The sequence below is a fragment of the Oryctolagus cuniculus genome, chromosome 12 (genome assembly GCF_051225735.1).
Source record: "Oryctolagus cuniculus isolate XC-2025 breed Fujian yellow rabbit chromosome 12, ASM5122573v1, whole genome shotgun sequence".
Taxonomy (NCBI): Eukaryota; Metazoa; Chordata; class Mammalia; order Lagomorpha; family Leporidae; genus Oryctolagus; species Oryctolagus cuniculus.
In genome coordinates this window covers 114,753,276-114,896,833 of record NC_142878.1, presented here as the reverse complement: position 1 = coordinate 114,896,833, position 143,558 = coordinate 114,753,276, and the positions used below count along the sequence as shown (strand labels likewise).

Sequence of the window (143,558 nt, the reverse complement as noted above, 5' to 3'; positions counted from 1 at the left end):
GTTGAAGTCCTGGCTGCTCCTGTTCCAATGCAGCTCTCTGCTATGGACTGGGAGGGAAGTAGAGGATGGCCCAAGTGCTTGAGCACCTGTGTTCGCATAGGAGACTTAGAAGAACCTCCAGGCTCCTGACTTTGGATTGGCCCAGATCAGGCCATTGTGAACAATTGGGTAGTGAACCAGTGGATGGAAGACCTCTCTCCCTCCCTCTCACTGTCTGCAACTCTACCTCTTAAATAAGCCTCCAGCTTTGTTTTTGTTGTATAAGATTGCTTTAGCTATTCAGGGACTCCTGTGTTTCCATATGAATTTCAGCATTCTTTTCTATATCTGAGAAGATTGTCCTTGGTATATTGAATCTTTAAATTGTTTTCAGTAGTTTGGAGTTTGATATTGATTCCAACAATCCATGAACATGAACAATTTTTCATTTTTTGTCTCATTTCTGTCTTTAATATTTTGTATGTCTCTTCACAGAGATCTTTGACATTGCTTAAATTTATTCCAAGGTAGTTGATTGTTTTTGTAGCTATTGTGAATGGGATTGATGTTAGAAGTTCTATGTCAGCTGTGGTATTATCTATATACAGAGGCTATTGATGTCTGAGTGTTATCTTATAGCCTGACCTAATCCAATCTGATATATAAAAGATTATTTATTTATTTATTTATTTGAGAGGTAGAGTTATAGACAGTGACAGGGAAAGACAGAGAAAGGTCTTCCTTCCATTGGTTCACTCCCCAAATGGCCACAATAGCTGAAGCTTTGCCGATCCGAAGCCAGGAACCAGGAGCTTTTTCCCAGCCTCCCACATGGGTGCAGGGGCCCAAGCATTTGGGCCACCTTCTACTGCTTTCCCAGGCCATAACAGAGAGCTAGATTGGAAGAGGAGCACCTGGGACTCAAACCAGCATCCATATGGGATGCCAGCACCGCAGGCATGGAGGATTAACCTACTGTGCCACAGCGCTGGCCCTTCCAGTCTGATTTTGAAAGAGAGTCCCTAGAGATGGGAGGACAAACAGACTAGATCCCAAAGGTTATGTTGGAAATTTGATGATCTTGAAACAAGAGAATGTCCTCAGAAGAAATCAAAACTTCAGGCAGCATAGTGTCAAATTATGAGAAACTAAATTTCTGTTATTTTAGGCACCTGGTGTTTAGTACAATGCTATGGAATTTTCTCACTCAAAATTATAAATCATATACCTCATGTAGTTGTCAAGTTTTTATACATTTCATGTGATCTTTGGATTCCATCTTAGCTTGTTTCTGTATTTTTTAAGATTTATTTATTTATGTGTATTGATCCAAACTTTTTTTTTAATTTCTTTTTTTAAAAGGTTTATTTTACTTATTTGAAAGACAGAGTTACAGAGAGAAGAGAGGCAGAGAGAGAAGTCTTCCATCCGATGGTTCACTCCCCAGATGGCTGCAATGGCCAGAGCTGCACCATTCCAAAGCTGGGAGCCAGGAGCTTCTTCTGGGTCTCCCACGTGGCTGCAGGGGCCCAGGGACTTGGGCCATCCTCTACTGCTTTCCCAGGCTATAGCAGAGATCTGGATCAGAAGAGGAGAAGCTGGAACTAGAACCTGCACCCATATGGGATGCCAGCGCTTCAGGCCAAGGCATTAACCTGCTGTGCCACACACTGGCCCCTTTTCTCTGTATTTGTGTTAAGCACTATTTATTAAAAATTCCATAGCTATAACCCATGGACTTGCAGTGCCATCTATCTGTGAGCGCCATCTACTGCAGCTAATGGTCTTTTAATGGCTTTCTCAGGTAACCAATGACCCAGCTTCTTCAAGGCTTCCACATTTAAGCTGTGCATCAGCTGTCATTTTGACCTCAGGCTGATAGAATGGTGTCTACTGATGGTCACTGTGGCTGGATGAGAAAGAACAGTGATTTTCTGTGATTTTATCAAATGTGACAAAATTTTCTTCCACTGTATCTGGAAAGAGTCATGTGGCCTTGTCTGCATTTTTCAGTATGGGAATAGGGGTGTAAGATCCTCTCACAGGAAACAACACTGAGGATGAGTGGTCCCTGGTCATCACATGCTGGAATGTCGCTTCTCCCACAGGTAACTTTTTTTTTTTTTAATTTATTTGACAGAGTTATAGACAATGAGAGGGAGAGACAGGGAGAAAGGTCTTCCTTCTGTTGGTTCACTCCGCAAATGGCCACCAGAGCAGGCGCTATGCCAAACTGAAGCCAGGAGCCAGGTGCTTCTTCCTGGTCTCCCATGCGGGTGCAGGGGCCCAAGCACTTGTGCCATCCTCCACTGCCTTCCCGGGCCACAGCAGAGAGCTGGACTGGAAGAGGAGCAACCAGGACTAGAACCCGGTGCCCATATGGGATGCTGGCACTGCAGGCAGAGGATTAACCAAGTGAGCCACGGCACTGGCCATCCCACAGGTATCTTGACTTTTTCTCATAACCAGAGACCACAATGTCCCATGTTTCCATCATTTTACACTCAAATCCAGAATCTAGAATAATGCCAGACAACCAAGTTGTCTCCAGATGTAGCTACCCTTGATCCATAGACCTGTTAACAGAGGAAACAAGTTATGTGCTTTCTGTGTACCCCATGTAGAGGTTGAGAGCATGAGCAAGATAACAAGAATAACTTTTCAGTTTTTCAGATTTTCAGATTGCTTTATGATCTGAAAAAAGTAGGAGTCTGAAAGGGCAGGGGATCATCATAGCAATTTGTCTATCATGGAGGCAGAAATAGGGAGTGACCTAAGTTCACATGGCACACACTCTACTGAGGCCTTGATTATGCACCTCATTGCACATGTCTCTGCTCTCTGCAGTATCCTTCCTCTGCAATCCACATTGCAGCCTTTGGCAAAGACTCTCGGGGCTAGATTGCTTAGGTGTTGCATTTCCTATCTATCACCCTTGGCCTCTATGGCTTAAACACTCAGTACTTTTTGTCAGTTGGATTGCTTCTGACAATGAAAAGTGGACTTAGATAGTTGTTTGAGATGATGTTTTAATCTTTCATTTTATGATTTTTTAACCATGTTTTATGTATGCTTCATTGTCCTTTCTGTTGGCCAATTTTGAGTATTTGAAAGCATCTGGGGTCTATTTAACTGTTCACAAATTTAACAGTGTTTGCCTGGCCATAACCTTCAGGTATCAGTTACTTTGGAGATGACAGATTGCTATCATTTCCCAAAGGATTGCTTGTACTTTTTAGAAGAACTGGAGGAGGCAACGTTAAACAATAATATATAAAATAAGAATACTTTCTGATTCCCACTATTGTCCAGCAGTGGTCATGTTTCATCTTTTTTTTTCAAAATGATTTATTTATTAATGTGAAAGGAAGAGTTACAGAAAGAGGAGAGAGCGAGAGAGGTTCTGTCTGCTGATTCATTACACAAATGGCTGCATTGACTGCTGCTATGACAGTCTGAAGCCAGGATCCTGGAGCTTCTTCCATATCTCCTATGTGGGTGGAAGAGACCACACCCTTGGGTTATCTTCTGCTTTGTGATACCTTAAGCAGGGAGCTGGGTGGGAAGTGGTACAGAGAAGTTTTGTACTGGCACCTATATGGGATTCCAGTGTTGCCAGCAGTGGATTAACCTGCTACATCACAATGTTGGCTCCAGTATTCTTTTTATATTGAACCAACCAAATAGGTGTTTTCAGGAGATTCTTTGAGTCTTGCAGGTATAAATTGTGTGTAAACAATCTTTTTTTTCAAGACTTAAAAGTTAAGCTATGGCCTGTAGTGCCAGCATCCCGTATGGGTACCAGTCTCCCTTCTTTGCATCATATTCTTGTTGATTTTTTCCCAATTTCACTTCCTGTGCCAGTGTCCACGCAGTCTTTCATGCACACATCATGGAACTGAACTCCACTTTCAACCCTCTGCATAATCAATTAGTACTGAATTGTGTTCACGCTTTCTGTCTTTTTCTTCACTATTCTGACTACTCTATGTCTAATGGTTAGTGATCATGTCATCTCCAATTCTTCCTCTCTATTTCTTCATTCTCCTTCCAGACGTTGACTCTCAAATTCAAATTTTCTGGGGGCTGGTGATGTTGCACCAGCATCCAATATGGGTACCTGTTTGTGTCCCGACTGCTCATTTTCTGATCCAGCTCTCTGCTTGTGGCCTGGGAACATAGTGTAAGATGGCCCAAGTGCTTGGGCTCTGGCACCCACATGGGAGACTTTGAAGGAGCTCCTGGCTCCTGGCTTCTGAGTGACTCAACTCTGGTCATTGAGGCCATTTGGGGAGTGAACCAGCAGATGGATGAAATATTTTCTATCCCTCCCTCTCTGTGTCTGTAATTGTACCTCTCAAATAAATCAATAAAATCTTTTTTTAAATCTTGTCCCTTTGATCTGTTATTTTTAAATATTTATTTTTATTTATTTGAAAGATAGAGTTACAGATAGAGGTAGAGCCAGAGAGAGAGAGGTCTTCCTTCCACTGGTTCACTCCCCAAATGTCTGCAACAGCCAGGGTTGAGCTGATCCAAAGCCAGGAGCCAAGAGTTTCTTTTGGGTCTCCCACATGGGTATAGGGGCCCGTGTACTTGGGCCATCTTCCACTGTTTTCCTAGGCCATAGAAGAGAGCTGGGTTGGAAGTAGAGCAGCTGGGACTCAAACCGGTGCCCATATGGGATGCTGGCACTGCAGACTGGGGCTTTAACCCACTGTACCACAGTGCCAGCCCCAATAAAATCTTTTAAAAAATGCTAATCTTCTAAGATTATTTTCCATGTTTCTGTGCCCTGTTTGAGGACATAGGCAATATCTTTTATGTAAGCAATAGCAATTACATTGATTTTTGGAAGGAAATATGAAAAAGATTATATATATACTTTTGTTTATAAATAATTTTCAAAAACAGTGATTCATTCAGTTAACACTTCTTTGAACATGTTTACTGTTTTTTTCTCCTCACAGTCCAGGACCATTCACCTAGATATGATGCATTTGTGGTTCCCATCCCTTAGCCTAGTTTTTTCTTTGTCTTTTGCCAGTGTGTTTTGCAATTTTGTATTCATGAGAATACATTGATGAAGAGATAACCATCTATATCTTTTTTTGTGAAGTGTACCCTGATGACACAAAAAATTTTTATTTACTACTTATTTATTTATTTATTTGAAAGAGAGTTACAGAGAGAGAATGAGATAGATCTCCCATATGCTGGTTGCCACAAATTGCCACAATGGCTGAGAGAGAAAGAAGCATGGAGATCACCCATCAACTGGTTTTCTTCACAACTGCTCTACAGCCTAGTGCCTAGAACTCAAGCCAGGTTTGTCCCATGGATGGCAGGATTCCAGATACTTGGCCCATTCCTGGATCTCTCCTAAGAGCACATTTCTGGGAAACTGGAATGTAGTGCTGAGGCAGGATTCAGAATCAGGCACTCAAATATAGGATGTGGGCATTCACAGAGGCATCATAAGCACTAGACCAACTGCATCCCTGATTTTCCTGTGAGATACATTGTGGGCAGAAAATATCATATCATAGTTCAATTCTACAACAACTATTGAGGCTATTTGATGACCCAGTATATCATTTCTCTGGAAAATATTGCATACATACTTGCAGAGACTATGTATTCTCTTGCTGAATGAAGCGAGGTGGGATGTGTATATGTGTAATCAATTAAATCAAAATGTTCCATGGTTTTTCAGTGTGTTTTAGTTGTCCTGTCTCTTATTCCAAGTAGTATATTGTCATGTTCAGGTACTGCTCTTGACCAGTCTACTCTTTATTTTTACTCATTTTTCATGAACTGTTCAACATGTTTCCTTAGAAACATGTGTTCGTATAATTGTCATTTTGACCAGATTCACTGATGCTCTTGCTAGAGAAAATATGTCTTATTTGTCTCCATTAATATCTTTTGTTTTCAAGTCCATTCTGTCCAGTATTGGATTGTCCATATAGTATAGCCAGTTCTCTTATCATCATTCTGTTTTTTGAAAGAATAATTCATTTGAAAGGCAGAGTTGCAGAGAAGCAGAGAGAGAGAGAGTGCAATGGCATTAGAAAGCACAGCCTGTAATAGATTAGTAAGATGCCCACCAGTGCCAACACTAAACTTATGGTTTCTTCTGAAAGAGTTCAATGTTCAGGACAACCTCAGGTAGGCAAGACAACTTTTTTTTTTAAAGATTTATCTGTTTATTTATTTATTTGAGTGGCTTAGCTGAGAGACAGAGAGAGAGAGAGGGAGTGAGAGAGAAAGGTCTTCCATCCACTGGTTCAATCCCCAGATGCCTGCAGTGGCTGGAGCTGCATTGAGCCAAAGCCAGGAGCCAGGTGCCATCTTCCACTGCTTTTCCAGGCCATAGCAGAGAGCTGGATCAGAAGTGGATCAGCCAGGACTCAAAGCAGAGCTCATATGGGATGATTTATTTATTTGAAAGGCAGAGTCACAGAGAAAGAAAAGGTAGGGGAAAAGGTCTTCCATCCAGTAGTTTACTCCCCAAATGGCTGCAAAGGCTGGAGCTGAGTCAGTCTGAAGCCAGGAGTCAGGAGCTTCTTCCAGGTCAGCCACACATATGCAGGCTTCCACACACTTGGGCCAACTTCCATTGCTTTCCCAGGCCATGTCAGAGGGCTGGATCAGAAGTGGGCAGCTGGGACTCAACCCAGCACTCAGCACTCATATGGGATGCCAACACTGCAGGCAGTGGCTTTACCCACTATGCTGCCATGCTGGCCTGTCAAGTTTTATCCTGCTATGGATTGCATGGAACATTTCTCTTTGTATTAATACAAAAAAGTTTTTAATCCTATACACATTATAGTGTTTGGTTTTTTAGTGTAACCTGATAATCTTTGCCTTTTTAAAATATTCTACTGAGAAATAGTTGTACATATTTGTAGGGTACGATGTGATCATTTGATGAATGTTAATTCTGGGATTTTCAAATGAGAATTATTCACATTCTTCACCTCATATTTTATGGTGGGAACATTTAAAAGCCTCTACAAGAGGGGAGGGAGTATTGAGTAGTTGCCCCCCGAAGCCACACTATTTTTTTAGATTTATTTTGTTGGAAAGAGGTACAGAAAGAGGTAGGGAGATCAATAGCTAGAAAGATAGATGTGTCTTCTATGCACTGGCTCACTCACGAAATGACAATTGCCAGAGTTGAGCTAATCCAACACCAGGGTCTTCTCCTGGGTATCCTAAATCAGTGCAGGGACCCAAGGACTTGGCCATCACCTGCTACTTTCCAAGGTGCCTTGCCAGGGAGCTGGATTGGAAGGGAGCAGCCAGGCTCCCATATGGGATGCAGATGCTGCAGGCTGGTACACCACAGCACAAGCCAAATCACTAATTTACAACTTCAAAATATTTCTACATGTCTTCAAAAGCAGAGGTGTTGAAATTAATATAATCATGAATGGTGCTAAGTTGTCATCCTAAACAATAAACAGAGTTACAAGGTAATAGCAGAATATTATGCTATAATTGACATTATATAAGAAACTAGAAATGTTGATTAATCATACATTAATAAGCCCCATAACACATTTTTTGAAAAAAGATTTATTTATTTATTTGAAAAGCAGAGTTACATAGAGGCAAAAGCAGAGAGAAAGTCTTCCATCCACTGTTCACTCCCCAAATAATTGTAACAGCCAGAGATGGGCCAATACAAAGGCAGAAGCCTTGGAGCTTCTTCCAGTTCTCCCCTGTGGGTGCAGGGTCCCAAGGACTTGGGCCATCTTCTACTGCTTTCCCAGGCCACAGCAGAGAGCTGGATTGGAAGTGGAGCAGCTGGGACTAGAACCAGCACCCATATGGGGTGCCGGCACTTCAGGCCATGGCATTAACCCACTGTGCCACAGCGCCAGCCCCTTAGTGCTGTTTTTTTAAAAAAGTTTTTTTCTTTCCCTCAGAGTTCTGGAAATTTTTATCAAAATTAGTCAAAAACCTGTAATTAAGAACATTTGGGTCTGGCACTGTGGCTTAGCAGGTAAAGCTACTGCCTGCCATGCCAGCATCCCATATTGGGTGCTGGTTCGAGTCCCAGCTGCTCTGCTTCAGACCCAGCTCTCTGCTGTGGCCTGGGAAAGCAGTAGAAGATGGCCCAAATCCTTGGGCCCATGCACTTGTGTGGCAGACTCAAAAGAAGCTCCTGGTTTCAGGTTGGTATAGCTCTGGCCATTCATCTGGAGTGAACCAGCAGATGGAAGACCTCACTCACTGCCTCTGCCTCTCTGTAACTTAGGTCATATATAAGGACTTTTGAAAGTCTTAATCTTGGCCCAGCACTGTAGCATAGCAGGTAAAGCCATTGCAAGCAGCTTGGCATCCCTATGGGCTTTGGTTTGAGTCTCAGCTGCTTCACTTGTGGTCCAGCTCCCTACTGATATGCCTGGGAAGGCTGTGAAGAATGGTCTAAGTGCTTGAGACCCTGCAACCAAGTGGGAGACCCAGAAGAAACTCCTGGCTTTGTATCAGCCCAGCTCCGGCCGTTGCAGCCATTTGAAGAGTAAACCAGTGGATTGAATCTCTCTCTCTCTTTCTAACTCTGCCTTTCAAATAAGATAATTTTTTTTTAATCTCTCTTCTTTTCTCGTATTCCCAGGTAAGAAGTCAGATTGCTTCACTTGCTCACCTGTCTGCCTTGCAAATCCCATGCCCCACTCTCCCTCTGTCAGAGCCTCATTCACATTGTAGGTCAGAGGAGCATAAAGGGAAAGACATGGGGTCAGGAGACCAGCTCACCTTCCCAGGGCTGTCCCTGTCACATCAACCCCTGAAAGTGTTGTTGCTATGGCAACTCTCCAACCTGGAAGCTAGTGCTTCAGACTTCCTCTGACTGTAGGTCCCCATGTATCCCCTGGCCTCAGCAGGCACTCCAGATGCAGATTTGGTCCATGAGTACTGAAGTGCTGGCCAGGCAGAGGCAGGGCTAGCTCAAACTCCTGCCTATCACCCATTCTTTGTGTGTCAACAGCTGGAGCCAGCACCATGAGGCCACAAATATCTTCCCGCCTTCTGTGCCCTGCCTACCCTGTTGGCAAATGTGCAATGAGGCCAGCCTGTGAGGCTTCTGCTGTATCCTTGGATGAATGGGTTCTAGTGGGGTGGGGCTTTTTCTCTTCACATGGTTTTGAAAGTGTCAACATAGTGCTTGCCCACCTCTAGTCTTAGGGGATTTTTCATTTTCTGGGAGCTTATACTCAGGAGGTTGGCAGCTGGGCACTTCTGAGCTGCGAAAGGGATTATTTATTTATCTTTTTTGCCTTTTAAAAATTTTTATTTATTTGAAAGAATTATTTATTTATTTGAAAGAGAGAAGTAGAGACAGAGAGGTCTTCCATCCAATGGTTCATTCCCCAGATGGCTGCAACTGCTAGAGCTGCACTGATCCAAAGCCAAGAGCCAGGAGCTTCTTCCAGGTCTCCCACAAGAAAGAGAGGGTCTTAATAATTACTTCATAATGCATGACAGTTTAGATAAGATGGTCTTGATGTTTGATCTTACCTAGAGGGACATACCTTTCCTTATGAGCATAATCTTACCTTTCTTTTTTATTTTTATTTATTCTAAAGGTTTATTTTTATTTTATTTATCTGAAAGAATTACAAAGAGAAAGAGAAGTCCCCCATATGCTGGTTCACTCTGCAAATGGCCACATGAGCAGAACTATTCCAAAGCCAGGAGCAGAGCTTCTTCCTAGTTCTCCCACATGGATCCAGGGGCCCAAAGAATTGTGCCATCCTCTGCTGCTTTCCCAGGTGCATTAGCAGGGAGCTGGATCAAAAGTGAAGCATCTGGGACTTGAACTGGCATCCATATGGTGAGCCAGCACTGCATGCTGGGGCTTTAACCTGCTGTGCCACAGTACCAGCCCTGGAAAACACTGTGATAACATGGCTGTAACCACAGATTTCTAGCTCTGGCCACCAAGGATTAGGGATGGGATTGAGCACCCCCTTGGTTGACCTTCCCAAAGGCTGCCTCTGTAGTCCACTTTAACAGGGACTAGGAGGAAGAAGAATTATTTAGGCAGCAGGACCAATGTAAGGATAGATGGCAGGCCAATTAATGGCTGCCTTACATAGGAGTCTTCCACCAAGGAGACCCAACAAAGCTGGTCTACCTCAAATGGCACTGATTGGCAATATGAGCAATCTGGGCATTGGGCAAGCAGCGGTCATGCTAGAAGATGGCTCGTGAAGGGGCCTGACAACTCTACCAAGAGCGACACTAGTGGAAATGGAACTGCCCTGGAGGTTGATGGACTCCAGGTCAGAGCTGCAGACCCTGTTGGCCCTCCCTAAACTGAAAAAGCCCTTCACTCTTCCCAACTTCCAAAGTAACCAGCATGGTTGAAGGGATGACCTAGGATCAGTAACATTGCAGGTAGAGCTCTAAATTTCTTTTAGAGATGTCACCTATTAAAACCAATCTATTCAGGCCAGCTCTCCTCCCAGGCCAGCTAGGTAATGGAAGTCAACAGGGTGTCTTCCCCAAGGAGGTTCCCACCTCATTTATGACGTCACTTCCAGTACACCATGTGAAGAGTTAGATAGGTCTGGGCCTCACTTATACCTGGCCAGGCCTTAACATCAACCTGATAATTATCAAGCCTTTCTTGTCAGTTTCCTTTTATCTCTCAATGGGAAAACTCCCTCTTGGTTTGGACAGCACCTTTCTTAGATACTCTAATACTGACTGTCTTGGTCTCTGTGTATCTAATTTGCTTGTTAGATTCATTTTCTCCAGACTTAGGCAGAGAAATTCTAGATGGTCATGCACATGAAACCTTGAATGGAGACAGTTTCTGTGAGCTGGCACTGCAACCCCCTTGAGAGGCCAGCTTCTGCTGGAACGCTGTCTTGATCACGGTCCCTACTTCACCCTTATTCAGCTGGAAGAAAGCAGAACAGTCTTCGCCTTAACCCCTGACAGCAGCCAGGGTTCCATACACAGAGGGAGGAAATGAGGGGCCCCAGGACTAGAAGCAGGCCAGACTAACTACCCCACAGCTCCTTGACTGCACATACACACTAAACAAAACAGTAGCACTTAGGCGTACATCTATCTTCACATTAAATGGGCAGGACTCTTTGTTCTCCTCATTTTGGCCATCTTTCCCACCATGGGCAATGTTTCTATTTTCTCCTTTTATCCTCATAACCATAATGCTTCCATTATTACCATGTATAATTAACATATTTCAAAAGTCTTTACAGGAGCACATGACTACTATATCCCCAGCAATTATGCAGGAAAAACTCAAGACTGCTCTTCAATCAATCCAATCCAGAGTATAGATACCCACCCCATGTCAATGGTTCATATCAGCAAGAAGTAGCCAGAAACTGGCACCCCATGTCCTTATCTATACTCAGAGACAGGACTGATGGAACAAGGACATAAGCCTCAGTCATTCAGGGTCTTGTTACCCCTTCAGTTTCCTTCTTTTCTTCCTTCCTTCCTTCCATCCTTCCTTCCTTCCTCCCTTCCTTCTTCCTTCCTTGTTTCCTTCCTTCCTTTCATTCATTTCAGATTCTTCTTTTTTTTAAACTTTTATTTAATGAATATAAATTTCCAAAGTACGGCTTAAGGATTACAATGGCTTCCCCCCCATAACGTCCCTCCCACCCACAACCCTCCTCTCTCCCACTCCCTCTCCCCTTCCATTCACATCAAGATTCATTTTTGATTCTCTTTATATGCAGAAGATCAGTTTAGCATACATTAAGTAAAGATTTCAACAGTTTGCTCCCACACAGAAACATAAAGTGAAAAATAATAGATGATTTTTTAAATGATGATGAAATCAGATCAGACCTATTGTCATGTTTAATCCCAGTGAGAGTCAAGTTGGGAATTGATAATTTCTTTTTTTTTTAACAGAAGATCAGTTTAGTATACATTAAGTGAAGCTTTCAACAGTTTGCACCCCCATAGAAACACAAAGTGAAATATACTGTTTGAGTACTCGTTATAGCATTAAGTCTCAATGTACAGCACATTAAGGACAGAGATCCTACATGAGGAGTAAGTGCACCGTGACTCCTGTTGTTGACTTTACAAATTGACACTCTTGTTTGTGGCCTCAGTAATCTCCCCATGCTCCAGTCATGAGTTTCCAAGGTTATGGAAGCCCCTTGAGTTCTCCGACTCTTATCTTGTTTAGACAAGGTCATAGTCAAAGTGGAGGTTCTCTCCTCCCTTCAGAGAAAGGTACCTCCTTCTTTGAAGACCTGTTCTTTCCACTGGGATCTCACTCACAGAGATCTTTCATTTAGGTTTTGTCTTTTTTTTTTTTTTTTTCCAGAGTGTCTTGGCTTTCCATGCCTGAAATATTCTCATGGGCTTTTCAGCCAGATCGGACTGCCTTTAGGGCTGATTCTGAGGCCAGAGTGCTGTTTAGGACATCCACCATTTTATGAGTCTGCTGAGCATCTCGCTTCTCACGCTGGATCACTCTCCCCTTTATTTATTCTATCTGTTAGTATCAGCAGGTACTAGACTTGTTTATGTGCTCACTTTGACTCTCAGTTCTTTCATTATGATCAATTGTGAACTGAAATTGATCACTTGGACTAGTGAGATGGCATTGGTACATGTCACCTTGATGGGATTGAATTGGAGTCCCCTGGTATGTTTCTAACTCTACCATTTGGGGCAAGTCAGCCTGAGCATGTCCCACATTGTACATCTCTTCCCTCTCTTATTCCCACTCTTCTGTTTAACAGGGATCACATTTCAGTTAAATCTCAATAATTAATAATAACTGTGTATTAATTACAGAATTAAACCAGTCATATTAAGTAGAGCAGACAAAAAAAAAACTACTAAGAGGGATAACATATTAAGTTGTTCATTAACAGTCAGGGCTATGCTGATCAAATCACTGTTTCTCATAGTGTCCATTTCACTTCAGGAGGGTCCCTTTTGCTGTTCAGTCAGTTGTCACCGATCAGGGAGAACATATGGTATTTGTCCCTTTGGGACTGGCGTATTTCACTCAGCATGATGTGTTCCAGATTCCTCCATTTTGTTGCAAATGACTGCATTTCATTGTTTCTTACTGCGGTATAGTATTCTAAAGAGTACATATCCCATAATTTCTTTTTCCAGTCTACCGTTGATGGGCATTTAGGTTGGGTCCAGGTCTTGGCTATTGTGAATTGTGCTGCAATAAACATTAGGGTGCAGACCGCTTTTTTGTTTGCCAATTTAAATTCCTTTGGGTAAATCCCAAGGAGTGGGATGGCTGGGTCGAACAGTAGGGTTATCTTCAGGTTTCTGAGGAATCTCCAGACTGACTTCCATAGTGGCTTGACCAGTTTACATTCCCACCAACAGTGGGTTAGTGTCCGTTTTTCCCCACATCCTCGCCAGCATCTGTTGTTGGTAGATTTCTGAATGTGAGCCATTCTAACCGGGGTGAGGTGGAACCTCATTGTGGTTTTGATGTGGATTTCCCTGATTGCTAGTGACCTTGAACATTTTTTCATGTGCCTGTTGGCCATTTGGATTTCCTCTTTTGAAAAATGTCTATTGAGGTCCTTGGCCCATCTCTTAAGTGGGTTGTTGGTTTTGTTGTTGTGGAGTTTCTTGATCTTTTTGTAGATTCTGGTTATTAACCCTTTATCTGTTGCATAGTTTGCTAATATTTTTTCCCATTCTGTCGGTTGTCTGTTCACTCTCCTGTTTCTTTTGCAGTACAGAAACTTCTCAATTTGATGCAATCCCAATAGTTGATTTTGGCTTTGACTGCCTGTGCCTCCCGGGTCTTTTCCAGAAACTCTTTGCCTGTGCCAATATCTTCACGGGTTTCTCCAATGTTCTCTAATAACTTGATGGTATCAGGTCATAGATTTAGTTCTTTAATGCACGTTGAGTGGATTTTTGTGTAAGGTGTAAGGTAGGGGTCTTGCTTCATGCTTCTGCACGTGGAAATCCAGTTTTCCCAGCACCATTTATTGAATAGACTGTCCTTGCTCCAGGAATTGGTTTTAGATCCTTGATAAAATATAAGTTGACTGTAGATGTTTGGGTTAATTTCTGGTGTTTCAATTCTGTTCCATTGGTCTATCCATCTGTTTCTGTACCAGTACCATGCTGTTTTGATTACAACTGCCCTGTAGTATGTCCTGAAATCTGGTATTGTGATGCCTATGGCTTTGTTTTTGTTGTACAAGATTGCTTTAGCTATTTGAGGTCTCTTGTGCCTCCATATGAATTTCAGCATCATTTTTTCTAGATCTGAGAAGAATGTCTTTGGTATCCTGACTGGAATTGCATTGAATCTATAAATTGCTTTTGGGAGAATGGACATTTTGATGATGTTGATTCTTCCAATCCATGAGCATGGAGTTTTTTCCATTCTTTGGTATCCTCTTCTATTTCTTTCTTTAAGATGTTGTAATTCTCATCGTAGAGATCTTTAACATCCTTGGTTAAGTTTATTCCAAGGTATTTGATTGTTTTTGTAGCTATTGTGAATGGGATTGATCTTAGCAGTTCTTTCTCAGCCATGGCATTGCTTGTGTATATAAAGGCTGTTGATTTTTGTGCATTGATTTTATATCCTGCTACTTTGCCAAACTCCTCTATGAGTTCCAATAGTCTCTTAGTAGAGTTCTTTGGATCCCCTAAGTAAAGAATCATATCGTCTGCAAAGAGGGATAGTTTGACTTCTTCCTTCTCAATTTGTATTCCTTTAATTTCTTTTTCTTGTCTGATGGCTCTGGCTAAAACTTCCCGGACTATGTTAAATAGCAGTGCTGAGAGTGGGCATCCCTGTCTGGTGCCAGATCTCAGTGGAAATGCTTCCAACTTTTCCCCATTCAATAGGATGCTGGCTGTGGGCTTTTCATAAATTGCTTTGATTATATTGAGGAATGTTCCTTCTATACCCAATTTGCTTAGAGTTTTCATCATGAAAGGGTGTTGAATCTTATCGAATGCTTTCTCTGCATCTATTGAGATAATCATATGGTTTTTCTTCAGTTTGTTAATGTGGTGAATCACATTAATTGATTTGCGAATGTTGAACCATCCCTGCATACCAGGGATAAATCCCACGTGGTCTGGGTGGATGATTTTCCTGATGTGTTGTTGTATTCTATTAGCAAGAATTTTATTGAGGATTTTTGCGTCTATGTTCTTCAGTGGTATTGGTCTATAATTTTCTTTCAGTGCTGCATCTTTCTCTGGCTTAGGGATTAAGGTGATGCTGGCTTCATAGAAAGAATTTGGGAGGATTCCCTCTTTTTCGATTGTTCTGAATAGTTTGAGAAGAAATGGAATCAGTTCTTCTTTAAATGTCTGGTAGAATTCAGCAGTGAATCCATCTGGTCCTGGGCTTTTCTTTGTTGGGAGGGCCTTTATTACGGTTTGAATTTCTGTTTCAGTTTTGGGTCTATTTAGGTTTTCGATGTCTTCATGGTTCAATTTAGTTAGATTGCATGTGTCCAGGAATCTATCCATTTCTGATATGTTTCCCTGTTTGCTGGCATACAAGTCCTTGTAGTAATTTCTGATGATTCTTTTTATTTCTGTGGTGTCTGTTATTACGTTTCCTTTTTCATCTCTGATTTTATTGATTTGGGTCTTTTCTCTTCTTTTTTTAGTTAGTTGGGCCAATGGGGTGTCGATTTTGTTTATTTTTTCAAAAAACCAGCTCTTCGCTTGGCTGATTTTTTGTAAGGTTTTTTTGGATTCAATCCTGTTGATTTCTTCTCTGATTTTAATTATTTCTCTTCTCCTACTAGATTTGGGTCTGGTTTGCTGCAACTATTCTAGGTCCTTGAGATGCGCTGAAAGCTCATTTATTTGGTGCCTTTCTAATTTCTTGATGTAGGCTCCTATTGCTATAAACTTGCCTCTCAATACTGCTTTTGCCGTATCCCATAAGTTTTGATATGTTGTGTTGTTATCCTCATTTACTTCCAGAAAGTTTCTGATTTCTCTTTTGATTTCTTGAATGACCCAGTGTTCATTCAGGAGCATGTTGTTCAGTCTCCATGTGTTTGCATACCTTCTGGGGTTTCCTGAGTTGCTAATTTCCAGCTTCATCCCGCTGTGGTCTGAGAAGCTGCATGGTATGATTCTAATTCTTTGGAATTTGCTGAGACTTGCTTTATGGCCTAGTATGTGGTCAATCCTAGAGAAGGTTCCATGCACTGCTGAGAAGAATGTAAAATCTTTAGATGTAGGATTGAAAGTTCTGTAGATATCTGTTAGATCCATTTGGGCAATAGTGTCGTTTAAATCTGCTGTTTCCTTGTTGATCTTCTGTCCGGATGATCTGTCTATTTCTGAGAGTGGAGTATTGAAGTCCCCCAGTACAATTGTATTGGAATCTAAGTCTCCCTTTAAGTCCCTTAACATATTTTTTAAATAGACCGGTGCCCTGTAATTAGGTGCATATACATTTATAATAGTTACATCTTCCTGTTGAATTGAACCCTTAATCATTATATAGTGTCCCTCTTTGTCTCTCTTAACAGTTTTTGTATTAAAGTTTATTTTGTCTGTTATTAATATGGCTACACCTGCTTTTTTTTGTTTCTGTTGGCATGGAATATCTTTTTCCAACCTTTCACTTTCAGTCTGCATGCCTCTTTGTTAGAGAGATGTGTTTCTTGTAGGCAACAAATAGTTGGGTGTTGTTCCTTAAGCCAGTCATCCAGTCTGTGTCTTTAACTGGACCATTCAGGCCATTCACGTTTAATGTGACTATTGATACGTAGTGACTTTGCCCTGCCATTTTCCCGGAGATATTTTCTAGTATATGCTTTGAGCTTCCCATGCTCTTTTACTGGTAGGTGTTCTTCCTTTCCCTTCTTTCACATTGATGGCCGTGTTTCTGTGTTTCTGAGTGTAGCACATCTTTAAGTATCTTTTGCAGGGCCGGACGAGTGGCCACAAAGTCTTTCAATTTCTGTTTGCTATGAAAGGTCTTTATTTCACCTTCATTCACAAATGAGAGCTTGGCAGGATATAATATTCTGGGCTGGCAATTTTTCTCTCTTAGTACCTGGGCTATGTCTCGCCATTCCCTCCTAGCCTGTAGTGTTTCTGATGAGAAGTCTGCTGTGAGTCTGATTGGAGATCCTCTGAGAGTAATCTGATGTTTCTCTCTTGCACATTTTAGGATCTTTTCTTTATGTTTCACTGTGGTGAGTTTAATTACCACGTGTCGTGGTGAGGATCTCTTTTGGTCATGTTTACTGGGGGTTCTGTGAGCTTCCTGTACTAGGATGTCTCTGTCCTTCTCCAAACCCGGAAAGTTCTCTGCTAGTATCTCACTGAAAAGGCCTTCTAATCCTTTCTCTCTCTCCATGCCTTCAGGAACTCCTAGAACCCGAATGTTGATTTTTTTAATAGTATCCTGTAGATTCCCAACAATATTTTTTAGATTTCTAATTTCCTCTTCTTTTCTTTGGTTTGACTGTATCCTTTCCTGTTCTCTGTCTTCTAAGTCCGATATTCTCTCTTCTGCTTCACCCATTCTGTTTTTAAGGCTCTCTAATGTGTTTGTCATTTGATCTATTGAGCTCTTCATTTCATTTTGCTTTCTCTTTACTATCACACTTTCCTGTTCTACTAGTTTCTGAGTTTCATTTTGATTCTTCCTTAAAATTTCATTTTCACGAGAGAGATTTTCAATCCTGTCCAATAAGGATTTCTGTAGTTCAAGGATTTGCTTTTGAAAACTTCTAAATGTTCTTATCATAAATTTTTTGAAATCTGCTTCTTGCATTTCTTCTATCTCATCATCTTCATAATCTTGGCTTGGGGTGTTTTGTTTATTTGGAGGTGTCATAGTGTCATCGTTGATCTTGATCTTGTTCCCTCGGTTTCTGTGTTTATTGCATGGTTAATTCTGTTTCTCTCACTGTGAGTTTTTTTTTTTTTTTTTACTATGTCCGTGTTAAGTGGACTACCTGCTGTTGGAGGAGCCTTGGAGGCTTGAGAAGGGTGTGGCCTGAGAGCTCTGCTTGGTTCTTCAGGGTTACAGGTGTGCAAAGGTGACACCCTCAGGTTATGCGTGGTAAATCTCTCTTTATTTATTTATTCATTCTTTTATTTTATTTTATTTTATTTTATTTTATTTTTTATTCAGGATGTAAGTAATACTGCAAGGCTGAGCAGAATGGATGGTATTTAGCTTCCGATCTCTGGCTTCTACCCAAAGAGTCTGTGCAGGCTGGGTTTCTCCTGTGGACTCCCACTGGGTTGCCTAGGCTACTGAATTGTAGCCCTAACTCTCCCCTTTTATTATGTATATCCCAGCTCTTTGTCTCTTGCTTGCCTTTGCAAGGTTGGCGGAGAGTGGAACTTGTCTGTAGCAGTATGCCCCCACCTTTTTATTTATTTATTTATTTATTTTTTCTTCTCTCCTGTAGTCAGTCTGTTGAACTTTCCCACTTCAAAGCCTGCTTCCCTCTAAAATTCTGTCCGCCGTTTCCCTGCCAATGTCTCCAGTTACTGAGTTCACCTCCGCTATCAGCGCCGATGTGTGGACTCGGAGCCCTGGGCATCCCTCCTCTCCCTGCTGGTGTCTGTGTCACATCGACTCCCCTTCCCACACTGGCGCTCAGACTCTGCGGCTCCCGCGGTTCAACTTCCGCGTGGTGGGCAACCCTGCTCTCCCAGTAGGTCCTCTGAGTCACAGCGAATAGCTCCGGAAGAGTTTCCTCTGCAATTTTTTCCTGATCCTTTTTCTGAGGCTACCGTAACTCCGCTTTTATTAAATTAAATTTTCCCAGACTATTGGTGTGCGCCCTCACTATTCCGCCATCTTGGTTCCACCCCCAGATTCTTCTGTTTCCTTCCTTCCTTCCTTCCTTCCTTCCTTCCTTCCTTCCTTCCAAGATTATTTTTAATTTGACAGAAAAATCTACCCAACCTCGACCTCCATATCTGTTCAAGCTGATGTACTAAGACTTTTAAATTGGTATAATGATTGAAAATTTTAGAAGTTCCCAAAACAGATATGCCTATTTTTAATCTATTTGATTGTAAGTAAAATATGCAACTTGGTTTTTTTAATTATTTTTAAAATAAAATTAGGCCCAGCACTGTGAAAATAGTGGGTAAAGCCAGCAACTATGGTGCTGGCATCCCATGTGGCCACCAGTTCAAATCCCAGATGGTCCAAGTATTTGGGGTCCTGCACCTCTGTGGGCAACCCAGAAGGAGCACCTGGCTTCTGGATATGGATTAGCCCAGCCCTGGCCATTGTGGCCATTTGGAATGTGAACCAACAAATGGAACCAATCTCTCTCTCTCTCTTTCTCTATATTTCTCTATACTCTATAGCTATCTCTATAATTCTTTCAAATACATTTAAAAAATCTCCATCAAAATGGGTTTAAATATTTTCAGCTATTTCCTACAATACAGAAGAATAAAGGACCTTTGAAGAAACAGGAAAGAATTCATTTTTTTTTTGACAGGCAGAGTGGATAGTGAAAGAGAGAGAGACAGAGAGAAAGGTGTTCCTTTGCCGTTGGTTCACCCTCCAATGGCCACCATGGCTGGTGCACTGTGGCCGGTGCACTGTGCTGATCCGAAGCCAGGAGCCAGGTGCTTCTCCTGGTCTCCCATGTGGGTGCAGGGCCCAAGCACTTGGGCCATCCTCCACTGCCTTCCCTGGCCACAGCAGAGAGCTGGCCTGGAAGAGGGGCAACTGGGACAGAATCTGGTGCCCCAACCGGGGCTAGAACCTGGTGTGCCGGTGCCACAGGTGGAGGATTAGCCTATTGAGCAATAGCGCTGGCCTAAAGAATTCATTTTAACTTTGGATAAAATCACCTATTTTTTCTCATTTTAAGGATATATTGCACTCATTTGAAAGGCAGATTTGTAAGGATGGAGAAACAGAGTCAGAGACTTTCCATCTGCTGCTTCAGTCCCCAGGTGGCTGCAATGGCCAGAGCTGGGTAAAACCAAAGCCAGGAGAAAGAAGCTTCATCCTGGTCTTCCATGTGAATGGCAGGGACCCAATCATGTGGGTCATTTCAGCTGCTTTCCCAGGCCATTGGCTGGGAGCTGGATAGGAAGTGAAGCATCAGGACCTGAACAGGTACCCATATGAGATGCCAGCATTGCAGATAGGACATAACCTCTTCAGCCACATTGATGAGCTCCTAAAATCACCTATTTCTAAAGAGTTTATTTTTATTTATATTCTTTTTATAAAAGACTTATTTTTTTATTTGAAAGTCAAAGTTACAGAGAAGAGGGAAAGACAGAGAGATCTTCCATCATCTGGTTCATTTCCCAAATGGCTACAAAGGCAGGGGTTGGGTTAGGTCAAACCAGGAGCTTCTTCCAGGCCTCCCATGCGGATGAAGGAGCCCAAGCACTTGGCCAATTCTCTGATGTTTCCCCAGGCCATCATCAAGGAGCTGGATCAGAAGTGTAGCAGCCAGAACTTGAACTGGCACCCATATAGGACTTCATTCTCACAAATGGTGGCTTAAATGCTAGCCCCTCCTTATATTCTTTATAAAATTATTTTAAAAGTCTCCTTCTAAATAAACAAAAGATATCTCTATTATTTACCAAGGTTAGTGTTCAATTTATTAACTGTCTCTATTTACAAGTCAAGCTAACACCAGCATTTGTTCGAAGACCCAAATGGGGGCAGTGCCATGATGCAACAGGCTAAAGCCCTAGCCTGCAGCACTGGCATCCGTTATGGGCACCAGTTCGAGTCTTGGCTGCTCCTCTTCTGATACAGCTTTCTGCTATGGCCTGGGAAAGCAGTGGAAGATGTCCCAGGTCCTTGGGCCCCTAACCCACATGGGACACCTAGAAGAAGCTCCTGGCTCCTGGCTCCTGGATTGGATCAGTTCAGCTCTGGCTGTTGCGGTCATTGGGGAGAGAACAAGTGGAATGGAAGACATCTTCTTGCTCTCGCTCTGGCTCTGGCTCTACCTCTCTCTGTAACTCTGTCTTTCAAGCAAATAAAATACATCTTTAAAAAAGAAACTTAAATGAGTCCTACCCCTTGGGCATAAACTCAGCTAAACCTACAGTGTCTGTAACCTGTCCATAGTAAAACTCAAGTCTGGTACATATCTCTCTTCAGCTAGACATTACTGTGTCCTTCCTTTAAGAATCAAGAACAGGGGCCAGCATTTGGTACAGATTAAGCAGCTGCTCACAATGCTGGCATCCCATATGAACTCAGGTTCAAGTGCCAGTTCTGATCCAGTTCACTACTAATGTGCCTAGGAAAGCAGCAGAACATTGCTGAAGTACTTGGGCACCTCCCACCTATATGGAAGAACCAGTTGGAGTTCCATGCTCCTGGTTTTTGCCTGGCCCAGCCCCAGCAATGGTAGTTATTTGGGGAGTGAACCAGCAGGTGGACGATCTCTCTCTCCCTCTATCTCTCTTTCTCTCTCTCTCTCTTTCCCTATCTCACCCTCTCCCTCCTCTATAAGTCTGACTTTCAGATAACTAAATAAATAAATGCTTTAAAAAAAAGAAACCAAGAAAGTAAAATAGATTCAAGAAAAAACTAAATATTTTAATAGAGTCCAGAACAGACTATAAATGTGCTACTATTGCACATTTGTCACTATGATGTGCTGAATAAAAAATAATTAATGTATATTATCCTGTACTTATTTGGATGATTGATTACTGGTAATTAGTATTTAGTTTTAAAGAAAAAATTTCAAGTGACAATACTCATCAATAGGAAAAAGTTGAAACAAAGCACTCTCTTAATCTCACAAAGTCATGTGGATAGGAGAAGACATATCTGATTTTTTCTAATCAGCCTTCCTAAAATTTACAAATTTTTTCTGGCAACAGTTAATTTGATCATCATAGAAAGTTCTTTGAAGGCTCTTGTTAAACTTGTTCCTCTTTGAAAAAGTAAATTTTACTGCACGATACTGCAAGAGGTAAATTTTTGATTTATAGGAAATTTGAAAACCAATTATGATTAGTCTCTATTTTATGATTTACTTTATAGAACAGAAATTACACAAATAAATGTCACTTTGTCTAATTTTTTAAAATAGTTATTTATTTCATAAGCAGTCACAGATAGACAAGGAGAAAGACTGAGAGAGAGGTATTCCATTTGCTAGTTCACTCCCCAAATGGACACAATGGCCAGAGCTGGACCAACTCAAAGCCAGGAGCTTCTTCACACATGGGTGCAGGGGTCCCAGCACTTGCACCATCTTCCACTGCTTTCCCAGGTCATTAGCACAGAGCTGGATTGGAAGTGGAGCAGCCAAGGTATGAACCGGCACCTGTATGAGATACCAGTGCCACAGGCAGAGGCTTAATGACTATGGCACAGCACCAGCCCCCAGTTTATCTAAATTTATGGTAAACCCATGAGTTGCACCACAATGCTATTTTCTTTTCCTTCCTTCCTTCCTTCCTTCCTTCCTTCCTTCCTTCTTTCTCTCTTTCTCTCTTTCTCTCTTTCTTTTTCTTCTTTCTTTCTGTTAATTTTTCTGTGTCATGAAGCTTGCACATTGCATCCAATGACATGGACCAGGGCGAGAGGCTTATGATTACTGTGTGCAAGAACTCTCCTCTTGAGGGTCAAAGCATCTGACAAGGAAGCTCTCCTAGATTAAGTCCTCAAGTGCCTCTCTCAATAACAAGCAAGAGAAGGTGTGCTAACTGGAGAGCCTCTTTGGTTGAATTAACTCTGGGAGGTCTGAGTGTTGCTGGGGTCCTCATTGGGCTATAATAATGGGTCATGAATCAGTTGAATGTGACTATTCACCACTAGAGGGCTCTGTAGGGTTGATTAAATTTTTACAATCATTGACACCTGATTCCCCACTGTTGTCCCCAGCTGCTCTTCTGGGGAAGAAAATCTGCTCCACTTACAGGATACTTAAGTCCAGCAGTGGAGGAAGCATAATTGAAAGAGCCCACAGCTGAGATAAAGGCAAAAAGACACTTGCTTCCATGTGAGAATGACTGAGAAAACTGTCTTGGTTGGGTAAAACTCATCATGAAGAGGATAAGGGACCTCTGCATCTCCAAGTGTATTTCTACCTCCCAGCTGTGAACCCAGACTAGGGCATCCATTGAATAAACAGTGATTCCATACTTCTATGTGGTGATTCCCTGCTTAACATTGCCTGCTGAAATCTCCATGTTCCTATGTATTTTTACCCAGCATGGTTTGTCTTAATTTTCTCACTTCTGCCTGATAATACTCAACAATTTACACATTGTTCTCTACATTTACACACTTTCTCTTGATGTGCATTATAAACCTGGTAAATTGCCCTAATGATTTTTATTATTCTATCATTGTAAAAATGCCAGTATCATGTTCTTTAATAAGTTTGGCATAATACTGAAAGGAGGGAGCCTTTGCCATTGAAGACACTGTATTTGTGCTCACTAGTATTACCTAGATTAGGAGTACTGTTATCCTCTGGTTATACCTTCAATTTGAACTAAATTCTAAAACATGAATGAAATTACTGATAATGAAGATGAAGCTGAAGAGAAGGAAGCCAAGATTGGGCATTCTGGTGGTGTGAGTGAGCTGTTTATGGGTGAACTGTTCTTAATACAAAACCTGCTGCTGCGGGTTTGCCAAGTTATGTACCTCTCAATAACCTTCTTCATGTATCTTTAAGAATTCTGTCACAAATATCGTCCTTTAATTTCACTTTCACAGTTACAGAAAATGAAGTTTTGAACAAAGCTGCTGATTATGGATTTCCATTATTTGCAGAAAATCTGTCTTGCTAATGTGTGAGTCACTGATGCTAAAATATTCCTCTTATCTCTCGCAGCAAGAAACTTTCATTGCCCACACTTTCGCTGGTGCTATAGAAACTTAGAGTGCTGAAGGTGTAGTCCAAAATGGGGACTGTCATGATGAAATTCTCTGAGTGCATTATTTTAATATCATGCATTTTAAATAATCATTTATTGCATTTTTGTGTTGCTATTGACTAACTCACAGTATCATGTTATCCTTTGCCTGTTCAGCTGAGCTATACTGCAATCTTCTTTAGGGACATGATCATCACTTTTTACCCAGAGATCAGTGTTCATTACACATCTCCTCTGAGTTAGGCAAGTATCAAGGAATGAGGTTGTGTTGGTAAATAATTTACTTATACTGTGTGTTCTGTGGAATTTAAAGTTTAAAAGAGATAATTTATCATAACCACCTCAAAGGTCCTTTGGTACATCTTTCTGAATCACTTATGGATGAGAACTCCTTTGAAAGAAGAAATGAAGTAGGTGACACATGGAGCCACTGCCTGTAATGCCAGCATCTCATGTGAGCACTGGTTTGAGTCCCAGCTGCTCCATTATGATCCATCTCCCTGTTACGGCATCTATTTGGGGAATGAACCAGCAGATGGAAGATCTCTATCTCCACTGCAACCTTCTCTCTCTGTATCTCTGCCTTTCAAACAAATACTGTAAATCTTATTTTAAAAGAACTTAGGGTCCAGCACTGTGGCATAGGGGGCTTAGCCTCTGCCTGTGGTGCCAGTTTGAGTTCCATCTGTTCTTCTTCCTATCCAGCTCTCTGCTTTGGCCCAGAAAAGCAGTAGAAGATGGCCCAAATGCTTGGGCTCCTGAACCCATATGGGAGAGAAGAGTGAAGCTCCAGGCTTCTGGCCCCTGGCTTCAGATCAACCCAACTCAGTCTGTTGTGTCTACTGGGAAGTAAACCAGTGGATAGAAGATTTTTCTCTCTGTCTCTCCCTTTGTCTGTAACTCTACCTCTCAAATAAAATAATAATTATTTTTATAAAAAACAGTTTAGTCTCACATTTGGAACTTTTAGTAATTTTGATGGGTTGTGAGGAAATTTGTAAAGTTTGTGATACAACTGGGAGCCTTCTGCATCCTAGCATGTAAGAAAAGAATAGCGAGCAGACAGCTGGTAGACAAGACCTAATAGCATTGTCTTTCTGAAGACCACAGTAAGTCCTATGGTCCCTGTTCAAAGGTCATGGGAAACCATCCACACGGTTGAAAGAGGAGTGTGACTTGATGAGAATTTTGTTTGTAAAATGGCCTTAGTACTAAAGAACATCTCCAGAGAAAACATAGAGGAGTACAGCTGAATGGTAAATCTTCATTAATAGTAACAAGATTTGATGAAAGAAATGGTGCCTTTAAGGGAAATGTAATTCAGGGAAGGGAGATAAGAACTAGTGAATCTTTTCTCCTAGGATGTACTTATACCAACTGTAGATATTGGGGCCCTAATTTGGTGTGTTGAAGAGGATTCCGCTAGGATCTGGAATAACTTGAGCATCAGAACACATAATTTCAGACTGTAATACATTTAACAAGATAAGAATCTATGAACTCCTAGTGATATAGTACATAATGACACACTAACTAGGACAGAAGAGTGAGCCCTTAGCTTTGATGCTAGATCAAAATATAAATGAAGAGGCCAGCGCCGCAGCTCACTAGGCTAATCCTCCGCCTAGCGGCACCGGCACACCGGGTTCTAGTCCCGGTCGGGGCGCCGGATTCTGTCCCGGTTGCCCCTCTTCCAGGCCAGCTCTCTGCTGTGGCCAGGGAGTGCAGTGGAGGATGGCCCAGGTGCTTGGGCCCTGCACCCCATGGGAGACCAGGAAAAGCACCTGGCTCCTGGCTCCTGCCATCGGATCAGCGCGGTGTGCCAGCCGCAGCGCGCCGGCCGCGGCGGCCATTGAAGGGTGAACCAACGGCAAAGGAAGACCTTTCTCTCTGTCTCTCTCTCTCACTGTCCACTCTGCCTGTCAAATAAATAAATAAATAAATGAAGAAACAATATTGGGAATTAAAACACCAGCATTTCATATAGTATTGATAATTAAAAATAATGAATATCAAAGGTACTGGATGAAAATTTGATAGGAAATACGATACTGGCATAATATTAGAATAATTTTTAATAAAAATCCACACATTCCAAAAAGGAATAAAAATGTGTATATAGCACAGCATATATGAATGCTGTGGTGCAGCAAGTTTTGCCACTGCCTGCCACACCAGCATTCCACATCAGAGTGCTGTGGTGCTGCTTCATATCCCAGCTTCTCTGCTTTTGATCAAGCATATTGTGAATGCACCTGGGAAGACTTCAGAACATGGCCCAAGTCCTTGGGCCCTGCCACCATGTGGAAGACTGGGAAACAGTCGTTCATCCTAGCTTCAGCTTGATGAAGAACTTACTCTTGCAACTCTTTTGGAAATGAACCAGCAGAGACAGAGACAGAGACAGAGACAGAGACAGAGACAGAGAGAGAGAGAGAGATCCAGCTCTCTGCTATGGCTTGGGAAAGCAGTAGAAGATGGCCCAAGTGCTTGGACCTCTGCACCCGAATGGGAGACCCAGAAGAAGCTCTTGGCTTCTGACTTTGGATTGATGCAGCTCTGGCTATTGTGGCCAATTGAGGAGTTAACCAGCAGATGGAAGACCTTCCCTCTCTCTCTCTCTGCCTCTTTCTCTCTTCGTGTAACTCTGACTTTCAAATAAATACATAAAGCCTTTTAAAAAATATAGATGTAGACATAGATATAGATCACTCATTGTCATTCTGCATTCAAAACAGGTAAATAAATCCTTAGGAGGTTGTATTGAACCAATCTGGCAGAAATTCACTAAATACCAAGTTGATAGCATCCATCATAGCACAGATGGGAGACTGAGCAGAGCCAGCATTGGACCAGGGAGCTTCTAATGAGAATACAGGGCCCACATTTTCTCAGAAAGGAACACCGGAGGGACCCAGCTTGAGTCATCTCTGCTCTTGATACCTATTGAGGGTTTTCATATTAGAAAAGTGTCAAGGAGAAGGGCCGGCGCCGTGGCTCACTAGGCTAATCCTCCGCCTAGCGGCGCTGGCACACCGGGTTCTAGTCCCGGTTGGGGCACCTTATTCTGTCCCGGTTGCCCCTCTTCCAGGCCAGCTCTCTGCTGTGGCCAGGGAGTGCAGTGGAGGATGGCCCAGGTGCTTGGGCCCTGCACCCCATGGGAGACCAGGAAAAGCACCTGGCTCCTCGCTCCTGCCATCGGATCAGCGTGGTGCGCTGGCCGCAGCGCGCCGGCCGCGGCGGCCATTGGAGGGTGAACCAACGGCAAAGGAAGACCTTTCTCTTTGTCTCTCTCTCTCACTGTCCACTCTGCCTGTCAAAAAAAAATAAAAATAAATAAAAAAAATTAAAAAAAGAGAAAAGTGTCAAGGAGAATTCCAGAAAAAGAAAGAACATTGACTCACAGTGGGAGAAAAGATATTTTAACGCGGTTGGAAAAAGATGTGATAGTTCTGTGGATTGGGTTGTGGTGTTGGATTAATGTTGGTTTCCTAAATTGGGGTTCATCTCCTATTTATCAGGGGACCACCCTATAGCTAGCAGAAACATCTTGGATTGGGGCAACAGTGCTAAAAGGATACTAATTGGGCGTTCTCAACAAATGGGGCTCACTCATGGTATTTCTGTAAGTTTGAAATAATTTCAAAATTAACTACTCTTAAAATGACCAAATTGTAAGATGACAATATCCACATCATGTTAATAAAACAGGGACAGCATCTTCTTTCTTCTACTCCCGGTGGTTTACACGCACCAGGCCATGGTCCTTGAAAGGATGGAGAGTGGTGCAAGGGCTCCCCTTTTTATCCCCATTTTCTGGCAGTCCTCCAGCTTGCCATCCTCTGACTTGTCCAATCAATGCTGTTTCCTCCTTGCTTATGTTTGAACAGTTCAGTCTGCGTGGGTAGGAGGGTATTGCCTATAGCGCACTGTTATCTGACTGACCAGAGATGTCTGCTTGGTATGATTAGGAGCGTCTCCCTAACAGCCATTAGGTATTGCATCAGCTCCTGACTTATTATGAATAACTGCACTTTACTTTTATTTTGAGGCTAGTGGTAACTTACTTTTTACTGTGGAGTTTCCACAGTTCACTTCCTTTCCAGGTAAGTGGTGATCTGTGACTTGTTTTGAGACTCCTGTGGGATTCCCCAGACTTGGGCCACCTTCCACTGCTATCTCAGGCCATAGCAGAGAGCTGGATCAGAAGAGGAGCAGCTGGGACTAGGACCCATGCCCATATAGGATGCCGACACTTCAGGCCAGGGCTGTAACCTGCTGTGCCACAGCACCGGCCCCATGTCACACTTATTGATCTGTATATCTTGAAATGTGCTTGTGTTTTATGAATAAAAGTTGTGGTAAGTGATCCTTTTATTTTTCATATGTTTAAGATCATATTATCAGTAAGCAGAAAATTAGCCCTTTTATTTGCAAGTTTTACTTTCTTATACAGTTGCTTTGATGTGAATCTAAGTGTTAGATTCAGCAGATGTGAGAGTGCATATCTTTATCTTGTTCTTGAACTTTGAGGGATACTTTTCACCAAGTACAGTGTCATCTTTAGCCTTGTCATTTCTGGCTTCTATTATAATAAGGTATATTTTTTTCTATCCCTAATTTCTTTCCTTTCTTAATGATTTATTTAATTATTTAAAAGGCAAGGTTACAGAGAGAGAAGCAGAGAGAGACAGAGAAAAAAAGAAACCTTCCATCCACTGGTTCACTCCCCAGTGGCCACAATGGTTGGCGCTAGGCCAGGCTAAAGGCTGAAGCCAGGAGGTTCTTTGTTGTGTCCCATGAAGGTGGTAGCTCAAGTGTTGCAGTTGGGATGTGAATCAGCACCATGTGGGATTCTGGCATCACAGGCAGCAGTTTTAACTGCCTTGTACAACACTGACCCCTCTTGCAGTTTTTATAGTTTTTTTTTTATTTTTAAGTTTCTATACTTCATTTATAAGGCAGAATTACAGAGAGAGGGAGAGACAGAGATCTTCCATTCACTAGTTCAACTCCCCAAATGAATGCCCACCTGATGGCAGGGCTGGGCCAGGTCAAAGCCAGGAGCTGGGAGCTTCATCCAAGTCTCCAACATAGGTGCAAGCAGTTGGGCCATCCACTGCTGCTTTTCCTGGCACAGTAGCAGAGATCTGGATCAGAAGTGGAGCAGCTGGGACTCGAATCAGTGACCATATGGGATGCTGATGCTGTAGACAGTTGCCTAACCATCTGTACTGCAACACTGACCCTGTCTCTCTCTCTTTTTTAAAGATTTATTTATTTGATAGTCAGAGTTACACAGAGAGAAGAGAGGCAGAGAGAGAGAGAGAGAGAGAGAAAGAGAGAGAGAGAGAGAATGAGGTCTTCCATCCAATGGTTCACTCCCCAGATGGCCGCAACAGTTGGAGCTTCTTCCAGGTCCTCACTTGGGTGCAGGGGCCCAAGGACTTGGGCCATCTCCTACTGCTTTCCCAGGCCATAGCAGAGAGCTGGATCAGAAGTGGAGCAGCTGAGTCTAGAACCAGCACCCATATGGGATGCTGGCACCTCAGGCCAGGGCGTTAATCTGCTGCACCACAGCATCAGCCCCTGGCCCTGTCTCTTGAATTTTTTAAATAATGAATCTGGGTTGGTTTTGCCAGATGCTTTTTTCTTTGCAACTGTTATAGAATACAAAATTAAGAGAATTTATATAACCTAAGAACCAATTGTTTGAAAAACAAATTCTAGCAGAAAAAAATAAATATATAGGAGTGAATTTAATCTAGGAAGATAATTACCTGAATGCTGAAAATTTTATAATATTGATAAAAGAAATTGAATACAACAGAAATAATTGAAACATTATTCAAGTTCATAATTAGAATAGTATTAGGATATTCTTACTATCTAAAGCAATATACAGACTCAACGCAATTGCAAAGTTTCAGTATTATTCTTTAACAAAACTTTTTTAAAGATTTATTTATTTGAAAGAATTGCAGAGGCCAGCGCTGCAGCTCACTAGGCTAATCCTCCGCCTTGTGGCACTGGCACACCAGGTTCTAGTCCCGGTTGGGGCACTGGATTCTGTCCCAGTTGCCCCTCTTCCAGGCCAGCTCTCTGCTGTGGCCAGGGAGTGCAGTGGAGGATGGTCCAAGTGCTTGGGCCCTGCACCCCATGGGAGACCAGGATATGCACCTGGCTCCTGCCATCGGATCAGCGTGGTGTGCCGGCCGCAGCGCACTGGCCACGGCGGCCATTGGAGGGTGAACCAACGGCAAAAGGAAGATCTTTCTCTCTGTCTCTCTGTCTCTCTCTCTCTCACTGTCCACTCTGCCTGTCCGAAAAGAAAAGAAAAGAAAAGAAAAGAAAAGAAAAGAAAAGAAAAGAAAAGAAGTTGCAGACAGAGACAGAGAATGAAGTGTTCCATCCATTGGTTCACTCCACAGAGGGCCACAAAGGCTGTGGCAGGGTGCTGATCCAAAGCCAAGAAACAGGATTCCTTCCAGGTCTCCAAGGACTTGGGCCATCTTCCACTGCTGTCCTAGACCATAGCAGAGGACTGAATCATAAGTGGAGTAGTCGGTACTTGAACTTGCATGCTTATGGGATGCTGGTATGGTACTGCAGGTGATGGTTTTACCCACTAAACCACAGTGCCAACCAGCCCCTCTTTAACAAAATATTTTAAAGTCCCCAGAATTGTACAGAACTGTGAAGGATAATGAATAGTCAAGTCAATATTGAAGTAAAAGAAGAATACTTAATATATTTTACAAAGCTATAGTAATCAAAATAGCATATCACTGGCATTAAAGCAGATACATTAAGCAATGGGGCAGAATAGAGAACAAGTCATTAATCCATAGTCAACTGATTTTTAAGGTGTCTATTGGTCTAGAAACATTAAACTTAATTTTTTTCCATTTGTACAGGGGTAATGCACTGTATTAAATATGTAAGGTCTTATCTACGTGGGTTTGATTACAGAACTAATAAAGTGTTCTCTAAATAAAAAAAAAAAAGAAAAATGAGTAGTCTCTTCAATACAAGGTGCTTGGAAAAGTCAACCAATTCTTTTTGCATTTGAAGAGAAATTATCCAGATAACACCGAGAGCCTAGAGTGCTTCATGAAATTTATGGGGTAATGTGAGGGTATTTTAAAGATGAAAGGAGAGGAGGTTGTAGGCATTTCTTTAATTTATTTATTTGCTTACTTATTAATTAACAGAGAGAGAGAGAGGGAGAGATCTTCCACCTGCTGTTTCACTTCCCCAGATGGTGGCATCAGCCAGGGCTTGATCATGCCAAATCCAGGAGCCAGGAGCTTCTTCATGGTCTCCTGCCTGGGTGGCTGGGGCACAAGTACTTGGGTCATCTTCCACTGCTTTTGCAAGGCCATTAGCAAAGTGTTGGATTGGAAGTGCAGCAGCCAAGACTAAAACCAGTACTCATATGGGATGCTGGAGTCATAGTTGGCAATTTCACCTGTTACACCACAACAGCAGCTGCTGTAGGTGTTTCTTTAAGAAAAAACTCCCTAGTTCTGGGTTTAGCTCTAGTGATCTTCTGCATAAATAGAAGGTTTACACAGCCAGTTTCTGCATAGCTTTATCTTGCAGGTGCATCACCATTCTACAGCAGTAATAAAAGCAACATGCTAGTATTTCTGTACCTCAAATGAAACCAGAGAAATTAGTGATTTTTCTGCCTGAAAACTTTCAGTTTAAAACCAGGAAGAGTCACTGATTAAGACTTTGTGTGCATGGGGCTTCCACTTTAGTGCAGAGGATAAAGCCACCGCCTGCCTTGGCAGCATCATATGGACATGGGTTTGAGTCCCAGATGCTCCACTTCTGATCCATCTTTGATAATGCACCTGGGAAATGAGCAGAGGATGGCCCAAGTCCAGGGCTCCTGCAACCACTTGGGAGACCTGGAAGAAGCTCTTGGCTCTTGACTTTGGTGGGCCCATCTCTGGCTGTTGCAGCAATTTGGGGAGTGAACCAGCAGATGGAAGATCTCTCTGTCTCTCCCTCTCTCTCTTTGTAAGGCTATCTTTCAAATAAATAAATAAATAAATATTTAGCAAAAATAAACAAGACTTAGAATGAGGCCAGACATTGCATTTTAAGACATGTTGAGTTCGGAAGCAGTCCACACAGCAGACTCATAGAATGACAATCATTTTAAATAGCATATAGATGTAGCATTAGGTGTGAGAATATAAAGTATCATACCTAGTTCTCATCTCTTTTTCAAAATGGGAGGGCACTCTAAAGATTGTAGTTCTAGCAGAGTCTTTTTGTGCCAGTTACTATCCATCATTCATTAAAAATCTTTATAACTTCTTTGCTTTATCTAATTTGCTTTAGAGTTCACACCAGTGACTCACTACATCTTGACTTTTGTTTCTTCCATGTGATCAAGATCTATTTCTGAAATCACAGCTGATCAATCATGTTCCATCTGTCTCTTGTTGCAAAGTTGTATTTGACCTGGTTTTTCATGCAGACCCATGTCAAGATAGAAACATTTGATGAGAAGATGTCAGTGTAAATATGTTTTTAGTCACATTTGATTAACAATGAAGATTTAGGAGTGGTCTTCAGACTAACTTTATCTGTAGTCCATTGCTAAACTTAGATATATCTGTTCTGTATACAGAGGTGGTCGCCCCGAAGTACCTAGCCAGGATTATTTTGCTGGGAATTGTACTTCTGTAAAAGTATGCCATTCAATAGGCCCAAAGTTCAAAATAAAAGTGTTTAACAAAACCAACAAGATGATAGCAAATTGAGTTACATCTATGCATATAAGCTATGCAGAAGTTATATGTTAAAACAACGAACAAGGTTACAAGCGAATAGCAGAATACCATAATTAACATCATATAAGTACACAGGAAATGCTTATTAACCTCAGTCAAAGTTTTCAGGCCCATGAACATGGGCTGGTATTGTGGCCCAGTGGTTCAGCTGCCATCTTTGATGCCTACATCCCATATGAGTGCCAATTTGAGTCACTTCTGATTTGACTCCATGCTAATGGACCTGGGAAAGCAGTAGAAGATGACATAAGTGCTTGGACCCCTGTCACCCATGGGGAAGACTCAGATGAAGTTCCTGATTCCTGGCTTCAGCCTTGCCCCATTCCATATATTGCAGCCATTTGTGGAGTATACCATGGATGGAAGACCTCTCTTTCTCTGTCTCTCCCTCTTTGTCTGTAATTCTGCCTTTCAAATAAATGAAAAACTAAATCTTTGAAATAAAACAAAAACAATGAACAGAGTTGTGATCTGAAAGAAGGAGTATTACAGTGTGCTAACTGCTTACATTAAATATGTATAATATCTGATCAAAAAATTCTGAAAGTTAAAAACTGAATACAAGACAGGCTTATGTTTTCTTTTTTAACTGCAATATCTGGTATTTTCAAGTTTTGGGGTTCACTAAGAAGTGACAACTCTATTCACTAATTGCAAGGCTAGGAGTTCATGATGCCAGATATTCTGTGCATAATTTTTTGTATGCTAATGTTTTCAAGGATATTGTGGTATGATGATAATAGATTCTTCTTTTTTTAAATTTATTCATTTTTGCTTGAAAGCCAGAATTACAAAGAGGCAGAGGTAAGAGAGAGATAAAGATGTCTTCCATCTGCTTGTTCTCTCTTCCAAATGGCCGCAAAGGTCAGAGCTGGGCTGATCTGAAGCCAGGAGCTTCTTCTGGTCCTCCCACACTGGTGCAGGGGCCCAAGGGCTTTTGAGCCATCTTCCATTGCTTTCCCAGGCCATAGCAGATAGCCAGATCAGAAGTGGAGCAGTCGGGACCTGAATCATTGCCCATATGGGATGCCAGCACTGCAGGTAGTGACTTTGCTTGCTATGCCACAGTGCCGGCCCTGATAACGGATTCTTACTGAGCTCATACAATAACGTTGCCACAAGAAATCAAAAAAGTTTTTCATTTTCGAGGAATTAAGTAGGTGGAAAGGTAAACATTTCCATCTATTTACAAAACTATACTAAAGTATAGTAACCGATAGAAATTGTAGAGATCTTCCTGAATCTAGATGAAACACTGAAATGCAGAACCAAAATATTTAAATAAAAGCATAGAAATCCATAAATATGATTAATTCAATCTCATGTAACTAATTCTATGTATTTGAAAGACAGTTACAGAGAGAGACAGAGACACACACACAGAGAGAGAGCACTTCCATTTGCTGGTTCACTCCCCAAGTGGCTGAAACAGTTGGAGCTGAGCTGATCTGAAGCTAGGATCCAGGAGCTTCTTCTGGGTCTCCCATGTGGATGTAGAGGCCCAAGGACCTGAGCCATCCTCTGTTGCTTTCTCAGGAACATTAATGGGGAGCTGGATCAACAGTGGAGCTCCCAGGACTCAAACTGGTGCCCATATGAAATGCTGGAGCATCAAGCCAGGGCTTTAACCCACTGTGCCACAGCACTGGCCCCCTACTAGCAGTTTAATGGATTTTTAGTTTTTTTCTTTCCCTCAGCATTCTGGAAATTAGTGTCTAAAGTAGCCTAAGATCTGTATTTAAGAATATTTTCTGTTAAACTGATTTCAAGTGTTTTTAGAAAATACAAAATTATGGATGGCACAAGTCTTTAAATATACATGGTTAAAATGAAATTGATTAATTGACATGAGCCATTTACATTCATCCCATAGAGCATGTTACAAAGCAACTAAAGAGGGGGTCAGCATTGTGGCATAGCATGTTAAGCTGCCACCTATGATGCTGGCATCCCATATGGGTTATACTTCGAGTCCTGGTTGCTCCACTCTGATCCAGCTCCCTGCTAATGCACCTGGGAAAGCAGCAGAGGATGGCCAAGTGTTTGGGCTCCTACACCCTTTTGGGAGATATGGGTGATCCTGTCAGTCTGCCTGCCTTGCCCATGCAGGAGGTTGAAAGGGCATGGTGCACCAGGCCTACCGGGAGGGACCCCACGGCCTCCTTCCTGGCAGGCAATGGGATCTCTGGGTGCATTTCCCCCAACCACCACCAATCAGCTAAACTGCTCCTGGGTGTGGCCCAGGCCCACCTGGAAATCTACTCTTCAAGCTGAATGGAGAAGCATAGCAGTGCCAATGTCAGCTTCATCCTATAGAATTAGTATTGCCCTGAATTAGTTATGCTCCTGCTGCCTGCCCTTTCAAAAGTATACATGGTTGTTAATAAAGCAGACATGATCACCGAAGCCTGGCCCATCCTTGGCTATTGTGTCCCTTTGGGGTGTGAACCAACAGAAGATCTCTCTCCCTCTGTCTTTCCTTCTCTGGAATTCTGCATCTCAAATAAATAGATAAATCTTTTTAAAAGGAAAGAAAGAAATGGAGTGATTTTACAAACCTGTTGTCTCCCTTAGTCCTCTGGGTCTCCTTTTTATCAAGATAACCATCATGACTGATAACAACAAAACAGAACTATCAGATTTTAAGACTTTATAACTTTTAGGAAATTTATATATCAATGGTATATCTATATTGATATAATTTAAAATTGAGCATAATTTCATGACAGTACTTTACATACAATCTAAATTGCATAATCAGCTATTACCTCTACAAGATAAGATATATCCTTTGACACATCAAGGGTTCCTGTTGGAAATCTCAAAGTGAAAAAATTTAGAACCTTGATTCTGAGAAATCTGTTAAGGATGCCAAAGGGGCTTAAAATATTTGGTCAAAATAAACTCCCTATTAATTTTGAAATAACATCCATCCACTTAGAGTGATCCAACCAGTTATAAACCAGATTTATTCTATCTGAGGATTTTATAAATTTGTATAAATTGTAAATCTGATGATTTTTATTTTATAAATTTGATACATCTTCATTAGGTGATCAGTCAGATATTCTGAAATAAGTATACATACAACTCTTTTTTTTAAGATATATTTATTTGAAAGAGTTACACAGAGAGAGAAGAAAAGGCAGAGAGAAGTCTTCCACCTGCTGGTTCACTCCCCAGTTGGCCACAATGACCAGAGCTGTGCTGATCTGAATCTAGGAGCCAAAAGCTTCCTCCCACTTGGATGCAGAGGCCTAAAAACTTGGGCCATCTTCCATTGCTTTCCAAGGCCATTAGCAGGGAGCTGGATCAGAAGTGGAACAGTTGTGACTCAAATCAGCACCATAGGGGATGCTGAGTCACAGATGGCAGTTGTACCTCGTACACCACAACACCATCCCTGTAGGCATTTCTTTAGATAAAGTTCCTAGTCTTGGGTTTAGCTGTTGAGATCCTCTGCATTTTTTTTTTCAGCTGGTACTAAACAATTCAGCTTTTATTAATTTATATCTTGCATCTTAAAAAGGAAACAAACAAAAAATAGATGAGTTAACAGAGCCAGGAGAGCTCCCTGCACAAATGCAGACAGAGGCAGACAGGATTCAGGAAGCTGGATGAGCACAAGGAGGCAGCACCCTCCAGGAGTGGGCCTGGGCCCAGGGGGCCCAGGATCTGGGCCAGGGGCAGCCACTCTGACGGCTGGTATCTCAGAAGCCTGGATATGAAGTCTCGGGCTCCCAAAGACATTGTTACAGGAAACTTCACATCCAGCTTAAGGATGCGTCTGTATGTCTCAGTGTGAGAGACGCTCTCGAAGGGTGGATTTCCCACCAGCAGCTCATAGCAGAGCACCCCAAAGTGTTGCACTGCCAGTTTCTGCACAGATTTTTTTTTAAAGATTTATTTATTTATGTGAAAGGCAGAGTTATAGAGAGGCAGAAGCAGTGAGAGGTCTTCCATCTGCTGGTTCACACCCCAGATGGCTACAATGGCCAAAGCTGAGCTGATTCAAAGCCAAGAGCCTTGGAGCTTCTTCCAGGTCTCCCATACAGGTGCAGGGGCCCATGTACATGGGCCATCTTCCTCTGCTCTCCCAGGCCATAGCAGAGACCTGGATTGGAAGTGGAGCAGCTGAGACTCAAACCAGTGCCCATATGGGATGCTGGCACTGCAGGTGGCAGCTTTACCCACTATGCCACAGTGCCAGCCCCTCTGCACAGCTTTATCTTGCAGTTGCATCACCATTCTATATCAATGAAACCAAGAACACACTACTATTTCTATACCTATAATGAAAGCCAGAGACATTAATAATCTTTCTGCCAGAAAACTTCCAGTCCAAACCAGGAGTGGAGTTATGAATTCAGGCTTAGTGTGGATGGGGCTGGCACTATCGTGTGGAGGGTAAAGCCACCACCTGCTTCACCAGCCTGTGTCCTAGATGGGCACAGGTTCAAGTTTCAGCTGCTCCACATCTGATCCATCTCCATGCTGAGATACCTGGGAAAACAGCAGAGGTTGGCCTAAGTGCTTGGGCCCCTGCACCCACTTGGGAGACTCGGAAGAAACTCCAGGCTCCTGACTTCAGGTCAGCCCAGCTCTGGCTGTTGCAGTCATTTGGGGAATAAACCAGCAGGTGGAAGATATTTTTGCCTCTCTCTCTCTCTCTCTCTCTCTCTCTGTAACTCAGTTTTGCATGTAAATGAATAAATCTTTATATTAAAAAAAAAACCTTAGAGTTGGTCTAGACATAGCATTTTAAGACATGTTGAAAACACTTGGCCAGTGTTTAATGTGCAAAATCACACTCTCCATTCTTATCTATAGAACAAAGATGAATAGCTAGTTTTCATATGAATGGAACAGAGATATGGACTAGCTGCAAAGAAAGTTTGGGTAACACAGATTTCTGTATACCTTTTCCACCTTTCTTGAACCCAGGGAAGGCCCAAAATATGTCTTTAATCAATATTCAGACGATCAACATCCCTCTTTCCTAACTCAAGTCAGTGTGAATTGTGACTCTTAACTTTCTCTTAGACATAGGCATGGGTGAGGCCTTTGAGTTTAGCATTCTGTGCTAAGATACACTGTAGCAATGCTACTCCTTCCAAAGTTTCCTGGGGAGTTACTGCTGCATATTCAGCATGTGATTCTTGTCTGTGAAACTGTTTCCACCCATGATTGTTTCTGGTCTGTAGTTTCTAAAGCAAAGGACGTTTCTTCCAAGGGCCATCTGTATATCTATACCATTATTCACAGGCCATACCAAATTATCAATGTAAGATTTAGCCTGGGGGCCAACACTGTGGTGTACTGGGTAAAGCCACTGCCTGAAGTGCTAACATCCCATATGGTCACTGGTTCAAGTCTTGGCTGCTCCACTTCTGACTCAGCTCTCTGCTATGGTCTGGGAAAGCAGTTAAAAGATGATCCAAATCCCTGGGCCTCTACACCTGCTCAGGAGACCCAAAAGAAGCTCCTGGCTTCTGACATTGGATTGGCCCAGCTCCTACCATTGTGGCCATGTGGGGAGTAAAACAGTGGATGGAAGACCTCTCTCTCTCTCTCTCTCTCTCTCTCTCTCTCTCTCTCTCTCTCTTGCTTTCTCTCCCTCCCTCTGCCTTTCAAATAAATAAATAAATCTTTAAAAAAATTTAGCCTGCTATAGGTTTATTGAATTTCAAATCCCATTTGCAGTTGCCTTAGCACTGTCAGACCAAGTAATTTCATGGGCTTTTTATGGCCTACGCTATGGATGTTCCCTACTCCTGCTAAAGGGACATTTGTTAGATCTAGCCTGCTAGTACACACTTGTTGAATGTCATGATAATTCACATATATGTGTCCCAGAGAGGTCTCATGGCAAGATGAGTGGACCATCTTCTACTGCTTTCCCAGGCAATAGCAGAGAGCTGGATCAGAAGTGGAGCAGCTGGGACTCAAACCTGTGCCCATATGGGATGCTGGCACTGCAGGCAGTGGCTTCACCTGCTATGCCACATTGCCAGCCCACTTTTACATAATTTCTATGACATTTAAATCAATAACATATCCATGTTAATATAACAACATTTAGCATGATTTTGTATAACAGAACTTTATATAAACTCCAAAGAGACTAAGTAGCTATTACCTCTATAAGATGAGATGCATATCCTTTGACATATCCAAGGGTCCAGCTAGAAATCTCAAGGTCAAAATGCTCAGAACCTTGATCCTGAGAAATCCTATCAAGAATGCAAAAAGGGCTTTCAAATGTTTGGTCAAAACTTCTCTTGTCATGAACTGTATGGAATCCTCTCTGGATTTGGGGGACCAAAAATTGGGAATTTCTTACACCCAGGGGGCTGAAGCTCATGGCTCTAAGGCAATCACCATGCTGAAAAATGACTATATTGACTCCTCAGGTACCCTAGTCTCTACTGTGGATAGCATATTGATTGGCAGAGTGCTTTGCTTGCACACTAGAGTTTCTCACCTGATTTCACTCAGATTTAAAAGCTGTAGGAAATCATGGGAGTAGCCATTAGGAGCTTAGGTCTCCAGACATCACCAGTCACTGGGTTCCACATTCCCCTTCCTTCCCACTACTAAGTTCAGCAAAGTCAAAGAAAAAGGGTAGCTTTTTGTATTTCCTTTCTGAAAACATCAATGCTAAAAACATTTAAGTGAAGTCTTCTTTAGAAATTTCAAGTTGGATGGGCCAGCGCTGTGGCTCACTTGGTTAATCCTCTGTCTGCAGTGCTGGCATCCCCTATGGGCACCAGGTTCCAGTCCAGTTCTGCTGTGGCCCAGGAGGGCAGTGGAGGATGGCCCAAGTGCTTGGGCCCCTGAACCCGCATGGGAGGCTAGGAAGAAGCACCTGGCTCCTGGCTTCAGATTGCTGCGGCTCCGGCCATTGGGGCCATTTGTGGAGTGAACCAACAGAAGGAAGACCTTTCTCTCTGTCTATCTCTCTCTCACTATCTATAACTCTACCTGTCAAATAAAAAAAAGAAAAGAAATTTCAAATTGGAAAGAACATTTATCCAAGGTCCATGATCTAGATAGCTGATTATTTTTAGCATCTTTAAGCAAGAATTGTTAATGAGGTTGTTTTTTTTTTTTTTTTTTTTTTGACAGGCAGAGTGGATAGTGAGAGAGAGACAGAGAGAAAGGTCTTCCTTTTGCCATTGGTTCACACTCCAATGGCCACCACGGCTGGCGCACTGCGGCTGATGCACCGCACTGATCCAAAGGCAGGAGCCAGGTGCTTCTCCTGGTCTCCCATGGGGTGCAGGGCCCAAGCACTTGGGCCATCCTCCACTGCCGTCCCAGGCCACAGCAGAGAGCTGGCCTGGAAGAGGGGCAACTGGGAAAGAATCCTGCACCCCGGCCAGGACTAGAACCCAGTGTGCCGGCGCCACTAGGTGGAGGATTAGCCTAGTGAGCCGCAGCACTGGCCGTTAATGAGCTTTTAATCTTAGAGCACCAAAGTGTTCCAAGTTTCAGTGAAGCACCACAGAATTCAAAGGAAATCTCATCAATCTCTTCCTAGCAGTTTATTCCCTGACAGTCACCTCCCAATAAAAGCAGCCAAAAGAACTTCTAAGATCACAGACACACATTAATGGAGCCACATTCCAAGTCCATGTTTATAAATTAGCTTTTAAATGGTCGGGGATTGGGGTAGTAATCTTAACTCTCCATGCACAAGTCCACAAAACAAGACAAGCTGTGTGCCAAGAAAGAGGAGACAGAGCATGGAGCCACAGGCGGGCCAGGTTTATTCAGAAGGTTGATTCACTCCAAGGTGAATGCATGGCAGAGAGTTCCCAGCAAACACAGCAAAGAGAGAACCCCCTGTCTTACAGACTCGTGCTTTATATAGCACAAAGTGGTGGGAAGGAGCTTGGAGGTCTGAGCTAAAGCAGGGCTGCTGAGATAGAGAAGAGCTTGGGCTAGACTTAAAGGTTCTTTGAGGTCACAGTGTGAGCTGGGAGGGGTTTGGGCTGAGGCTGAACTCTGAGGCTGAGCGCTGAGATAGCGGGAGACAGCTTGGGAGGAGTGGGGGAGATCTCAGGCTGATAGCAGAGTTTTCACATGGTCTTGTGTCCAAAAGTTGAGGCAGGGCAAGGCTGGTCAAGGTGGAGGGGGGGAGAGGCTGCATTAGCAAGACAGAGAAACAGGGGACTGCTTGTTGTGTAGGTGAGAGGTCAACATGGACATAAGGATTTTTGTCCTTTCTCCATCACTGTGTATGACAAAGTCAGAATAAAGCAGACTTTGGTGGGAAATTTCTGATATAAATTCTATAATAAAATTTAGCCAATTACAATCTTTTAAAAGCAGTTTGGATAGATTTCTGTGGGTGATCCCATGGGACTGCCTGCTCTGCCCATGCAGGAGGTTGAGAGGGCATGGTGCGCTATGCCTCCCAGGAGGGACCCCACAGCCTGGCTGCTGGCAGGTGGCAGGAGCTCCAGGCCCATTTCCTCCATCCCCTCTTCATGTTGGAAGCCTTGTGGCTGTGCTTTTGTGGTTCATAAACAGAGAGCTGATAAGCAACTCCCAGACGAGGGCTGGTTGCACAAAGGAGCCCAGGGGCCTATGTGTGCTACGTGACCTATAAGTCAATTAGTTAGAGGCCTTTTGGCATGCTGCCCTTCTGCTCTATAGACTCGCTGTTGCCACCCAAGGTTTTTTCTTCCCCTCTTCCCCTTTAAATTCTGAGCCTGATTGCTAAAAACAGACAGGCTCATCAGGCCTGTCTCCAGTGTTTCTTGTGGAGAGATGCTGTTGCTCTTCCAGCCCAACAGCTGAGGGTCTCACACAAAGAGACCACAGATGTCAGCCTTTAGATAATGGGATTCATGTTTGGCTGCCTTTCAGCTGGGAACCTGAGGAAATGTCTAGCAAGGGTAAATGCCATAGGAGTTGTCAGAGACCTAGTAGAGAAAATGATGTGCACCACCAAAGGCAAAATCCAGCTCTAATGACAGAACTCCCAATCCCCAATGTGGGGCCACACATTTAGCATCTTTCACGCCAGCAAGGAGTACTTACATTTTGCAAGAACTCTCAGTCAAGTCTCAAGCTATGTGCATGCCTATATTTGTTTTAAGCAAATATCATTTGTTGGCCATTTGTAGGAAAGACAAGGAGAATATTAGCCACATTAGGCCCTTTATTCACAGGTTCCAACATCATTACTACCACCAATTCAGATTTAAGAAGAGGTCAATTGCTAACCTTGGGTGTGCATCTTGGGGAAGGGGCAAAGGAGATGCTGTGTTTCCTGTCTCTTTGCTCATTTTCTAGCCTGCAAACCTTTCTTCTTCTCTAGTAGCCCCAGGTAAGAAATCAGCCTGCTTCACTTGCTCATAGGTCATTCTTGAAAATCCCATGGCCCACTCTCCCTCTGTCAGACCCTCGTTCATATCAGACATGTGAGTGAACACATGGGACAGCACCCAACATTGCACATATGGTTGTCATTATGACCCACAACCTGCATACATTAGCCAGAATCTCATCTGGTGGTCTCTCAGCATCACCCACCCAGGCTGTTGCACTCAACTCGGGCTCATCTATGTTCAGAGGAGCATAACAGGAAGGACATGTAGTCAGGAGGCCACCCTGCCTTGCAGGACTACCCCTGCCACATCACCTTCTGAAAATATTGTTGCTATGGCAACTTTCCAACCTTGAGGCCAGTGCTTCATACTTCCTCTGACTGTAGGTCTATACACATCCCTTGGCCTCATCAGGCACTCCAGGAGCAGACGCGCTCTATGCACACTGCAATGCTGGCCAGGCAGAGGCAGGATTAGCTCAAACCACTGCCACCAGTCATCTCTGATGTGTCAACAGCTGCAGCCAGTACCACGAGGCCACAGCTCACAGCACATCTGTGACCATCCTTCTCTGTGGGCAGCTGTGTGATGCGGCAAGCCTCCGAGTCTTCTGATGGATCCTTTAACCAATGGGCTCTAGAGGGGCTGGGCTTTCCCTCCCCAAATGTTTTCTACACTGTCAAGACAGTGCCTGCCCAACTCTGGTCTTAGAGGATTTGTCATTGTTAGAGCATGCACTCAAGAGGTGGGTGGCTGGGCACTTCTGAAGTGTGAACAGGATTTTTTTTTCTTTTTTTTCTCTTTTTTTCTGCTTTGTAAGGAGGACTCTATGGTTGAGCATGACCGAAGTCCCTGCCTCAGTTTTCTCACCTTCAAGTACACCCATGACGCGAGAACAGATTCATGAGTCTTCCATTTACATGATACCTCAAGATTCTGTTCATTCAGCCATTCACATTCACATGTGCCCTGTGATGTGGGGCTATGGGAGGTCTGGTGGCTTGAGAGGTTTATGCTAAGAAGACAAGGCCAGAAAAGAGCCTTCCTCTGAAAGAGGGAATCTCAGGGTTAAAAATATTCTGGCTTCAAATGTGGGGAGCTCCCACAGTCCCCTCAGCCAAAGCCAGAGATGATTTTCTCTTCCTTGGTTATGCCTCTCTGCAAAGACATGGGCACTAGGATAGAAGTTGGGAGATCCCAGCCTAGTCCAGGTTAATTGACAGCCTGCCAGTCAAGATCCATGTGCTGATCCCAGCTTTAGTTACCAAGCTTCTACCTACCATCTGCCTATTTTCATTTCATACAATGTTGTCATTTCTGGGCTCTGCTACCTCTGAGATCTGACTCTTTTTTTAAAAAAAGATTTATTTATTTATTTGAAAGTCAGAGTTACACAGAGATAGAAGGAGAGGCAGAGAGAGAAGAGGTCTTCCATACACTGGTTCACTTCACAGTTGGTGGCTGCAATAGGCAGAGCTGCACCGCTTAGAACCCAGGAGCCAGGAGATCCCTCCAGGTCTTCCCATGAGGGTGCAGGGGCCCAAGGGCTTGTGCCATCTGCTTTCCCAGTCCACAGCAGAGAGCTGGATCAGAAGTGGAGCAGCTGGGAATTGAACCAGTGCCCATATGGGATGCTGGCACTGCTGGGGGTGGCTTTACCCTCTACACCACAATGCCAGCCCTGAGATCTGACCTTAACCTGGTGGTTCCTGCCTTATGGGCATGGCATCCACAAATGATGTAGGTGATTGTATTGTGCACCTACAACTTTTGTCACATTGTTTTTAATTATCTATGTCCTTGTCATCCATCTACCAGGACTGAAATTGCCTTTAGGGTAATCATGATATTCACATTATTCATGTTGCATCAATTATACCCCAGGAGAGTACCAGGCATAATGCAGACAAGTCACCCCTGTCTCCATTCATCCTCGGCTCCTCATTCCCACAGTGCTAGGGGCTCTTGCTCTTCTCCTCCTCCTCCACCATTTCCTCTGCACAGCTACCACCACCATGAGTCCCTCACACACCTTGCTCCTATACTCCCTCTGACCCCATACGCTCTCCAGTTCCAGTGGATCCAAACAGGATGACATATCAAGTGTGGAGGATTAGTTGTACTCATGAAGCAAAGCTACAGTGCTCCCCTATCACTAAGTGAATTGTGGATGTTGGACTTGAAAGCTCTGATTCTTGTGCTCAGTTCTATGGTCCTAGAACAACTGAGAGTATGGCAGAAATTAAGGAGATGCCTGCCTGCATATCACATTCAGTTAGGAGCCACAGAGCTCTCTGCAGCATTGTTGTTGGAGCCCTTTCCATTTATCCACTGCTCAAACCTATTGTTTTCTTTTCTGCTTTGTGTCCATCCACTCATATCAGAGTAGCCAGGACAGAGTGAGTTTTTATGAGTCAGGATGGTGAGCCAGTGGCTAGACACCTTACTTGGACTTTATAATGTGCATTTTGGCTATTCCAGGAAATTGTTTTTGAAAAGATTTATTTATTGATTTGAAATAGTTACACAGAGAGAGAAGGAGAGGAAGAAAGAGAGGGAAAGGTCCTCCATCCGTTGGTTCATTCCCAATTGGCTGCAATGGCCAGAGCTGTGTCAATCTGAAGCCAGGAGTCAGGAGCCACTTCCAGGTCTCCCACATGGGTGCGGGAGCCCAAGGCCTTGGGCCATCTTCTACTGCTTTCCCAGGCCATAGCAGAGAGCTGGATCAGAAGTGGAGCAGCCAGGACTTGAACCGATGCCCATATGGGATGCCACACTGCAGGTGGTAGCTTTACCCACTATGCCATAGTGCCGGCCCCTCTCTAGGGAAATTTTTTTTACTTCTTTCCTGCTTAATTGTGCTTTAGTTACCTAAGGTTGGTGAATATATAAATTGTGAATTAGCGAGGTATTCCAAATTTAGCTTTGAATTATATGATTTTGTGGGTTTTTTAACAACTTTTTTATAAATATTGACCATTACTACTCTTTTTAAAAAATATTTATTCATTTATTTATTTATTTATTTGAAAATCAGAGTTACACAGAGAGAGGGGAGGCAGAGAGAGGGAGAGAGAGAGCTCTTCTATCTGATGGTTCACTCTCCAATTGGCCACAATGGCCAGAGGTGTTCTGATTCGAAACCAGCAGCCAGGAGCCTCCTCCAGGTCTCCCATGTGGGTGCAGGGGAGCAAGTATCCTCTACTGCTTTCCCAGGCCACAGCAGAGAGCTGGATTGAAAGTGGAGCAGCCGGGTTTCGAATAGGGGCCCATATGGGATGTTAACTTGCTGCGCCAAACTTGCTGCGCCACAGCGCAAGCCCCTGAATTTTACTTTTTTATTTAGACCTTTCTTATACACATGGATTATGTCTTCTAGTCTCTAAGTAACTGCATCATAATGAGGACCATTGTAGATTGTAGCAGTTAAAAATATTTGGCTTGATGATCAACATAAGGCTTATAGATAGTAGCTACCCATGAGATTGTGTCTTGGATTTAGGGGAAGTTTATAAGTCAGTTGTAGGTAGCCTTTTATTACTGATGAACATGAATGTACTGAGAACTCCTTGTCCATTAAATAATAAAATCCAAATGAAGATTTACACATGAGTTCCCTCCTGCCTTCATCTACCACTGAAATCCTGTTGTTTCTGCCATTTGGATCTCTCTGTAATCGGTTGCCTCTTCTTCATTCCCACTACCACCATACCTTGGTTCAGGTCCTACTAAATTACCATTGATATACTTTTTAATTGACCTCTCTGCTTTTTGTTTTTCTTACCTTTGTGTCAAAAACCTCTTAGTTCATCCCAACTTTTTCTGATTGCTCAGGTTCTCTTGCTCCAATATCTAGGAAAATCATGTTGCTGGTAGTTCTTTCAACACACCACACAAAAGAATGCTCAGTAAATGCTTACTAAATAGTGAATGGAATGCCTTACAAAGCTAGGGTGAACATTTAACCTGCTTGGCCCTGGATGGTTTCTGCTTATACATTTCAGCCCTGTGTCATTATTAATATATCTCTTTTATTATCAAAGTTGTCTCTGAGCAACAAATTATACATTCATCTAATTGTGTCTGTTATCAAATAGATATCTATTTCACTGTCTCTTCAACTAGGTAGTTATTGGGGATCAAAAATTGTATTTGTTTAATTTTTATAGCCTCATTTATTCATTCAGCTAACAGAATGACTATCAAGATGCTGAGTTTTAATGTCAAAGCAAACATGTTTCTTGCCCTCCTGAATTTTCAATCTGGCAAGAAAAAGCAGTCTACACAAAGAATATTGCCTGACATAATAAACATTAGAGTGAAATGAATGGATCCATTTAAGCATTCCTAATCCAGCAATTCTAATCCCATGAATTATAATTGACAGAAGTAATCAAAAATAGAACTCCATGTCATCCTGCTTCCATTTACATTTCTACTTAAAATCTTAAAAATCAAACACCACACATATACCTAAGAATGCATAATATTTACACTATCTTGATATTAAACTTGAGAAAAATAACCATACAGCAATAGCAACTTTGAACCTCCTTTCTTTTTTAGATAAGTTATAATCCTATGTGTTTCTCTACAGTGAAGATTAGGATTGTAGATACTCCTCCTCTCCCTCACTTTTTATTTTAGAGATGAGAAATCTTGGGTTTTAGAAACTGAGCCCCAAGACAAAAGAAATATTTCTTTTTTTAAAGAAGATTTTTTTTTATTTGAAAGGCTGAGTTACAGAGAGGCAGAGGCAGAGAGAGAGAGAAGTCTTCCATCCACTTGTTCACTCCCCAAATGGCTGCAATAGCCATAGTTAAGCTGATCCAAAGCCAGGAGCCAGGAAATTCTGGGTCTCTGATGTGGATGCAGGGTCCCAGGCATTCAGGCCATCTTCTACTGCTTTCCCAGGCTAGAGCAGAAAGCTGGATTGGAAGTGGAGCAGCAGGGACTTGAACCAGCCCCTATAAAGAATGTCGGTGCTGAAGGCAGAGGCTTAGCCCACTATGCCACAGTGCTGGTCCTGAAAGATTTCTTAAACCAATATTTCACTTTGGCCTTTAACCTAGACTTTTTTTTACCATACTTCCATGGGCAAATTTAATTCGAATCTCTTTCCACCTCAGCTTTCTCTTTGTAAATTGAGAATACGGTCTCCAGAATTAACCTGAGGTATAATTGATACAAAGTAAGGCATTTACTCTGTTAATCTGGCCCCTAGAAGATACTTGGCAATGTTAGTCCTGTATCCAGTTCTCTTTTTTTTTTTTTTGTACTTGGTGAATTAGAGGGTGGTGTAAAATACTTTGAAAAGAACCACAAATAAAAGACACAAGTAAAAATTGTATTCTCAAATCTAGATGTTAAACTGTGCCGTGTACACCTGTGCTGAGAGTTACATTGAAATCCTTGTCATGGGTTACTTGAGAGAAGCTGTGCAGGAATAAAGCAGCAGGGGATTTTCCTGAGAAACAGCGTGTGTGAGGGAACCGGGATTTGGGACTCAGCAGCAGTGGCTGTCACTTCATAAGATTTTGTTCAAGAAAGGAAGAACAGCAGCTGACCCTCGAGATCTGGGGTGGGAAGGAAGGGAAGGAGGGATGGAAACAAAAGCAAACGCCCTCTGGTTCCCAGCCTGTCTCCACCCACCCCGTACTGAAGTCCTAGGAGAGGGCCAGTAAGTCTATCTAGGAATGCCCTGGCCTGGACTCCATTTCCCAGAGTCACCTGGTGCTCTAACGTTTTCCGTGCTCTGAGCGCCTGTGCGTGTGCATGTGGGAGAACGTACGCATGCGCGTGCCTTTCCCTGTGGCCCGGGGGTTGAGAACAGAGGAAGTTCATTTACTGATCAGAGTGTGCCCTGAGAGGCCGCACCGCTCCTTCTCCCACATTCCCTGGGGAGTCTTGCTCTGCAAGTGCAATTGCAGGCGGTTCGGGAGCACACACCCCAGACCTGCCGCCCGCTGCTTCTGTGCCTCTGCATCTGCCACCGTGGGCCCCAAGTTCCAGCGACTTCTCCTGTCCCACACTTTCCGCTTTGCTCTCCAGGTGTCCTGAAGAAAGGGGACGTGCTCCCGAGAGTTTCCACGGCAAGTATGGAGAACAGGAAGGGGCATCTATGCGTGTGTGGGAGAGGGTGGGTGCGATGGCGGGTAGCGGCTCCCAGACATTGATCACTTGGTTCTCAGTGATCCTGGGAGCGCCTCTGGCAGAGTCAAGGCTGGAACCCAGGTGTTGTGTCTCCCACCGCCGCTTCCCAGTCTCCCGATGCACGGCCAGTCCCACGGGCTGCCTCGCTCAAATTCTCCTTACAGTACACTGGACGAGGAACGGCACCAGCAGGGCAGTTGAGAGCATGGCAAAGGAAGGAGTCCCATTCCCTAGATTTAAATTAGCCCAGTTCTCATTTAGGGTGGGTCAGAGAATGCCTTCTGGCTGGGCTTCCAGCAATACCCCATGGTTGTTCCAGCTGGGTGGGGCCCAGTGGCCCCCAGGCTGGACCCTGTGGACACATCTGACAGCCAGGGCGCTTTGAGTTTGGCTGTATTTCCCAGCGGCAATGTGAAGCTTGTGCAGTAGCTTAGTAGACTGATCTCTCCTCCGTGTTTAATTAACAGACTCTTTTTCAATCTGGAGCTTGAGGCCATGGAAATGTAGCTGATTTATTTTCCTGCTTTTCGATTTCTGTCTTCAACCCTTTTTTCTTATGTTATTAGGGATGTCAACTATTATTACCTGCTGCTAATCCCTTTGCAAAGTGAGAAGTGAACTGAAATTAATGCAAGTCTACCGTGTGAGTTAATAATGAGCTACTTTAATATGGATTTTCATAAAATGGAGAGCTATGAAGACATAAATACAGAAAAGTAGCAATTTTTCTCTTCTAGTTCTTTAAAGTGACTCAATGCTCCACCAAGCTGATTATCTTACAGTCCATATGGTTTTAATTAAGAGGGTCAGTTACTTTTTAATTTATTTATTTATTTATTTGAAAGGCAGAGTTACAGAGAGGCAAAGGCACAGAGAGATAGAGAGGTCTCCCATCTGCTGGTTCACTCCCTAGATGGTCACAATGGCCAGAACTGCATGGAAGTCAGGAGCCAGGAAATTCTTCCAAGTCTCCCACACAGATGCAGGGGACCAAGCATTTGGGCCATCTTCCACTGTTTCCCCAGGCCATAGCAGAGAGTGGAGCAGCCAGGTCTCGAACCAGCACCCTTATGGTTTTACCTGCTCAGCCACACACCAGCTTCAAATTACTTTTCTTATTCTGAGTTCTGTGTTTAACCCCATGCCATTTTCAACATGGGAGGATATTAATGACAGATTTTCATAATGACTGTGGTCTATGGAAGCCTTTATACAAGGTGTTAATGTGAGGAGGGGTAAGGAAGAAAAGAGAAAATATGCTCCCCTCCCCCCACAGAGATAGTATACTATACTTTTACTATACACAGTATAGTAAAAGATGTGGCTTTGGGCTGGCACTGTGACTCAGTATGTTAATCCTCTGCCTGTGGTGCCAGCATCCCATATGGGCACCCGTTTGAGTCCCAGCTGCTCCTCCTCTGATCCATCTCTCTGCTATGTCCTGGGAAGGCATGTGGGGGGTCTCCATGTGGGAGACCCAGAAGAAGCTCCTGGCTCCTGGCTTTAGATTAATGCAGTTCTTCTGGCCATTTTGGCCAACTGGGGAGTGAACCAGCAGAAGGAAGACCTTTCTGTCTGTCTCAATATTTGTATTTCTACCTCTCAAATAAATAAATAAAACATCTTTAAAAAAAAAGAGACATGTGGCCCTAAAAACTATTGCTATAGACTAATTTTCAGTATAATGAAGTTATCACTTGATTAACTGAGTGGCTCATAGATTCTGTTAGAGTCCTGTTGTCACCAGATTATTAATCTGTGAAACTCATTTAGCATAGTAAGGTTGCCTAGGAAGTAAAAATAGAAAGTGAATCCTGGATAGAGGTTGTTAGGGTAACAACATCTTCCTCTGAAACCCAGTGTGTTTTTGAACTTTTCTCCCATGTACTCCCTATCACAGTGCTTGCGAGTGGACAAGCAGTTACGTGTTTCTGCTGAAAAGAGCTGCTTCACACCCAGGAAACAACTGTAAGACACTTTCTCAGCAACTATGTTGTGTGTACATTAATATGAACTTGAAAGGGCCGGCGCCGCGGCTCACTAGGCTAATCTTCCACCTAGCGGCGCTGGCACACCGGGTTCTAGTCCCGGTCGGGGTGCTGGATTCTGTCCCAGTTGCCCCTCTTCCAGGCCAGCCCTGTGCTGTGGCCAGGGAGTGCAGTGGAGGATGGCCCAAGTGCTTGGGCCCTGTACCCCATGGGAGACCAGGAAAAGCACCTGGCTCCTGGCTCCTGCCATCGGATCAGCGCGGTGCGTTGGCCACAGTGCGCCGGCCACAGCAGCCATTGGAGGGTGAACCAATGGCAAAAGGAAGACCTTTCTCTCTGTCTCTCTCTCTCACTGTCCATTCTGCCTGTCAAAAAAAAAAAAATATGAACTTGAAAACAGCCAAGAACAGGATTCCTGGACTACTCAGGCTAACTCACTGTCCTTGGCACATCATTCCCTGCTCTGCTATAAGTTTCTGGCAAGTTAGGAGAGATATGTTTCACACAAGAGACATAATCTGGTAATGTAGCAGTGATGTCTTTAAGGAAAGGTGGCATATGAGGAAGCAGTCTGATGGTGTCCATTCATTTTCCCATTTTTTTTTTCTGACAGGCAGAGTTAGACAGTGAGAGAGAGAGACAAACAGAAAGGTCTTCCTTCCATTGGTTCACCCCCCAAATGGTTGCTACGGCTGGCACGCTGCACTGATCCAAAGCCAGGAGCCAGGTGCTTCTCCTGGTTTCCCATGCGAGTGCAGGGCCCAAGCACTTGGGCATCCTCCACTGCCTTCCTGGGCCACAGCAGAAAGCTGGACTGGAAGAGGAGCAACTGGGACAGGACTGGCACCCCAACTGGGACTAGAACCTGGAGTACCGGCACCACAGGCAGAGGATTAGCCTAGTGAGCCATGGCTGCAGCCCATTCATCTCCCCATTAATAACTTTCATTGATGTCTACCACAGGGTGGCAGAAGGCAATCATCCTTCTGAATTGCATCAAGCCAGGAGGATTCATCGACAGTTTATCTGAGCTTTCTTTGTATGAGGAAATAACCAAAATACTACATTGTATACAGGGTATTTTCTTTTAGATCAATTTTATTTACTTGAAAGGCAGATTTACAGAGAGATTGAAAGAGAGGTCTTCCATCTGTTGGTTCACTCCTCAAATGGCCACAATGACTTGGGCTGGGCCAGGTGAACCCAGGAGCTTGGAGCTTCTTCTGGTTCTCACACTTGATTTCAGGGGCCCAAACACTTGGGCCATCATCCTCTGCTTTCCCAGGTGAATTAGTAGGGAGCTATATTGGAAATGGAGCAGCCACGTCTTGAACCAGTGCCCATGTGGGGTGCTGGCACTGCCAGGGTCTGCTTAACTTACTATACCAGTCCCATGTGCATTTTTTCAATGGGGGAGGGGTTAATTTTTTTTCTAATATCACTCTCAAAATGAAGATTATAATGTGTAGTAGATGATGATTTTGGTTATATTTTGAGTTTCATTAAATTTCTATATTTTTGAAGTTAATGAGTACTAGTAGTTATTTTTTTAAAAAGATTTATTTATTTTACTTGAAAGTCAGAGTTACAGAGAGGAGAGGCAGAGAGAGAGAAGTCTTCATCTGCTGGTTCACTCCCCAGTTGGCTTCAGTGGTCGGAGCTGTGCCGATCCAAAGCCAGGAGCCAGGAGCTTCTTCTGTGTAGTAGTTATGTTATGTTATCCTTGCTTTGGATAAACAAGCTCTCTCCCATCCCTCAGTTAAAATGCTTTTTAAAATAGGTTTATTTTGAGGGCTGGCATTGTGGCATGGCAGGTGAGGCTGCCACCTACAGTGCTGCCATCTCATATGGGTGCTTGTTTGAGATCCAGCTTTCTGCCGTGGCCTGGGAAAGCAGTGAAAGATGGCCCAAGTTCTTGGGTTCTGCACCCGCATGGGAGACCTGACAGAAGCTTCTGGCTCCTGGCTTCAAGTAAATCCAGCTCTGGCCATTGCAGCCATTTTCAGAGTGAATCAGTGCATGGAAGACTTTTCTCTGTGCCCTGACTCTCTGTAACTCTGCCTTTTAAATAAATAAATAAATTTTTACATGCTTCACCATGGAGCTGGCCCTAAGACCTAACAGGTTTTCTGGGTGCTTATCCTGGGGTTGGTTCACTTTGAGCACTAAGCACAGTTATTCTGTGTGACTGAATATTTCATGTTCCTTCTTATGGAAAAGTTTTTCTCATGTTCTGAGTGATTGGGCTACATATGCCCATAGTGGAAACTAAAACTTAATTTGGCATTTGAACACCCAGAGTGCCGAGTCCTGTAATCTTCTGAATTTAATCAGAAAATATGTTTTGAAACATTTGGTTTATGGGTAGGCAGGGCAGTTTTCCTGGATCCCTGTGAGAATTGATGAACTGATGGTGTGTTTCTACCCCATGTTATATTCTGAAATTTGCTTCCTTTTATTTTCTTAAAATAACTGTATTTGAAATTTGCTCCTGCCTTCTGAAATGTTTGTGCTTCTGTCCTCTTTGTAACCATGGACATGAGTAGACCTTTTCCTTCCCTTTATGATGCTACAAGAGCAATGGGACATTGTAGCTCTCTCCCCTGGCAGCACATCTCCCTCAGTACATCTCTTTGAGTTAGACCCTGGGTTAACTTGGCTGCACAAAAGGCATATACCTAAACCCAGTGTACCTAATGAATGAAAGTCATCATAAAGTCAATATGCCTTGTAAACCTCTCATCTCTTGTTTTGAAATGTGTTTTGAATGTGTCTTTTATGTCAGTGTCTGTAAGCCAGAGATTTCCCACTTAAGGCAGAAGGCTGCTGAGGGACAGCACAACTGTAGCTTTGCTCTGTTACTTTACTGTGGACACTCTCTCACCCTTTCTCTTTATTTTATTAAGATTTAAAATTTTTATTTTAAAGGCAGAGTTACAGAGAAAGAGGCAGAGACAGAAAGATGGGGATCTTGCATCTGCTGGTTCACTCAAGAGACTGCAATGAATAATGATGGCCCAGCCTGGAGATCCAACCCAGTGTCCCATGTTGGTGCAAGGACCCAAGTACTTGTGCCATCTTTTTCTGCTTCCCCAGTTGTGTTAGCAGGGAGCTGGATCAGAAGTGGAACAGCTGTGACTCAAACTGGCACTCATGGGGCTGGCATTGTGGCACAATGGGGAAAGCCACCACCTGCAATGCCAGCTTCCCAGATGAGCAGTAGTTCATGTCTCAGTTGCTCCACTTCTAAACTAGCTCCCTGCTGATGGCCTGAGAAAAGCAGCAGAGGATGACTCAAGTGTTTGGGCCATTGTAACCCATGTGTGAGACCCAGATGAAGTGCCTGGCTCCTGGTTTCTGTGTGGTTCAGCCCTGGCCATTGCAGCCATGTCAGATGGCAGATCTCTCTCTTTTTTAGCATTTATTTATTTGCAAGGCAGAGATAGAGAAAGGGAGAGAATGAGAAAGAGATTTTCCATCTGCTCGTCTACTCCCTAGATGGCTACAATGACCAGAACTGGGCCAGGCCCAAGCCAGGCACTAAGAGCTTCATTCAGGTGTCACACTTGGGTGGCAAGGACCCAGGTATTGGGCCATCTTCTACTTTTCCAGGGCCATTGGAAGAGAGCTGGATCAGAAGTGGAGCAACCAGGACATGAACTGGTGCCTATACCAGATGCCAGTACTGTAGGCAGCAGCTTTACCTGCTAATCCACAATGCCATCCCATCTGACTCTCCCTCCTCTCTATAACTCTGAGTTTTTTTAAGATTTATTTTATTTATTTGACAGAGTTACTGATAGAGATAGAGACAGAGAGGTCTTCAGTCTGCTGGATCACTCCCCAAATGGCCGCAGTGGCCAGATCTGAGCTGATCTGAAGCCAGGAGCCAGTAGCTCCTTCCAGATCTCCATGTGGATATATGGCCAAGGACTTGGGCCATACTGTGCCACTTTCCCAAGCACATTAGCAGGCAGCTGGATTGGAAGTGGAGCAGCCAAGACCTGAACCAGGGACCATATGGAATGCAGCCCAGGGCCTCAATCAGCTGTGCCACAGCACTGGTCCCCAAAACTCTGAGTTTCAAATAAATCAATCTTTTTTAAAGGGTGGACACACATATTGGATCCCAGCATTTTATTTTGTGGTGGCTTAATCCACTGTGCCACAAAGCCAGCCCCACCCTTTATCCTTCTGATGACTGTGTGTCAAGATCTTGGTGATATCTGCTGAACAACTGTTGGTATTAGGTTAAACTCTTCTGTTTTATTTTGGTTCTCATTTGTTGAGTTTATTTTGGCTGCCACTTTTGGGTAGCAAGCTGTGATGTCATCAGTGGCTAAAGCTGCCATGTGTTAGGCTGGCATGGATTCTACTATTCCATTTCTTCAAATAGAAGTGGAAAATGAAATCCAGTGTCCCTCTCTCCCATCCCTCATTTAAAATGCTTTTTAAAATAGGCTGATTTTGAGGACTGGCATTGTGGCATGGCAGGTGAGGCTGCCACCTACAGTGCTGCCATCAAGCTTCCTTTCTTCTCATGTAACAGACCCAGCTGGTCTCTGTGTTTCTCATTTTAGCCCTAAACTATACCAGATTCCTAGAGCAGAAGGAAGCTTATTTTTCAAGGCAGAATTCATAGATGTGGTTGTCCATTCACCTCTGAGAATTAAAGCCATCACTCTGCTTTTTGACTGGTTTTCAGTCTGTGGTGGTGCCCTCTCTCACAGGAAGACAGATTCCTCACATAAGAATACACCTAGGTGGAGAAAACTTTATGGAGTGGGTTTTCCAAAGTGAAATGGAATTCTGGCCTGGACATCCTTGAGATCATGATCAGCAGAGTGGGGAAATTCTTAGCTATGTCCATTCACATCCTTTCCTTTTTGTTCAATGTATTCCTCCCTTACATAGTGCTCTGTGCTCTCCTTCTGTTGCACACACATAAGGTGTGTCTGTGAGGCTGTTTGTGTACTGCTGCAGTATCTGGAGTTGCCTTTGTCTCCCTCTCTAATCAGAAACTCAGATGCAGAGTGAGGAGGGGACTGCCAGCCGGCCACACAGGGTTTGGGCCCCTTGCTCCTTTACTTTTCTTCAGTGCAGGAGCAGCCTTGAACAGAGTTGCACTGGGTAGTATTATTTCTTTTAGATTTGAGTGCTTGGACAGCAAAAGAAATAAATGTATTTTGCTTATAGAAAAGATTGAGGAGGCACTACATAAAGTCAGCAGCAACTTTTTTGTCTCCTGTTACATGTCAAGATGAGTCAGAATATTTAGGGCCATTTGTTAAATTAAAAAAAAATATATTTATTTATTTTTTGACAGGCAGAGTGGACAGTGAGAAAGAGAGACAGAGAGAAAGGTCTTTCTTTTTCCATTGGTTCACACCACAATGGCTCCTGTAGCCAGAGCACCGTGCTAATCCAAAGCCAGGAGCCAGGTGCTTCTCCTGGTCTCCCATGCGAGTGCAGGGCCCAAGCACTTGGGTCATCCTCCACTGCACTCCTGGGCCACAGCAGAGAGCTGGACTGGAAGAGGAGCAACCGGGACAGAATCTGGTGCCCCGACCAGGGCTAGAACCTGGGGTGCCAGCACCGCAGGCAGAGGATTAGCCTGTTGAGCCACGGCGCCAGCCAATATTTATTTGAAAGGCAGAGTTACAAAGAGAGAGAGAGATATAAATCATTTATCCACTGTTTCACACCCCTAATGGCCACAGCAGCTGGGGTTGGAACTGGATTAAAGTCAGGAGCCAGCATCATCTTCTTTTTTTTTTTTTTAACTTTTATTTAATGAATATAAATTTCCAAAGTACAGCTTATGGATTACAATGGCTTCCCCCCCATAACGTCCCTCCCACCCAGGAGCCAGTATCTTCTTCCACATTTCCCATGTGGGAGTAGGAGCACAAGCACCATTCTTTGCAGCTTTCCTAGGCAGATGAAGGAGCTGGATCAGAAGTAGAGCTGCTGTGGCCCGGGAATACAGTGGAGGATGGCCCAAGTCCTTAGGCCCTACACCCGCATGGGAGTCCAGGAGAAGCACTTGGCTCCTGGCTTCAGATCAGCATGGTGCACTGGCTGCAGTGACTATTAGGGGGTGAACCAACTGAAAAGGAAGACCTTTCTCTCTGTCTCTCTCTCACTGTCTACTCTGCCTGTGAAAAAAAATAAATAAATAAAAAGAAGAAGTAGAGCAGGTGGGACATGAACTCATGCACAATATAGAATACCAGCATCACAGGAAACAGCTTTCCCACTATGCTATACCACCTTTTTTTAAATTTTTATTTATTTTATTTTATTTGAGTTAGAGAGATGCAGAAGCAGAGAGAGAGGAAGAAAGGTCTTCCATCTTCTGGTTTACTCCCCAGATGGCTGCAATGGCTGGAGCTACCCTGAACTGAAGCCAAGAGCTGGGAGCCTCTTCCAGTTATCCCACATGTGTGCACGGGCCCAAGGACTTGGGTCATCTTCTACTGCTTCCCCAGTAGAAGAGAGCTGGATCAGAAATGGAGCAGCCGAGACTCAAAGCAGCACCCATAAGGGATGTCAGCAATGCAGGCAGCAGCTTTTCCTGCTAGGGCACAGTACCAGCCCCTCTATTGTCTGTTTTATGGAAATATATATTTATGGGATATTAGAAGGCCATTCAGGCACTCCCTACAAAACATTTTGAAATAATGATTGACAGCCTGCAAGACTGTTTCCAAAGGGAGAGAGCTGCAGGGACAGAGAGGCAGTGATATTGAAAGGGTATGAGGAACAAAGGAAGATGGGAAGGTCAGAAGAAATCTTGAAAAGTATTCCAAAGGATAAAATAATAGGACACAGGTCATTTGTGCAGATTGCCAAAATTAACCACTTCTATTTTAAGGTTTTCCTTTTTTATTTAAATTAGAGATAATTTCTAACATAGTTTGTGATATACTTGACTAACTTTTCAGTTTTTTTCTTACAGATAAGATGTGCTTATAAGATGTAGAGGGGCTGGTACCTATATGGGCCGCAGTTCTAGCCTCAGCTGCTCCTCTTCTGATCTGGCTCTCAGCTATGGCCTGGGAAAACAGTAGAAGATGGCTCAAGTGCTTAGGCCCTTGTACCCAAGGGGGGACAGAAAAGAAGCTCTTGGCTTCAGATCAGTGCAGCTCCATCTGTTATAGCCATTTGCAGAGTGAACCAGCAGATAGAAGACCTTTATCTCTGTCTCTTCCTCTCACTGTCTATAATTTGACCTCTCAAATAGATAAAATCTTAAAAAATAAAATATAGAGAAGCACTGTAATTAAATGCAATAGTACACTCCTAACTATGCAGTTAACATTAATTTTCTTTGTACATTTATTTAATGAATATAAATTTCCAAAGTACAGCTTCTGGATTGCATGGCTTCTCCCCCATAACTTCCCTCCCAACTGCAACCCTCCCCTCTCCCGCTCCCTCTCCCCTTCCATTCACATCAAGATTCATTTTTCATTCTCTTTATATACAGGAGATCAATTTAGTATATATGAAGTAAAGATTTCAACAGTTTGCACCCACACAGAAACACAAAGTGAAAAATACTGAGTACTAGTTATAGCATTAAATCACAAGGTACAGCACATTAAAGACAGAGATCCTACATGAGGAGTAAGTGCACAGTGACTCCTGTTATTGCCTTAACAAATTGACATTCTTGTTTATGGCATCAGTAATCACCCTAGGATCTATTCATGAGTTGTCAAGGCTATGGAAGCATTTTGAGTTCGCCAACTCTGATCATATTTAGACAAGATAGTAGTCAAAGTGGAAGTTCTCTCCTCCTTTCAGAGAAAGGTAGCTACTTCTTTGATGACCTGTTCTTTCCATTGGGATCTCACTCTCAGAGATCTTTTGTTTAGGTCCTCTTTTTTATTTATTTATTTTTTTTGCCAGAGTGTCTTGGCTTTCCATGCCTGAAATACTCTCATGGGCTTTTTAGCCAGATCCAAATGCCTTAAGGGCTGATTCTGAGGCCAGAGTGCTGTTTAGGACATCTGCCATTCTATGAGTCAGCTGTGTATCCTGCTTCTCATGTTGAATCATTCTTTCCCTTTTTTTTTTTATTCTATCGGTTAGTATTTTCAGACACTAGTCTTGTTTATGTTATCCCTTTGACTCGTAGTCCTATCAGTGTGATCAATTTTGAACAGCAATTGATCACTTGGACTAGTGATATGGCATTGGTATAGGCCACCTTGATGGGATTGAATTGGAATCCCCTGGTATGTTTCTAACTCTACCATTTGGGGCAAGTCCAATTGAGCATGTCCCAAATTGTACATCTCTTCCCTCTCTTATTCCCACTCTTATGTTTAACAGGGGTCATATTTCAGTTAATTTTCAACACTTAAGAATAACTGTGTGTTAATTACAGAATTCAACCAAAGTATTAAGTAGAACAGACAAAAATACTAAAAGGGATAAAGTATTAAATTGTACATCAACAGTCAGGGCAAAGGCTGATCAAGTCACCATTTCTCATAGTGTCCATTTCACTTCAACAGGTTTCCTTTTTGGTGCTCGGTTAGTTGTCACCGATCAGGGAGAACCTATGGTATTTGTCCCTTTGGGACTGGCTTATATCACTCAGCATGATGTGTTCCAGATTCCTCCATTTCGTTGCAAATAATCAGATTTCATTGTTTTTGACTGCGGTATAGTATTCTATAGAGCACATATCCCATAATTTCTTTATCCAGTCTACTGTTGATGGGCATTTAGGTTGACTCCAGGTCTTGGCTATTGTGAATTGTGCTGCGATAAATATTAGGGTACAGACCGCTTTTTTGTTTGCCAATTTAATTTCCTTTGGGTAAATTCCCAGGAGTGGGATGGCTGGGTTGAATGGTAGGGTTATATTCAGGTTTCTGAGGAATCTCCAGAGTGACTTCCATAGTGGCTTGACCAGTTTGCATTCCCACCAACAGTGGGTTAGTGTCCGTTTTTCCCCACATCTTGGCCAGCATCTGTTGTTGGTAGATTTCTGAATGTGAGCCATTCTAAGTGGGGTGAGGTGAAACCTCATTGTGGTTTTGAAGTGCATTTCCCTGATTGCTAGTGATCTTGAACATTTTTTCATGTGCCTGTTGGCCATTTGGATTTCCTCTTTTGAAAAATGTCTATTGGGGTCCTTGGCCCATCTCCTAAGTGTGTTGTTTGTTTTGTTGTTGTGGAGTTTCTTGATTTCTTTGTAGATTCTGGTTATTAACCCTTTATCTGTTGCATAATTTACAAATATCTTTTCCCATTCTGTCGGTTGCCTCTTCACTTTCCTGACTGTTAATTTTGCAGTACAGAAACTTCTCAATTTGATGCAATCCCAATTGTTAATTTTGGCTTTGACTGCCTGTGTCTCCAGGGTCTTTTCCAAGAAGTCTTTGCCAGTGGCAATATCTTGCAGGGTTTCTCCAATGTTCTCTAATAATTTGATGGTGTCAGGTCGTAGATTTAAGTCTTTAATCCATGTTGAATGGATTTTTGTGTAAGGTATAAGGTAGGGATCTTGCCTCATGCTTCTGCAGGTGGAAATCCAGTTTTCCCAGCACGATTTATTGAATAGACTGTCCTTGCTCCAGGAATTGGTTTTAGATCCTTGACCAAATATAAGTTCGCTGTAGATGTTTGGGTTGATTTCAGGTGTTTCAATTCTGTTCCAATGGTCTATCCATCTGTTTCTGTACCAGTACCATGCTGTTTTGATTACAACTGCCCTGTAGTATGTCCTGAAATCTGATATTGTGATGCCTATGGCTTTGTTTTTTGTTGTACAAGATTGCTTTAGCTATTCGAGGTCTCCTGTGTCTCCATATGAATTTCAGCATCATTTTTTTCTAGATCTGAGAAGAATGTCTTTGGTATTTTGATTGGTATTGCATTGAATCTATAAATTGCTTTTGGGAGAATGGACATTTTGATGATGTTGATTCTTCCAATCCATGAGCATGGAAGATTTTTCCATTTCTTGGTATCGTCTTCTATTTCTTTCTTTAAGATTTTGTAATTCTCATCGCATTAAATTTTTGTTGAGAAAGGGATGAGCTTTGCTTTATGTGTGTCTTGCTTAGAGCAGAATTTTTATGACTGTATTTGAGATAATTAAAAATAAGTTTCATAGTTGAAACATTGACCATTTTTACTGCTGCAGCCTCCCCCTCACTCTGTATCTGCAGATAGTCCACATGAAGGTACACAGAAAGAGAGGCCTGCATATCTGGAGTAATGCAAATATGCCCTTTGCTGAAACCAGTGGATCAATCCACTGGAGTTCTTTGTGATTCAGTTTGCATTTTTCTGTAGAGTGAAATATAGTGATTTGGGTAAAGTATCTTGTCTCATAGTTGATGATTCCAGTTGTCTTTCTTATCCATCTACCTGGATCACAGGTGATTCCCAAGACAGGTGTTGGGCTCTATGGAAAAAAAAAAAAGTAGCCTCTTCAGAGTTGATGTATTTCTCCTGGAAAATTGGAGAAATGTTTTGTAAGAAGCAGTTCATGGAGGATGTATATTTCCCTAGAAATGAGATTGAAGTAATTCCCTTTACTTGCCCCTCCCTGAGCTAGCTCCTGAGGCTGATTGTTCAGGGCAAGAATGCTAATATTTATAGGCCAATTATGAATGATCCATGTTTGTCTTACATATGAGATGTCTACAGATCTGTTTCTCAAGGCCTTTAAGATAAAATAAGAAAATTTTGCAACAAAAGAGAAGGTTTTCATTGCCTGTTGCCTTGGTCTAGGATCTGTGCATTTATTACCCACTTAGTTCTCTGACTCCTATTGTGAGCACCTCCTAATGGTACTTTTTTGGCCATTCCTGTGTCCAGATTCCTTAATGGGTGGCAGTCTTTGACCAGACTTCCAGTCTGATAACTCAGCCCAAATTGGAGTTGACTAGTTTGTGTAGCCACTTCAGGATTAAGGTGGTCCAAAACTGCCAGTGCCCAATGACTGGGCTGCCTTTAGGCTCACTCAAGAGATAAGACTCTGGGCACAGGTCCCAAATGGCTTTGCTTGGTCCTCTTCCCTTGATCTCCCTGGTGACCAGGCTGATTCTCAGGTAGGCAGGGAACTTGTTGGCTCACAGAAGTCTCCAGATTTCTGTTTTGCATTCACCTGCAAAATATTTGAAAGTTTTCTCTTGGATCTCTAAAGTCCTGAGTAGAGAGTTTTATTTTGTATTGAGATGTGTCTTTATAAAGACAGGTGTCACTGAAGACTGTGTATCCTCAGAATTAACTGAACTCTCCCAGGCCTGCATGGAGTTCCAGGATCCTGGCTTCAGGCTGAACATTGCCTGCTGTTGTGAGCATTTGGGGATGTACCAGAAAGTGGAAGAAATGTCTCTCGCTCTCCATCTCCCCCTGCCTTTCAAATAAAATGAAAAACAGATAAAAATTGGGAAAAAAATGTGTTTTGCCTTGTGTCCTAAAGAAAAAGTAATTACTGTTGTTATAGGTAGAACTCACTTGTACACTTCACAAATACTCATCAATCTCAGGTTAATGGCTTGGTGATCACTGCTGGCTGTGCTGCCTACTCAGCTCCCATTCTGTAATGCATCCCCTTCTTCATCTGCAGTTCACTTTGGGTGCTCATAAAACACCAAACTGCCTCCTGACTTTGCATCCTATGTTCTTTATACATAGCTTGGCCACAATCTCATTTTCTTTAGCAGCATGCTAATTTATATGAGTGCTTCACAGGCAAAGAATAATGGGGACATTGATTTTCTCTGAGCTTTTGCCCTAAGTGGTTTATTTTATGCAATTGATTCTGGGTGATGTGTAGAACTTTGCTGGATTAGAAGTTGTGGTGTAGAATTTGATATTAGAGAAATAAGTCTGTCACTGCCACTTGCACTGTGCCCCACCCTGCAACCTATGCCTGCCTTTGGATTCTGTTTTTATAGAGTGTTGGAATGAGGCAGTAGTGATTCACTAAAGGAATAAATTTTCAATTGTTAAAAATTTCTATTTTTATTAATACAAAGAGATCAGATTGCATAAGAATGTAATTCCATAAGAACATAACCATACTTCTCTATTTCCTCCTCCTTTCTTCCTTTCTCTTTTTAAGGATTTAATAAGCTGGCTTTTTTCCCTAACCTAGTCTTTACCCCTTCACCTCCAGCCTTCCTGTCTATTTGTTCCTACTTTACAATCTAGTACTTTAAGCTTTTTCCCCCTTCTTTCATGCATGTTTTTGCCTACTCCTACCCCAATTCCAAAGAAGGAAAAATGAATAAAAATCATGACATATTGATTCGAAGACAGGAATCCTATCCAGAAATACAGAAAAAAAGTTACCTCCTTTTCTTTTTATTAATAATTTATTTACTGATTTACCTTTCTGGAAGAGGCAGCTAGAAGTTCTCTGAGATCTGTCCTCAGAATGTGAGGAGAGCCAGAGACATTGGATAGACTCTTTACAGTCTGTTTGTTTTACTGTCAGAGATATTGTTCCACTTGCCTGTGGCAGAAAAAAATGAAATTTCAATGATTTTTTTCTGTATTACTAATTTTTATGATGAGTCTCTTCATTATCAATGGATAGAGACCTGTCAAATTTGCAATGAGCAAAAAATTTCACAGACACAACTGCTTCCAGAGGAGGTGCATGCCCCTCCATTCCCACGTGGCCTTCTCTGAGATCTCCAGGTGGCTTCTCTTGGTCTCCTGAAAGCAAAGAGAAGATTCCAACCACAGAAAATGTTCACTACTACTGTGGTGTTGTTTCTTGGAAGTTCCTGTCCAAAAAGTAATCATTTAAGAACACCAGGGGCATTTTATTAGTTTCACAGGACTCTTGTCTTCCTGGATTCAGTGAAGAGGAAAAATAACCAAAGTTGAAGCATGATTCTAGGCAAAGCACAATTATTTATCTGCATAACAAAAATCCTCATATTTTTTTCTGCACATTGTTAGTCTTACATGGATTAGAAAGAAAAAGTACTATTTAATGTCTCAGAACTCTCTAATGTTAAAAAGTACAAGAATTAAAAATTGATATTTTGTGCTCTTATAAAGCTCCAAAAGCATTAACATTGTGCATTTCTGGGTGATTTGAAAATTCTAAATTTGAAATCAATTGCATTGACTAGCTTTGCAGAGTAGGAAGAAAACAATTGGCTTATTAATTATTTATATAGAGAGACTGTAAAAGAAGCTATTCATTGGTACCAATTGTCTATGATAAGCTTTAATGTTTATGAAACCATGATTCATTTTATTTTATGAGCTATGTCCACTTGAAGTTGTGAAAGAAAACATGCAATAGTGGTTGCAATTCACTTTAAAAGATTTTTTGAAAGACTTTATTTATTGATTTGAGAGGTAGAGTTATAGACAGTGAGAGGTAGGACAGAGAGAAAGGTTTTCCATCCATTGGTTCACTCCCCAAATGGCTGCAACAGCCAGAGCTGCTCAATCCAAAGCCAGGAGCCAGGTGCTTTTTTCCAGTCTCCCATGGGTGCAGGGGCCCAAGCACTTGGGCCATCTTATACTGCTTTTCCAGGCCATAGCAGAGAGCTGGATTGAAAGAGGTGTGGCTGGGACTGGAACTGGGGCCTATATGGGATGCCGGTGCTGCAGGTGGAGGATTAACCTACTGCACCATGGCACCAGCCCCACAATTCTCTTGAAAACAGAAACATTTATTCCTGAGTCTTTTGATGAGTCAGGCCAATGAAGTCCTGACAGGGCACATATGTCTCTAGCATTAGAGGAGTGCTCATCATTCTCATACTGTGTTCTGTTGCTGTTCAGCCTGTGACAATGAGACACGTAAATAAAAAACCAGAAATTCAGCATGTGTTTACCCCACGAGGAATCTTGTGAAGAAATTTTCTAGCCAGGTGTTTTTAAGTTGCTAAATATTCTCCTAATTTACTTAAAGACTATTAACTTAGTACCACAATTTTTGTTACAATACGGTGATTGCAGATAAGGAATTATCTTCTAGATAAAACTAGAAGTTTTACTTTGTAACAATCACAGACTAGCAGAAGTCATAAACCATTAACCCTCATTTTTCTAAAATAGGAGGTTGTAATTAATATGAGTATATAAAGAATATATTTTTTAAGATTTTATTTAGTTGAGAGGTAAAATTACAGACAGAGAGAAAGGTCTTCCTTCTGTTGATTAACTCCCCAGATGGCTGCAATGGCCAGAGCTGCACGGATCTAAAGCCAGGAGCCAGCTGCTTCTTCCTGGTCTCCCATGCGGGTGCAGGGGCCCAAGCACTTGGGCCATCTTCCACTGCTTTCCCAGGCCATAGCAGAGAGCTGGACTGGAAGAGGGGCAGCCGGGACTAGAACTGGTACTCATACTGGATGCTGGCACCACAGGCAGAGGATTTACCTGCTGCCCAGCAGCACCAGCCCCACCTACATGAAGAATTTAGAACAGAAAATCTACCAACCTCATGGAGTTTATCTCCCTTTCAAAACTTTTAATAACCTTTGGGATGGAAAATGCTAATTTAAAGTACTGTACTTAAATTCACACAAACAAAAGATGTTTTAGGATGTTTTTACTTCATTATTAAGTTAGATACTGTTAGGAAATTCTAGATTATTTTGGGGGTAAATTGTAATTTCTTTTCACAAGTGTATTTGATTAGAAACACAAGCTTTTATAATCAATTATTTATGTTTAAAACATTTGCTTATGTATGTTTTGTATTAAAATAACAGCATGTTATGAAGTTTAGAAACATCTTGTTCCATACAAGCCTATACTTTTTTTAAGTTTTATTTAAAAAGAATCTTTGTATTTATTTTTTTAACACAGCAAATTCAGGTGACACCGTAAGTCCATAATTTCCCACAAAATTCATAAATTTAACAACTGAGTATCTTAAGTCTTATAAATCTTCTGAATCATTCATAGTTATGCACTCGATGGAACATACTCCTCAGCAGCTGAGAAGAATCTTAACTTAAAAGCACCAACTCTTCAGGCATCTCTACAGACCTCTATTTTTCATTCTCTAAGACATGCAGTCAGACTGCTGATGCAGCAAATACCAATTCACCTTAAGCTTGACGGATAAGAGAAAGCATTTGGGAAACCAACATTCTTAATATTAAGTCTGAAAGCACTTCTACCTCTTTACTGAATGACTTTTCCTTCTGCCAACTATAAACTCTAATGAATAAAAATTGTGTTTTGAACATAATTTTTTCAGGTTAATCTAACACTTTAGGACATTTGTATTTGTTTTATAAATCTTAAGGAAAACAAAAAGGTAATCTCTAATCTAGACTATTCTGGAATCTTTTATTAGATTTACAATTTTACTGCAAAGTAATATGGTCTGTTTGTCCAAATATTATGGCTTTTAAAAAATTCTCTTCATGTATTTAAATTAATAAAGCTTATTTCCAATATATATTTTCTGTGTTTTCACTGCTGAAACAGGGTTCAAAGGGTGTTTTTAGGATCTTGCCAACATCAGCCCTATGTGCCCATAAATTATTGGAGCCATTAAATGGACAATAAAAACTGGTTGAGGCTACTGTTGAATGCTTCAAAAGGAATCTGATATTCACAGATTTTATCATCATATTCAATTCAACTGAAGTCTTTCTTAAAACTGTCCTCTTGATAGGCTGAAGATAGGGTAATGGAGTAAGTTCTTTATGCCAAAGATTCGTGGATCTGTTGTACAAAGTCTTCATTCTCTGTCAGTCATCAGTAACTTGAGGTCTTTCTGTAGATTCTGAATGGCAGTGCTTACATCTTCATATTGCAAAGCACTGCCAGCATATTTGCAGTATCTCTGAGCTCTCACAAACTCCTCAGGGGTGAGGTGGGTATCACCTTGGGAAACCGTACTGGAAAGTGCAGGATCAATGGCTGGCATAGTCTATAGAGTAGGTTGGATGGTATTCCTTGTTACACCCATGCTATGAGGCACTTTTGCTGGTGTGTTGGCTGGGGCATGTGCACCCAGAGGAATCTGTATTCAACTATAGCTGTCTGATGGCATGCTGCCTGGGTCAACTGCTGAAGATGATGATGGCTGAGGTGTGTGGAATGGGCAGAGATGCTACTACAGCATCTTCATTTTCTTCACCATCAGTATCTTCCTCAATTGCAATACGGCCTGCTTGAGGAGTCTCCTCATTCTTTAAGCAATTATGGATATATGTTGCCTTCCACCTTGCATACTTTCTATGTTTCACATTTTCATCAGTGTTATGTCAAACACGGTTATGACATCTATTAAAAGACTTGCAGTATATGTTCCTTGTCTGCATATATAAACATTTTCCAAGAATAAATCCCCAAATGGGCAGAACCAACTGCTCCTTGGGTAATAGCTTCATTATCACTCAACTGTTTCTTGTTGTTGTTGTGAAGAACCTGAGCCTGGATCAATGTGCAGCTATTTTAGACTAGGCCTCTGTGGGGAGCAACTCGGACTATACTGTTACTGGAATTAAGACTTATTCTATACATCTGCTCTCCCACAATATGGCACTGGGAGAGGAGCAAACAGCTTCTACCCAGCTGCCTCTCACCAACTTGACAAGCTGCAGGAGCTGCTCCTGATTGGAGGAGAGCAGCGCGCTCAGCGTGTGGGTAGCAGAGCACGGATTGGTGGAGAGGACTATATAGGAGGAGAGAGACGGCATGGTGGTGTGGGTTGGTTGGAGAGTGCGTTGGAGAGTTCGCGGGGAAGTTCGTTGCTTCGTTCTTTCTCATTTCTCTCTACTCATTCTTGCTTTGGGAGTTCGCTGTTTACTTATTCTTACTTTACTATAGAAAGGACTTGTAAAAAAGGGGAACATCAAGCGTCCGGTCCGGTGCGGCTCCTCCACGTGCGGAGGAGCAGCAAATGGTGCCATGACTCGGATTAGGAAACCTAGGAGGGAAGAAGCAGGAAGAAGCAGGAAAATACCGGAGAGAGAGACTAGCAAAGAACCTAGGGGAAAGCCGGACTAAAAGAGTGCTGGTGAAAAGCTAGTTAGAACCTAGGAAAAAAGCCACAGGGGAAGAAAAATAGAAGCCAGGAAAGAGGTATTTACTGGGAACGCCTGGGGGACTCAGTCTTCCATTACGCCCACCGCTCCAACATGTCACGGACGGTACAGACAATGGAGTTCTTTGGCTACTCTTTGCCCACTGGCTACGTCTTCTTCCTGCTAGGCACCATCCTCTATTTCTCCCTAAAGATCATCCAATATGGGCTGAATGTGGTTTCTCTCTCTCTCTCTCTTCCTACTCCCCACCTCCTCACAGCTTTTCTTCTAAGCGAGGGAAACGAGGGGGGAGGAAAATTCATGCATTCATAAGAGCAGTCATAGAGACGTCCCCCTGGTTTCTACAGTAGTGGAGGCAGGTGGGACGGCAATTACGCGAGGCTGGGGAATCGATAGAAGTGCTGAAGCTGTGGCAACTCATTGATCAGGCGCTCCAGGACCCCACAGAAGGGATCGAGTTGTTGTTTAATGAGGGGAGTGAATTGCAGGAAGAATTATGGCAGGGCAGCCAGGCGAGCAGCTATTGTAACGGACAGGTGAAAAAAAAATCAAAGAAGGATTTAGAGAGCCAGGAAGCTTACGTGGGGGGGAGAAGGAAGCTGAAAAGGGAACCTCGCCCCCGAGAGAGATGCCAAGAATATATCCTGGCCCTACAAGGCTGGCAAATTCAACCATAAAGGATGAATCACCACCCTGGTATCGCCCATTGGTACTACCAAAGTTTCCTCCTGTAAAGAAAAGCCCCTTTTTTTCCACATGAGATTGAAGAAGAGTGGGAGGAGGAAGAAGGAGTGATGGAGGGAGTAGGTATGCAGGAGGAGATAGAAAGGCCAAGAACCGAAAGCAAGCAAAGGGGAGCTGTTTATAGGAAACCTGCTTGGGAGCAGTACCAGGAACCAGGTCAGGTGTTTCCTGTAATTCAGGATCAACAGGGAAACAGGGGTTGGACGCCTCTTGACCATAAATTACTTAAAGAATTGCAACAATCAGTGCAATTGTATGGCCCCCATGCAAGTTTCACTCAGGCAATCCTTGATAACATTGGACAGCAAGGCCTAATACCCGAGGATTGGAGAAATTTAGTAAAGGCGGTGTTGGGCAGGGGTGACTTCCTCTTATGGTTAGCTGCTTATAGAGAATTCGCGCGAGAATATTCAAAGCAGAACTATCGAGCAGGGAATCAAACATGGGATGAGGAAATGTTAAATGGAGAAGGGCGATTTGCCAATCCCGATAAGCAGGCCCGATTATCAACAGCTGTCCTCTTACAAGTGAGAGAGATAGCAAGAAGAGCCTGGAAGGTGGTACCCAGAAAAGGAGAGATAAGACACAGCTTGACTAAGATAGTGCAGGGCTCTACTGAACCTTACGCTGACTTCGTGAATAGATTAATGGAAGCAGCAGGAAATATTTTTGAAACTGTGGAAGAAGCAATGCCCTTAGTCAGAAAATTGGTGTATGAATAGGCCAATAAAACATGTCGTGAAGCTCTTAGACCATGGCAGCATAAAGACATCCCTACCTTTTTGAAAATCTGTAGGGATGTCATGGATGATGTAGCTTCTGGATCACATGCTGCAGTAGCAGTGACCCGACAATTTAGACAGAACATGAGGGGACGAAAATGCTTTAGATGTGGTCGAGAAGGGCATCTAATGAGGGAATGTAGGGTGAAATTTCCAGCCCGAGATCAGCAGGGCATAGAGAACTCGAGAAGACCAGGCCTTTGCCCACGCTGTAGAAGAGGGAATCATTGGGTCAGTGAATGTTACTCTAAAATGTATAGCACAGGCAATCCCCTGAGGATGCCAAATGAGCCGGGCCCCATAAAAAGATCAGGTGTATATGGACAACAACAAAAAACTGGAATGTGGGCCCCTGCACCCCGGGCCCAAAACAATCGGTGGGTGCCACGGTCCCAACAATACAAAAACCAAATATTTACTGCGCAGAGTTACGAGCCACCGGGTATTCGTTACTAACACCTCAAATGGGGCCACAAGCCATAGAGGTGAGGGCAGAAACAATTTCAGCTGAGCATAAGGGACTTGGAATAATCATAGGAAAAGAAACAAATGCTTTAAGAGGCCTAATGGTCATTACCGGAGTCATCCAATTACCCTTTGATAAGTTAAAGGTGCTAATACAATCTACAAAGGGTATTATACAAATCAATCCAGAAGAACCTGTGGCTCAAATGCTGATTATGACTGGAGCGCAGGATGTTCATGGACCCCAAGGGGAGAAATTTGCAGCCTTGTCCCTGTCTTTAGCAGATCGACCTCTGTGGACCTTAACCATTAGAGGAAAGTCGATTCAGGGCCAGCTAGATACGGGTGCAGATGTAAGTATAATTTCGGAAAATGATTGGCCGAAGTCATGGCCCCTTCAGCCAGGAGATAATACTTTAGTAGGCCTAGGTGCGGCCATGACACCATCAAGAAGTGCTCAGGTGCTTCATTGGCAGGATCAAGAAGGGAACAAGGGAAATGTGCAACCTTATGTTAGTGCACTCCCCATCACATTATGGGGAAGAGACATTTTAGAACAATTGGGACTGACATTAACCAATGAAGACCAATTGGAGAGTTCTACAGGACGGAGTATTATGTATAAAAAGGGATATCAGGAGAGAGGATTAGGCTCCAGAGAAGGCAGAAGGGACCTAGCCCAGCCCAAAGGCGATTTTAAAAGACAGGACACGGGTTTTTCATGGGGGCCACTGAGATGCAGCCACTGCCATTGTCATGGCTGGACAACAAGCCAAAGTGGATACCACAGTGGCCCCTTACCCAGGAAAAGTTGGCTGCGGTAAATGATATAGTGTTACAACAATTAGAGGCAGGCCATTTGCAACCATCAACCTCCCCATGGAATACGACAATATTCGTGATAAAGAAAAAATCGCGGAAATACCGGCTGTTGCATGATTTACGGGCTGTTAATCAGCAGATGCAACCCATGGGGGCATTACAACCCGGACTCCCGGTTCCTACTATGATCCCAAAGCATTGGCCATTAATAGTACTCGATCTGAAGGACTGCTTTTTTAGCATACCTCTACATGAACAAGACATTCAGAGGTTTGCTTTCACCGTACCTTCCATTAATCATCAAGGTCCCGACAAAAGATATGAATGGAAAGTGCTTCCCCAAGGAATGACTAACAGTCCTGCCATATGCCAGCTATATGTTGACCAGGCAGTAGAGCCGGTTCGACAACAGTGCCCAAAAGTACAAATTTTACACTACATGGATGACTTGTTAATAACGGCTGAAAGTGAAAGTCACCTTATGGAAGCATATAAGCTGTTGCTATTATATTTGGAAAAAGTTGGGTTACAAGTAGCGCCAGAGAAGATACAAAAAGGGGAAGTAGTACAGTACTTAGGGCTTAAAGTAACTTCTGAAAAGGTGACCCCATTAGAATTTGAAATTGCAATAGATGGGTTGCAGACCCTTAATGACTTCCAAAAATTATGTGGCAATTTAAATTGGTTGAGGCCCTATTGTAAATTAACCACCGAAGATATGATGCCATTATTCAATATTTTAGAAGGAGATGCCCAGCTTGATTCCCCTCGTAGATTGACAAAAGAAGCCCACTTGGCATTACAGAAAATCGAAAAACAAATTAAAGCAATGCAGATGGAAAGATGTGATCCACAACAAGCCCTAGAAATATTAATTTTTATGGAACAGCTGTATCCCTTCGCAGTCATTTGGCAAGGAGGACCCTTGTTGTTTGTATACCCACATTCACATGCACCACGTGTACTATACACCCAAGGCATTGCGGTGGCTGATTTGATATTAACAGCAATAAAAAAAGGCGACAGAAGTGGCGGGGAAGACTCCAAAGCGATGTGTAGTTCCCTTTGCTCAAGAGGCAGTAGAAGCCTTTACAAGGGAATGCTGGCAATGGGCATACATAGTTCTCATTCTACAAATAGAGATTGACAATCACTACCCTCGCCATCCATTTGTTAACTTCTGCACACAGGTTTCAATAAAACGGGTGCAGAAGGTGCAAAGGGATCCAATTCAAGGGGCAGTTACCGTATTTACGGATGGAGCTAAAGGCGGAACAGGAGCAGCTATATTTAACAATCAATGATATTTTGTTTTAACAGCATCCCCTTCTCCACAACATGCAGAATTAGCTATTACCGCAACAGTATTACGCAGAGAGAGCGCACCCATGAATATTTTGTCTGATAGTGCATATGTGGTGAATGCAGTTCAGATGCTTGCTACACAGTGCCTTATTCTTAAATCCTCCTCAGTCTATTCTTATTTAAGTGACATTCAGGGGTTATTAAATCAAAGAGAGCATGCTATTTACATAGGCCACATAAGAGCTCATTCTAATTTACCTGGCCCACTTACTCGAGGAAACATGATGGCCGATCATTATTCAAGATTCTTGCTTGCATGCACCGCTTTGGAACAAGCTAAAGAATATCACTCTAAATGGCATGTTAACACCCACACTTTAAGTTTTAAATTTAATATTCCCTGCAAGCAAGCAGAAGGTATTATTAGATCCTGTGAAAAGTGCGTTGTTGCCATAGTTCCAAAGATTCCTACGGGAGCCAATCCCCGTGGCCTTAAACCAGGACATATCTGGCAGATGGACGTTACACATATCCCCTCTTTTGGGCGACAAAGCTGTGTTCATGTCACTGTAGATACATATTCAGGTGTAGTTATGGCCACAGCCATGAATAAAGAAGGAGTACAACAAGTAATCCAACACTGCTTGCAGGCTTTTGCAGCCTGGGGAGTTCCTCATGTGATCAAAACGGATAACGGCCCAGCGTATACATCAGCTCGTTTTGCTGCATTTTTGAAAGAATTCGGAATCTCCCATATTACCAGTATTCCATACAATCCACAAGGGCAAGCTGTGGTAGAACGCACTCACTTATATTTTAAAAATTTAATAATTAAACAAAAAGGGGGAATAGGGGAAATGGCCGTATCCAATAAGGATGCCTTGGCCTTAGCTCTTTATACAATTAATTTTCTGAACAAGAAAAAGAACGGTAAAACACCTGCAGAAATGCATGCTCAATCAGCTGATAAGAAATCAATACAGTGGGTAATGTGGAAGGATTTACAGGACAACCAATGGAAAGGCCCGTTTCCCTTACTCAGAAGAGTACGAGGCGCCGTTTGTTTTTTTCTGCAGGGTGCGGCACAACCAATATGGACCCCTGAGAGAAGAATTCGGTTGGTAAACCTACCAGCAGAAGAGCTAGAAGAAAAAAATTCTATTTGAGGAAGAAAACAATGAATAACCAATCCCTGGGATCTTTGGAATATGGGACATTTTTCAACGAACTCTGAAGTAGCATGACAAACAAGACAGTCAATAGCATGAAGATCACGCTGAACTTTACACAGGCGCGTATCAACGCCAAAAAAATAAAAAGAAAGGGGGATCTGTGGGGAGCAACTCGGACTATACTGTTACTGGAATTAAGACTTATTCTATACATCTGCTCTCCCACAATATGGCACTGGGAGAGGAGCAAACAGCTTCTACCCAGCTGCCTCTCACCAACTTGACAAGCTGCAGGAGCTGCTCCTGATTGGAGGAGAGCAGCGCCCTCAGAGTGTGGGTAGCAGAGCATGGATTGGTGGAGAGGACTATATAGGAGGAGAGAGACGACATGGTGGTGGGGGTTGGTTGGAGAGTGCGTTGGAGAGTTCGCGGGGAAGTTCGTTGCTTCGTTCTTTCTCATTTCTCTCTACTCATTCTTGCTTTGGGAGTTCGCTGTTTACTTATTCTTACTTTACTATAGAAAGGACTTGTAAAAAAGGGGAACATCAAGCGTCCGGTCCGGTGCGGCTCCTCCACGTGTGGAGGAGCAGCAGGCCTCCATCTTGTAACTTGGGCATGACCGGGCCCTGAACCCTAAGCCAAAAGCTCTGGAGGAAGAAAAATAAACTCCCCTTGTGATAAACTCTCCTAGCAACAGCCAATCAGCAGATAGCAGGGAAATATCTAAAGTTCCAGGTATCTTTTCAGGCGGTTAAGGTGATTGATAGCATCCCAAAACCCTGCAGTTTGGAACATACACCCTAGCGGCTCATACCCTATACTTTAGCCAATCATTTTAAAAAGCATCAACCCAGAGCCATCCAACCACCTTTACTAGTCTATTCCCACCACTGGATTTACTAAGCAATTTTAAGAGATGTTCTTTAAATTTCCCACAGAATGAGATGATTTGCTGAATGGTGCTATAATGTATAGAATGTCTCTGAAAACCCTATATAAACCCCACAAAAGAAATGGGATGGATTCTCATCAGAAGACTGCTGTGATGATTGGAGGAGTGGACCCTAGCTCGAGCTAGAACAATAAACCTCTTTGCTTTTGTATTATTGAAGTCTCTCATTGGGATAATTGAGTCCCATCCGAGTCCAGTCTAACAGTTGTTGAGATTTATTTATTTACTTGAAAGGCAGAGTCACAGAAAGGCAGAAAGACAGAGAGAGAGTCAGCCTCTGCCATCTGCTAGTTCACTCCTCAAATGGCTGCAATGGCTGGAACTGTGCTGATCTGAAGCCAGGAGCCAGGAGATTCTTCCAGGTCTCCCACATGGGTGCAGGGGCCCAAGAACTTGGGCCATCTTCATTATTATTTTTTTTTGACAGGCAGAGTAGACAGTGAGAGAGAGAGAGAGAAAGGTCTTCCTTTTCCATTGGTTCACCCCGCAATGGCCACTGTGGCCGGCACACTACAGCCGGCACTCTGCGCTGATCCAAAGCCAGGTGCTTCTCCTGGTCTCCCTTGTGGGTGCAGGGCCCAAGCACTTGGGTTGTCCCCCACTGCACTCCTGGGCCACAGCAGAGAGCTGGACTGGAAGAAGAGCAACCAAGACAGAATCCAGTGCCCCAACTGGGACTAGAACGCTGGGTGCTGGCACTGCAGGCAAAGGATTAGCCTAGTGAGCTGCAGCACCAGCTGGGCCATCTTTCTACTGCTTTTCTAGGGCAGAGCAGAGAGCTGGGCCAGAAGTGGAGCAGCTGGGACTTGAACTGGAGCACATATGAGATGCCAGCACTGCAGGCCAGGGCTTTAATGTGCTGCACCACAGTACCAGCCCCCCAATTGTTTCTTAAGAGCTTCTAACTGACCCATTAATTTTGATAAAAATTTACAACACTCAGTTTTATTATGAATCTTCATTCTAGTTTGCATGGCATATAAAATGACCCCCTTGGTGAGATACATAATGATCGAACAATGGCTGCCAACCACCTCTCAGATCAGTTCTTGAGCAACTATTCAGTAACTGGCCACCACAGAGTCCTGTTTGTCATGCTCCTGACCATCAGGTGGTGCTGAATGTTCTTAATGTGTGGGGAGAGTGGGGGCAGTGGAGCAAGCTCGGCCATCTCCACTCTAGCACTCGAGCATATCACCACTTCCTCAAGCCTATACTTTTTTCAAGTACATATTCTTACATTCACAGAAAAGCAGTTTAAACCAGACTGACTATTGTAAAAATAATTCAATGGTTGTAGATGTCTGCTCATACAACATTTAAAATTGTTCAGTAAAATACTTGGTGATTTTTAAAAAATGATTTATTTATTTATTTGAATTGCAGATTTACAGAGAAAGAGAGAGAGAGATCTCTGCTGGTTCACTCCCCAAATGACTACAATGGCCAAGGCAGGGCTAGATTGAAGCCAGGAGCCAGGAACTTCATCCAGGTCTGCCACATGGGTACAGGGATCCAAGCACATGAGCCACCATCCACTGCTTTCTCAGGCTCATTAGCAGAAAACTGGATCAAAAGTGGAGCAGCCAGGACTCAAACCAGCACTCATATGGGATGCCAGTACTGCAGGCAGTGGCTTAACCCACTAAGCCACAGTGCCTGTCCCAAAACAATTTTTGGTTTCTGTATGATAGCCATACTAACTGGGGTGAGGAGAAATCTCACTGTGGTTTCTATTAGCATTTCCCTGATGGCTAGTGATCCTGAACATTTTTCATGTGTCTGTTGGCCATTTGAATTTCTTCCTTGGAAAAATGCTTGTTAAAACTGCCTGTTAATATAACAGGAAAAATGCCTGTTGCCCATTTCTTGAATTGGATTCTTTGTTTTGTTGTTGAGCTCATAGAGATTTTGGAGATTTTTACTAATAGTTTGTGAAGATTTTCTTGCATTCTGTCAGTTGCTTCCTTAGTTGCAGTTCAGAAGCTTCTTAGCTTGATATAATCTCCTTTGGCTATTTTTCCTTTTATTGTCTGTGCTTCATGGGGCCTTTTTCCAAAAGTCTTTGATTATGACAATGTCTTGCAGAGTTTCCCTGATATTTTCCCCTAGATTTAGATGATTGATCCAATTACAGTTAATTTTTGTACAAGTTGCAATGTGGGGATCTTGTTTCCTACTACAGTGTGAAGAACAAATTTTCCCAGCACTATTTTTGAAGATTGTCCTTTCTCCAGAGATTGCTTTAAATTTGTTTGTCACAAACTAACTGGTTTTAGATGTGCAGATTAATTTTCAGAGGTTCTATTCTGTTTCATAGGTCTACATGTCTTTTGGCATGCCAATAACAAGCTATTTTTATTATAACTGCCCTGTAGTAGATCTTGAATTCTGGAAGTGTGATGCCTCCCTCTTTGCTTTTATTAAGATTGCCTTGGTATTTCATCCCAATTTTAACATCATTTTTTTCCTAACTCTGAGAAGAATGGTGTTGATATTTTGATTGAGATCACATTGAATCTGTAAATTGCTTTTGGGGGACTGGCACTGTGGAATAGTGAGTTGAGCCTCTGTGGCATTGGCATCTCATGGATGCCAGTTTGGGTCCCAGCTGCTCCTCTGATCCAGCTCTCTGCTCAAGGCAGAGGAAGATGGCCCAAGTGCTTGGGCTCCTGTATCCACATAGAAGATGAGGAGGAAGCTTCTAGCTCCTGGGTTCAGATCAGCCCAGCACCAGCCATTACAGCCATTACAGCCATTTGGAGAATTAACCAGCAGTTAGAAGACATCGCTTTCTGTCTCTCCCTCTCTTTGTCTATAACTGCCACTCAAATAAATAAATGATTGTAAAAATAAAATTAAAAACAATTTATTTTGGTAGTATGGGAATTTTGATATTAGTTCTTCCAATTTATGAACATGTATTTCTTTAATGTTTTGTGATTTTTCTTGTAAAGATCTTTCACACCCTTGACTAAATTTATTACAAGGTAATTAAAAATGTTTATGGTTATTGTGAATGGCACTGATCTGATAAGTTATTTTTCAGCAATGGCATATTTGTGTATGTAATGGTTATTGATTTTTGTGTGTTGATTTTATATCTTACAACTTTACCAAACTCTCTTATGAGTTTCAATAATCACTTGGTGGAGTCTTTTGGTTTCCCAATATATAGGATCATGTCATCTGCAAACAGATTACTGGACTTTCTCCTTTCTAATTTTTTTTTTAATTTCTTTTACTTGAATTATTGCCATGACTAAAACTGTTAGTAGTGATGGAGAGCAACTGTGGTTTCAGATCTTAATGGAAATGCTTCCAAGATTTCCCATTCAATATGATGTTGTTGAAGATTTGTCATATATTGCCTTGAATGTGTTAAGGAATGTTCCTTCTATACCCAACTTGCTTAAGGTTTTTATAATGAAAGCTTGTTTTTTACTAATACTTTCTCTTCATCTATTGAGATCATCATGTGGTTTTTATTCTTTAGTTTTCTAGTGTCACATATCACATTTATTGATTTGCATATGTTGAATGATCCCTGCATACCAGGGGTACATTCCACTTGGTCCAGGTAAATTATCTTTATGATCTGTTGTTGGATTTTTATTAGGTAGTATTTTGTTAAGAATTTTTTGCATCTGTGCTTCAGAGATATTGTTCTTTAATTCTCTTTCTCTATTGTATCATTTTCTGGTTTAGAAAATAAGGTGACACTGGCCAAATAGAAGGAGTTTGGGAATACTCTTCTCTTTCAATTGTTTTGAATAGCTTAAGAAGAATTGGAATTGGTTCTGTTTTGAAAGGCTGGTAGAATTTAGCACTGAAGCTATCTGGTCTTGGGCTTTTCTTTGGAGAGTTTTTGTTACTGATTCAGTATCTGTCTTGGTTTTTGTTTGTTTAGGTTTTCCATATGTCTTCACGACTCAATTTTGTTATGTAGCATGTGTTTTGATTTCTTCTAGGTTTTCTAATTTGTTGCCCATTGCATGTGATGCCCACATTCTATATTGCAGTGCTAATCTAAGTTTTCAGTGTTCCACTTCCAAACCAGTTTCCTGCTTAATATCTCTGGGAATCATGGGGTAGTGGTTCAAATTCTTCAGTTCCTTTCACCTAAGTGCAAGATCTACTACTTATTAGGGGACTTGAGAGCCTGGTTCAGCCACAGCTTTTGCAGACATTTAGAAAGTGAACTAACATATGGAAGACCTCTCTGCCTCTCTCTCCTCAACCACTTTGTGTGTGTTTCTCTGTCTTTTTTAAAATAATTTTAAGTTATTTAATTCTTTATTTGAAAGTCACACAGAGAGAGAGAGAGAAAGAGACATAGAGAGATCTTCCATCATCTCGTTCACTCCCCTGGTGGCTCCAATGGCCAGTGTTAGGCCTTGTTGAAACCAGGAGCTTCTTCTGAGTCACCCATGGGGGTGGCAGGAGCCCAAGTGCTTGGGCCATCTTCCACTCTTTATCAGACCATTAGCATGAAGCTAAATCAGAAGTGGAAGAAGTGGGACTTAAACTGGTGACTATATGGGATGCCAGTATAACAGATGGCAGCTTGGCATACTGCAGCACAACACCAGCCCCCTCTCTACCTTTCAAATAAACAGATCTTTAAAAAATAAATGAAAATGTTCTTAAGGAGGCAAAAGTCATCATGATTGAGCACTGAGGAATCTATTGAAATGATTACATTTTAAAAGATTTATTTATATATTTGAAAGGCAGTGTTAGAGTGAGAAAGGGAGAGACTGATCTTCCTTCTGGTTTGTTCTCCTCCAAAATGGCTGCAATGACTGGGGCTAGACCAGGCTGATCTCGTAAGATAGGAGCTTCTTCCAGATATCACATGGGTTCAGGGGCCCAAGCATTTGGGCAAGCCTTTGCTGCTTTCCCAGACACATTAGCAGGGAGCTGGATAAGTTTGGAGCATCAATATCTGTGACATCCTCCTTGCAGTACAAGGATATAGAGCCCATCTGGGACAATTAACGTCCTATTTATGGGTGGGCCAAGTATAACAGCTTCCAACTCTCAAGGTTTGGACTAGATGGGTTCTGAGGAATTGTGATATAATGGATACTAATTCTTCACTCTTGGTTTAAGCTTTTGTTAGCAGATAATGGCTGTGACTACTTTGGGTCTCTGGATTGTCATCAGTGAAGGCATCTGGATTAACAGTAACGAGATCAACAGTCAGCAAAATGGTGTCCAGCTGAACTTAAATGGTTTTTCTTTTTTATCATTAGAATAGTGACCTCCTGCTGTACCCTGGCATCTGGACATAGACAGCAGACATTGGAAGCCATCCCCTTTGCCAAATGGAGTATGCCAAGTTTGGGTCCATCATCTATTAAGGAGGTCTTAGTAGCCATTCTCATGTTTTACTGTTCTATATCCATGGCCAAAGTCCTACTAGATAACAAGGTTTGGAGAATCACAGGCTCAAGGTATGTAGGTGACTATTTTTCCAATATAGCACAATTAATAGAAATCTAATTTAATTTTACTGGCACATAGCAAGGTTCCAAGCGAGGTTATTCCTTGCATCACAGCCCTTGAGAAGTAATGGATATCACAAATGATCCAGAGAATTTAGAAGGCATATGAGCTCCACGAGTGAAGAAGTCACTGAGAGCACTAAGGATAGTGCCTACAGAATTCAATTTGACTTTTCATTGGAAGGGGGGGCCATATAAGCTGGGCTGATTTGTAGCATCTGTGACAATTAATTTTTTAAATGAGGCATGCATTGCACCAAAACCCAGGAAGGACTAAAAGGTATTAGCATTGTATGTTCTTCACAAGTGTGTCAAATAGTCTCATAAAGGGAAGAAGTCATCAATGTGATATATTCTTGTGCTCCTGATAAAAGCTGGGTACAGTTAAATTCTTTGCAAAAATTATGTTTGATGGCCAAGTCAATGAAATGCTCATGTATACCCTAGAAAAAGAGTCTTTTCAAAGTGAAGGCAAACTAGACTGAGGAGCTGTTGGAAAAGCTTTCAGCAAAAACACATTTGCCACTTTTTTTTTTTTTTTTTTTTTGGACAGGCAGAGTGGAGAGTGAGAGAGACAGAGAGAAAGGTCTTTCTTTTGCTGTTGGTTCACCCCCCAATGGCCGCTGCGGGCAGTGCATCGCACTGATCTGAAGCCAGGAGCCAGGTGCTTCTCCTGGTTTCCCATGCGGGTGCAGGACCCAAGGACCTGGGCCATCCTCCACTGCACTCCCGGTCCACAGCAGGGAGCTGGCCTGGAAGAGGAGCAACTGGGACACCAGCACCCCGACTGGGACTAGAACCCAGGGTGCTGGTGCCGCAGGTGGGGGATTAGCCATGTGAGCCGTGGTGCCAGCCAACTTATAGTATGTTTCTTTCAAATGTATTTGCCAAGCCAGGAATTAATGAGGAATTGGAATATTATGTGAGCACTTCATGTGGTTAGACAAGTTTTATGTATCCTTGCTGTATCCTAAGAGGTTGATTTTCCAGCAAATTTCTTCCTAACGGAGGTGTGCACTGTTTTACAGGGAAAGTAGCTTCATCAGCCCATGATTCAACAGGGAAAGATCATGGAAAGTCTCCTTTGTTTTCCTTCTCAGCATATGCCATTGCAACCACTCCCACCATCTTTAGAGAATTTCTGGTCCTGAAGCTGTCCTCATATTGCTCAAGGACTGTGTGATTGGTTTCTATGTCTGTGAATGTTAGTGTGGGGGTAAAAGGAACTTTGGAGAGCAGGGCAGGTTCCTGTCTCTTGATGGCATAGGTGCAGTTGTAGATTGGAGGCATTATAATCTCTTTCAGGTACACCCTATAGACCTTGGCTGGTTCAGGAAGGGATACCAGTGGTAGATCCTTAGTTCCAAAGCCATGGAAGGAATAAATAATGTTGGATTTTCAAGGATTTTTTTTTTTTTTTTTTTTTTTGGTCAGAAGATGAGGGGCTAGCGCTGTGGCTCAGTGGGTTAGCGCCCTGGGCTGAAGTGCCAGCATCCCATATGGGTGCTGGTTCTAATTCTGGCTGCTCCTCTTCTGATCCAGCTCTCTGTTGTGGCCTGGGAAAGCAGTAGAAGATAGCCCAAGTCCTTGGACCCCTGCACCCATGTGGGAGACCCAGAAAAAGCTCCTGGCTCCTGGCTCCTGGCTTCAGATTGGCACAGCTCAGTTGTGGCCATCTGGGGAGTGAACCAGCATATGGAAGACCTCTCTCTCTGTCTCTACCCCTTTCTGTAACTCTGCCTGTCAAATAAATAAAAATAAATCTTTTTTTTTTTTTAAAGAAGAGGATGTGTCTGACAGAAGACCAGTGGGTCTCCAGCAATACAGAAAGGGGTTCTAAAATTTCTGTAGACAACTAGTCTCATACAAGATGGCCATGGCATGGAGATGCGTATTCAGACCACTGGAGCCAAATTGTATATGAGCTGAATGTAGGTTGCACCTCTGTCACTGTTTACTCATCTTTAAGATGAGTATAGCAACAATACTAGTGAAATGTCTTTACTGTGAGATGTGTGCATGCTGACTTACACTGTGTTGCAATTGCATTTATGGGATTTCTGGTGTATCTTCTTTAAATGAAGTTTCTCAATTCCTGCACTGTATAGCCTGCCCAGTGCTACTCATTCAAGGTTACAGAACTTATAGAATACATAGTTTCTGGGAACATGGAAGTTTGGGTACTGGGGGACAGTCCCATATCCTTTGGAAGTGAGAAGTTTTTATGGCATTTGAAGAAGGGAGCTCAATAAATAGGAATCTTTTCTAACAGAATACAACTTAATGCTCTCTGAGATAACACCTTCAGGCTCAGAGCAGAGACAAGAGTCATTAAAAAGTAAAGAACCTAGTTGCATGGTCCAAGCAGTTATGGATCATACTGACCAGAGTGAACAAGATATACTTGATATTACCTTACCTCATCCATTAGTTTTCAAAACTTGGTGGTAACAGAAGTTCTAGACCAGCATTCAAAAGAGAGTTGTGAGTGGATTAGAAAGACAGTGGTCTTAAGGGTGCAGCCTGGGGTGGAGGGATGACCTCTCCAATCTGAAAGTCACTATTTGCATTGCTTCCTACCACATGCCCATTACATCATTCCACTATCAGCATCTCTAGAAATGGAGGTCTGTAAAATCTAGTCTGTTATATACTTGGTACCTGGGCTATGCTTCTGCCCCCTGTATTCTTTTTCTCTTTAACTTTTATTTAATAAATATAAATTTCCAAAGTACAGCTTTTGGATTACAATGGCTTTTTCCCTCCCACCTGCAACCCTCCCACCTCCGGCTCCCTCTCCCATTCCATTCACATCAAGATTCATTTTCAATTATCTTTATATACAGAAGATCAGTTTAGCATATATTAAGTAAAGATTTCAACAGTTTGCACCCACACAGAAACACAAAGTGTAAAGTACTGTTTGAGTACTAGTTATAGCATTAATTCACATTGAACAACATATTAAGTACAGAAATCCTACATGGGGAGTAAGTGCACAGTGACTCCTGTTGTTGATTTAACTATTGACAGTCTTGTTTATGGTGTCAGTAATCACCCTAGGCTGTTGTCATGTGTTGCTAAGGCTGTGGAAGCCTTTTGAGTTTACTGACTCTGATCTTATTTAGACAAGGTCATAGTCAAAGTAGAAGTTCTCTCCTGCCTTCAGAGAAAGGTAGCTCCTTCTTTGAAGGCCTGTTCTATCCATTGAGATATCACTCGCAGGGATCTTTCATTTAGGTTTTTATTTTTTTAATTTTTTTATTTTTTTATCCAGTGTGTCTTAGCTTTCCATGCCTAAAATACTCTCATGGATTCTTCAGTCAGATCCAAATGCCTTAAGGGCTGATTATGAGGCCAGAGTGCTGTTTAGGGCATCTGCCATTCTATGAGTCTGCTGTGTATCCAGCTTCCCATGTTGGATCATTCTCTCCTTTTTAATTCTATCAGTTAATATTAGCAGATACTAGTCTTGCTTATGTGATCCCTTTGACTCTTAATCCTATCACTATGATGAATTCTGAACTGAAGCTGATTAGTTTGACTAGTGAGATGGCATTGGTACATGCCACCTTGATGGGATTGAATTGGAATCCCCTGGCACATTTCTAACTCTACCATTTGGGGCAAGTCCAATTGAGCATGTTCCAAATTGTACATTTCCTCCCTCTCTTATTCCCACTCATATTTAACAAGGACCACTTTTCAGTTAAAGTTCAACACTTAAGAATAACTGTGTGTTAATTACAGAATTCAACCAAAGTATTAAGTAGAACAACCAAAAAAAAAAAAAAAAACTAAAAGGGATAAAGTACTAAGTTGTACATCAATAGTCAGGAAAACGGGTGATCAAGTCACTGTTTCTCAAAGTGTCCATTTCACTTCAACAGACTTCCTTTTAGGTGCTTGGTTAGTTGTCACCGATCAGGGAGAACCTATGGTATTTGTCCCTTTGGGACTGGCTTATTTCACTCAGCATGATGTGTTCCAGATTCCTCCATTTTGTTGCAAATGACCAGATTTCATTGGTATTGACTGCTGTATAGTATTCTATAGAGTACATGTCCCATAATTTCTTTATCCAGTCTACTGTTGATGGGCATTTGCGTTGGTTCCAGGTCTTAGCTATTGTGAATTGAGCTGCAATAAACATTATGGTGTGGACATCTTTATTATTTGCCAATTTAATTTCCTTTGGGTAAATTCCAAGGAGTGGGATGGCTGGGTTGTATGGTAGGGTTATATTCAGGTTTCTGAGGAATCTCCAGACTGACTTCCATAGTGGCTTTACCCATTTGCATTCCCACCAACAGTGGGTTAGTGTCCCTTTTTCCCCACATCCTTGCCAGCATCTGTTGTTGGTAGATTTCTGAATGTGAGCCATTCTAACCAAGGTGAGGTGAAACCTCATTGTGGTTTTGATTTGCATTTCCCTGATTGCTAGTGATCTTGAACATTTTTTCATGTGCCTGTTGGCCATTTGGATTTCCTCTTTGGAAAAATGTCTATTGAGGTCCTTGGCCCATCTCTTAAGTGGGATATTTGTTTTGATGTTGTGGAGTTTCTTGATTTCTTTGTAGATTCTGGTTATTAACCCATTATGTGTTGCATAGTTTGCAAATATTTTTTCCCATTCTGTCGGTTGCCTCTTCACTTTCCTGACTGTTTCTTTTGCAGTACAGAAACTTCTTAATTTGATGCAATCCCAATTGTTAATTTTGGCTTTGACTGTCTGTGCCTCCGGGGTATGTTCCAAGAAGTCCTTGCCTGTGCTTATATCTTGCAGGGTTTCTCCAATGATCTCTAATAATTTGATGGTGTCAGGTCGTAGATTTAAGTCTTTAATCCATGTTGACTGGATTTTTGTGTAAGGTGTAAAGTAGGGGCCTTCCTGCATGCTTTTACATTTGGAAATCCAATTTTCCCAGCACCATTTATTCAATAGACTGTCCTTGCTCCAGGAATTGGTTTTGGATCCTTGATCAAATATAAGTTGGCTGTAGATGTTTGGGTTGATTTCTGGTGTTTCAATTCTGTTCCATTGGTCTATCCATCTGTTTCTGTACCAGTACCATGCTGTTTTGATTACAACTGCCCTGTAGTATGTCCTGAAATCTGGTATTGTGATGCCTCCAGCTCTGTTTTTGTTGCACAAAATTGCTTTAGCTATTCAAGGTCTCCTGTGTCTCCATATGAATTTCAGCATCATTTTTTTCTAGATCTGAGAAGAATGTCTTTGGTATCCTGACTGGAATTGCATTGAATCTATAAATTGCTTTTGGGAGAATGGAAATTTTGATGATGTTGATTCTTCCAATCCATGAGCCCGGAAGATTTTTCCATTTTTTGGTATCCTCTTCTATTTATTTAAGATTTTGTAAATCTCATTGTAGAGATCTTTAAAGTCCTTGGTTAAGTTTATCCCAAGGTATTTGATTGTTTTTGTAGCTGTTGTGAATGGGATTGATCTTAGCAGTTCTTTCTCAGCCATGGCATTGTCTGCGTATACAAAGGCTGTTGATTTTTGTGCATTGATTTTAGATCCTGCCACTTTGCCAAACTCTTCTATGAGTTCCAATAGTCTGTTAGTGGAGTTCTTTGGATCCCGTAGATAAAGAATCGTATCATCTGCAAAGAGGGATAGTTTGAGTTCTTCCTTCCCAATTTGTATCCCTTTAATTTTTTTTCTTGCCTGATGGCTCTGGCTAAACTTCCAGAACTATGTTGACTAGCAGTGGTGAAAGTGAGCATCCCTGTCTGGTACAAGATCTCAGTGGAAATGCTTCCAACTTTTCCCCATTCAATAGGATGCTGCCCCTGGGTTTTTCATAAATTGCTTTGATTGTATTGAGGAATGTTCCTTCTATACCCAATTTGCTTAGAGTTTTCATCATGAAAGGGTGTTGTATTTTATCAAATGCTTTCTCTGCATCTATTGAGATAATCATATGGTTTTTCTTCTGCAGTTTGTTAATGTGGTGTATCACATTGATTGTTTTGTGCACATTAAACCATCCCTGCATACCAGGGATAAATCCCACTTGGTCTGGGTGGATGTTCTTTCTGATGTGTTGTTGCATTCTATTAGCCAGAATTTTGTTGAGGTTTTTTGTATCTATGTTCATCAGGGATATTGGTCTGTAATTTTCTTTCAGTGCTGCATCTTTTTCCGGCTTAGGAATTAAGGTGATGCTGGCTTCATAGAAAGAATTTGGGAGGATTCCATCTTTTTCGATTGTTCTGAATAGTTTGAGAAGAATTATAGTTAGTTCTTTAAATGTCTGGTAGAATTCAGCAGTGAATCCATTCAGTCCTGGGCTTTTCTTTCTTGGGAGGGCCTTTATTTCTATTTCAGTTATGGGTCTGTGTAGGTTTTCTATGTCTTCATGGTTCAATTTAGGTAGATTGCATGTGTCCAGGAATCTATCCATTTCTGACAGTTTTCCCTGTTTGCTGGCATACAAGTCCTTGTAGTAATTTCTGATGACTCTTTTTATTTCTTTGGTGTCTGTTGTTATGTTTCCTTTTTCATCTCTGATTTTATTGATTTGGGTCTTTTCTTTTTTTAGTTAGTTGGGCCAATGGGGTGTCAATTTTGTTTATTTTTTTAAAAAAAACAGCTGGTTAGCTGATCTCTTGTAATTTTTTTTTATTCAATCCTGTTGATTTCTTCTCTGATTTTAAATATTTTTCTTCTCCTACTAGATTTGGGTCTTATTTGGTGTAGTTTTTCTATTCCTTGAGATGAATTGAAAGCTCATTTATTTGGTGTTTTTCCAATTTCTTGGTGTAGGCACCTATTGCTATAAACTTGCCTCTCAATACTGCTTTTGCCGTATCCCATAAGTTTTGATATGTTGTGTTGTTATCCTCATTTACTTCCAGAAAGTTTCTGATTTCTCTTTTGATTTCTTGAATGACCCAGTGTTCATTCAGGAGCATGTTGTTCAGTCTCCATGTTTTTGCATACTCTCTAGGGATTCCTGAGTTGCTAATTTCCAACTTCATTCCTCTATAGTCTGAGAAGCTGCAGCGTATGATTCTAATTCTTTTAAATTTGCAGAGACTTGCTTTATGGCCTAGTATGTGGTCAGTCCTAGAGTAGGTTCCATGCACTGCTGAGAAGAATGTAAAATCTTTAGCTGTAGGATTGAAAGTTCTGTATATATCTGTTAGATCCATTTGGGCTATAGTGTCAATTGAATCTGCTGTTTCCTTGTTGATCTTCTGTTGGGTTGGTCTATTTCTGAGAGTGGAATATTGAAGTCCCCCAGTACTAATGTATTGGAGTCTATGTCTCCCTTAACATATCTTCTAAATAAACTAGTGCCCTGTAATTAGGTGCATATACATTTATAATAGTTATGTCTTCCTGTTGAATTGTTCCCTTAATCATTATATAGTGCCCCTCTTTGTCTCTCTTAATAGTTTTTGTGTTAAAGTTTATTTTGTCTGATATTAACATGGCTACACTTGCTATTTTTTTGGTTTCTGTTGGCATGGAATATCTTCTTCCAACCTTTCACTTTCAGTCGGCATGCATCTTTGTTGGAAAGATGTGTTTCTTGTAGGCAGCAAATAGATGGGTCTTTTTCCTTAATCCATTCGGCCAGTCTGTGTCTTTTAACTGGACAGTTGAGTCCATTAACATTCAATGTGACTATTGATAAGTAGTAACTTTGCCCTGCCATTTTCCCAAAGATATTTCTAATATATGCTTTGAACTTCCTGTGATCTTTTACTGGGAGATTTTCTTCCTTTACCTTTTTTCATATTTATGGCTGTGTTTCTGTGTGTAACACATCTTGAAGCATCTTTTGCAGGGCTGGATGAGTGGTGACAAATTCTTCCAATGTCTGTTTGCTATGAAAGGTCTTTATTTCACCTTCATTCACAAATGAGAGCTTTGCAGGAGATAATATTCTGGGCTGGCATTTTTTCTCTCTTAGTACCTGGGCTATATCTCGCCATTCCCTCCTATCCTGTAGGGTTTCTGATGAGAAGGCTGCTGTGAGTCTAATTGGAGATCCTCTGAGAGTAATCTGACATTTCTCTCTTGCACACTTTAGAATCTTCTGTTTATGTTTCACTGTAGTGAGTTTGATTACAACGTATCAAGTCAAGAATCTCTTTTGGTCATGTTTATTAGGGGTTCTATGAGCTTCCTGTACTAGGATGTTTCTGTCCTTCTCCAAACCCAGGAAGTTTTCTGCTAGTATCTCACTAAAAAGGCCTTTCTCTCTCTCCATGCCTTCAGGAACTCCTAGAACCTGAATGGTGTGTTTTTTAATAGTATCCTGAGGATTCCCCACAATATTTTTTAGATTTCTAATTTCCTCTTCTTTTCTTTGGTTTCACTGTATGCTTTCCTGTTCTCTGTCTTCTAAGTCCGATATTCTCTCTTCTGCTTCACAGATTCTGTTTTTAAGGCTCTCTAATGCATTTGTCATTTGATCTATTGAATTCTTCATTTCATTTTGATTTCTCTTCACTATCTCAATTTCATGTTCTACTAATTGCTTCATTTCATTTTGATTTTTCCTTAAGATTTCATTTTCATCAGAGAGATTTTCTACCCTGTCCAGTAAGGATTTCTGTAGTTCAAGAATTTGTTTTTGAGAACTTCTTAATGTTCTTATCATATATTTTTGGAAATCCGTCTATTGCATTTCTTCTATCTCATCACCTTTACAATCTTGGCTTGGGGTGTCTTGTTCATTTTGGGGCATCATAATGTCTTCCTTGTTCTTGTACCCTCAGTTTCTGCATTTGTTGCTTGGCATTATGGAGATATTCTTTGGTGTCGTTCCCCCTCTTCGCAGAGGAACGACACTAAACCCTGCCTAGGCTTCATATCCGAGTCACGGCACCATTATGTCGCTCCCCCTCTTTGTGGAGGAACGACACAGGACCCTGCGCTGTTCTTTCGTCTGCTCGGCCCTCCCCGGGTTTGCTGCTGGTTCTTCCCGGGTTGGCTACCGTCCCTTCCACCTCCGTGGAAGGGCGGCTCCCCCTGCCACTTTCCCCACTTCCGCGGGGGAGCGGCACACCGCCAGCCGGCTCTCTCGGGGGCTGCACAGGTGTTCCTTCAGATAGATGTTCCTGGTGCATGTTGTCTCTCTCCTCCTTTATAGTCCTCTTCCACCAATCCCAACTCTGCTACCCACACGCCGAGTATGCTGCTCTCCTCCAATCAGGAGCAGCTCCTGCAGCTTGTCAAGTTGGTGAGAGGCAGCTGGGTAGAAGCTGTTTGCTCCTCTCCCAGTGCCATATTGTGGGAGAGCAGATGTATAGAATAAGTCTTAATTCCAGTAACAGTATAGTCCGAGTTGCTCCCCACACTTTGGTTGCTTCTTTTTTTTTTTTTTTTTTTTGCTGTTGTGGTTTTTCTTGTTATACTATGACTCTATTAAGTGGACTGTCTGCTTTTGATGGATCCTTAGAGGCTTGTGATGGGTGTGGCCAGAGAGCTCTGTTTGATTCTTCAGGGTTAAGGGTGACATACCCAGGTTAGACATATTAAATTTTTTCTCTTTCTCTCTCTCTCTCTCTCTTTTTTTTTTTAAACTTTTATTTAATGCATATAATTTTCCAAAGTACGACTTATGGATTACAATGGCTTCCCCCCCATACCGTCCCTCCCACCCACAACCCTCCCCTTTCCCACTCCCTCTCCCCTTCCATTCACATCAAGATTCATTTTCGATTATCTTAATATACAGAAGATCAGCTTAGTATACATTAAGTATGGATTTCAACAGTTTGCTCCCACACAGAAACATAAAGTGAAAAATAATAGATGATTTTTTTTAAATGATGATGAAATCAGAGCAGACCTATTGTCATGTTTAATCCCAGTGAGAGTCAAGTTGGGAATTGATAATTTCTTTTTTTTTTTTTTTTTTTTTTTACAGAGGATCAGTTTAGTATGCATTAAGTAAGCATTTCAACAGTTTGCACCCCCATAGAAACACAAAGTGAAATATATTGTTTGAGTACTCGTTATAGCATTAAATCTCAATGTACAGCACATTAAGGATAGAGATCCTACATGAGGAGTAAGTGCACAGTGACTCCTGTTGTTGACTTTACCAATTGACACTCCTGTCTATGCCATCAGTAATCTCCCTATGCTCCAGTCATGAGTTTCCAAGGCTATGGAAGCCCTCTGAGTTCTCCGACTCTTATCTTGTTTAGACAAGGTTATTAAGAAGGGAAGTAATTCCACACAGCTGAGTGGAATTGAAGGCAGTCAATGTCTGAGCTCTGGCCCCTGTGGGTATAATATTCATCTGCTCTGTCCCAAGGACCACACAAAGGATCTGTTCAGTCCTCAGTGTAAGCTCAGATTCCCCTGCAGTCTTCCACCGGGTTGCCAAGGTTACCAAGTTTTCGGCGTCTCCCAAGAGTACTCACATCTCAGAAACTCCATGAGTTCTCTCACACACCCTCAGTTTTGTTTTTTTTTTCACAGTCACAGTTCATAAGCTCCCACACATTCACTAGGTCCTAACCTCCTTTTATTTCTCCCCACCAGAGTCAGCACAGCTTTTATGTATGTCCAAAATGGTGCCTGCTCTTTGTCTTGCTCACCTTTGTAAGGTGAGTGGAGACAGAGAATCATGTCCATACTGGTCCCTTTTATTTTATTCTATTTTATTTTATTTATTTTATTTCTCTCTTTTAGTTAGCCTGGTAGACTTTCCCCCACAGGGTTTCAAGCCTCATTCCCTCTAGGCTCTTCCTGTGACTTCCCTGCAAATGTCTTGGGCTACTGAGGTTTTGCCTCACCTCCCTTTCCAGTGCTGGTGTGTAGACTCGGCAGCTGGGGTCCCGAGCCATGGGCACCCATGCCCTCCACGTAGGTCCACCATGTCCCACTAGTTCTGGAAGAGTTTCTTCTGCAGTTTTTTCCCCTAACTTCCCTGAAACTATAGTATCTCCACTTTTATTAAACTATTTTTTCCTGGACTATCAGTGTCCCTATTCCACCATCTTGGAGGACTCCTGCCCCCTGTATTCTAATAGTCCTTCCTGGTAGTTCAAGGAAGTTTTGCCAGGATCTCTGTAAAAAAGATGAAACAAATTGTATTTCAGGAGAAAAGTGCTTTGTGTAGTTTCACATGATTTGTAAATACCCAGCACCTTAACTTCTGTCTAATGTTCTCTATCTTGCCACACTTAATTAAAAAACATTTATTTTTCAGATCCATTTCAGAAATTGTCACCAGTTCAAATAGTACTGCTTTAGAAAACTTTCATGAGCATGTCTTCCCTTTTGCTACTAATGCTGTGTTTTGAGTGTATGACTTCAAAAAACATATCATGAGGCTGGTGCTGTGGCACAGTGGGTTAATGCCCTGGCCTGAAGTGCCCACATCTCATATTGGCATGGGTTCAAGACTCGGCTGCTCCACTTCTGATCCAGCTCTCTGCTATGGCCTGGGAAAGCAGTAGAAGATGGCTCAAGTCCTTGGGTCCCTGCACCCCTGTGGGAGATCTGGAAGAAGCTCCTGGGTCCTGGCTTTGGTTGGTGCTGCTCCGGCCATTGCAGCCATTTGCAGAGTGAGCCATCAGATGGAAGATATCTCCTTCTCTCTCTCTCTCTCTCTCTGCATAAATTTGACTTTCACATAAATAAATACATCTTTAAAAAAAACAAAAAGCATATCATAAAAATTTTCCCATTTCAGTAATTTCTTCTTGAACAATATGCAGTATACATGCAGCTACAGAAAATTACTGTGAACCTTTATCCTGCCTTCTGAGATAGTAAAATTATATTAAATTAGATTTCATATGATAATAAGCTTCTTAAAATATAAACCAAAAGAACACAATGAGCATATATAAGCCGAAATGTGAAGAACAACCTTATGGTCTCCAGATAATTTATTTTTATGAATCCCAGGACTCTTTTTTTTTTTTTTTTTTTTAGTATCAGCAGCTTTTCTAAGGTCTAATTGATAGGCAAAGATTTTGTTTATAGGAGCTTTTTTCTAAGTTTTTTAAAAAAATTATTTGAAAATATTGTATATAGAGGAGAGACCCAGAGAGATCTTCCTTCTGCTTGTTCACATCACAGATGGCTGCCTTGAGCAGGGCCAGGAAAGAATGAGGCCAGGAACCAAGATCTTCATCTGGGTCTCCCACATTGGTAGCATTTGCCCAAGTATTTGGATCATCTTCCATTGCTTTTCTCAGGCCATCAGCAGGAAGCTGGGTCAAAAGCAGAACAGCCAGAACATGAACCAGTGCTCATATGGGATGCTTGTATTGCAGACGGCAGGTTTACTTATTTACAATGCTGGCCCTGCTTTATAGGAACTGCTAAATGAAATTTTGAAGTTGTATGCATTGTAGTTTGCATGTAATTCAACTTTCTTCCATACTTACTGATATATATCAGCATTTGATGTAGGACAAATCAGAAAACACAATGGCTTAACAAATAGCCATTTGATTTGCAGTTCTGACTCTGTGTTATGGGCTGTACTCAGCTGGGCAGTTCCTATGATCAGCCCAGGAGCAGAAATGAGAGTTTAGCCATTTGGGGAACTGATTGAAGCTTCACTTAAGTGTCTGGGGTTTGTGGTGAATCTTGGCTACATATTATCTCTTTTTTTCTTTTTTTGACAGGCAGAGTTAGTGAGAGAGAGAGACAGAGACAAATGTTTTCCTTCCATTGGTTCACCCCCCAAATGGCCACTATGGCCAGCATGTTGTGCTGATCCAAAGCTAGAAGACAGGCACTTCCTTCTGATCTCCCATGTGGGTGCAGGGCCCCAGAACTTGGGCAGTCCTCCACTGCCTTCCCAGGCCACAGCCGAGAGATAGACTGGAATAGGAGCAACTGGGTCAGAACCAGCACCCAAACTGGGACTAGCACCTGGAGTACCAGTGCTGTGGGCAGAGGATTAGCCTAGTGAGCCACAGCGCCAGCCTACATACTATCTCTTCAACAGGCAGGCCCCAGGGTTTTTCAGAAGATAACTGTCAGAAAAAGAAATCTGAGAAGGCAAATACTTTACAAATTGTCTATTTCTGGGGCTGGTTCTGTGACACCACCTGTTGTGCCAGCATCCCATATGGGTGTCAGTTTGTGACTCGGCTGCTCCACTTCTGATCCAGCTCTTTGATACAGCCTGGGAAAACAGTAGAAGATGTCCCAAGTCCTTTGGCCCCTGCTCCCTTGTGGGAGACCTGAAAGAAGCTCCTGGTTCATACCTTTGGATCTACACAGCTCCAGCCATTGCAGCCATCTGGAGAGTGAACCTGCAGTTCAAAGACCTCTCTTTCTCCTCCTTCTCTCCCTCCCTCCCTCCCTCCCTCCATCCCCCTCTCTCTCTTCTCTGCCTCTCCTTCTCTCTGTGTGTAACTCTTTCATACAAATAAATATTTTAACAAATTGTCTATTTCTATCACATTTACTGGTATCTCATTGGGTAAATCAAGTGAAATGGTGAAATTCAAGGTCTTTTTTTAAAAAATATTTATTTATTTATTTGAAAGAGTTACACACAGAGAGAGGGAGAGGCAGAGAGAGAGAGAGAGAGCTCTTCCATCTGCTGGTTCACTCCCCAGTTGGCTGCAATGGCCAGAGCTGTGCCAATCCAAAGCCAGGATCCAGGAGCTTCTTCTGGGTTTCCCACATGGGTACAGGGGCCCGAGGACTTAGGCCATCTTCTACTGCTTTCCCAGGCCATAGCAGACAGCTGGATCAGAGTGGAGCAGCTGGGAATCAAACCAGTGCCTATATCGGATGCCAGTCTGCAGGTGGCAGTTTTACCCACTAGGCCACAGTGCCAGCCCCAATCCAGGGTTTTGTGAAGGGATGAATACAGGGAAAGGTGCTACTTGGAATCATTACTGGTAAAGTGCACTGCATTAAATATACATTATGTGCATTTGTTAACTTTCTTTAGTATAAACTTTAATAACAACATAATGTTTACCTCTGATAACCTCATTCATTTGAACACTCAACATTTCTTTTTACTTTTACATTATTATTTTACAAAATTTGTAGATAATGCTTTTGTTAAACCAATGATAACTTCTGTTTAATCTCTGCCACTTAATATAGGTGGGTGCATTTTCCTATGTATTTCTATTTTTACAGGTTTATTCCTCCACAGTGAAGCTGATGTTTTCTTGGTTAATGTATTTATTATTCTTTATTCATTCTATTGTATCCTTTTTTTCGCACTGTTCAGTGCAGAAGGAAACCAGAGGGTTTTTTTTTTTTTTTAAGATTTCATTTATTTATTGAAAGAGTTGCAGAGAGAGAAAGTCTTCTATCTGCTGGCTCACCCTCCAAATTACTGCAAAGGCTGGAGCTCAGCCGATCCAAAGCCAAGACCCAAGAGCTTCTGGGTCTCCCATGCAGGTGCAGTGGCCCAAGGACTTGGACCATGTTTCACTGCTTTCTCAGGACATAGCAGAAAGCTAGATTGTAAGTTGAGCAGGCAGGACTCGAACCAGAACCCATATGGAATGTTGGCACTGCAGGCAGCAGCTTTACCCATTATGCCACAGCGTTGGCCTCCAGAGTTTTCTTTGAACTCCTGCCATTCACCTTCTCTCCCAGGTATGATTCTGGGTCCTCCACATCTTTCTAAGAGGAAAGAAAATTAATATATCACCTGTAAGTGTTTTTTTTTTTTAATTATTCCCCAGCTTGTCAGTACTCATTTTAGGTGTTTAATGCTAGTTTATTTATTTATTTTTTTAGATTTTTTTAATTTATTTGAAAGAGTTTCAGAGAGGCAGAGGGAGAGAGAGAGAGTCTTCCATCTGCTGGTTCACTCCCCAGTTGGCCACAATGGCCGGAGTTACACTAATCTAAAGCTAGAAGTGAAGAGCTTCTTCTGGGTCTCCCACATGGGTTCAGGGGCCCAAGGACTTAGGCCATCTTCTACTGAATTCCCAGGCCATAGCAGAGAGCTGGATTGGAAGTGAAGCCACTGGGACTTGAACTGGCACCAATATGGCATGCCAGCACTGAAGGCAGTGGCTTTACCTGCTATGCCACAGTGCCGGTCCCAGTATACTAGTTAATTAAAATGGAAAATATGGGGTCAGCTCTGTGGCTCAGTGGGTTAATGCCCTGGTCTAAAGCATTGACATTCCATATGGGCACCAGTTTGAGACCCAGCTGCTCCACTTCTGCTCCAGCTCTCTACTATGGCCTGGGAAAGCAGTGGAAGATGGCAGGTCCCTGGGCCCCTGAACCCATGTGGGAGACCCAGAAGAAGCTCCTGGTTCCTGGCTTCAGATTGGTGCAGTTCCAGCCATTGCAGCCATTTGGGGACTGAACCAGCAGATGGAAGACCTCTCTCTCTCTGCCTCTCCTCTCTCTGTGTAACTCTGACTTTCAAATAAATAAATAAATATGGCCAGCATAAATAAATATTTATTTATTTATTTGAAAGGTGGACTTGCAGAGATTGGGAGAGACAGGGAGACAAAAGGAGATATCTTCTATCTACTGTTTCATTCCCCAAATGCCCACAATGGCTGGGACTGGGCCAGGCCAAAGCCAGGAGCCTGGGACTCCATGGGTCTCCCACACTGGTGGAAGGATCCAAATACTCAAGCCATTTTCACTGCTCTTTCAATCAGATTAGCAGGGAACTAGATTGGAAGTGGAGCAGCAAGGACTCAAGTCCTCTGTTTACATGGGATGCCAGCATTGATGGTGGAGGCTTAGCCTGCTGGATCACAATTCTGGTGACTATTGCAGGTTCTGAAATAAATCTCTAAGCATTTTTCTCAGTGAGTCACAAATGCAGATTGTACTGCAGACATTCCCAGGTTCTCTTTTTGGGCAAATAATTCTATTGCTTTCACTTTAATTATGTATAATGTTATTTCAAATGTTTATCATTTGAATGTTTTGGGCAAGTATTTCCATTGCTTTCACTTTAATTAGATATAATGTTATTTCTTTATTTCTTTCTTTATTTATTTTTTTACAGGCAGAGTGGACAGTGAGAGAGACAGAGAGAAAGGTTTTCCTTTTTTTTTTTTTTTTTTTTTTTTTGCCATTCCGGTGCCCCAACCGGGACTAGAACCCGGTGTGCCGCACCACTAGGTGGAGGATTAGCCTATTGAGCTGCGGCGCCGGCCGGTATAATGTTATTTCAATTGTTTATCAGTAGAATAATCATAGACAAGGGCAAAAGCTAATTTGTATTCTTTGTCTTACCTGTATTTTCTTACTTAAAAATATTTATTAGCTTGATAGAGAAAAAAGTTGATGGACTGAGAGAGAGCTTTGACACATTAATTCACTTCCTAGATAACCATACCAAATAGGTGGGGTAGGACTGAAGCCAGGATTGAGGAATGGAATCTAGGCCTCCTTCATTGGTGACATCACCATTGCTTCCCCAGGTTTGCATTATCTGGGAGCTAGAAACTAGAGCTGGCATTGGAAATCATAGACACTCTGAGGTGGCATCATAAACAACACTAAGCTAAATGTCTGCCCTGTCTTTTAATATATTTTTTCTCTGACATATTGGAAATGATATGCATGGTGTTTTCCTGGAAATTGTTTTCTGTTCATTCCCATCGTAATTTCACTGATGGTTTCTTGCCTTTTTTTCTCGATGCTTCTACATACTTCTCCTTAACATTGCCCATTCAAGAGTCAGTATTGCCCCTCTTCTAGCCTGCTGTGCAATTCCCCTTGACAGATGTGGCCTTTGTGATTTGAACCTCCTGTTTCCCTCTAGCTTGGGCATTTCTCACAGCCAGTAGATAATGGGTTTGACTCTGTTGAATGCTCTGTGTGGCTTTCTAAACACTCAACAAGTCTAATGTGACACCATATCCTTCCTTTTTTCCTTCATAACCATACACAACGGTCAGTGTTTATTTTGTGATGGAGTTAATATGTTGACTGGAAGTGTAATATTATAGGTGATGACAGCATTTGAAGACCTGGCTGTGTACTTTACGTGGGAGGAATGGCAGAAAATGAACAATGCTCAGAAAATTCTGTACAGAGATGTGATGCTGGAGACCTACAGCAGCCTGTTCTCCTTGGGTGAGTGACACCCTTCACATGCCCAGTGATAACATTTTCTTGCTATTTGATAAATAAGGGAACAGTTTATAATGTTTAATATTGGGCAGAATTAGAATTTGAGTCCATGAATAATCTGAACATCTACCATCTAACAAAAGATTCAAATTGGAACATTTGTTGCATAGCTCCTGAACCAAGCTGTAGTCCTTCAAATAACCCAAGATAGTGATTTCACAAAGTCTTACTTTGTTTCCATTAATAGGGCACTGCATTACCAAACCTGACTTAATCTTCAAGTTGGAGCAAGGAGCAGAGCCATGGATGGTGGACGAATGCTTGAATGAGAGCCTTCCAGGTCAGTCTGCACATAAGATACAGGGAGGCCAAGGCAGAAAGTGTTCAGATGTTGACTGGTGTTCTTTCCATGAATTTTTCTCAAGCCTTACTCCTGATGACAGCTGGTTTTGTGCATCAGACACAGGCATTTAGAGATACCAATATCTTTCTAACTTTTGTTCTTAGTGAAGATGTTCTTTGATTAAAAAAAAAAATCCAGTCATTTTCTGATGTTACTAAGGCTTTTATTTAGGTTTGATACATTCCCCAAATTCTACCTTGTCCTTCTCTATACTTTCATACCTTTTCCTTCATGCACTTATTAGTTCCTTCTATGCTTGTTAATTAGGCAACATACAGAAACTTATTTTTTTAAGATTAATTTTTCTGGTTTTTTTTTTTTTTTTTTTTGACAGGCAGAGTGGACAGTGAGAGAGAGAGACAGAAAGGTCTTCCTTTTGCTATTGGTTCACCCTCCAATGGCCACCATGGCTGGTGTGCTGTGGCTGGCACACTGCGCTGATCCAAAGCCAGGAGCCAGGTGCTTCTCCTGGTCTGCCATGCAGGTGTAGGGCCCAAGGACCTGGGCCATCCTCCACTGCACTCCTGGGCCACAGCAGAGAGCTGGCCTGGAAGAGGGGGCAACCTGGACAAAATCCGGCACCATGACCAGGACTAGAACCTGGTGTGCTGGTGCCACAGACAGAGGATTAGCCTATTGAGCTGCCACGCTGGCCTGTTTCTGTTTTTTTTTTTTTTTTTTTTAAGATTTATTTATTTGAAAGTCAGAGAGCGAGAAGGAGGAGAGGCAGAGAGAGAAAGAGAGAGAGGTCTTCCCATCTTCCATCCACTGGTTCACTTCCCAATTGGCTGTCATGGCTGGAGCTGTACTGATCTGAAGCTAGGAGCCAGGAGCTTCTTCCAGGTCTCCCACATGGATACAGGGGTCCAAGGACTTGGGCCATCTTCTGCTTTCTCAGGCCATAGCAGAGTGCTGGATCAGAAGTGGAGCAGCTAGGACTTAAACTGGTGCCCATAAGTGGTGTTGGCACTGCAGGTGGTAGCTTTACCTGCTATACCACAATGCCAGCCCCTGGAAACTTATTTCTAACTCATTGCTCAGATTGAGTTCCCACTCATGATTTTGCCCAGGCATAGAACTTGCTCAGGACTGAATCAATAAATGTGAGCTCTCTCTTAGTCTTTTTCTTTTTTTTCCTCTGTGCCTCTCAAATAAATAAGAAAATTATAGTCTGTTGGAAACATTTGAGAAGTGAGCCTACAGTTGGCAAACCTCTGTTTCAGTCTGTCTTTATCTCTCATTCTGTCTCTCTGACTCTCAAGTAAGTAAGTAAATGCTAAAAGATGATCATGTTTCTGGTGCTGTGGCGTAGTGAATTAACACCCTAGCCTGAAGCACCAGCATCCCATATGGGCACCAGTTGTTCCACTTCTGATCCAGCTCTCAGCTATGGCCTGGGAAAGCAGTAGAAGATGTTCCAAGTCCTTGGACCCCTGCACCCAAGGGAGACCCAGAAGTTCTTGGCTCCTGGCTTCAGATCAGCACAGTTCTGGCTGTTGTGGCCAATTGGGGAGTGAACCATTGGATCAAGACCTTACTCTCTCTTTGCCTCTCCTCTCTGTGTAACTCTGAATTTCAAATAAATCTTTAAAAATAAAAGATGGTCATGAGTAAGCCTCTGTGCTGTGACATCAGAAATTATGAAGCTAGGAATGATACTATGATGCAGTGTGTTAAAGTTCCAGCCTGCAACACTAGCATTGCATATGGGTGCCAGTTCAAGTCCCAGCTAGTCCTCTTCTAATCCAGCTCTCTGCTAATGCACCTGAGAAAAGATCAGAGGTTGGCCCAAGTCTTTGGCCCCCTGTACCCATGTGGGAGACAAGAAAGACACTCCTGGCTCCTAACTTCATCTTGGCCCAGCACTGGTTGTGCCCATATGGGGAGTGAACCAGCAGATGGAAGACTTCTCTCTGTCTCTATCTCTCTATATAATTTTAGCTTTCAAATAAATAAAATAATTCTTTGAAAAAAAGAAATCCTAAACTAAGCATGAACTTATAAAAACCATGAAAAGAAGTGATCCTAGACTCACCAAGAAAGTAATGAGATTTTGAGACCCAAGGTCAAGTAGCCTTGTGGGTTTATGTTGAGTGGCTCAGATTTCTTTAAAGGTGGAGTTTGAAGTATGATTTCTCTCTTATTTTTCAGTATCATTGAAAAATAAGCAAATAAAAAGATAAGAAAAGCATAGGAAATGGAGCTTTCAGTGAAAATAGGAGGCAACTGATCAAAAGCCTCCAGAAATTCAAATTATCACACAGGAATGCTTCTAGAAAGAATTGAGAGGAGGTAACCAGCACTGATGATTTCAGAATGAGCTAGAAAACACTTTTCAAAGAAGATGAGCACATCCCAGTTTGCAGAAACAAATTCTTCAAACTGATTGGGAGTGTTTAACTAAAGTGGTATATTGGGAATTTTCTGTACCTGTTGTACTTCTGAGAAGCTGAAGGTGTTGGGTGTCCTTAGGAATTTAGGGAAGCTGTCATAGAGTAGAGACAAAGTAGTTTTTCATTTGAAAAATCCCACAAATGATGTTTACCTAGGAAGACTGAGCATGAGACACTCATAGATTCAAATCCTACTCCTTAAATGTTGTCCTGCTTAAAGTACAGGCACATTTCACTCTTCTCCACCTGCAAGTAAATGATCAGTAAAACTTTTTCATGTTTATGGTGGAGATATCAGAGAAGCAAAAAGCACACAATTTTTATAAAAATAAACTAGAGAAAAAGGACAGGGAAAAAAAATGGTTGCTAGGTAGTGGGTGAATATTTTTATTAAATACTTTTCCATTCTTTAAAATATTTTATAGATATTTCATCTTTGTGAAAGGCAGAGTGATAGTGAGAGAAGAGAGAGAAAGAGGTCCTCTATTAGCTCACTTCCCAGATGCCTGCAACACTTAGGTCTAACAAGTCTGAAGCCAAAACTCTAGAATCCCTCTAGTCTTCCCTGGTTTCTCACAGGTTCCCAGGCACATGAACCATTATCTGCTTCCTTCCAGTTTACATAGGCAGAGAGCTGTACTGAAAGCAGAGTAGCCAGGGCTCAAACTGACACTGTTTTGAGATGCAGGCATCCCACACATCATAGCACAAATGTCATTCTACCATCCTTGACAAATTCCCATAGTAAAAAGGATCATGTTTGAACATTGGGAAACCTCATGGTATATTAATGTATTAAGGAGAAACACCATATAATGGTCACAGATAAGTACCTCATACTGATTTTGTGAACATCTTATGCCACTTGGATAACAAGTAACTTCATTGCCTTTACATGAGTATGCCAGGAGAAACAGTTACATGTGATTCAGTGACATGATTGCTTTTTTCTCATTTCAGTGGGCATGAAAAGGGATGACCTGATTAGGATCAACCAGGAAAGTCAGGACAACAATCTGAATCAGGATTTTATGAAAAATAAGAAGACATCAGCTCTCAAGAGAGTTGAATTAAGAAAAACACTTAGTTTAAATTCAAGCCATATTCCAACACTGATTATTCAAAAGGGAAGCTATTCAGGATTGAAGCCTGAGGAATGCAATAAATGTCACACTGTGTATCCCCCCAGTGGGCCTGATCAACTACAGGCTGGAGAGAAATTTGATAACACTAAGATACCTGGAAAACCTCTCCAGTTCTGTGAGCCTCTTGGTCAGCATGACAAGATTCACATCATGAAGCAGCCATTTGGACCCACTGGACAAGCAAAAGTCTTCACAAGAAAGATGTTCTGTAAATCTGAGAGGGTTCATATGGCAGAAAACTGTAATAAATCAACTGTCACTTTTGGAAAAGCAACTCAAATAGAAAAGGCTATCTATGGAAATTCTAGCCTCAATATGCATCAACAAACTCACACAAGAAAGAAATTTTATAAGTACATCATGTATGTTGAACCTGTCATTCACCAGTCACATCTTACAATAAACCAGAGACTAAATACAAGGGAAAAACTTTACACATGTAAACCTTGTGGAAAATCACTCAGTTTTAATTCACCTTCTGAATGTAATGACTGTGAAAAAGCCTTTGGACAAAAGTCAGTCCTCAGGAAACGCCAACAAATTCACACAGGGGAGAAACCTCATGAATGTAGTGATTGTGGAAAAGCCTTTGGACGAAAGTCAAGCCTCATAAACCATCAGCGAATTCACACAGGAGAGAAACTTTATAAATGCCTTCATTGTGGAAAAGGCTTTCTATGGAAGTCAGACCTCATCAAACACCAGAGAATGCACACAGGGGAGAAACCTCATGAATGTAATGACTGTGGAAAAGCCTTTGGACGAAAGTCACACCTCATTGTGCACCAACAGATTCACACAGGGGAGAAACCTCATAAATGTAATGACTGTGGAAAAGCCTTTGGACGAAAGTCATGCCTCAAAATACACCAGCGAATTCACACAGGGGAGAAACCTCATGAATGTAATGACTGTGGAAAAGCCTTTGGACGAAAGGCAGACCTCATCATACACCAGCGAATTCACACAGGGGAGAAACCTTATAAATGTAATGACTGTGGAAAAGCCTTTGGACAAAAGTCAGTCCTCATCCTACACCAGCGAATTCACACAGGGGAGAAACCTTATAAATGTAATGACTGTGGAAAAGCCTTTGGACAAAAGTCAGACCTCATCGTGCACCAGCAAAATCACACAGGGGAGAAACCTCATAAATGTAATGACTGTGGAAAAGCCTTTGGACGAAAGTTATGCCTCAAAATACACCAGCGAATTCACACAGGGCAGAAACCTCATGAATGTAATGACTGTGGAAAAGCCTTTGGACAAAAGTCACACCTCATTGTGCACCAACGGATTCACACAGGGGAGAAACCTCATAAATGTAATGACTGTGGAAAAGCCTTTGGACAAAAGTCAGACCTCAAAATACACCAGCGAATTCACACAGGGGAGAAACCTCATGAATGTAATGACTGTGGAAAAGCCTTTGGACAAAAGTCAAGCCTCATAGTGCACCAGAGAATTCACACAGGGGAGAAACCTCATAAATGTAATGACTGTGGAAAAGCCTTTGGACGAAAGTCAGATCTCAGGAAACATCAGCAAATTCACACAGGGCAGAAACCTCATAAATGTAATGACTGTGGAAAAGCCTTTGGACGAAAGTCAGACCTCAGGAAACATCAGCAAATTCACACAGGGCAGAAACCTCATAAATGTAATGACTGTGGAAAAGCCTTTGGACGAAAGTCAAACCTCATCGTACACCAGCGAATTCACACAGGGGAGAAACCTCATGAATGTAATAACTGGAAAAGCCTTTGGACGAAAGTCACAGCTCATCGTACACCAGAGAATTCACACAGGGGAGAAACCTCATAAATGTAATGATTGTGGAAAAGCCTTTGGCCATAAGTTAGGCCTCATGATACATCAGCGAAATCACATAGGGCAGAAACCTCATGAATGTAATGACTGCGGAAAAGCCTTTGTATGGAAATCACACCTCATATCACACTGGAGAATTCACACAGGGGAGAAACCCCATGAATGTAATGACCAAGGGAAAGCCTCTGGATAAAAGTCAATCCTTTGGAAACATCAGAGAATTCCCACAGGGAAGAAGCCTCATGAATGCAATGATTTTGGAAAAGCCTTTGGACAAAAGACAAACCTCATATCACAGCAGAGAATTCACACAGGGTAGAAAACTCATGATCGTAATAACTGTGAAAAGCATTTAGCCATAAGTCAACCTTCATCATGCATCAGAGAATTCACACAGGGCAGAAACCTTATGAATGTAATGACTGGAAAAGCCTTTGGACAAAAGTCAAACCTCATAATGCACCAGAGAATACACACAGTGTTGAAACTTCATGAGTGTAATGACTGCAGAAAAACTTGATTTTAAGTTCCAACTCCAAATGCATCAGAGGATTCACACAGGGAAATAACCTTATAAATGTAATGACTGTGGAAAAGCCTTTTTCTATAAGTTATACCTCATATCAAAACAATTCACACAGGGCAGAAACCTTATGAATCTAATGAGTGTGGAAAAGCCTTTATAAATCATATGTTATATGGGAATCATATGTTATACAGGAAAGTATACAGTCAAACCAAACACAAGACCAGGAGATTAGAAATCTAAAAAAGACTGTTGGGAATCTACAGGATACTATATAAAAAAAAAAAAATAAGACCAACATTCTGGTTCTAGGAGTTCCTGCAGGCATGGTGAGAGAGAAAGGATTAGAAGGCATTTTTAGTGAAATACTAGCAGAAAACTTCCTGGGTTTGGAAAAAGAAAGAGACATCCAAGTACAGGAAGCACACAGAACTTTGAATAGACATGGTCAGAAAACATCCTTGCCATGACACATTGTAATCAAACTGCCACAGTGAAACAAAAAGACAAGATTCTAAAACGCTTAAGAGAGAAACATCAGATTACTCTCAGAGGATCTCCAATTAGACTCACAGCAGACTTCTCATCAGAAACCCTGCAGACTAAGAGAAAATGGCAAAATCTAGTCCAAGTCTGAAGAGAATAAAGCTGTCATCCCAGATTATTATACGCTGCAAAGCTCTCATTTGTGAATGAAGGTGAAATAAAGACCTTTCATAACAAACAGAAATTGAAAGAATTTGCCACCACTTGTCCAGACCAGCAAGATTTCTTCTTTTTTATTTTTTTTCCACTGTGGCAGATTTTATCTTTGTACTATGACTGTAGATAAGTGGACTTTCTGCTTTCTCTGAATCTCTGGAGGCTAGTAGTGGATGTGGCCAGAGAGCTCTGTTCAGTCTCCAGGGTTAAGGGTGTGCCTCAGGTGACACACCCAATTTTGGCATGTCTTATTTCTCCTTTTTTTGATCAGAAGGGAAGCATCTTCTGCTCAGTTGGGCTCTTCTCCTCAATGGAGACCAGTGCCCGAGTACTAGCCCCAGTGGGTATAATATTTGTCTGCTCTGTCCAAAGAACCACACAAAGGATCTGTGTAGTCCTCAGTATAAGTTCAGATTCTCCAGAAATGTCTCTCATCCCCTTGGGCTAGATGGTGAAAGTGACATCTTAAGTTTTAACACATATATATATATATATATATATATATATATATATATATATGATTAAGGTTAAAAGTGACTGTATTTGATTGCATTAAGTTTTAAGTTGGTCATATAGAAGGCACCAATTGTTAAAGTGATCATATCGATAGAATTAACAGAATTAAAGAGAAGTAAATGCTTCAACATGGGAGGCAGTCCATACAGCAGACTCATAGAATGGCAATTGCTCTAAGTAACACTCAATGACCTCAGAGTCCTCCCTAAAGGCATTCTGGTCTGGCTAAAAAGCCCACAAGAGCATTTCAGGCATGGAAAGTTAGGACACTTATGCAAAAAGGTGTGCCTACATGGAGAGTCTCCCTGGGTGAGAGTCCTGTGGAAAGAAGTGGTCATCAAAGAAGGATGTACTCTCTTCAAAGGGAGAACTTTCACTTTGCTTACAGCCTTCTCTAAATATTGATGGAGCTTGTGGATTCAGAAGGCTTCCATAGCCTAGACAGCTCATGTCAAGAGCCTTGGGTGATCACTGACAGCACACAAAAAAGTGTGAATTCTTTTTTTTATTTTTTTATTTTTTTTTACTTTTATTTGATGAATATAAATTTCCAAAGTACGATTTATGGATTACAATGGCTTCCCCCACATACCGTCCCTCCCACCCACTACCCTCCCCTTTCCGACTCCCTCTCCCCTTCCATTCACATCAAGATTCATTTTCGATTATCTTAATATACAGAAGATCAGCTTAGTATACATTAAGTAAGGATTTCAACAGTTTGATCTCACACAGAAACATAAAGTGAGAAATAATAGATGATTTTTTTTAAATGATGATGAAATCAGATCAGACCTATTATGTTTAATCCCAGTGAGAGTCAAATTGGGAGTTGATAATTTCTTTCTTTCTTTTTTTTTTTTTTTTACAGAGGATCAGTTTAGTATGCATTAAGTAAAGATTTCAACACTTTGCACCCCCATAGAAACACAAAGTGAAATATATTGTTTGAGTACTCGTTATAGCATTAAATCTCAATACACAGCACATCAAGGACAGAGATCCTACATGAGGAGTAAGTGCACAGTGACTCCTGTTGTTGACTTTACCAATTGACACTCCTGTCTATGGCATCAGTAATCTCCCTATGCTCCAGTCATGAGTTTCCAAGGCTATGGAAGCCCCTTGAGTTCTCCGACTCTTATCTTGTTTAGACAAGGTCATAGTCAAAGTGGAGGTTCTCTCCTCCCTTCAGAGAAAGGTACCTCCTTCTTTGAAGACCTGTTCTTTCCACTGGGATCTCACTCGCAGAGATCTTTTGCCAGAGTGTCTTGGCTTTCCATGCCTGAAATACTCTCATGGGCTTTTCAGCCAGATTGGAATGCCTTTAGGGCTGATTCTGAGGCCAGAGTGCTATTTAGGACATCTGCCATTCTATGAGTCTGCTGAGTATCTCACTTCCCATGTTGGATCACTCTCCCCTTTATTTATTCCATCGGTTAGTGTTAGCAGGTACTAGACTTGTTTATGTGCTCCCTTTGACTCTTAGTCCTTTCATTATGATCAATTGTGAACTGAAATTGATCACTTGGACTAGTGAGATGGCATTGGTACATGCCACCTTGATGGGATTGAATTGGAATCCCCTGGTATGTTTTTAACTCTACCATTTGGGGCAAGTCAGCTTGAGCCTGTCCCAAATTATACATCTCTTCCCTCTCTTATTCCCACTCTTATATTTAACAGTGATCACATTTCAGTTAAATTTCAACACTTAAGACTGTGTATTAATTACAGAGGTAGTTAGCAGGCAAATGATATACCCACAGGAGCCAGAGATTGGAAGCTCTTTCCCAAGGACCACACAGGGAATCTGTTCTGCCCTCAGAGTGGGCTCAAAGTCTCCTTCAGTCTCTCATTGGGTTGCCAAAATTACGGAATTGTAGCATCTCTGGAGAGTACTCACATGAATTCTTTGAGTTCTCTCCCCCACCATCTCTTTTTTCACAGTCTCAGTTCAGTAGTACCACAAATTTACTAGGTCCTAATCTCCTGTTAATTCCCCCCGCCCAGAGTCAGGTTTTTCTGCTAGGCTCAGGGCCGGTGCAGATCTGAGGTCACTCTGCTTATGACGTATGTCCAAGATGGCGCCTGCTCTTTGTCTTGCTCACCTTTGAGAGGTGAGCGGAGAGAGAGAAACCCGTGTCCGTACCAGTCACTTCTTTTCTCTCTCTCTCTCTTCTAGTTAGCCTGGTGAACTTTTCCCCCTGGGGGGTCATTCCCTCTAGTCTCCTTTTTCCGCTTGCCTGCTGGTGTCTCAGGCTATTGAGGTTCGGCTCACCTCACGTTCCAGCACTGGTGTGTTGAGTCTGCTGCTGGTGTCCCGAACTGTGGGCTCCCATGCTCTCCACACAGGTCCACTGTGAATCATGCATTCCGGAAAAGTTTCTTCTGCTGTTTCTTCCCCTACTCTTCCTTGAACCTGCAGTATCTCCACTTTTATTAAACTGTCTCTCCCCAGACTATCAGTGTGCTCCCTTCCTATTCTGCCATCTTGCCACCTCCCACCATATTCACATTTTAAAGTTTCAATTTTGCTAACATACGTATATTTTGTCACAGTAAATTTATAAAATGTTTCAAGATTTATACTGCCTCCACATGCAAACAAAGGTATATAGAATAAACACAGCCTTCTCTACCAGATCACTTAAAGCACTGTAAAAACATATTGTAATTGATTAATTTTTAAAAGAAAACTTCTTAGAATTCCACATTCCTCAATTATCACCAACTTTTCTATTGCTTTTCTTAGTAAAAATGTTTTAAGTTCTCTGAACTTATCCATATCACTCAAAATTGTATAGCAACCATCTATTGAAATGGTTCCTTAACAAATTCAATTATCAGCCACCTGTAAATCATTCAAGGTCATTGATATAGTGAAATATTTTCTTGCTATGACCCAGGGAAGATACAATCCTGTTTTTATTTCCAGAAAAAGTTATCACTGCTAACATTTTTGCAAAAGAAAATGAAGGATTTAGTTTACTTTTTTTTATCCTGATCACATAAACAATTTTCATCATTCATTTGTAGCAGACCCCTGCATTAAAATCAATTAACTGAGTATTTCATTTAAAAACAATGGAGAAAAGCAATTAGCCTACTAATATAGACTGCATCTGTTGGTGAACTAAAGGTAGATATTTTGCGCCTCTGGACACATTTTTGAGGTACGCTTGATAGGATTTGTTTACAGACAAGAGAGGAGTTGTGAAAGAGATTAATCAAGAATTGCACTGTGGGCCAGTGCTGTGGCTCACTAGGCTAATCCTCCACCTGCAGCACTGGCACCCCAGATTCTAGTCCCAGTTGGGGCACTGGATTCTGTCCTGGTTGCTCCTCTTCCAGTCCAGCTCTCTGCTATGGCCAGGGAGTGCAGTGGAGGATGGCCCAAGTGCTTGGGCCCTGCATCTGCATGGGAGACCAGGAGGAAGCACCTGGCTCCTGGCTTCAGATCAGTGCAGCGCACCAGCCATAGGCCATTTGGGGGGGTGAACTAATGGAAGGAAGACCTTTATCTTTGTCTCTCTCTCTCTCACTGTCAATAACTGTCTCTCTCACTGTCTACTCTGCCTGGCAAAAAAATAAATAAGTAAATAATTGCACTGTGGATCTCAGCACAGCAACTGCAGAAGCTGCCATTAACTCAAGTAGGGAAGACTACCTAAAGGACAGGTATGAGAAAGAATAACATTAGTAATATTTTGGACCTTTTGGGATTTAAATACACAATGGATAATCAAAGAGAAATCTCAAGTAGGCAGTGTGATATACCAATCTGAAATTAAGGAGGGGTTCCTGGGCTGGAGATACAAATTTGGAAACCATTAGTGCAAACAAGGATGTAAAAGTCATTAGAAAGAATATCAAAGATTGAGCTCTACAGCACTTCTGTTTAAAAAGGAGATGAGAAAAAATCAAAAGAAACAGGCTATTATGGATACACTAGAAAAGCAATAGGAAAACTAGGTGAGTGATAGTTTTAATGCTTATTTCAGAATATTTATGAGTGATATGACCAGCATTTTCCATTTTTGATTTTTGAAAGATAGCATTCTAGCTGGGGTAAGGTGACACCACACTGTAATTTGTATTTGCATTTCCCTGATGGCAGTCATCCTGGAGTTTTTTCATCTGTCTGTTGGCCTTTTTTTTTAAGATTTATTTATTTATTTCAAAGTCAGAGTTACACACAGAGGGGGGGGGGCTTCTACCCAATGGTTCACTCCCCAAATGGCTGCAATGGCCAGAGCTGAGCCAGTCCGGAGCCAGGAGCCAGGAGCTTCTGGGTCTCCCACGTGGGTGCAGGGGCCCAAGGACTTGGGCCATCTTCTACTGCTTTCCTGGGCCATAGCAGAGAGCCAGATCAGAAGTGGAGCAGCTGGGACTTGAACCAGCACCCATATGGAATACTGGTATTGCAGGCGGTGGCTTTACCTGCTATGCCACAGTGCTGGCCCCATGTTGGCCCTTTTTATTTCATCCTTTGAAAAATGCTTGTTCCTGCCCTTGCACATTTTTAACTGGATTATTTTGTTGTTATTGAGTTTCTGGAACTCCTTATATATTCTTGATATTAATCCTTTATTGGATGCATAGTTTTCAAATATTTTCTCTCATTGTTTTCATTACCTCTTCACTTTGTTAATTATTTTCTTTTTTTGTGAAACAATTTCTTAGATTGATGTAACCACATTAGTCTATTGGTATTTTTTTTATTACTCTTGCTTCTGCTATCTTATTCAAAAATTCATTGCTTAGGCCAATAGCCTTTCCCCTATGTTGTTCATCAGTAATGTGATGGTTTCAGGTATTAGGTTTAGATCCTTGATCCATTGTGAGTTGATTCTTGTATAGGGAGTAAGATATAGGCTTGATTTTGAACTACAGCAGTGGAAATCCAACTTTCCAAACATCATTTATAGAAGAGACAGAATTCATTTCTAAAATATTTATTTATTTATTTATTTACAAGACAGAGATACTGGTAGGGGGGGAGAGGAAGAGAGACAGAGAAAGAGTTTTACAGTCTGCTGGTTCTCTCCCCAAATTGCTGCAATGATCAGGGCTGGGCCAGGTCAAATTCAAGAGCACAGAACTCCTTCTGGGTCTCTCACATGGGTGCAGGGACCCAAGGTGCATTAGAACAAAGGTGGATTGGAAATGGAGCAGCTGAGGCTTGAACCAGCACCCATATGGGATGCAGAAACTACAGGTGGAAGCTTGACATTCTATGCCCCAGAGCCAGCCCAGAAGCAACTGAAGTTTACCAAACTTTGAAGGAAGAACTGATCCCCATTCTTAAATTATTCAAAACAATTGTAAGGGATTAGCCTAGTGAGCCACGGCCCTGGCTGTTAAATTTTCATAATATGAAAATCATTGGTGTTCATTATTTTCTTTGCTTGAGTTCAGATCCAAAACTTGAAGAAAGAAACTATTATGGCAAATTAGGCACAGTTTTTATGCTTGAGAGATTTCAGTATGTTGTGTATATTCAAACTGCTACAGCTTCATGCCTCCTGCTTCTGAAGCAGTGTATGCTGAGCACTTGAGAGAGACTGGTATGCATTTGCTTGTGTATTTTAATATAAATATGTAACTTCCTTTACACTCTATGTTGCTAACTCATAGTTCACATGTGTTGTTATCCTATTAATAATGGGCCTTGTAAGCTTTGAACCATTTGCAAATAATAAATATGTACTGCTGCATATTAGTAATATTTACTTTTCTTATATTTACTTCTCTTTTATAAAGACCATTTTACATTCTTATGTAATATTTGATGCATACAAAAGAATATAATCAATATGCTGAGATACAAAACACAACAAACTAGCACTCCAAATCATTTAAGATTGGCACTGTATTTGTTTTTAGCAAGTGCTTGTTCTTTTATTATATATGTATATAATAAAATAAATATTACATATTAATATAATGAATATTTAATAACATAAAATCGTATAAATATGATAAAATATATTACATATATATATATATATAACCTTGTACATTTGGGAAAAAAATTCCTTAATGACATCTGATTTCCTGTTTATTCTACTTTGCTGAGCTGGCATGGCAAGGGATCTCAGCTATTATTCATTCCTCCCATTACTGGCACTTGTGAAGAGCATTGTGGTTATAAAATGAAAGCAGCATTCCCAATTCCTACCTGAAAACATAAAATGTTGCAAAAAAGGAATCGTTCCTGTAATGGAAACTAATCTGGGAGACATCTGTTGAAAAGGAATGAAAAGCACAAGTGAGCTCCACCTCTTACTGAATTGGGCAGGTTTTGCTACTGAGTTCCTCAGTTTCCATGAACTTACAGTATCAGCAGCAAACAAATGATAACATCAGTCACAACACACATTTTATATTATATGAATTTATGGTGGAAAGAAATTCCTACAAATATTTTTGTCAAAATATTGTGCTTGCTACCAAAATTAAGCATCTAAAAATGAAACCATCTAAACCTTGAATTATGTATTTAAAATAAATACTCAGGTGAATTTTTACAAACAGCATTTCAGTTACTCTGGGTAAATACAGTAAATCTCTATAATTCCATAGCATCTGGTTTCAGAGTCAACACAAAGTCAGAAAATTAAGCTGCCATGTACACAATAGCGAATCCATTCAAGGAACCAGCACTGCTTGCTATGAGGCAAGTGGTGGGAGCAGGCCAGGAGTGGGGGCAGGGAGGCATCAGCACCCTGTCCTGCAGCATAGACTTTGGCACCTGGGGAAATCTGGCAGAGCCTGGCAAGATGAGGCACCCCCAGCCTCCAGGACCTGCTGGGAAGCTGAGATACCTTGGCCAGCCCCAGAGTCCTCGGGTCTAATCTCAGAGCTGGACCCCATTGCTGATCTTGGTGCCTTCAGTTCCAGCATCTAAGGCAGCCCACAAGGTGACCAATGGTCCAGGTGACTTCCTGTGTCCCCATGCCAACCCACTTCCCAAAGCCAATGCACCACAAGAAGATACAAAGATAAAGTTGTTTTAAAATGGGCAGTTTTGAGAACACGTGCAAAGTCACAGCATCATTAAATCACAAACCGATTTAGGTTTGCTCACTGTTTCTCAGTCCTCCCCTTCCTCCCTGCTCCCATGACTGCATATTTTGCTGCTACTCTGATGGGGAAAAATGCAAAATGCGTTTTCTCTTTTGTGGTTTGAAGAGTTGTCTAGAGCTGGACTTGGGATCAAATCCAAGGTTTTCTTTTTCTGTGGAGTGTTGTAGCCATTACATCTACATGCTTGACTGTGAGCATCACTTTTCCAGGCCTCCCTGAGAGGGTGCAGTTTATTTTCACAAGTACTACTCAGATATTATCTTTCATCATAGAGCACAGCCACTGTTGGCATTCAGCTCATTTTTTTATTTGTAGACAATAAAATTCATTTGATCTGCCTTCTATATTGGATTTTTCCACTTAATAGGTTTCAAATGATACATTTTCAGCATTTTGTCTGCTTTCCTCCTGTTACAAAGTTTACACTAGGACTGGAGGACCAATCCGTGGCAGTTACTCATAAAGCCTCTATTAGACTTCAATAACTGAGTGAGGCTTTCTGAAATTTTTTTGCCAAGTTGCAGTTTTTTCTCATCCTAAGCCACAAGCCTTCCCATATGTATCACCACAGTGACACCTAGAAGTTTAACAACAATTTGCTTGAAAATGTGGTGTTTTCAGAATTGGTGACTAATGATGGCACCATTCAAACACAAATGGGCTTGGGCTCACTTTCTGTTTCTCTGACCATTTCAGTTACTCAAGTGTATATAAACCCTGACAGCTCATGTGAATGCAAATTCTGCCATTTAGGGTTAGAAGTTAAGTGTAGGGCTAGGTATAGGATGAGTGAGTGTTAGGGTTAGTATTAGGACTAGGATGAGAGCTAGGATTGGTGTTAAGGTTTAGATTGAGTGCTATTATTAAGGCTATTGTTAGGGTTGGGGTTAGGGTAAGATTTAGAGCTAGGTTTATGTTTAGTGTTGGTGGTGTTAGTATTAGGCTTATGGCAAGAGTTGGGGCTAGTTGTAGGATTAGGGTTCTGTTAAGTTTAGGCTTAGGTCTAGGGTTAGATTAAAAGCCATGGTTAGGGTTATGGTTAGGGCTAGGCTTAGGGTTAGGGCTACACAAAGAGTTATGTTTAGCTTTTGGGTGAGAATAAGGATTAGGTCCAGGACTAGGGTTATATTTAGGATTCGATTTGTGATTAGAGTTATAGATAGGGTTAAGGCTATTGTTAGGCCTAGAGATAGAGCTAGGATTAGGAATAAATTTAGGAGTAGGGCTAGGGATAAAGTTAGAGCTGTGGTTTTATATACATTTTATATATATAATATAATATATAATATATTTTTTATATATGGTTATAAATATTTATTGTTATAAATATGGTTATATATCTATAATATATAGAGAGAGCTGTGGTTATATATAATATACAGTTATAGTTGAAGTTAGGGTCATCATCACTAGGATGAGGCTTAGTCTTTGTGTTAGCATGATGGTTAGTTTAAGGCTGGTGTTAGATATAGCATTGAAGTTAGCATCAGGTCTATGGTCAAGTTCACACTGAATGCTAGTTTGTTTTAGGGTTAGGCCTAAGCAGAAATATAGGATTAGCGTTGGGGTGAGATTTAAAATTAGTTTAAGATTAAGGTTAGATTTAGTTCTATGGTAAATTTTAGAGTTAGAGCCAGAGTTAGGACTATGGTTAGAGCTAGTGTGATAGTTAAAGTTAGGACTATGGATAGGTTTTAGGCCAGGGTTAGTGTTAGGGTTAAGGCAGAGTTAGGTTTAAATTTTGGTATTACTGTTAGGGTTAGAGTTGGGGCTCAGATTAGGATTAAGGCTAATGCTTGTGTTATTAAGGCTAAAGTTAGGGAAAGGATTAGTGCTAGTGTTAGAGTTTAGATTGGGGTAAAGCACCATGTTGGGATACAATTAGGATTTTGGCTAAGTATAGAGTTAAGGTAAGGTTATGGTTAAGATGAGGGCCAAATTTAGGGTTAATGCTTTGTCTAGCGATAGACCTAGTATTAGGCTTCAGAATGGGTTTAGATGTAGGATTAGGTTTAGGGTTAGGGCAAGGACTAAGGCTAGGGCTAGGGCCAGGGTAAGGATTAGGGCTTGGACTAATGTTATAATTTGGTTTATTTTTATAAAATAAAAAGCAATAAAGACATAGTAATCTGAATAGCAATCATATTAAAAACAACTTCCTCCTAATACATCTCATGCTGATTCTGAAACTGAGGTGAAACACTGGAATTTAGGTGGACCTACAGAACATGGACACAGGGACAGACCATATCATCCCAAACTGGCTACTGCCCCAAAATAGGTGTTCAATTCCAAGTTTTTAAAGGACATTTTAAAACTAACCAATGGCAGAGATATCTAGGTTAACATATCCCAACTATAACTAAACTAAAGAGAGAATTACTTGGTTACTTCCCAAGAATCTTTAGTTGATCTTTCTTAGTATTTGCTCTTCATTATGGTAGTTCAGTTATTTCCTTATGAACTATAACATTTGTTGAACCAGATAAACTAGAAAAGATAATATAAGGGCAGTTAAGAAAGGTTTGCAGAAAATGGAGCTAAAAGTTGTGTATTTTGTGAAATTTTTTTAATCTATGTAGTTTTCTCAAAATAAACATTTCCATGAACTTTTTGAAGCATCCTCATCCATCTTAAGATACTCTTCCAGAAAGATATATCAGCTCCACTGACTCATGTTGCATATCCACATGAGTGGAGATGCAATCTGTAGGTTGTATCATCTTGATGTTTCTGTATGCCTTATACCACACAAAGAAGAGCCCTGTCTGTCTCTGACAAGATAATATTAATCTAATTCTCCAAGCGGGTACCCAGAATATCACAAAGGTCAGAAAGAAAGCCTCATTCAGTGTTACTGTGTTCACAGAGGATGGCATTTATTCCTTGGGAAGTAGCATCCAGACCATCATGATGGGACATCCCACCCCTGAGGTACAGGTCTGCTTCCACACCCTGCAGGACGCTGCTCCCAGAACCAGCACACAGGGCCACAGCTTTGACTCATGACGCTAAGGTCCCTCCTACCCCAAGAGCTAATTGAATATGAGTTAGTTTGAGGTGTCTTTTGATTCGCTCAATCATGGTTGCCAAGGCAACAGATTCATCCAGGGTGCATGATCGACCCATTCCAGTATGTAGAGCAAAGGCTTCTCTGCAGTGACAGAATTTCAGATCTCTGGTAAAGTTATCTGTTTTGAGAGAGCTGAGCCACCACCTGCATCAAAGGCTTCTCAGTACAATTCAGGCGGATCCTTATTTGTCTCCTCACCAATCCTAGCAGAAAAAGAAGTGACAGGAACACCTTCAACTTCTCTCACTGCAGACACAACTTTGTCCATATCTTGGGTATGGTTAATGTTGAATTGTACTCAGTGGTTCCCTCTATAGGAAAGCCATGAGCTTTGGAAGGATATATATGCCTGGATGTGCAGGCTCCAAGTCCTTTGGAAAACCACTTTTTCAATCCCTGGGGTGCAGCATCATAGGCTGTGTGAAGAGAGTAGATGCCAACTCTGTTCTCCAAAGCCCGGAACACCAGGCGCCCCTTTCAGGATGTCCAGGTAATACACTTTATGTGTAGGAAAATAGGTGGAAGGTAGGAAAAGATGAGATCTGCCTTCTTATGCAGAGCCTCCCCCATCACCTGCTCAGTCAAGTCATTGGTCAGGAAGAGTGTATTTATAGTTTGTGGTGGGCTTGTTCCACCAGCAATCCAACATTGTCCCAACTCTCAGCAGAAGACAGTGATGCAAAGTCCTTCAAGGAGGAAACGAGAGTCTTCAGATCCATGAAGGAACGGGAAGAATTGAAGTTCAGAGAAAGGACAAACCAGACTGTCATGGGGACCAGGCGTAAGCAAGATGACAACATACAGCAATTTTTGGGCAAAACTCAATTTGAGTCCAGGTACATCTCCATAGCCTTTAATCTGTCTTTTTACATTGGATTTTGTTTTCTAAACATCGCTTTTCAAGTTGTTGTATATTTGGATTGCAGAACAATTTGTAAGATGAATTTTTTTAACGTGCATTGCTAAAATGTTCTAAGTGAAGCTAATTGTCAACTTTATTAAGGAGGATTGCTTTCTGTCCACCTAGTGTAAAAATAAAATCAAGCAATGAAAAATGAGATTACAAATTTAAAGACAAAGAAAGATCTGAAATTAGACCTGATAGAAAATGAGGAGTCCAACAAAAATCCCATTATGTTGATTTAAGTCATGGCTGGCTTGTACTAATACCATATACAAATAAAAAGGAATGAAAGCTGCAGGTTTCATTTGAGATTCATCAAGTGTGAGGTATTATTTGAACAGCTACAAAGAAGCATTCAAGATGGAGAAGGAACTATAGTCTAAAGGTCATGGAAGATGTTCAGACTGGAAAGAGAATGTCTGATTACAGATGGCAAAATCAGTCAAGCAGAATCAGAGATTGGGATCAATGGGGGAATACCTAGATGGGTAATGTTAAGGAGAATGCAGATGGTTTCAGGAGGAAAATACAAGAAACCATCAGTGGAGTTCTGATAGAAACAGAGAGGAATTACCAGGGGAAAATCATATATAGTACTTTTAAATATGCCAAAGAAAAACATTTAAATGGGCGTTATGCATTTAGTGTAGTGGTTATGATGCCTATTTTTTTTTGACAGACAGTTAGTGTGAGAGAGACAGAGAGAAAGGTCTTCCTCCCATTGGTTCACCCCCAAATGGCCACTACTGCCATTGTGCTGCACCAATCTGAAGCCAGGAGCCAGGTGCTTCCTCCTGGTCTCCCATGCAGGTGCAGGGGCCCAAGCACTTGGGCATCCTCCACTGCCTTACTGGGCCACAGCAGAGAGCTGGACTGGAAGAAGAGCAACCGGGACAGAACCAGCACACCAACCAGGACTAGAACCCACAGTACTGGTACCGCAGGCTGAGGATTAGCCTAGTGAGCCACAGCACCGGCCTATGATGCCTATTAAGATACCCTAGTTCTACTTTAGAGTGCCTGGATGTGACTTCCAGAATCAATTAATTAGGCTTCTATCATTACCTCTGAGAGACTGGGACTACATTTCTGGCTCTTGTATTCAGTCTTGGCCCAGGTCTGGCTGCTGTGGGTGTTGAGGAATGAATTAATGCAAAAAAGTGTTCTCTCTACCTATATGTCTCATTCTTCCTAGCTCCCTTTCTCTTGAAGATAAATACTTTTTAGACATGACAAAAGATTCAATTAATGCAATGAGTAGAGAATAGCCTTTGGCTCTGACTATAATTTATGTTACTGGTAAGTGTTTCAGGGTTTCAATTAAGACTAATTTCAGTAGGTTAAAATTCAAATGTATAGTAGAATGATTTGCCTGAAAATATAACATTAAAAAGTGTCTGTGCAACCTACATTAATAGACTGAGAAAAATGCATGAACAATTATTTAAGGCCACACAATAGATTTTGTCCTCCACATACTCCTGGTCTTATCTATATATAAGTACAGGCTCCAAAAGGCTATCAAAGATCATACTGTTTTAGCAATTCCAAAATAAGCTAAATAACCTGTTTATGCTTTTTTTTAAATTTGACAGGTAGAGTTAGAGTTAGACAGTGAGAGAAAGAGAGAGAGGTCTTCCTTCTGTTGTTTCAGCCCCCAAATGGCAGCTACAGATGGCACTGTGCTGATCTGAAGCCAGGAGCCACGTGCTTCCTCCTGGTCTCCCATGCAGGTGCAGGGGCCCAAGCACTTGGGCCATCCTCCACTGCCTTCCTGGGCCACAGCAGAAAGCCGGACTGGAAGAAGAGAAACCAGGACTAGAACCCATATGGGTTCCAGTGCCCATATGGGATACTGGCACCGCAGGTGGAGGATTAACCAACTAAGACATGGTGCTGGCCCCTGTTTATATTTTAACACTAGGTAGGTAATTCTTGGCTCTGCAGCATATTGAGTGTTTATTTCCAGCCTTGAACTAAAACACTATGCACAACATCATTTTTATGACTCGTAAAGGTTCTGTTTCAGAATACATCTCATAGGTATTTAGCAAATTTCCTCTTAATTTTTAAATTAATTTTTAAATGGAAATGTAACAAATATATCTTTTTGCTATAGCATCAGAAAGACAAGAGACTATCTAAAGCCATACAACCCTGAACCTCCCACCCCCCATCTCATCTGATCTTGGAAACTAAGTTGGGTCAGGCCTGGTTAGTACATGGGTGGGAGAAAGACAAGATATTAATTTGCTCTCAGCTTACATGGCTCTATTTTCTTATAACCGTGCCAACTTTATCTTGTTCATGTGCATTCTCTAATGATGAATGTTGTGTTTGCCGTTCCATTTTAAGTAACAAATTTTCATAAAGGTCCTAAAACACAATGTAAAATGAGCTGAGAAATGATGAAGTAGCAAGTTACTGAGATATATTAATTTCTCTGGTCTTAGAAACATGTAGACATGTAGAAGTCAATAGAACTATATCTGGAAGAGAAAGTGAAAGAAGGTGGTAGTTGTGGGGAGCAACTCAGACTAGACTAAGTTACTGGAATTAAGACTTATTCTATGCATCTGCTCTCCCACAATATGGCGCTGGGAGAGGAGTAAACAGCTTCTACACAGCTGCCTCTCACCAATTTGACAAGCTGCAAGAGCTGCTCCTGATTGGAGGAGAGCAGCGTACTCGGCATGTGGGTAGCAGAGTTGGGATTTGTGGAAGAGGTCTATAAAGGAGGAGAGAGACAACATGCACCAGGAACACCTGAGAAACATCTGAGCAGCCCCCGAGAGAGCCGGCCGGTGGTGTGCCGCTCCCCTGCGGAAGTGGGGAAAGTGGCAGGGGGAGCCGCCCTTCCACGGAGGTGGAAGGACGGCAGCCCACCCGGGAAGAACCAGCAGCAAACCCGGGAAGGGCTGAGCAGACAAAAGAACAGCGCAGGGTCTAGTGTCGTTCCTCCGCGAAGAGGGGGAGCGACAGTAGTGAGAGAACTGGTCAGGATTGTACCTACATTTCACTGTGCAAAACTAGATTATGATAGAAATGTATACAGAATAACAGATATATAAGCTGGAAGAACAAAAACAATAAACCTCCCTATGCAAGAATAGTGTTTTACCCATGATTACAGGCTGGAAAGAATTCTTGAAAGGGCATACACAATTTATTAATTAGCAAAGATTAAACATAACTTAGTTTCATGAAGACATTCATTTGCTACTGATTTTGTAAAAAATGTAAGTTAGTAAATGTGGTGGAATGAGAAGGCCATGCCAAGGTGGCCACTGGCAAGCGAGTGTCAGTTACTCAGGAATGGCTTTGAAACCCACTTGGCAATGGAGCCTGCCTGGCAACAGGCTGTGATTGGTTGGGGCATAAGTTACCCCTTGACCAGATTGGCTGGTCTTGGCTATATAAGATGTTATTCCAACTGTAATAAATGAGTTTGCGGGCTGCTCGCCTCAAACCTGCTTTCACCTGACTCCTGGGGTCTATGTGGTGACTCTGCACCTCTTGCCCCCACCATGCTGCTCCTCTCAGAAATGAATCCACTGCAACATTGTTGAGAAATCAACAGCAACAAGTAAAGATAATATAATTTTAAGAATTATTACCCAAATTAATTACAGAATTGCAAAGAAAGATCATGTGTCACTAACAACTAAACAATGGAAAATAATTCAATGATATTAACTATGTTCCTCTTAATACAGGGATACCCTGGGGATGCCATGTTAGCATTTTTCAATAGAGTATCTCCAGATTTTATATAGCTAAAATTTCATAAAAAGCATGCATGTTGGAGGATTCAAAGAAGGTGGAATAGGGAAGGGCATACACTAGTGGTAACTAGTTTCAAAAAATGTTGGAAGTACATTATTGGGGAAGAGTTAGAGAAAACTGCGGTGGAAATTCTACAGGAGAGAAATGCCATGGATCAGTGTGGATGATGCAGACATGCAACATGAACACAGACACAACATGATGCCAGCAGCCAAGAGGAGGAGAAAGCACCAGCTTTGGAGAGTGAGGTGAGATCAGACTGCAGCAACCCATGCCACTGGTGATGTAGACAGAGGGAGATGTTGACATGAGTCTGGCCTGGAGCTCTGAGGGGAAAGTGTACCCACTGACCCAGTAAAAAACTAGGGGGGCATGTTTCTCTCACTACATTCACTAAGCAATGATGCCCAATAACCAGTTGAGAGAAGGTGGGCACCATTTTGGACAGAAACAGAAGATGCAGAAGCTCTTGTGCACGTGCCCAGTACCTGGCTGAGACAAGATGCCATCTACTACCAGTACCAGTGGCAGCAGCTTGAATGCATGCAACTTGCAACTGATGGGGAGAAGGAAGCATTTGGTTGGTGGCTATTGTGCATGTGTGTGATCTAGATTCTAACAGAAGGAAAACTCCATGTTTCCCACTGACTTTGAGTCTGGCTGGCAAATTGACTAGAGTCTGTGCACTCACATATTACTGAGGTCCCCCCAATCTCTCAACATGTCACAGGCTCCAATGCTCAAACTGTCAAGGCTCTTGGAATGTCTCTGCCTCTCTGTGAATGAGACAGTCTAGCAAGGTGGATCAAATCCTCTGCACCCATTGACAATGGGAGCCCTGTGTGCTGAGACTGTGGAAACCCTGTGACTGCATAAGAAGGCACAGGATATAGCTGGTTCTCTGGGCAACCAATGTGAGCTGCTCTACAGGCTCTTATCAAAAGAGAAAATTTTAAAAACCACAGGCAAGTGAAAAATGCTCAATATCACTAGTCACCAGGGAAGTACAAATCACAATCACAATGAGGTTTGACCTCACCCCTGTCAGAGTGGCTCTCAAACAGAAATCAACAATCAACACATGCTGGCCAGGATGTGGGGAAAAGGCATCTTAATCCACTATTGGTGGGAAAATAAACTAGCACAGCTGTTGTGGAAGACGTATGGAGACACCTCAGAAACTTGAAAGTAGATATAGTATATGACTCAGCAATCTCAATCCTGGGAATTAATCTAAGTGAAATGAAATAGGCACATGAGGGGCCAGCACTGTGGTGCAGTAGGTTAATGCCCTGGCCTGAAGTGCCGGCATCCCATATGAGCACCAGTTCTAGTCTTGCCTGCTCCTCTTCCAATCCAGCTCTCTGCTATGGCCTGGGATAGCAGTGGAAGATGGCCCAAGTCCTTGGGCCCCTGCACCACATGGGAGATGTGGCAGAAGCACCTGGCTCCTGGCTTCAGATCAGTGCAGCTCTGGCCATTGCGGTCATCTGGGGAGTGAACCAGCAGATGGAAGACCTCTCTCTCTATCTCTACCTCTCTCTGTAACTCTGTATTTCAAATAAATTAATTAAATATTAAAAAAAAGAAATAGGCATATGAAAGAGCTATCTGTATCCTCATGTTCATTGTAGCTCAGTTAACAATAGCTAAGATATGGATTCCACCTAGACTTTTATCAACTGATGACTGGATAAAAACATTGTATATATATATATATATATATATATATATATATATATATAATAAATAACTACTCAGCTATAAAATATAACAAAATCCTTTGTTTTGCAACAAAATGAATCCAATTGAAAACCATTAAATTTAGTGAAATAAGCCAATCCCAAAAAGACAAACACCTTATGTTCTCCTTGATCTGTGGTAACTAATAGAGCAGCAAAAAATGGAATGTATAGGAGTGAAATTGACATTTTGAGAGTTTATGATTGTTTACAGCCCTTGTCTCTACTGCTGAACAACAGTGCTGTACTCTTTACTTAGTATAGGGTGAATCTTAAGAGTAAAAAGTCCACTGAAAGTAGATCAGTGTAGAAAGTAAGAGAAGTAGGGCTGGAGTCCACTGAAAGTAGATCAGTGTAGAAAGTAAGAGAAGTAGGGCTGGAGTCCACTGAAAGTAGATCAGTGTAGAAAGTAAGAGAAGTAGGACTGGCACTGTGGTGTAGTATGGAGAACTGTGCCCAATTTCAGTCCCAGAGGCTCCACTTCCAATCCAGCTCCCTGCTAATGTGTCTGGAAAATATCAGATCACTCAGGGGCTTGGGCCCCTGCAACCACATGGGAAACTTGGAAGAAGCTCCTGGCTCCTGGCTTTGGACCAGCCCATCTCCATCCATCGCAGCCATGTGGGGAGTAAACCAGTGGATGAAAGATCTCTCTCTGTCTCTTCCTTCCTTTGTCTTTGTAACTTTGCTTTTCAAAAAAAAATGAATGGATCTTTAAGGAAAAAATCAGACAGGGAATTAGAGAGAAAGGATGAGAGGGGATGTGTGGGTGGGAGAGAGGATAGGGTGGGAAGTATCACTATGTTCCTAAATCTGTATATATGAAATACATGAAATCTGTTTACCTTAAATTAAAAAAAATAAAAACTGACATTTAATTTCAATAGCTGTAAAATAGAATAACTACAATAAAAAGTTCTACTTGTAGGCCAAATAAATTGGAATAGTAATAAAAATGTAATATAATTTTAAAAAAGGTCTGACTTTAACATGTATCATCCCAGATGATGCATTGAAAACCTAATATCTGGGACTGGTGCCGTGGCACTGTGGGCTGAGCCTCTGCCTGTGGTGCCAGCATCCCATATGGTTACCAGTTCACATCCTGGCTGATCCTCTTCCAATCCAGCTCTCTGCCACTTGTGAAAGCAGTGGAGAATGACCCAAGTGCTTTGACCCCTACATTAATGTGAGAGACCTGGAGGAAACTCCTAGCTCCTAGGTTCAGATTGGGCAAGCTCCAGCCATTGTCACCATTTGAGGAGTGAACCATCAAATGGAAGACCCTTCTCTCTGTCTCTCCCTCTGTCTGTAGCTCTACCTCTCAAATAAACAAAATCTTAAAAAAAAAAAAAGTCCCCAAGACAATAGTTTCAACCCTCAGGAATAGATTGACAGCAATTTTGAAAGGACCTTGAGGTGATAAGTTTTATCTCTTACACTCTCTCTCACCATGTAATGACTTCTGCCATGTTAAGTTACAGGAATATGGCCCTCTCCTGATGGGGCCTCTTGATCATGGACTTCTCATATGGACTGTAAGATACACTTTTTCTTTATAAATACACATTGTACACTGGTTTTGTAACAACACAAAATAGACTAAGACTAAAAATAGATCAATACATATTTTCTCATCTTTAGGAAAGAGAGAAGGAAAATGGAGAGCCAGCGTGTGGCTTAGCAGGTTAAACTGCTGCCTGGAGTGCTGGCATCCTATTTGGGCACTGATTCTAGTCCTGGCTTGCTTTACTTCTGGTAACTCCTTATTAATATGCCTGGAAAAGCAACAAAAGATGCCCTAAGTACTTGAGAGTGTGTACTCATGTGGAGAATTGGATGAAGATCCTGACTTCTGGCTTCAGCTTGACCCAGCCCTGGACATAGCAGCCATTGGTGAGTGAAACAATGGATGGAATATTCTCTCTCTCTCTCTCTCTCTCCCTCTGTCTCTCTCTATTTTTCCCTCTCTCTCTCTCTCCTTGTCTTTTTCCCTCTCTCTGTAATACTGCCTATTAAATAAATAAATCTTTAAAGCAAAACAGAACACTAGCTTCTGGAGGATATCATGTTAATTTAAAAAAAAGAGAAGGAAAATGCACAGAACGTTAGAAAGGCATGAGACTATTAAGTTTTTATTTTAAAAATTTTTTAAAGATTATTTATTTGAAAGTCAGAGTTACAGAGAGAAAGAAGGAGCAGCAGCAGAGAGAGAGGGATCTTCTACCTGCTGGTTCACTCCCCATTTGGCTGCAACAGCTGGAGCTGCACTGATTTGAAGCCAGGAGCCAGGAGCTTCTTCCAGGTTTCCCAAGCAGGTGCAGGAGCTCAAGGACTTGGGCCATCTTCTACTGCTTTCCTAGGCCATAGAGAGAGCTGAATTGGAAGTGGAGCAGCTGGGACTTGAACCGGTGCCCATATGGATGCCAGCTCTGCCAGCAATAGTCTTACCAGTTGTGCCACAGTACCAGCCCCATTTTTTTTTAATTTAGTTCATGTCTGTTCTCTAATGAGAATAGGGAAGGATTTAAAAATTTTTTTTTATTTGAAAGGCAGATTTACAGAGAGGCAGAAAGAGAGGGAGAGGGAGAGGGAGAGGGAGAGGGAGGGAGAGAGAGAGAGAGAGCGAGAGAGAGAGATCGTCTATCCACTTGTTCACTGCCCAAATGGCTACAAACAGCCAGAGCTGAGACAATCTGAAGCCAGGATCCAGAGCTTCTCCTGGGCCTCCCATGTGATTGCAGGGTCTCAAGGACTAGGGCCATCTTCCACTGCCTTCCCAGGCCATAGCAGAAAGCTGAGTGGGAAGTGAAACAGGCAGGACTTGAACCAGCATATATAGGGGATCCCAGCACTGCAGGCAGTGGCTTTACCCACTATGCCACAGTGCCAGGTCCATGAGATTATTTAGCAACCAACATAAGAAGCATACTTCAAAAAGTTGGCAGAAAGTTGAATTAAAAATAAGAGAAGACTGAAAATAAGCTGAAGAATAATTAAGTAATCACTTTACTGGAGAAAAATTAATTTTATTGGATCTTGGAAATATATAGATGTCCTTATGATCATAACTGGAAGAGAAGATGAATGGAGAGAGTTGTGGTATGCTTTTGTACACTATTAACTATCTGTTTTAATTGAGTGGTTGCAGTAGCTCTGATTGGATCTGGCTCTGGTTGAAGATCTCAACTTGGTGGCTGTTTTAATTAGACTAGGCGCTATAGGAGGTTCCCAGCACTCTTGGTGAAACGGCGCACCTACCCAACCCCACGGCCAGTCCTGCTAGGCCCTGGCGTGTGCAGTCTTCCCTGTAAAAGAGGAACCATAGCCTTTCTCTGCGCTCCATTCCAGCCAATGTGGCCTGCCGCACCCATGCAGGCCTAGCCAGATATTTCCTGGGAGAGTGCTGCCCAGGGCTGCTTTTTTTCTCCCCATTTCCTCACTAGGAGGGGGGCAGAGGAAGTGCCTTTGGCTAGTGCTGGCCTTACCTAAGGGAACAAGAACCTTAATCCATTAACCCTTTCAAACCTGATGGGTTTTTCTCTTTACAGTTAATGGAAACTTAAACAATGGGCTCATATGCTGATGATCAACTCTTTTCTGTGCTACTGTAGCTAACTTATCTAATGAGAGTTTTCATGTGTCTTGAAGGTTTCATGTTTTTCTATTGCCAGTATGAGTATTGATTGGAAAAACTGCAATGAGAAGCTGTTTAGGTTATTTTCCTGTTTTAATGTTTGAGTGATTACCTAACTGATCAGATCTAGCCCACAGTCTTGGTTAAACATACTAATTTTTAACTAAAGAAGTTTGACTCTCTGACATTTTAAATTCTAAACCGAGTCTTTCAACTTTGGGGCTTCCAGTTGGATCCCTGGAACTCTCAAAGGATGAGACTCAAAAATTTGTTAAAGTACAACTGTTTGAGTCAATTCAAATTATACAATGTTAGAGTTGGATTGCTCTTGCCACCCCAAAAACGCTCCAAGAGACTTTCTCTCATGCAATTAACAAAGGGTAAGGTTTATTGATGATCCGACATGTCGGGGCCCCCATCCCAGTACAGGCGAGTGGCCCCAAATAGTCTTGGGTTGGGGTTTTTATACACGTTTAAACAAAGAAAATCAATCATTGCATGGATCAGACAGAGGTATAGAGTAAACAATTGATACAAGTTAAGTGATTTTACAACCAGTCGATTTATGAATACAGGGAGTACAGGATATCGAGTAAGGGCCTGATTAGACCTCAGAGAACCATATGGCCTATACAGGGAGTATCAAAAAGCCTCCTATTGCCAAAAGGGAGGGCCACACAACAAACACAACAAGGTTGCAGGAACTGCCTTGATGATACCTAGGAATGCAGCCGAGTGGCGATAAGGGACACATGGTGGGGTCAGGGTTCCAGGAGGCAAGGAGATATACGGTGACTTCTTCTAACTTACTTAGGTGAAACTAAGGTTACGCTCACATTGGGGTAATTTACTGACTAATTAACTTTATAGAGAATGGCTATGTAGAGCAAGTCTAACGAGGTCAGGAAAGTTCACCAGAGGAGGTGGGGGGGGGAGCGGCTTTTAACTTTTTAACCCTTCAACAAAGTGTATTAAAATGTAGTAAATGATGTCAGATCTATGTTGTATTCATGTTTTTGATTTTCAGCTAGAGTAGTCTTATAAAAATGAGAGTAAATTCTGTGTATACAAGCCTTTATGTTGTTAACTAAAGTAAGCCAATACAGATTGGTTCAGAAAATTGGGTTAATGCAAACGCCCTGCCCTTTGGTTCACTTGCTCAGTTTTACATTTCTTTGATATGCTTTAAACTTGTTTCTCTTAAGGATAAAGATCTTTTCAAAGCTGTAACCATGCACTAGTGACTGTGTTTGCTGCTCAGGAGGTGTTGTCCTTATGTTTCTTAAAAGCATGGAAATGTAATTTTGACTTTTAATTCAGATAATGGTGTGGTATTCATTAATAACTCAGTGTCTTAAGTCATCTAGGCATCGGTGCTAAGTAAAACATGAAAAACGTATTATGTGTACTTTTCACATCTTTGATAAGAGACTAAGTTTGTCAGCATGCATTCTCAGAGGTTGTCCATTCATGACAATTCAAAACTATGGAAAAGTAACTACGGGTGTAAAGTTTCAGAAGGTGTGAGCAAGTCATAAAAAGTTGTAAAAAGTTTATGATTTTAAAATATTGTTTACAGGGTTTTCTATAAGTTGAGTGTTAATGCCAAAATTACACTGACCTAAATTTACAACAATAGGGTTATTTTTTTTTAAAAAAAGTGTACTAATGTTAGTAAATATCTGAAAATGGTCTGAATCATAAATCTTAATCTGTTTTTGCAAAAACTATAACGTCTCTGTTTAACAGTGTCTGCTTAATCAGTTACTCTGCCATTTCTAAAGTTAGGTCCTGTAAGCTCTTTTTAACTCTGTTAAATAGTTCTGAGTTATGTGATGATTTTGTGTACTAACTCTTATGTTCAAGTTTTTTTTTTTTTTATTATTTCTGGTCTATTCAACAACAAGAAATATAGAATCCATATTCTGCCAAAGTAATCTGTGTACTCTACTGTCTGTTAAGTTATGATTGATAAAACATTAAGTCTTAAAAAGTTATGTTAAATGTTGTTATGATCAGATCTGGTCTAAAAGTGTTAAAATTGCCCTAAATGTTAAGGAATTCTATTTTGACCAGATACTCTAAGTTCTCTAGGCACCTTCAACAGACTTTCTGAAAATCAAAGTTTTAAATTCTCTGGACTTTTGATACCTCCACAGGGGCCCCTGGAGATGTCAAAAGATATATCCCTCATCTCACAGAGATAATAACCAATTGGGCTGTTTAGATTAAAAGTGGTGCCAAGATGTAAAATGATGCTAAACTTCAGTTTCTTTCTAGCTGCTCCAGTCTCTGGCTCAGAAGCCAGATCCTTTAAAGAAAGACTGACAAAATCTAAAAAGCATCCCGTGGTCCTGATTTACATCACCTTAATGCCCAGACCTTAGGACTAAGATATGGAATCACCCGGAAACAGGCAAGGCAAATTGTAAAATCCTGCCCTTCCTGTGTTATATTTCTCTGGGTCCCTCACTATGGTGTATAGCTTTGGCAGATGGATGTTACCCATTTCCCTAAATTTGGTAAGCTAAAATACATATATGTCTCTTTAGATAACATGTTCAGGTTTTGTTTTTGCCACCCCGCAATCGGGTGAGGCTGCCAAACATGTCATCTCTCATTGGCTTCAGGCCTTTGCTGTTTTAGGAATCCCTATACAAATAAAGACTGATAATGGCCCAGCGTATACTTCCAACTCTTTTAAGCACTTCTGTACTAACTTCCACATCTCTCGTATCACCAGGCTTCCTTATAATCCCCAGGGACAAGGTATTGTGGAACATGCACATGCCACATTAAAAAAAAAAAATCATTTACAAAAAATAAAAAAGGGAGAATGTGGGGCCATAGCACATTCCCCGCAAAAATGGCTATCACATGCTCTCTTCATCTTAAATTTTTTAATACTGGATAATCAAGGGAAATTTGCAGCTGATCGTCACTGGCATCCTGAAACCGAAAGACAACAAGTCTATGTGAAATGGAAAGACCCTGTAACTGCTCAGTGGTATGGACCTGACCCTGTTTTAATATGGGGACATGGACATGTTTCTATATTCTCAAAGAAAGACAATGAAGTGCGGTGGTTACCTGAGCGACTGGTGCAGCAAACAATGTCACGAAGCAGCCCCTTGATCATCATGATAACATTAGTGATCGGGATCCTGGCTCGCCGGCTCACATCAAGCCAAACTTACGTTACCACCTCTGTTGGTTTGCTGGTAGTTCTAAATTGTTCATGTACTTATGATAATGGAATTAAAACAGCAGGGTTTGTACAATGGGTAAGGAACAATCAAACCTTGTTCCGTATTGGGAGGGATATACTTGAAAATCAATGGCTTAATGTGACTGATCAATCAAAAAGGGAGAATAGGGCCGGTGCCGCGGCTCACTAGGCTAATCCTCCGCCTAGCGGCGCCGGCACACCGGGTTCTAGTCCCGGTCGGGGCGCCGGATTCTGTCCCGGTTGCCCCTCTTCCAGGCCAGCCCTCTGCTGTGGCCAGGGAGTGCAGTGGAGGATGGCCCAGGTGCTTGGGCCCTGCACCCCATGGGAGACCAGGAAAAGCACCTGGCTCCTGGCTCCTGCCATCGGATCAGCGCGCACCGGCCGCGGCGGCCATTGGAGGGTGAACCAACGGCAAAGGAAGACCTTTCTCTCTGTCTCTCTCTCTGTCCACTCTGCCTGTCAAAAAAATAAATAAATAAATAAATAAAAGGGGGGGGAGAATACTGATTTTAGCATATTAAAACTGGTCACATTGTCAGACTCCGGGGTATACCTTTGTCAACTCTGGAAAAAAGGCCTCGTTGATGTATTGGTTAAAACTGTTAAAGTAACTCTATGGTCAATTCCTCCTTCTCTGTCGAAAGTAGCAATTTCTGGCTACATTTAGCTGCCTCAGCTAATACGTCATCCTTTTGTGTAAATACAGCCTATTCTCCTACAGACCTGTTAACTAACAATATCCTGGGAGATCCTTCTACTAAAAAGGAGTTTACAAAAATTACCGGCATAAACCCTACTTCTCTAAAAATTAGCAATTCAACCAAAAGGTTATACTATGTGCCTTGGCAATTAAACAAAACTCAGCTTTCTTGATTCAATGGGAGCGAAGCTCCTAAAGGATGGGTTTTTCTGGGTGATTATTATGCATCTAGCTCTCTAGCTCCTCATGATAGGGGTAAATGCTCCCTTGGATGGGTTGCACCCCTCCTCAAACCTGCTGATAAGAATCTGTACAAAAGAAGATATACGTGTATGATTTATGAAGGATGTACTGATAATTTCCATGTTCCCGGGGATTGGGAAGCTTTTTTTCTTGCTGCCTCCATGGCAGGAGCTGCTGGGCTTGCTTATGCAAACACGGATTAAGAGAACTAGCATGTATTGTTACGAAAACTGTGAACACCACTGCTGCTGCCTTAGCCAATATTGCTGAGGAACTGTTACTGGAGAAATTGCAGGATTCTTGTCTTTGCGCAAGAAAGAATTCAGGCGTGAGACAGAGAGTAGTGGGAGGTAAAATAACAAGGTTTATTAGGGAAGGGACATCCTTAAGGATGGATGGGCACCCCTCCAGACAGAGCCTGAGAGACTGAGCGGGGGGAGGGAGTGAGGTTACATGATGAGAGGAGAGATTACACCTGGCCAGACCAGGCGGGTGGCTCAGCAGAGAGGCTGAGTGCACAGTCCGGTTGAGGCCCAGGGTTTTTAAGGAGATGGGTCTTTGTCTTCACACATCTCCTCCTGAAACAAAGGATTTTATGGCTGTAAATACTAGGAAGCTCCTATCTGAGTTTTCCCTTGAAGGTATCAGACAAGAGGAAGTCTAGCTGGTGCCATCCTGAGTTTAGAGGAAGGGTGAGCAGGACCCCCTAGAGAATGGGGATCCAGAGCAGGGTGTTTGAAATGCAGATACTGGGCTGCACCTGGGAGATTGTGGAAGATTTGTCAGGCAGAAGGGGCAGGGATCTCTGCCTGGCAGGTTATCAGGTAGAAGGGGGCAGGGCAGGATGCGAACACTGGGCTGCCCCTGAAGCATTATCGGGATAACTTTGAGATGTAGATGCATATGCTGGACATAGAAGTCTTCTCCGGAGGCCTTTGTCACACACACATAAGCTCATACCTAACTTTCTGCCTAACAGAACTTGATCAGGTCCGGACAGGTGTGTTGCTCATCCGGGCTGCCATTGACTACTTACTACTGAAAGATCGTATAAGCTGTGACTTGATTCCTGGAGGTTGCTGCTTTAATATCTCAAATAATGTTCCTTACATAAAATATCTGGTACAGCAGCTAAAAGTTGAACTTCAGCATATGTTTCTAACTAATCCCTTTTCTTTTGGTGGATCTCAATGGACCCACTGGTTTTGACGTTGCTGGGTCCTTTATTGCTGCTCCTGCTTTTTCTTCTGTGCCTCCCCTGTATATTCCGATGCCTCTCTGTGTCATTTGGTGCCATTTGGTCTGAGATTTTAAAGTTGCATTCACAGCTTCACCCCCAAGCCAAAAAGGATGGCATTGAATTCCAATGATGGGTAAGACTTGGTCTCCTTGTACCAACCTAAGACAGGAGCCTCAGAGGATGTCTGGGGTGTCCAATGACGGGTAAGGACAAGAATAGACATGGGCAACCTAAGACAGGAACAATGCCTCAAAAAATAAAAAAGGGGGAAATGTGGGCAGCCACAGGCAGTTGCCCCTTTTGTTTACACTTAAACATATGGATGGAGACATCCTGGCACAGACAAAAGGCTAAGGAGATTCCAGAAAGAGGCAGGAAGAACCACATCTCACTGCTAAACGTTTTTTTTTTTTTTTTTTTTTTTGACAGGCAGAGTGGACAGTGAGAGAGAGAGACAGAGAGAAAGGTCTTCCTTTGCCGTTGGTTCACCCTCCAATGGCCGCTGCGGCTGGCGCGCTGCGGCCGGCGCACCGCGCTGATCCGATGGCAGGAGCCAGGAGCCAGGTGCTTTTCCTGGTCTCCCATGGGGTGCAGGGCCCAAGCACCTGGGCCATCCTCCACTGCACTCCCTGGCCACAGCAGAGGGCTGGCCTGGAAGAGGGGCAACCGGGACAGAATCCGGCGCCCCGACCGGGACTAGAACCCGGTGTGCCGGCGCCGCTAGGCAGAGGATTAGCCTATTGAGCCGCGGCGCGGGCCTACTGCTAAACTTCTCACAAGAGATGGTGTAGATAATCAGTCACACCTGAAACCTGCATTTATCACCTAGGTGTTTTATTATACCCTTGTAATCAATGATTGATAACATTTTGTGATCTGTTAAGCAGAAGAACCTTATTGGGAACCCTTTGTAACACCAAAAGTCTTTTGGATATGTAAATCTTTTGTGTGCCTTCTTGTGTATGACTGGTCATGTTTAAATACTACTGGACTTGTTGAATAAATGAGCCTTGATCAGGATTTGTCTTGGCTCCATTCTTTGCGTCCTTGTCCCCACATTCCCACTCTCTGTTTCAGGAAACTCAGTTCTTTGTGCTGCATGCCAGCACATGCCACAGTGCCAGCCCCTATGTATAACTCTTATGGCATCAGTAGAGACATTATGTCATATTATCCATTCCACATGAAAAGGGAATGGTGATGTGAATATGTGAAAACACTCAATCCATGCATGATGATATGAAGTACTCATGAACAAAAAATTGTATAACTTTTAGATATAGACAGATACACATATTAAGTGATTTTGTAAAGATGAGTTTAGTTAGACCAGTATAAATACACTAGTCATATGCTCTGTCAGATGCAGTCACAGGATCTGCAAATGTTTGGAGTTACCAAGTTTACATCCTTAACCAGAAGACATGGTGAATGAGATTTTAGAGTCTTTTTAAATGTATGATTAAATGAATAACTACAGTGAACTGGAAAATATGAATAAGAGGTTGGTGTTATTGCAAATGGGTCCAATAGAGGGGGAATCCTCTTGCAGTACTACAAATGAGTCATATAGAACAATAGTGTGAACAAGCTAGAAGGTGATATTCCAGATAAAATTTGCATCTGATATGCACCCCTAAAGATGTACATGTTTAGGATTCTGAGCTTTGAAAATAAGTACACATGAATGCAAATTCTTGCCATGTTATATTTTGCAAGGCAATTTTGTTATATTACGAAAACTTTGACCTACATTTCTCCTCACACAGAATTAAGAATTCAATCCATAAGTAGAGGTGTACTTCAAAGATTAAATAAGAAAAAATATACAAGACCCCATGGATATGCTTTTAATTAAACAGCATTTGAAAAATTTGTTCTCTTGCCATAGGTCATGGGACTCCAAATCCCATTAAGTTGACATTTACCAATGCCATCTTACTAGTTAAAGTGATCAGTTTAAGTTCATAATCGATCATAAATATAGCATTAAATGTCAAAGGGATTACATAAAAAAGATCAGTGCCTGCTAATAATAATTGATAGAATTAAAAAGCAGAGAATGATCCAACATGGAAAATAGGATACACAGCAGACTCATAGAATGACAAATGCCCTAAACAGCACTCTGGCCTCAGAATCAGCCCTTAAGGCATTCAGATCTGGCTAAAAAGCCCATGAGAGTTTCTCAGGCATGGAAAACCAAGAGACTGTGGCAAAAAATGACCTAAATGAAAGATCTCTGTGAGTGAGATCCTGGTGGAAAGAACGGGCCATCAAAGAAGTAGGTACCTTTCTCTGAAGGGAAGAGAGAACTTCCACTTTGATTATGGCCTTGTCTAAATAAGGTCAGAGTTTGTGAACTCAAGAGACTTCCATAGCCTTGGCAGCTCATGACAAGAGCCTCAGGTGATTACTGACACCATAAATAAGAGTGTCAATTGTTAAATCAACAACAGGAGTCACTGTGCACTTGCTTCCCATGTAGGACCTCTGTCCTTAATGTGTTGTACTATGAGAATTAACTGTAAACGTAATCTTCAAACAGTACTTTGTACTTTCCCTGTCTTCCTCTCTCTCCTTCTCCCTCTCTCTCTTCTGAAAAGTCTGACTTTCAGGTAAGTAAATCAATAATTTTTTAAAAAAGAAACTAGGAAAGCAGAACAGTTTCAAGAAAAAAAAATATTTTAATAAGGACTCCAGAACAAACTATAAATGTGCTACTACTGCAGTTTTGTCACTATGATATACTAAAAGAAAAGTAATTAATGTCTATTATCATGTACTAATTTGAATGATTGATTATTGGTAATTAGAATTCAGTTTTAAATGAAAACATTTCAAGTGACAATACTCATCAGCCTAGTAGAAAAAGGTTGAAACAGGCTGGCGCCATGGCTCACTAGGCTAATCCTCCACCTGTGGCGCTGGCACTCTCGGTTCTAGTCCTGGTTGGGGCGCTGGTTCTGTCCTGGTTGCTTCTCTTTCAGTCCAGCTCTCTGCTGTGGCCCAGGAAGGCAGTGGAGGATGGCCCAAGTGCTTGGGCCCTGCACCCACATGGGAAACAAGGATGAAGCAACTGACTCCTTGCTTTGGATTGGAGCAATGCCAGCCGTAGCAGCCATTTGGGGGGTGAACCAATGGAAGGAAGACCTTTCTCTCCATCTCTCTCTCTCTGTCTAACTCTGCCTGTCAAAAAAAAAAAAGGTTGAAACAAAGCACTCTCTCTTAATCTTACAAAGTCATGTGAATAGAAGGCACATCTGATTCATTCTATTAGGCCTTCCTAAAATTTAAAATTTTTTTTCTGACAACAGTGAATTTGGCTCATCATAGAAAATACTTTGAAGGCTCTTGTTAAAATTGTCCCTCTTTGAAAAAGTAAATTTTACTGCATGAATCTACAAGAGGTAAATTTTTGATTTACAAAACATTGGAAAACCAATTATGCTTAGTCTCTAATTTCTGATTTACTTTATAGAACAGAAATTACACAGAAAAATTTCACTTTATCTATTTTTTTTTTAAATATTTACTTACTTATTTGACAGACAGGAGAGAGACAGAGAGGTCTTCCCTTTGCTGGTTCACTCCCCAATGGCCACAATGGCCAGAGCTGAGCCAATCCAAAGCCAGGAGCCAGGAGATTTTTCTGGGTCTCTCACATGGGTGCAGGGGTCCAAGCACTTGGGCCACCATCCACTGCTTTCCCAGGTCATTAGCACAGAGCTGGATTGGAAATGGAGCAGCCGAGACATGAACTGGTACCTGTATGGGATACCAGTGCCACAGGCAGAGGCTTAATGACTGTGGCACAGCACCGGCCCCCACTTTATCTAAATTTATGGTAAACCCATGAGTTGTATCACAACACAATTTTTTCCTTCCTTCCTTCCTTCCTTCCTTCCTTCCTTCCTTCCTTCCTTCCTTCCTCCCTCCCTCTCTCCCTTCCTTCCTTCCTTTCTTCCTTCCTCTGTCTTTTTCTCTCTTTTTCTTTCTTCTTTCTTTCATTCTTTCTTCCTTTCTTTCTCTTTTTCTCTTTTTTTCTTTCTTCTCTCTCTTTATTTCTTTTTCTTTTCTTCTTTCTTCTTTCTCTTTATTTCTTTTTCTTTTCTTTGTTCTTTTTCTTTTTTTTCTTTCTTTCTTTTTGTTAATTTTTCTGTGTCATGAAGCTTGCACATTGCATCCAAGGACATGGACCAGGGCGAGAGGCTTATGATTACTGTGTGCAAGAACTCTCCTCTTGAGGGTCAAAGCATCTGACATGGAAGCTCTCCTAGATTAAGTCCTCAAGTGCCTCTCTCAATAACAAGCAAGAGAAGGTGTGCTAACTGGAGAGCCTCTTTGGTTGAATTAACTCTGGGAGGTCTGAGTGTTGCTGGGGTCCTCATTGGGCTATAATAATGGGTCATGAATCATTTGAATGTGACTATTCACCACTAGAGGGCTCTGTAGGGTCGATTAAATTTTTACAATCATTGACACCTGATTCCCCACTGTTGTCCCTAGCTGCTCTTCTGGGGAAGAAAATCTGCTCCCCTTGCAGGATACTTAAGTCCAGCAGTGGAGGAAGCATAATTGAAAGAGCCCACAGCTGAGATAAAGGCAAAAAGACACTTGCTTCCATGTGAGAATGACTGAGAATACTGTCTTGGTTGGGTAAAACTCATCCTGAAGAGGATAAGGGACCTCTGCATCTCCAAGTGTATTTCTACCTCCCAGCTGTGAACCCAGACTAGGGCATCCATTGAATAAACAATGATTGCATACTTCTATGTGGTGATTCCCTGCTTAACATTGCCTGCTGAAATCTTGTTCCCATATACTTTTACCCAGCATGATTTGTCTTAATTTTTTCACTTCTCCCTGATAATACTCAACAATTTGCACACTGTGCTCTACATTTGACACACTGACAGCACTTTCTTTTTGTGTGCACTATAAACCTGATAAATTGCTCTAATGATTTTTATTATTCCATCATTGTAAAAATTCCTGTATCATGTTCTTTAATAAGTTTGGCATAATACTGAACAGTGTTTGACACTGAAGACACTGTGTTTTTGCTTGCTAGTATTACCTAGATTGGGAGTAGTGATATCCTCTGATTATACCTTCAAATTGAACTAAAGAGAGCCTAAATTCTAAAACAGGAATAAAATTGCTGATAGTGGAGGTGAAGCTGAAGAGAAGGAAGCCAAGATTGGGCACTCTGGTGGTGTGAGTGAGCTGTTTATGGGTGATCTCTTCCTTATATAAAACCTGCAGGTTTGCCAAGTTATGTACCACTCAGTAACCTTCTTTCACATATCTTTAAGAATTCTGTCTCAAATCTCTCCCTTAATTTCATTTTCACAGTTACAGAAAATGAAGTTTTGAACAAAGCTGATGGTTATGGATTTAAATTATTTGCAGAAATTCTTTCTTTCTAATGCATGACTCACTGATGCTGAAAGTTCCCTCTTATCTCTCCCAGCAAGAATCCTTCATGGCCCACACTGCTGTTGGTGCTGTAGAAACTTACAGTGCTGAAGGGGTAGTCCAAAATGGAGGCTGTCATGATGAAATTCTGTGAGTGCACTATTTTAATATCAGGCAGTGGGTTAACGCCCAGGCCTGAAGTGCCAGCATCATTTATGTGAGCCACTTTAAGACCCAGTTGCTCCACTTTTGATTCAGCTCTCTGCTATGGCCTGGGAAAGCAGTAGAAGATGGCTCAAGTTCTTGGGCCCTTGCACCCACAAGTGAGACACAGAAGAAGCTCCTGGCTCTTGGCTTCTGATTGGCACAGCTCCGGCCATTACGGCCAATTGGGAAGTGAACCATCAGATGGAAGACCTCTCTCTCTGCCTCTCCTCTGTGTTACTCTGACTTTTGAATAAATAAATCTTTTTTTAAAAAGTTATTTGGCATATCACCTTTATTATAAAAATCACATCTGGGCAAGTTTTCGGCTCTGGATGCAACAGACTGTCACTGGCTAAGTGGTAATTACAGTGTACTGACTTCTTCCAGATGGCAGCAGAACCCACCAGCACAGCCCCTTCTCTGTGATGACACCACTCCACATGCCCACTGCTCTCCTGCATGCTGCTCTTGAGCTCTAGCCTTTTAGTTTGCAACCAATCAACCGCAGTTGGCTCTAATCACACACGCACATTATGCTGCAAATATCACACGTTTGAGAAAGGACTTACTGTTACAGACCCACTGGTGTGTGGGGACAGGGATGGCTGAGCACACCCTGGCACCTGCTCCTAAGAAGTGACACAAAGGGCCCCAGGTCTCAGAGCTTGCCCTTTGAGTGTTTACAGCATCTCTTGGTTTGGTTTGAAGAGGTCAATTATTTCTGAGTTTTCGGTCCAGTGATTTGACAGCTACCAAGAAATTAATTCTCCCATTCCTTAATCAGGCATTTGAAACTTATTAGCAATATGTGTATTTCTACATCTTTGAATAATGACTACTTCTCTGAAGGAAACAGTGAGAGACACCATGGAGGTTTCCTCTGGTAGGGTAAATCACACTTAGTAATATATGATTCGAATTAGTAGATCATTTTCCATTTTGACTTAAAGATCCTACCCGTTTCTGCTTACTACATTGTACTTCAGAACTCTTTCACATTAAATATGACTAATATGCATTTCCATATTTTGAAAGAGAGTATAAAAACATCTCACAGCTTTTAATAAAACTTTCCATTTCCCTTTTGCAGCAAAGAGACAAAATCAGTTCAACACACCAGAATGAGAGGGGGGAAAAAAACTCAACTACCTATTTAATTGTTTTATTGGTAAATAGTTTAATTTGCGATTAGTGTTTCTTTTCTTTTTTTAATAACCAGAGATGCGCCGATCTGAAGCCAAGAGCCAGGTACTTCTTCCTGGTCTTCCATGCGGGTGCAGGGACCCAAGGACTTGACCAGCCTCCACTGCTATCTCAGGCCATAGCTGAGAGCGGGATCAGAAGAGGAGCAGGTGGGACTAGAACTGGTGCCCATATGGGATGCCGGTGCCACAGGCAGAGGATTAACCTGTGTCATGATGCTGGCCCCTGGGATTAGTGTTTCAAGATATGAATTTTGAGGACAAACAGTTCAGCCCAGAACAATGAAAAGGGACCCACTGCTCTGCCTCAGAGGTGGGCAGTTCTAAGGAGGACTGAATATTTGAAGTTAGGAGTAGGGCTCCTCACAGCATTTTCAATGCAATCACTGTCTTATATGGCACCTGCATGAACACACATACACACACAGACACTTACACTTGTATACACATACACAAACAAGTATGGGATGTCTAAGTGTTTTGTATAGGTAAAATCAATATAATATCTGATATGATGAAATTAGGGAACAATTAACTGTGATGAGAAGTAGAAAAATGGTAATAAAATCTGCAGTTACAGATATATATGGCATCCACCATTCATTGTTCCTAAAAATTAAACATTAGAATACATGATTCCTAATACATGATTTCTAGAAATCATGCCTTACATCAATATAGACTAGTCTACATGAGAGATGTTTTCTTAAAGACCTTGCAAATTTTAACTTGTTGCTCTAAATTAGCCATTAGGATTATAGAACACATAGGAAAGAAACAATCCAAAAAGGCATAATCTATTGATGCAACTAAAATTTTGGCATATTCTCTCGTTTATCTTTTCATTACCTATTAAATTAAGTTCATACTTCATTATCAATGAATTTTCAATTCCTTGAAATTTCATGTATCATCTAAGGTTTTCAAAATTATTGTCAAAGGTGTTTTAAATATGTGAATGAATTTTACTAATTCAATGAACTTGGGGTGACTAGTACAGAATTTTTTTCTAAAGATGTATTTATTTATTTGAAAGTCAGAGCTACACAGAGAGAGAAGGGGAGGCAGAGAGATAGAGAGATCTTCCATCTGCTGGTTCACTCCACAACTGTCTGCAATGGCCGGAGTTGTGCCGATCCAAAGCCAGGAGCCAGGAGCTTCCTCCAGGTCTCCCACATGGGTGCAGGGGTCCAAGGACCTGGGCCACCTTCCACTGCTTTCCCAGGCCATAGCAGAGAGTTGGATTGGAAGTGGAGCAGCCAGGACTTGAACTGGCACCCACATGGGTTGCCAGCACCACAGGCGGCAGCTTTACCTGCTACACCAGAACTCTGGCCTCTAGAATTTTTTAATTGCTAAAGTATAACAACACATATGACACTTTGGCTTCCTCAAAGCCTCCAATGGATGTCAATAACAATGTGACTCTCAGGATATTGACAATTGATTGATGATGTTAATTGTCAGAGTTAATGTGTCATTACTGTATGACAATTACAAGTAATTCATGAATTACTTGTTCATTACAATTCATTACAATTGAAAGATCTTTATAAAGATTTCTTATAGGACAGCAAGTAGTTATATAGACCTACATTATTCTTAAATTGGTGAAAATTCCTTAAATATAAACAGAAATCCAACCCTCTAAATGCTCTTTAAATGGTCTCAAAAATAGCCGTGAATGAAAACATAACTGCTAAAATCTACTAAGATTGAGGCTGGTGCTGTGGCATAGTGGGTAAAGCTCCACTTCTGATCCAGCTCTCTGCTATGGTCTGGGGGAGCAGTAGAGGATGGCCCAAGCCTTTGGGCCCCTGAACCCTCTTGGGAGACTTGAAAGAAGCTCCTGCCTTCTGGCTTTGGATCAGTGCATGTCTGGTAGTTGCAGCCATCTGGAGAGTGAATGAGTGGATGGAAGACTTTCTCTCTCTCTCTCTCTCTCTGCCTCTGACTCTCTGTAACTTTACCTTTCAAAATAAATAAATCTTTTTTTTTTAATCTGCTGAGATTAAGTAACAGCATGGAAATTCAGTGATATTTGAATTTAGATTTTCTCTTTCCCTCTCCTCTCCTGAATCATTGTCAGTAAACTGCAGTCCAATTGTGTGAAGCCAAGAATGGGAAGTTTTCCTTTCTGCCAGTTGACTGGATACCTTGGATGTGAGAAATCATCTCTACTTCTCCTCCTTTCCATGGGCCTGTTGCTGTTCCTGTGCACTGTGAGTGCAATTGTGAGGTGGGCCCCAGGCCCAACTTGTGGATGGGCTCCACACTGGGCATGAGAACTCTTGGAAACCTGCATCCATCAAATGAGATGTTCACAGTACAAAATTCTATGAAAAAAACTAACTAGATTTGTGTTTAGTTCAGGTTGGAGGGATGAAGCCATCATTAAGGAACAGTTATAGGGTACTGAGTTTGTAGCTGAAGTGGTAAATGTGTTCTTAATTGACAGCCATCATGAGTCCATATATCTGTTAAAACCACTCAATTGTACACTCTGAATGGAAAAGTTACATGATAATTAAGTGAACATAATATCTCCATAAGTAATTAAAAATTTGTATTTCAGATCATTTTAAAACATGTACATTTAATTATTTGAATTCATGTAACACTTTATACACTAATATTCCAAAATCAAGTATGCATAAAATGAGAATTCTCATCTTTGTTATGCATTCTATATGTAGACATGGCTAAAAATGCTTGAGAAAATTAAACTTAATAGAATGATTAACTCAGGGAGCAGGTTTTCTGTGGATGGTGAAGAGGAAAGTGGTATTTATCTTATCTATGTCTGTTTCTAAAGAATATTAAATGAATTAATATAGAACTAAACATAATCAGACTCAAGATGCATGAATGTATATATTTTCATTAATGATTATTACAAGATTGACTTGGATCTTAATTCTTGTAAGATCTTCAGTCAATTCCACTCTGATTATCACTCTCTCTATGTTTACCACAGCAGCTACATTATATACATTTTTGTAGATTTAACACAAAATATATATTAGTACTCAGGTCATTGATAAGTGGCTTGAAATTACAAGTGCTAATCACTATGTGGGAGGTATAACATTAATTCAGACAGAGGAATTGAGTTGACAAAGGGAAGTCAGCAACAATTGAGTGTGGCTTTCCCACTTTGTCTTCTCAAGGATCCCCATTGAATCTATATCTCCAATTTCAAAATAAACAACTCCTGCTGGCACATTGTAGGGAATCCTGCAGGAGTCCCAAAAGAGTTACAGAGCACCACTAGCCCAAAAAGAAAGAGAAAAATCAAACCAAGATCGAGTTACTTTAGCTAATGCTACTAAGCATGAGGAACTGCCCAGATCTTCTGCCAGAAACAGACACAGCTTGTCAGCATGATAAGAACAGAAGAACATTACATCATAAAGAAGCAGCCAACCAGCTGGCCACTACTTTACTTCACCCACTTTACCGTATCACAATTGGTCTCACTCAGAAGGCTTCTATCACACCATTGGCCACACCCAAAACCAACTTCTGGTTGGTGACACCCAAAAAGGATGGGCCTGTGATTGAGGATGCCCTAGATCACAATCACTGCCCACCTACCCCAGAGAGGGGATAAAAATCAAGCCTCACAACTGCTTTCCATCCTCTTGGGCAACAATGGCTTATTGCAAGTGATGGCTGAGTGGATCTGCTGCATCTTGTCAAAGCTCTGCCAAATTGTTCACTGGCCAAAACTCTGCTTGCCAGACACTATATCTTCTATTTGCTTTGCAGTATTCTTTGCATTGTTCTGTATAAACATACTGACTTACATAAAAGCAGAAGGCATATTTGGCATAAAAGTTATTAATGTTATAAGAGATGTTTTTGGTAAGCTATTTATGATCAAAGTGCCCAGCCACTTTGGTAATATTTTCATCAAGATGTTTCCAGATTGTCAGTATGATTGTAGATTGGAGTAGCAGGGTTGGTGGTGAAATATGGGGGGGGGGGGCTTGAGATTGAAATTTGAAGAAATTGAAGGATAATATAGGAAATGATGAGGCATCTCATACTATTCTGTTTCTGTATCAGGAGCAGTAGTAAAGTTTGTCAAGATGTCTTCTAATTGGTCATCCCAATAATTGGTATACAATGGTGAGATGATGAATATTTAATTGTGGAAGTAAGTCATCGATATAGGTTATTATATTTTTGATGAACTATTCTTGATTTATACCAATGCTATCTGTCTCATCATCAATCAAGATGAAATCTTCATAATTTTCATCTGTTTCCATACACTCCTGGGCTCTTTATTCACATTCCTGGGTTGTGTATCCAATTGGGAATTGATCCAGTGTAAAAGGTGATGAATGGAATCTTTGTATAATTCCATCTGGGCTCTGCAGTTCTACCATATATGTATATGGGTTTGTACTGATTATAGTCCAATTATTAATATCCATTGAATTTTATTCTTTTAAGGTTTTGATCAAACAGAAGGTGTAGTTGGAGATGAGCTTTCTCTACCAGTCACTGCTGTTCACTGACTGTTCATAAAATGTTAATGTCAAGACAGGACAACCACAGTAAAGGTTAAACAGGTTGTATATATTGTAGGAAGCATGTTTGGAAGAACCTTGAAGTTGATTTCATGGGGTTGCACAGGCAGATTGGCATCCCATCATCAGGGTAGATCAGTGTTATTGAGTGTTAAATTTAATGTCTGTGTCAGTGTAAATGTTGAAGATGTTGGGCTCAAACTCTGAGGTTGGACTCTTGTGCAGGATACTCACCAGGATGTCTAGTAGTTGGTTGTCATAAATCCATCCAAGGGCAGTAATGGTTTTATGAAGGTAGTGATGGCCTGTATTGTTGATGGATCCAGATTGGGTTGGCTATTTGCTGGCATGATGCTACTTCAGATAAGCACAAGTTTTTTTTTTTTTTTAAAGATTTATTCATTTATTTGAAAGTCAGAGTTACACAGAGAGAGGAGAGGCAGAGAGAGAGAGAGAGGTCTTCCATCCGTTGGTTGGCCTAAATGGCTGGAGCTGTGCCGATCTGAAGCCAAGAGCCAGGAGCTTCCTCTGGGTCTCCCACATGGGTGCAGGGGCCCAAGGACTTGAGCCATCTTCCACTGCCTTCCCAGGCCACAGCAGAGACTTGGATCAGAAGTGGAGCAGCTGGGTCTCAAATGGTGCCCATATGGCTTGCTGGCACCTCAGGCCAGGGCATTAACTTGCTGCACCATAGTGCTAGCCCCAGTATAAGAGTATTGACCTGAGTTTACAAAAAATATTAACTCATCTCTCCTTGGGAGTTTTAATTGTTCTTTATTGCTTGTAGTCCAGTATGTGTTTCCTGGTCTGTTAGCTATAATTTCTTGTGAGGGTAACATTTGATCCTTAAATGTTTTTTTAAATTAACTTATAAGGTTTGACTTTGTGTTTTGAATTTTGTTGTGGTGTTACTTCTAATAAATCATTGGCATTTTGTGTTATGCTTTATGTGGGTGTTCTGTGTTTATTCTTGTTCTGGAGTTTAATTCAAAAACTGCAATGTCTAGGGCATTTTGCAATTTTTTTATTATTATTGTCTTGAAGTATTTCAGGTTTAATTCATCTGTTAAACCTTTCTATGTTACCACTAGCATGTGGATTATATGCCATATGGTAGTTCCATATTATTTTTTATTGATTGATTTATTTGAAAGTCAGAGTTACACAGAGAAAGGAGAGGCAGAGAGAGAAAGAGAGAGAGAGAGAGAGAGAGAGAGAGAGAGAGAGAGAGAGGTCTTGCACTCCATGGTTCACTCCTCAATTGGCCTCAATGACCGGAGCTGCACCAATCTGAAGCCAGGAGCCAGGAGCTTCCTCCAGGTCTCCCATGCAGGTGCGGAGGCCCAAGGACTTGGGCCATCTTGTACTGTTCGTCCAGGCCATAGCAGAGAGCTGGATAGGAAGTTGAGCAGTCAGGACTAGAAACCGGCACTCATATGGGATGCCAGTGCTTCAGGCCAAGATGTTAACCCATGGCGGCACAGCACCAGCCCCAGTTCCATATGATGTCAAAATTTTCTGCCCATCTTTTATATCCCATAAAGTGGGATCCTTGATCACTTTCAATCACTATTGGGACTCCAAAGAGTGAAATCCATGTCCGTAAATACTAATAGTGTTGTCCTGGTTTGGGTGTTTGCATTCTCTAGCAATTTCCAGTCCTGTTTCAGTGTCTACTATTGTACATGCATATTTCTTTTGGAGCTTGAGTAATGGATCTATAAAGTCTATTTGTAGTAAACAGCTAAATGTTCTAATTTTATAATTTAATGGTGTGTCTCTGTGTATAAATCTTGGTGATATATTTGGACAATCTGTACACATTTTGATAGCATTCTTACACTGTTGCCACGTAATGGGTAGGTTTCAATCAGGAACCCATTTGTACATTGCATGTGTTCCTATATGTCCTAGCCATTGATGTAATTGAAGAGTTTCTTTTGTTATCTCTAATGGATCAGTATTAACTATTTTCCATTTGGATTTTTCTTTAATTTTAGTGTATTTTTACTTTATATTCTCAATTTTGTTTAGTGATTTTCAATTTAGGTATGTTAATCTACCAATTATTAGGGGTTTTTTTTTTAGCTTAATAGTTGCTATTTGATCTAAATCTGTCTACCACCTCATTGTATTGTGCTTCATGATTGGGTTTATTACTACTGGCATCTACATGAGTAATCATTATTTTAAGTTTGTTAAATCATTATTTTAAGTTTATTTGGACTCAGATATCTTAGCACATGTCTCATTGGACCATATATCTTTACCACAGATTTGCCAATTATTTTTCTTCCATTTACTAGGCGAAATTGTGACTGCATTGTATGAGCACTGTGAATTATTGCAAATGTAAATGTGTTTGTGTCCTTCTTGGATTGTTTTTTCTACTGCTAACCAAATTGCAAGCGTTTCTGCATGTTGTGCTGAATTGTCTATTCCCTCTTTTGTCAGGATCATTCTATCTGAGGGTCTACAGGCTGCACCTTTCCAGGGTCTACCAAGGCTGAGCCACCTGTAAACCAGGCATTCCTGAGTTGCTCTGATCAGGTTGGTCCCCAAGTGCCAATGGGTTTAGGTGGTGGGTTTTGTGTTTGTGGTGGTGGAGTTGTCATCTCAGCCACCTGTGCAGTGACTTTTGATATGTTGCCACCTGTCTTTGCCTGTCTTTGCAGCTATTGGGATTGATCTTACAAGTTCTTTCTCAGCTGTGGTATTGTCTGCATTTGCAAAGGAAGATAATTTTTGTGTGTTGATTTTATATCCTGCTACTTTATCAAGCACATCTGGGAGTTCCAATAGTCTCTTTTTTAAAAGAAAGCTTTTATTTAATGAATACAAATTTCATAGTACAGCTTTAAGAATATAGTGGTTCTTCCTCCCCATTTCTGCCCTCCAAGCCCACTGGCTACTCCCTCTCCCATCCCATTCTTCATTAAGATTCATTATTAATTAACTTTATATATAAAAGACCAACTCTGTACTAAGTAAAGATTTAAACAATTTGTACACACATGCACACAGTATACAGTACTGTTTGAAAACAAGTTTTGCAATTAATTAT

The 143,558-nt window shown here is 41.8% G+C and overlaps 1 protein-coding gene and 3 pseudogenes across 3 annotated transcripts; 2 read left to right on the top strand and 2 right to left on the bottom strand.

Moving 5' to 3' along the window:
• Window positions 1-47,316: 47,316 nt before the first annotated feature.
• Window positions 47,317-109,197, top strand: LOC103346823 (uncharacterized). Of its 2 annotated transcripts, none has more exons than XM_070054806.2 (4): window positions 47,317-48,097; window positions 95,839-95,965; window positions 96,210-96,302; window positions 99,719-109,197. In XM_070054806.2, the coding sequence occupies exons 2-4, from the start codon at window positions 95,842-95,844 to the stop codon at window positions 101,725-101,727; spliced, it is 2,226 nt and encodes a 741-aa protein (XP_069910907.1). In that variant the 5' UTR covers window positions 47,317-48,097; window positions 95,839-95,841; the 3' UTR covers window positions 101,728-109,197. The 2 variants fall into 2 exon arrangements, with proteins under 2 accessions (XP_069910907.1, XP_069910906.1); XM_070054805.2 differs by having other exon boundaries at window positions 47,322-48,093.
• LOC127486662 (vacuolar protein sorting-associated protein VTA1 homolog) lies at window positions 63,301-76,969 on the bottom strand (annotated as a pseudogene). The gene is made up of 3 exons (XR_016217713.1): window positions 74,462-76,969; window positions 74,273-74,386; window positions 63,301-66,505 (listed from the first exon to the last, which is right to left on the bottom strand). The product of XR_016217713.1 is annotated as a vacuolar protein sorting-associated protein VTA1 homolog (transcript).
• Window positions 109,198-111,074: 1,877 nt separating the features above from the next.
• LOC138844778 (NIF3-like protein 1) lies at window positions 111,075-115,104 on the bottom strand (annotated as a pseudogene).
• Window positions 115,105-134,611: 19,507 nt separating this feature from the next.
• Window positions 134,612-143,558, top strand: part of LOC149123249 (E3 ubiquitin-protein ligase TRIM13-like) — a 17,609-nt pseudogene continuing 8,662 nt past the window's right edge.

Excerpts from the sequence above, each read along its gene's own strand:
- LOC103346823 (XM_070054806.2), top strand. The coding sequence starts at position 95,842 with ATGACAGCATTTGAAGACCTGGCTGTGTACTTTACGTGGGAGGAATGG. Across the intron at positions 95,966-96,209 it reads CAGCAGCCTGTTCTCCTTGG|GGCACTGCATTACCAAACCT; the intron begins GTGAGTGACACC and ends TTCCATTAATAG. Across the intron at positions 96,303-99,718 it reads CTTGAATGAGAGCCTTCCAG|TGGGCATGAAAAGGGATGAC; the intron begins GTCAGTCTGCAC and ends TTCTCATTTCAG.